This window comes from Scophthalmus maximus, chromosome 1, assembly GCF_022379125.1.
Source record: "Scophthalmus maximus strain ysfricsl-2021 chromosome 1, ASM2237912v1, whole genome shotgun sequence".
NCBI lineage: Eukaryota > Metazoa > Chordata > Actinopteri > Pleuronectiformes > Scophthalmidae > Scophthalmus > Scophthalmus maximus.
In genome coordinates, this window is record NC_061515.1 from 20552259 (window position 1) to 20696437 (window position 144179).

The 144179-nt window shown below is 42.7% G+C and overlaps 3 protein-coding genes and 1 long non-coding RNA gene across 9 annotated transcripts; 2 read left to right on the forward strand and 2 right to left on the reverse strand.

Annotated features, from left to right (window-relative positions):
• The first annotated feature begins 2319 nt into the window (after positions 1 to 2319).
• filip1l (filamin A interacting protein 1-like) lies at positions 2320 to 63291 on the forward strand. 2 transcript variants are annotated; one of them, XM_035625325.2, is made up of 6 exons: positions 2320 to 2712; positions 22264 to 22591; positions 22812 to 22985; positions 23092 to 23270; positions 54554 to 57389; positions 62419 to 63291. In XM_035625325.2, the coding sequence occupies exons 2-6, from the start codon at positions 22274 to 22276 to the stop codon at positions 62641 to 62643; spliced, it is 3732 nt and encodes a 1243-aa protein (XP_035481218.1). In that variant the 5' UTR covers positions 2320 to 2712; positions 22264 to 22273; the 3' UTR covers positions 62644 to 63291. The 2 variants fall into 2 exon arrangements, with proteins under 2 accessions (XP_035481218.1, XP_035481236.1); XM_035625343.2 differs by lacking the exons at positions 2320 to 2712; positions 22264 to 22591; positions 22812 to 22985; positions 23092 to 23270 and adding an exon at positions 49952 to 50197 and having other exon boundaries at positions 62419 to 63285.
• Positions 62951 to 75882, reverse strand: LOC118300701 (epithelial cell-transforming sequence 2 oncogene-like). Its single transcript, XM_035625353.2, is given in 21 exon segments — positions 62951 to 64293; positions 64388 to 64560; positions 64676 to 64764; positions 64901 to 64966; positions 65429 to 65585; positions 65684 to 65757; positions 65900 to 66047; positions 66145 to 66254; positions 66652 to 66738; positions 66821 to 66976; positions 67078 to 67181; positions 67274 to 67480; positions 72061 to 72153; positions 72242 to 72370; positions 72655 to 72820; positions 72984 to 73119; positions 73338 to 73554; positions 73689 to 73944; positions 74030 to 74192; positions 74286 to 74398; positions 75601 to 75882. Coding segments are annotated over 21 exon segments (2907 nt in total). The 5' UTR covers positions 75730 to 75882; the 3' UTR covers positions 62951 to 64159.
• A 780-nt stretch (positions 75883 to 76662) lies between these two features.
• On the reverse strand, positions 76663 to 79484 carry ccdc28a (coiled-coil domain containing 28A). 5 transcript variants are annotated; one of them, XM_035625397.2, is made up of 6 exons: positions 79324 to 79484; positions 78916 to 79112; positions 78627 to 78808; positions 78304 to 78458; positions 78099 to 78121; positions 76663 to 77920 (listed from the first exon to the last, which is right to left on the reverse strand). In XM_035625397.2, exons 2-6 carry the CDS (start codon positions 79077 to 79079, stop codon positions 77866 to 77868), a joined length of 579 nt encoding a protein of 192 aa, XP_035481290.1. In that variant the 5' UTR covers positions 79080 to 79112; positions 79324 to 79484; the 3' UTR covers positions 76663 to 77865. The 5 variants fall into 5 exon arrangements, with proteins under 5 accessions (XP_035481290.1, XP_035481316.1, XP_035481307.1 ...); XM_035625423.2 differs by having other exon boundaries at positions 78916 to 79115; positions 79324 to 79479; XM_035625414.2 differs by having other exon boundaries at positions 78916 to 79115; positions 79291 to 79468.
• Positions 79485 to 88747: 9263 nt separating this feature from the next.
• On the forward strand, positions 88748 to 94170 carry LOC118305043. Its single transcript, XR_004792268.2, has 3 exons — positions 88748 to 89920; positions 92210 to 92273; positions 92912 to 94170. It is a non-coding gene; the product is annotated as an uncharacterized LOC118305043 (long non-coding RNA).
• Positions 94171 to 144179: the final 50009 nt, after the last annotated feature.

Sequence of the window (144179 nt, forward strand, 5' to 3'; positions counted from 1 at the left end):
ACCACACTGTGCACGCAATTAAAAAAAAAAAACTGTAGTCAGAACAGCTGAGTCACTTCCCAAATTCCACTGGCTGAAAACTCAGTGATCTTTTTTCTTCAAACAAGTATCTGAAATCATTTTCTCCTCACCGAATCACCCCGCTCTCTCCTACCCGACTGAGAGCTCTGAGATGTTTCCCGTACCCACACACTGCTCTGCACCGAATGCACTTTTCATGTACAAGCCTTCAACGTAAAATGACGTAGACACAAAGGTTTACATGTTTGGTAATCTGGATTACCAACTGCAGACACCTGCAAGCATCAGTCATTCTATACCAATCTGTCTGACAATTTTTTTTTCTGACAGTAGACAAATTGGATTTAGGAAAATAATCTAGCAGATTAAGTAACAATAAACATTCAAATTCTAAATTTTGCATGATTGCATTCTGCAGACGATTTTATCTAAATACAGTGCAAGTCAAAAGTGATCTTATTGCCACACACACACACATACACACACACACACACCTGGGTAAATACAGGTGAAAGAAAGAACGGGGAGTTGGCAGTGTGTCAGGAAGAGGAACCATGGACAGCTGGGGTCTCGACGCAATTGGGGTCATGCACACACCCACCAACACACACACACATACAGGAAGACACATTCACGCATATCAACAGGTCAGCCTTTACTTGGCTACCTCGCTCTGATATTCTTCTCGCTCAGAAAGAAGCAGACTTTGAAAAATTTGTTTTAAAAGCAGTTTCACCTAGAGCCGAAAAATGCCCATAATCGTATCACCGCTGTGACGTCTGCTGAGGGAGTGCTGTGACTCAACCGTCTGTGACCCTCCTGCCTCAGACTGCATCAGCAAGTAGCCCAGTTTTTGACACCGACCGCAGCGTTGGCACCTACTGTAGAGTCAGGTACCTATTTTTGGAGTCACCTCATCCTGCTCCAAGGTGAAAAAGACCTGAGGGGGCTTTGTTAAAGAAGAACACCACTCATTTTAAAAAAAACAACATAATTGAGCGTTTAAAGGGGCCATATTATGCTCCAGGCACCTTTTCAGCCGCCTCCACGTATATTTGGTTATCTGGGGTGTCTGCCAGGCCACAGAGAATGAAAATAAAACAATGAGTCGTTGATTCGTGGTTTGAGTTGATCGTGCAGACGGTCTGTAAACGAGCCATTCACAGCCCGGGCGTCAAGTGACGAAAGTTGACTCCTGCTACTGGGGCGACCACGCCCCCAACCTGAGCAGCACCTCCCCCCTTGAAGTGCAGAAAAACAGATCGCGTCTACGGCATAATTTTCTCGCGGCTGCCGGCGGACCTCCCGTTTCGCGGCTGCCGGCGGACCTCGCGGCTGCTGGCTCCCGGCTGCCGGCTTGCGACTGCCGGCGGACCTCGCGTTTCGCGGCTAACGTTCTATCGCCCAGCCCCTTGTGCTCTGTGTGTAATTATGGAGAACGTGTTCGCTGAGCCTCCCGGGTCTCGACGTTGTGTATGTGCCTTGTTACGTGCGACTGTTGTGGCAGCGCAACGCCGTAGTTGCGCAGCAGACCCGGGGCGGAGCGAGGAGGAGCGAGGCGGAACACGAAGGGAGGGGGGCGAGGAGTGAGCAGGAAAGCGCTGGAATCGACCATAGTCTCACAGGGCTGTTTATACAGAAAGAGGAGGGTGCTGTGTGGCTTGATCCTTGAGGTGTTTTGACATGGAATGGCAAAGACATGTAGTGCACACACCTGAAAACCAATGTAACTTGTGTAAAAGGGGGCATAATATGGGCCCTTTAAAGGTCATGGGAAAGTAAAACTTCATAATCTGGGTTTGGGTAAAATCGGAGGATTCCACTTTCAATATCAAAACGACCAAGAACACGTTCTTGATGCATCACGCGAGCAAGCGCACGCATCAGGCAGTGTGTTGTGTGCATATTGGTCACAAATGCAAACAGTGCACTGCAGGGTAAACACAGTAGCATCGTTGTAATCTGTTCTTTATTTTTCCCACTAACTTTTTTTTTGTATTGAAAAATACCAAAATTCCTCTCTAAGTGTTTCTGCTGCCATCGCACACCCCCTATCTCTCCTCAGCGACAGTCACCGACTCTCCAGGTCTCAGTCTTCTGTCAAGAGCCATATGGTACCATCAGAGCTCTGTGTGTGTGTGTGTGTGTGTGTGTGTGTGTGTGTTGGAGAGGGAGGGCAGCCGTGGCTCAAGGTGTCAGGAGGGAGGGTGGAGTTAAAATTAACCGCAACAGGGCTGATATCTGCACGGCAGGTCCTGTCTCTCCCTCTCTGCTACCCCCCTTCTCTCTCTCTCTCACACACACACACACACACGCACACACTCACAAGACACACACACACACACACACACACACACAAACGGTCGGTCTTCATAGTCCCCAGCCACAGACATCATCATCATCATCACACACACACATGCACACACACACACACACACACAACAGCAGCAGCAGCAGCAGCTCCCTCAGTCTGTCAGGAGTCGCTCCTCTCAACCACTTGGATTGTACAAGGCCAGCTGAGGACGCGATAGGAGAGAGAAAAGGGACGCTCGCCATCGGGGAGGAGAGCAGAGCAAAATATTCACACTGAGGATAAAGCTTCATCTGAGGCGGCGGGCGGCAGGCTGACGGCACAGCCAGTGGCACTGCAGAGGCACAACAGCACAGTGGGCTTAAGCGTCGCTGCGAGGGGTAAGACTGGCTTGGCTTGGAGAGTGTGTGTGTGTGTGTGTGTGTGTGGGTCAGACCCTGACAGATCCAATGTTCCTCTCTTTCATTTGGAGGCAAATATGCAAATGTGAAAGGATCGGATGCATGTCAGTGTGACTGTGCGGGGGTCTCACCTTTCTGGTAAAATATTGAAATTCTCGGCGAATGCATAACAAAGAGGTAAAATCTATATATTCGGTGACATATTTTCCTTATCTAGCTTTCTGGATTCCACGTATATTCTATATCTTCAAAGATACTGCTAGATTGAATTATTGTGGATTAAAGCTTGAATCAGAGATGCACGGAAATGTTTAAGTAGAGTGAATTTGCAGAAACACTTAGAGAGTGGGACCTAATCTTCGCGATGGCAGCTTTTCAGCAAGATTATTGCTAATAAGACAGATAGAGAGATTAGAGACCAGAGGGGTGAGACAACCGGAGTGTGGGTCAGAGGGAATGTCTGCTGATCTCAATTTAATCTAATTGGATTGAAATTAATGGACAGGAGATAAAAAGATCTCCGTTTCATTTTGATTGCAATGAAACAAGCCTAATTGTTCTTAATTTGCCGAAAATTACCCAGGCTATCCAATTTAATTGGCCGATGAGGGCCAAAGAGAATATCGCCCTGGAGGTGGTCAATATGTCAGTTTTTCCAAGCACATCGAAGCTCCTGTGCAGTGACACTGTCCTGAGTGGACACCCGGAGTCACCCCCGGAGTCACCCCGTGGCTGCAGCCGGGGGAATTTTCAAAGGGCAGCGTGTCCATGAGAACCCGCAACAGTGTCATACAGAACCCAAGTGCAGGGAGGACGTGTAAGGAGGGGAGGGGAGGGGAGGGGGTCGAGTTACCAGGCCGGCACTCATGTCTCAGTTTGGAAACATACTGAGAGGAGTGGGAGAGAGAGAGACAACAGTCAAATGTCAGGCCTATAGCGTTTTCTATGAAACTCAGACGCAGATGTTAAATTAAAAAAAAAACATTAAAAGAACATGCTATCATCACGGGCTCAGAGAGGATGTCCTGCGCTGGCATCTGTAGTTTGATTATGTGCTGGTATGTGGTGGTCAGCACAGTAAAAGGGAGATGTTACCAAGACAAGGATTAAGCATGGCTCTCAAAGATCACAAGCATGAATTATTAGGCTATGAATAAAAATAAAACCTATAGCTGCATTAAATGCTGCATGAGCAACTGATGGCCCATTTGGCTTTGCTTTTAAATAGACTTCAATAAACGTTAAAAACAATCAACAGGTGTTGAAACCCTTTCAACTTCCACAAACCTCCGTACAGTGAGTAAATATGTGTGCTGACAGAAGGACGCCCCGGCACGCTCCAGATGCAGCTTTAAAAGGCTTGGGATTTGGCATGTGCCGGGAAGTGACAGGTTAATCTGTTTAAGCGCGTACAGCAGCGGGGCGGAGAGCCACGGCCTTCTGGCGCTTGTAATCTGCCACCAGACAACAAGGGCCAAAACAGATTGATCAGCAAGTTGAAGGTGAATGGCGTTCGTTTTGTGTGGGTCATTTGAGTCTAAGTGGAGCTTGACAGTTTCGTCGGCTGCATTGTCCGTGAAGGCATCTACTGTGATGTCGCAGCACTGGATGATGGGGATGCACGTACAAGATCCCCATATTTCTTATGTTTGTTCCGGATTCATCCAGTTCAATTGAAAAGCATCATGGGCCATTGCATACCCTGCACACAGGTTGTATATAGGCTACTTAATATACATTACATCTACAACAGTATATTTGTCCTTCCACAGTTTCATAATACAAACATTTCCAAACAACACAAAAGACATCTTTCTTTGCTTCATTGTAGAGCTGTGTGCGGCGCTCTTTTGCCCCGCTGTCACTCCTTCACTCGCTCTCTCACAAACACATCTGACCGTCTGTTCACAGTCGGACTGACCGACTGAAATCCTGCCTGTGTCGCTTTCCTGTTAAAATATCTATAACGTTTTTACCGTCCCCAGGAGGCAGAATTGATCTTCTCGCGTGAATGTGCACATTGTGTGTAACAGGCGTACAATTCCTGGAAGACCTTGTCCCTGCTCTGCACAAGCCACTGTACAAACAGAAGTAACAGCTGTTTACTGATTAACAGGTTAATATCTTTACGCCTCTCAAATGAAACGCGGTGATATCATTGTTTGGCCGAACTGGCAACAACTCATCGGCAAACAGTACGCAACCTCTGTCGTGGCATCAGCGTTGGACGCCGCCGCATTTTAGGAGTGCGTGTAGTTGAATCACTGCATCGACGTTGATGCACCTGAGCCTCAAACTCCTTCTCTTTCAGCGTGATTGACAGTTTGAGGGTAGTGGGGCAGAGATCATTAGACATCACACACACATTTAAGGCAAACCTCCTCGCACCTTGAGCTTCACCAGCTGGAGGTCGGATTAGACGGGCCCGGCCCGGAGGCTTTGACGAAGGCGCATGATTCATCATTAGTGGGGGAGCTTAGCGGTGCGTTCCACGCCAGGGTGAGAGTGTGTGAAAGAATCAAGGCAGGTCTCGCCTTGATCAGCCCTTGAAAGCAGATCAAGCATTGATTACACCTCAGCCACAGTTTATTGTTCTCATCTCCCTATCATGTCTTGACACATCGCCCTGTCACATAATATGAGGAGATGGACGGTGAGAAGTTCATGGGTCGTAACTGTCATTCCGTGTGGCTGACGTGTGGCTGACGTGTGGCTGACGTGTGGCGGCTCCTCATATCCACCATAGGCTCGCGGGTGTGTGATTCCCAATAGGAATCAATGAAGTAATGCAACCCGGCTCAAGGTAAATCAGAATTCCTGAGCCGTGTGGATGAGATCAGCTGTTTTGTTTCAAATGAAACTTAATAATTCAGATGCCACCAGCCAGAAGTTTTAAGAATTTTAGGAAAACTTTGTGGAGTTTAGTGTAGATTAGTGTGGCTGCAGCTTTCAAGCGATGAGTGGTGGAGGTGGGGTCGGCCAGTCCACGAAGAGTGCAGATTGAGGGACACATGCTGACTTGTTTCAATCGCTGGGGTCCAGTTTCTCACGCAGAATACCAAACACCCTGGGCTCTGGGAAAAGAGTACTATATATACTGAGCGAGAGAAACGCCCGGTGTTGTCCAACATTAGTCTCCGGCTATCTACTCGCTTGCCTGACCTGCAGCCCGCCGCTGCCAAGTGGAGTCAAAATAAGTCAGCTGAGATCAGTTTGTACGGCGGGGCGGGCACTGAGAGATCAGCTGGAGGCAGTTCCCATGTGAGCCAGTGAAGACACACAAACAGAAAAGGTCCAGGGATGGGCGGCTGTAAAAATGGGAAAGGAAGAAAGGCTGGTAGCACTTTGTTTTAAGGTGTAGAAAGGAATACAGCGTCCGAAAATATGTTTTCAGCTCAACCCGTTCGCTCAGGATGTCAATCTTTAATGTATCATTTTTATAAAACACATTGGAGAGAGAGTCGTTCGATTATCTTTATGTTGGATCTTATTGATGACCCCCAGGTGCATCTCAACAGAAACAGCTCGCCTCCAGGAGCCTAAATAATATAATCCACATCCGTACATTTAAGCCTGTGCTGGCCCGAGCCGTTACGGTGTGATGTGGTGCCACAGACACAGTCACTGCTCAACTCTGTGGTTGCTCACTTGATGGGATCAGTGCACCACCGAGCATTAGTGATGGATGGCTGCCGGCGCGGCATTAAAAGCCATCAGCAGGGGAATGATAGCTGGAGGCAGTGATCATGTGTGGAAATTTAACATGGTGAAATTGAAAAAGCTGCAAAAAGCACACAGATCAATGTTTGAAGTGGCTTAAAAAGTTGACTGTGATCTGTGTCAAATCTGATAACGCTTTGTAGATGTATGTTTGAAACAAGGCTCACATTATTTCTCAATTTGCCATTTTCCCAGGCCCACACGAGACATGACACGATGTGACGAGTCAAACGAAAAAAGGAAAAGAGTCAACTGTGAGAATATCAGAAGAAGGAGGAGATGGTAAAATGAGCAAACATTTCAGCCTTTTTTTCCAAAAAGAAAATGTGCTACAGGCATTTGCAGGCCGGCGTCGTTTCTGTGGCAAACATTGCTGTAATGGTAGGAGAGGTTGATGCCTTATAATTATGATCTGGATACTTTAAAATCTTGGTGTGAACAGTAAGACTTTTAAGACCAGACTAATTAAATGAAAATAAAAATTATGAAAATAAGAGCGGAAGTTTAATAAAGACGACCAACTCGACCACCGAGCAGAAAAATCCAACATGATCCATGTGAGCCAAAAATTTTAATTCATATTCGGAATACTGGACATATCTGGACTGCAAAAGAAAAAAAAAAGGGTGGTGGAATAACTCCCATGTGCTACGACATGAACAATCCATTAATAGATGGACAACATATATGTGCTTATCATACTGCATGTAACTGACAACTTGTTTCTTATGCCAACCCACTCGATAATAATTAGTAGCAAGTAGCAACTTGTTATCAGAAAATATTCATTAGCAGAAGACATTTTAAACCCTAGCTGTCTTTTTATTTCCTGGTGCTATTACGGTAAGACATGTACATTGCCTGGATTTGTCGCCACGTTTTTTTTTATTCAGTGTCAGTGTTAAATATACAGCGAGGGTCCACTGAAGTCGCATTCCGCCGCCGGGCTGTTTGACAGGACCGGTGCTTTCCATGATGCAGCAAAACGCCGTCACGGCCATGCGGACAATGATGTCCGAGGCGGCTCTTGGCAGCCATGCTAGAGTTCTTCTCTACATGCATTCTTTAAAAGAAAGATTTGGCATTTAAATATTATCAATTTATGGTAAAGTGACATTTATTCAGTTGTCCATGTCGCCTCTTTATTCTGTTGGCAAAACCTTGATGGGAAGTAAAATCATCTAACATAAGTATCAACAGCTAACATGTTGTTATTAAATGTGATTAAACAAAATCAAAATTGACAGGTTTGCTAAATTCTGCGAAAAAGCGGCTTGTTCTCCACAAGTACGGCTTAGCTTAGCTTGATTTGCTGCCACAAATTGTGTAAATCAAATCTCAACACAGTTCTGCGTCATGCAAAACCACGACGTGAGCCAGCTTTCACCTCGTTGCTATTCCTCCATTGTCTACCCACCAGTCGTGAAATTCCTGGCATATGCAACATGATTGGATAAGGCGACACAGGTGGCAGTCGGGTGCTAAATATGTGCCACGGGACAAAAAAAACAACAAAAAAACCCCACACAGAGGAGACCTGCAGCGAAGGCTCATCTTTGAGCCCGCGCCTCCATTGTTTCCCCCCTTCTGTTTGCCGTCGCTATAGAGACGGACTCAGCTGAGTTGGGATGGCTTAGCGTGGCTCTGTGACTTTGCGAGGCCTCTGCATCTCTAAACGACACGGCCAATTATCGGGGCTATTTTCTGACGACCCGCTAACATTTTCCCCCGTCCCTCTTACTTTGGAGAGACGAGGCAATGGTTGAGGGCAAAGAGGAGCAGAGGTGGGAAGGACAGGAGCGTTACAGCGGTGAGAAATGTCACTGTCGCCTCCTGTGACAGTTAAACAGATTTGTCTTGAGTGGGCGTTCAGTCGGGACGGCTGCAGTGTCAGAATGGGATGAGGCCCACAGCTCGACAGCACATAGAGTCTACACAGTGAATGTAATGTACATTACACCCATCTGTCAAGATGACTCATAAGCAGCGCAGGGGGCCAAAGCACCAATAAGATCAACTGCAGCTTTGGGCAGCTCATCTTTTCCTTTCAAAAACAACCTTGCGTCCTCTCTCTTCGCCCCTTTTCATCTTTCGACCTGAATCTTGGGTTTTGCGGCAAGGCCGAGATACAGAGACTCAGCTGTCAGCTCCAAAAAGCATTCATTCTGAAGGTGCTGCCCTGAAGGAGAACTTATTTCCCACCTGATGTTGACTCTGTTGCCATGACTCATGGTGTAACGTGGTACCACGCAATGCACCGATACTCAGTGTGTGTGTGTGTGTGTGTGTGTGTGTGTGTGTGTGTGTGTGTGTGTGTGTGTGTGTGTGTGAAAAAGAAAACATGACTCAGCTCACTGAGAAAAATGCTGGTCTGCTGTTTGGAAGTAGTACAGCAACTGAATATTAACAAAGCTAAAGAAAGAGCGAGAAAACTGCACATGAGGGTGGGCTTACCTTGGGATAAAATTCCATCTCTTGTGCTTTACAGTGATTCCCCAGGCAAATGCTTTGTTAACTGACATATCGTAGACGGTCCTGTTTGGGGTTTTGATTTGGTGCTTCTCTCTGATTAGGTCCATTTTGGTTGGATCATAGTTTATAGTCTTCCAAAACAGACACCCATGCATCTGTCCACAGGAAACATGAGCACGAATGAATGACGACGTCGCTCTATAGCTACTGGATGTGTAAATAACCAGCTGCTTTGCTACAGTAACACTTTATCCGTATCAGCTCAGAAGGCGATAATTGCAGCATTGTGTTTACAGATTGATTATGCTGCCCCCAAAATTTTTCTTTTCGGTTACTCTAACAGTAAAGGTGTTTTCAATATTTGAAGACGGGTGGAGGTAATGACAATAAAATTGATAATCAAATTGATAATCAAATTGAAAGTGAAAACACCCGGTAAATAAGACCCCACAAGGACTTAATATTATTAAGTTAGTCATAAAGTCACTTACATTTTATCACACATTACATCACACACCAGGCAGCTTCATGGGGAGACTTCTGGGGAACTGGGAAAGACTGAAGGAACCAAAACAAATTTGGTACATTTAGTTATCATTTATCGTTTGCTCATTTCTTAAGTTAAAAAAATGGAAGTTGTATGCACAAAGAGAGCCATTAAGGGATTTTTAACTATGTCCCAATCACATTTTGCGTGCTAATACCAAGTGGGATGTGAGTATGTAGTGTGTTCACCTCAGGATAGTGACAAAGTTATGCATCATAAAGCACAATGAGTATGAAAGACACTGCATACCTCTGCCAATAAAGTAATTGTATTCGTTGTGCATTGCTGCATTTACTTATTATTAATCATAAGTAAAGCTGTGTCGGTAATGTGGATTCAGCATCGAACAGGTTTATTGCAAAACGGATCAGAAGTCTTCTGTGTATTTAAGGACAAAAGTTCAAGGACAAAAATGTCATCCATGTATAGTTTCAAATGAGGGCACACACATGGAGTCGTGTCTACAGTAAATACAACATGTTTTGAACGATGCACACTGAACAAGCCGCACACAGCACCCTCTAAAGACTTTGTCATCCAGAAATCATATTTGAGTCTCTACTTCCTCAGACGGGTGTGTTCAAGCTGCAGGAGGTGATGGAGACTTGCTGACTCAGACCTCTTCTTAACACCATGCTCACATACCGCCGCAAAAAAGTGGCAGCTTTGAATTTCCCGGCGACGCTCATTTAAAACATTTTGTTAATTGAATATAGGACACATATGCGGCAACTCAATTAAAAGCCTGCGCTGCTTTGTGATTTAAGCCGAGAGGTGGAAAGTACCTAACACCTGATAAATTAAAACCTGGGCTGCTGGAGGATAAATGCAGCAGAGTACAGTGCACTTCCTCAGCAGGACGTGGTCCAGTCCAACACCAGTCGGCACTCCTTCCCTTCCCCTTGCCTCGACTGTGCAGGGGGTTGGATGACCTCTAACTTTAGCCCCGGGGGTTTGTCGCCTGCTGGTCAGTTTGGATTACAGGCGAGAGAAAGCGGGGGGCATTAACTGGGGAGATAATGGGCATTAGCAAAATATTTCTGCCCCATTTTATGACTTGATATTTTAGGGAGAGTTCTTTTCTCTCACGCCTCCGAGAGTCGGTGCAGTTCAGGATAAATTTAAAATAAAATAAAAAAGATTCAATGCAAAATGTAACTGTAATGTAAAATGGGTTTTATTTAATTGTTTCATTGATAAATTGATTTATATAAGGGACCGTGTATAAAATACAAACATCTTAAAAAAGATGCTTTGTGCCAGATTCAGCTCCCAGCTCATCTTTCATCTTCAGTCCCTGGGCAGGTGAACACAGACCAGGACCTAACATCATCACCACAGACAGACCAATATCATATTCATAACCAGGCAGACATAAACACACAATAACACAATTCATAAAAACAAGGATATAAAGGATATAAAACAGATCATCACAATGTGAAGATTGACGCTGACAAGACAGGTTACTGCAAATCCATTGTTCTTCTACACAAGGGAAAAATATCATAGTGTGCGTGCCAGACTGACACGGAGCTTTTTCCGTGCTTTAATAGTTTAGGGGGGGAAAAGGCGAATTGTGCAAAGACGAAGATACGTTTAGGAACGAATCCCTTAGAAGCAGACTTGGAAGCTCGGCTCATTTGATCAGAGCAGAGCTAAGCTCTCCAATGTCGGAGGAGTAGAATTGTGCATAATCACATGCACCAAAAGGGCATCTGAATACAAAAATTAAATTGTCAAAGCTCAACGTTTTACACCTTAATCAGTATATCACAACGGGGGTACTATCACACTGTCCTGGTTCCTGTTTTAAGGGCAGTGACAGTAGTCGGATATTATTCTTCAAATTCCCATTCAGAGAGTTTCACACACTTACAGTGACAACTTGACTGACACAGGAAATGCAACCTCTTGGAGCAGAGTTCATCTTCCAGTCAACAGCGTCATGCGTGCGCGCCCGGGGCAAAGGAACAGCATGCGGGACCAGCTGATGGATGCTCTGACCCTGTAATCCACCACAGTCAATCCTCCTCCTACTTTTACCTAACTTTTTTAGATAACAATGAAAGAGAATAGCTGCTCTTCTGCTGTATGTCACTGATAAACTCATTGCTTGTTTGAGTCACTTCACAGAGGGTAAAGCTGACCAGACACAGCGGATACTCAGACACAATCATTGTAACATTAGGTTTTGGATGAACTTCTTTGACCGTTCGGCCACAGACACAATTATTACCGACAAAGTGGCAGACTGCTGACCAGCCGATGAACGCTTTGACTTTTTAATCTGCTGTCGACGACTGATGCAAAAAAAAAGGATCTGGACCCCTTGTTACTTTAAAGCAGTGGGGTCTCCAGTTTGAAACAAACTAATTGGCATGTAGTTCGGTAATGTTCCTCCAACCTAGTCTTTATATTCCTCTATATGCATAGATTCTTTATATACCCTAACCCATTGCTTATGAAGGCTGAAGCATCATTCAGTGTCCAAAAGCTCCAAAAGGCCACTCCCAAAAATACAAAAGTGCTGCCCTCTGCTGGCTGAACACAGCAAAGGTTCCAGACGAAGACACCCTCAGAATAAGACTTAAAACTAAGACAAAAACACCGAGATGATGCACAGAATTGGCCCCAAATACCTTGAAATCCAGAAAGTTTCAACTTAAGAAGCTTGTAATTGATCCAAAAGAGACATTTATGACTCATAAATAGCCCGCGGTATGATTGGTAATTGTGTTTATGCGTGAATCAGTTCCCATAAGCTTGACTGAAGTGGCACAAAAAGTCCTTATTGGGGTGCTGTCACATGAGCCTGGGTTTTTGATGACACCATTAGTTAAAATAGAGAAATATTTTTATGATTCATATCATTGAACTTGCTGGTTTTGTCTGCGTGTGTTCGTCTGTGTGTGTTTGTCTGGGATCCTAACGGGGCAGGGGGATTGCAGTGCGAGGACGTTTGGGCTCGTGGGTGATTCGTCTTCTTCCCTGGTGGCCCTTGTGGTGAGACTCCATTTCAACTATTCACACCATCCTACCATCGGATCTGTCTGGAGCTGCTCTGTCATGTTGGGCACAAGGGGCCCTTTGGAGGGGGGTGATGGAGCGGGAGGGGGAACAGGGGATCAGGTTGTGGTTTTTAAGATGTTGCCTTACCAGGAAAAATTCCGCGAGATGACCGTGAACTTAGGCAGAAAGTTTGAATGTGAAAATGATCAAAACAAAAGGTAAACTTTTGCAGCTTTTGCACAGTACAATCACATTTCTGTTCTTATGTCCCATATCTGTGATGTAGTCTGATTATAGATACTTCTGAGAAAACATCCTGGTGGTGAAAGTAAAAGAAGAATCAGGTGTAATATTGATAGTAGAAGCTAGAAAATTGATTGTGCGCAGCAAGATCATTTTACGTGACTAGAATACGCCATGATTTCAAAGATAGAAACAAGATAGACAATCTACTGTTTCCAAATCCTAGATTTTAAACCTTGGCAAGCACAGGACAACTTGCGGTGTACACTGTTACACCTACACACGCACACAGTGAAATTAAAATGCAGCATTTGGAGCCAGCCATGAGATCACGAGGAAGACATTCTCATGGCAACACTGCCGCTAGAAAGCGAACAAACAACCAGACTGCATGTGTGTCTGTGTGTGTTAGTGTGTTTGATCGTGCATTTACACATTCAGTGCAGCGAGCAGGACCGAGTGCACGTACGTTTGGCCACAGTTCATAGTTTAACATTAGACTTGGCCCTTCTCCCAGACTGAAAAACTCCATCAGATGTAAACCTGGCAGGAGGAAGCGTGAGTCCCCATCCGTGCTCCGTGGGACACATTACCTCCATTGTCCTCAAAGTCAGCGACTTAATGTGGCGTTACCCGGAAATATGTTCAGAGATCGTAAAAAGGATTGATTGGTTTGCTTTGGCTCAGAACGTGTGGAGAGTTTCTTCTCTTCGTCCCCGAGGTTTCATATCTGGTCCTGAGGTTCATCTGAAATGACTTCTGTTTACACATGTCTGTAAAAAGGTTAATCTCTCTCAAGTCAAAGCAGTTTACTTTGCACAGCTCAAAATCATAACTGTGTCTCAGAGGGGATTTCTGAAGACATATGGGCACAGAGTGATGTTTGTTCTCACCTTCATGTGAAAACTTTCTCTGGGTGTTAAATATGAGTTTGAAAGCCAATCATGCTTCAGTATGAAATGAACAATGAAACAAGGACGTTTGAAACCATCCGTGCACCTGCATGGATCTTTTGGTGAAGAAGCGACATCTTGTTTCCAGTAGTTACACTTTTGAAAAGAAAAAAAATATTTGCATATCAATTAATTTGTAGATTTATTTGTGTGGGAAAATGAGCAGATTTAATTTGACCATTTTTTGTCCATGTGTCTTCAAATATCTATTTTGAAATATATATTATATTACATTACATTCATTTAGCAGACACTTTTGTCCAAAGCGACTTACAATAAGATATAAGAACATAATTAAGTAATTGGGTCAAAACTAAGCAGAAACTGTCTCAGGTTGTTTTTCTTTAACTGGTGCCACTTCACATGTACAGTAAGGGATTACTTTATTGAGATATATGCACACTGAAACTTTTAGTTTTTACATTTTAAATGCAACATGGCGCCCCCTGGTGAAAAAAAGGTGCTCTTCAACTGCTTATTGTGAAGCAATAAATAAGTCCTGCAAGAGCGGATGGTAAACTATTAATGAGAGGAGATATCTTCCCTGATATGCTCAGTGTAGGAAATTGCTCGCATGAATAGGTCAATTCAGTGTTTTTTTGCCCGCAGTCAATTTCCCTGCTCCACTTCCAGCTGGAAGACTGACCCTGCCAAAGTGATGAGCCTTTAACATATTATCAGATTCAGAAATGTGTAGCGAGTTGTAATCGACCGCGATCCCTGTCAGACACGTCGGGCAAATGTGCAAAGCTGGCGGTGTCAGGAGTTTCTGGCCAGTCTCAAAGATTTCCTGGGATTGCATCATCTGGCAGAGAGGAAACATTAATGCACAAAAGAACAGGAAAAAAAAGTGCATGCAATAATTTTTTGCTGCTGTAAGCTCTGCAGCAGCGAGTCACTGTGACATATATGCAACAGATTCAAATAACAGTACAGTGTGCGTGTACTGCATGTGAGCAGGAACATCTCTGTTGGTCTGCCCGGTCATCTCCAAGCATTCCGCCGTGGCCCATTTGCGGAAATTACAACCCGTGCCCTGAGCAGTGGACAACTTCAGCGCCGGGGAATTCCCAGACCACTTCTCTTGTTGCTCCGCAGTCCAGCAGCGCTAATGCTTGCAGGAAACATCTCCGACAGTTTTATGGCGCCTCATTTGACCTTGAGGCGGGATGATGCTACTAGGCTACCTGTTGCTGCAGCAACACCCGTGCTGTTTGTATACATTTCTCTGTTGTGGCCTGATGATGAAATCCCCTTGCAGCACCGCATGCTGCTCTCCAACGATCATTCTTTGGGCGCCGTTGGCTCGACTAATGCCTTCAACGCCATTTAATAACACTTCAAACACAAGTAAAAACACTAGGACTATATTATATTTACATCAGCAGGAGGAGACACACTTTAGTCCACTGTATTCTTCCAAAACAATCCCTGTGCTCTCTAGCGGTACATATTTATTGCCACTTAATGGTCTTACTGAAACCATTCAAACAGTATATCTGTCTGCATGTCATAAAGGCACGGTTACATGCACGGGTTCCGATGAGTATAGTGCACAGAGGTCACCGCCACCATGCAACCGAGATAGCTCAATGCAAAACAGCCGACTCCTGCACCATGAAAACGAGAAAATGTATCACACAAACTCTCTTTCAACATTCTTATCGAGCTGATTTCAAGATGTTTTCAATCTGCCCTGCCAAATAAATGTGAACCTCCCACCGAGCCCAAAGCAAAAAGTGTTGATTTTTGCATCGCGGAGCTGCCTGACCTCCTCTGGCTCTGCAAGTTTGTAGCTTAATCATCACGGACAGTGAATTTCTCCTGGTTTTATTTCTCTTTTCTTTTCTTTTTTTTCGTCGCTCAGTGCATGGCCTTGCAGCCATGCGTGCATATCATTATGGTGGTGAAAACTCTGCATGGATGACAATGAAGATGCCGCAACATTAATCAGAAGGAAAGTACTAAGAAAAATGGATGAATTACTGATTTCATGAATATGCAAGCATGTGAGGCACAGTCATTGCAAAGGACGATACAAAAAAAACAAAAAAACAGGCATCACACCGCCTGCAAAATTAACCTGAATCCAAAAGCCTTCCTGCCAGTAAAATGTCAGACACAAAGAGATGAATATCCTCCTCCTCTAAAAAACGGATATCAGATTATACGGCCATGTACACGGAGGCCACTTCACATTCATCACACCCGACCGGTAGCTTATTAACGGTGTGAGAGACGAATGACACCTGATCTGATTGTACACGGATCAGACTTCACATGCTGCCGTTCACCGCCGCCTCCAGTAATGATGCGGGACGACACGCTGACTGACCTGAGTCAATACATGCTGCGGTGAAAATGAGCATTATTAAATTTGATTTAGTCACACCTTCCCCTTTACGAAAACCAGCTTCCCCCTGTGCATTAACAATTGTTCATGGCCACGGCCCAAGGCCAGATTGTGTGGGTTATGGAGAGAGGAAGGCCGCTGCTGTATCTGTACAATTATTCACAGAATTTAAAAAGGCCGAAGAAGAAAAAATAATAATCTGATAACTCAGTTTAAAATATAATTTCCACCCCTTCACAGGTTTTGTCCTAATATGCTTTAAGGATATTTGCTCATAAGCTTTCTAGATGACAGCTAGAAGATCAAGATCTGAGTTTATAGTTTGAAGAATCTACTCATACCCATATGAAAGCTGTTTGCAAATCCATGCATGAAAGTTCATGCTTAAAGTTACAGCGAGTGAAGATTTCATGTGTCCACTAAGCTGCAGACGACCAGCAGATCCTCCAAGGGATATATGCTGCTGCTCCTACAGCTCCCCCTCTCCTCTCTTCCCTTACCCTACTTCCTTTTGATCTGCATTTCTCTTCCCCTCAATCATACTGACAGCAGCATGATGTCAGGCGGCAGGAATTTACTCCGTGATTTGTGTGTGCCTGCGCGGCAGCAGCGGTGGTGTACATGTATGCATGTGTTCTGTGCGTGTCTGTGGGTTACTGCCCGCATGCCAAACTGTCCACATGGGCTGTCGTTTGCCTGTGTGTGTGCGGACTGAAGAGATATAGTTTTTAGAAGCACACCTGTTTCCTCACCTTTCACCTTCTTGTTTTTAACGGCCCTCCCTCCGCTTTACCTCCAGCTCACATGAAAAGTGAAGTCATCACGAGAGGCCATCCTCTTTTCTTTCTTTTTTTTCAGCTTAAGTGTTCATTTTAAGAGATTCTGGTGTCCTGGGGAGTGTGTACTTTAGAGCATATTGACAAAATTTGGGAAACATGTGGCAAAGGATTTTTTTTTTTATGTGCATATGGGGCAAGGTTGTTGTTCCAGTTTCCAGAGTCCAAACAGTCACAGAAAAGGTTCACAATTGTAAAATCCCCAAATAATAAGCATAATGGCTTTTCCAAAGTGTTCAGATGTGTGATAAAATGACTTGATGGCCAGTATAGACAGACTTTATGGGGTTTCTGAGCTAGTGACTGGCTGGGTGGCTGGTTGGCTTAGTGAGTTCATTGCGTTAAAAAGCCTTTGAATGAATGAGCCTTTTGACCTGGTAGCTAGTTGGGAGAAACCTTGGTGGTCCCGGCTAGACTTGTCCAAACTGCCAACAGTTTCCAGTAACAGCTTTGCTCTTGGCCTCAGACGTTGTCCTCGCTGCCTAATGAGAGCACGAGGTAATGGAAGGGCCCCAGGAGAGGAGGAATAAAAAGAAAAAAAAGTTATGAATGAATAAGCAAGCTATGTTTTTTTTAAATTAATATCGCTAATTTTAAACCATGATAGCAATGTGATTATTGGATGCATTGCCATAACATATGTCCATGTCTGTATCATGGATGCATTAGGATGATAATGAAAACACTATCCCCCCATTTAGTTGACAAAATGAACATCGTGCTGTATTGCAGGAGATTTTACACAACCACTTGAGGCCATAAACTCCTCAGGAAAATGTTTACTGGCCTTAAAAATCAAGTGAGAAGTTTTCATAGACTTCTATAGAGACTGGCTTATTTTTGCAACCAATGGAGTCGCCCTCTGCTGGTCATTTGAGAGACTAAAGGCTTTGGGCACTTCCACATTGGCTTCACTTTTCTGGAAGCGGTGACTACGTCTATCCAACTCTCCTTACACATCCAAGCACCACGTGAACCTCAGGCGGTCTTAGACTTGAAGTGCTAAAAAGCAGACGTTGACGTACTAACCATCGATAGGTAATGTGGTAAAGATAGCGTACCTACTTCAGAACTCTCTTTAGCTTTTTCCTGCTTTCTACGACCCCAATCCTCTACAAAAGCTCCTGTGTGTGCACACACACGTTATACGCCCATATATATAAATGTATGCATACCTGACATGGGAAGTCATAGGCCTGTGCTTGACTGATTCTTTTCAGCGCGTTGCCTTTATTATCAAACCAAACAAGTCTGTTGCATAAGATCTGAGCACCTGCTAATGAAAGCTTCACCTCCTGGCACCGGTCCAGAGCAACAAAATGAGAAATGACCGGACTTTTATTCAATGCTGCTCCGACACTGTGCTGGATGGGATTAGTAAGAGGACAAAGCATGCGGTAAAGTCATCTCTGGGCAGTTTCTCAAATGTCCCCCAGACCTGTTCGTTCACGCTGTTATCGTCTATTAGTACATCTAATGATGGAAATCATGGTGCGCTATTATTGCGTTGGAAGCACAGGTACCAACACGACACTACGGGACGGCCGCTCAGTAATGCCGTGACCTCATTTGAGATATTGACGATTACATCAGTGTTCCAAGGAAAAGGATCTTTTTAATTAATTCAAATATCCATTCTGTCACCGGGACAGATTCATTCATGTCTGATTTCATCTGATAAAACCGGCTCTGGCGTCGTTACCTGACGTCTTGTGTTACAGAGGGAGGCTCATTAACTTGTAACTCTGTGTTTTGGCAGTCTTTTTTTCACACCTTCACCGAGCTGACGACACCGCCACAACACGGTCATGGAGAAAATATGAGCACACACAAGGGTACACAAGCATTTTCAGAGCCAGTGTTTTTTTTTTTTTTTTTGCCTCCTCTAGGATGGCTGAAAGGAATATTTCCAAACTTCCCCCTGTGCTTTCATTTGGCACCGCTGCCTTCCGGAGCCTATTTAGATTAGACTATTTAGACTGTATTTAGATTTGGACTGTGTTGGTGTAAAACCGATTGCAGCTGATGGGACTTAAAACTTGATAATGAAGAAAAATTGGATTGACTCAGGTTTTATCAAATCAACTGCAGGGGAATCAGTTTATCACGTTGACTTGATAAAAAGGAATGATTTGTCTTGTTTTTGTCACGTTTGGAAAAGTTTATTTTGGACCAATATCTGTGAGAGTTTTTAAAGCTCAATATGTTCTACTAATTATTCTGGGACACACAATTTTGGCATAGTTGGTGTGATTCAAATCTTCAAAGGTGTTTTGAGCAGTGTAGCTACAGTTATTTTCTTTTGGACAGCACTTTTGGAAATTTGCTCACCATTCCAGTGCTTTCAATTTGAAAAGTTTCCCGTAACCAATAACCCAGTTCAGGAAAATCAGCACCATCAATCACCACACAGTAGATACATATACACTCTTTGCGCAACCTATTATTCAACCATGAGAGCAAAAGACTGATTGGGAGATACGTCAAACCCAATGTGAAGCTCTTTTCCTGTCCCTTCGCTGAACCGTTTTAGGAACTATGTGATATATTTCTGATCCATTCTGGAGATTTTGCAGATACGTGTCACTTACACGTGTAGGAATCCCAGCGGGGCTGCGTTACACGTCTGGAACCCTTGGTTTTGTTGAACGATCTCAGCTCGAAATCTGTACTCTCAAGCTCGAACGCACGTGTTTGTCAGTGTGAGCGTCTGTGTGCGTTTGCTGAGCAGAGTTTGATCACGTTTGTTTGATTATCTGGTGATATTCCTCATATCCACGCATAGCCTAAATCTTTGCAAATGCACACACACACGCTCATGGGAGCGAGCGTGCGCACACACACCTTGAGCAGCTCCGTCTATCGCCTGTAGCCCAGCGCTCTGAGTAAGTCGATGTGGAGTCTGTGTTAGACAGCAGGGAATTACCTCAGCTCTGAATCATGTGGCGCCATGCCTGGAGTGTTCACAATGCAATCACCCGGCCATCTTTCTTACTCACAACTGTCAGAGGGCCTCACACACAGAGGCTGGACGCACACTGCAGGAGTCTGCAACACGCTGTTCCCAAGCTCCAACTGGACCGTCTCAGGCAAATGCAGTCGGAGTGCTGAGACGTGACTTTAATCTGTGTCTCAGCGGCAGCCTTGGAAAAACTATTATTTTTCTAATTTTTAACTTTGTTATCCTTTTTATTGGACGGTCAGTAAACGGGGGAAAAAAAAGTTGAAACAGCGTGCACACAGGTACAGGCAAGTGTAGGTGGCTGCCAATGCAGGATATATATCCCATTTAGCATTAGAGAACCTCGGACTGGCAGTGGCAGTAGTTATAAACTCAGACTAACAAGGTTTGCTCTACTTTTGAGCTGCTTTTTGAAGTAGTTACTGTGAAGTAAAAAAAAGAAGCAAAACCACAGTGTAAGAATACTCACAAATAAAAGGCCTGCATCCAAATATTAATGACATATACTGTATAGGCAACATAGAGCCAGAATTGACCAACACTGTTTTCTATGGGGAAGTTTAATCTACGCATTTGATTTGATTTTCCTATATCATTCATCACTGTCCAAAGTTTTGTCCACAACATATTTATCTGCTTAATAATTGTCTTTAAAATATAGTGAAAAGTACATTATTTACCTCTGATTTTTAGTGCAGTAAAACTATAATGTAGCATAAGTAAATAATAAGGTTTCAGTAGTCAAGAAGTTGAAATTAAAGGGAGTTGTTGGCACATTCTTTTAGTGTCACAAGACATTTTACAAATTCCAAAAGAAATAATACCTTTTTCTAAAATACTCAGCAGTTTCAATTATTATAAACTCATTTATAATTTTACAGATTTTTCAGTTGACTGTTGAACTATTAAAATAAAAAATACTTCTGTGGTCTGAACGAATGAACTACTTAAGCGTGGACAAAAGCTCATACTATCACCTACTTCTGAGCTAACAGGAAGCCGTTTATTGTCAGGAGTACATTATTATTAATAGTGACATCATTATTTTTGTGTTGCCAAGTAACGAATGACAAAATAAACCGGAGTACATTGTTGTGAAACACCGTCTTTAGCTGAAACTGCAACTCTTAAACTCAGTTTGTCGGAAACATTTTGAGCCGGATAGATGATGATGTAATACCTTTGGGCAGATTGTTCTCGCTTACATCAAACACTCAGAAATGAGTCCCAGCATGCTTTTGGTTCTGATTTACCTTTTTGGATATATTTATTTAGTCAAACCTATTGCTGAAAAAAGTAATAAATTACTTGGCAAAGGAGCTTACAGTGCTTTTGCGGCTTACAGCATTTATCTATTTATCATCGTTTGATTGAGAGTCAGTGAGTCACTCAATGGCCCATTCATAAACCAGATGCCACAAAGACACACTGTACACTCCAAACAGACCTTGGTCGCCACAATGCGTTTGATTCATAGCTCACTAAGTCCTATCCGCTGATGTTACCCCTTTTTCCGCTCGCTCTCCGGGCCCAAACATATCAGACCACCAATCAACATCTGTACAACGGACAAATTAGGTACACAAGACGATCACAGCGCTCCAGTGTCGTAATCCTCTGGCAGACTGATTTGGCTGGCTCTTTACATACAAAATAAAAAAAGGACTCAAATAAGCCACAGCACTGTCAAAGAGTTTGCGGCATAATCGTCCTTTTTTGGCCGGCGGTACGCCGTGGCGATGATGACTCTATTCCCCCGAGTGACTTATATTGGAGGCAATGACAACATGTTGCTGAGTAGTACAGATGACAAATGTGGAACTGGATGTATGATGCAGGTGTGGTTTACGTCTCGCTTACAGTATGATGACAGGCTGCATTTGCACAGTTTGTATTGCAGCAAACAGAATTCATGTTAACCTGCACTCCCTCCATTAGACTTTAATATTTCTGCTGCTATCGCTGACGAACCTTGCGTGTTTGTCCTCACTGTGTTGTTTGGTGCAGTGTTGTCTTATTGTCCGGCGTCTAGAGTTTGTTTAAGGGGAAGTCTGTGTAGGAGTTAAGCTGCCGAGGACGGTGGAGTGAAAATGGCATCCATGCCCACTAATGCACAAATTCTCTGGCCCAAAAAAGTAAATAAAGCATTTCACCAATCACAAAGTAACTCCTGGAATGCACTAAACGTCACAGATAGATTAAATACGACGGCGTAAAAGCATCTAGAGTATTTTGTTCTTTTTAGGTACTTCAAAGTCAAGGACGTGAATTCATATTTGGCACATTATGTATTCCATTGGCTTTTTTGTTTCTGATTTACCGCAAGGATAAATTATGAAAAAGACACGCAAAGATACACAAATTGTGTGTCTGCTTAACTGCAGGATACAAAAAAAACATTCTTATCTTTTCATATTGCATTAATTCAACAGGTAGAAGAGCATGCGATCCCGCAGCAACAGTCTGGAGGACATAACCAAGGCCAAGCTCGTGCAGCAGCAGCAGCAGGCGGACACACGCAAGCGATCCGCGGAGCGAGAGGATCCCTCGGGGAGGGCCGAGCGCCGCGGCCGCTATCGCGAACTGCCGGATGACACTGGCACTGTTCAGCGCAACTATAACATGGCAAAGAACAGCACATGTGCCGGTGGGACCGGCAGTGGCAGTGGTGCTACGAAAGGAGGTCGGAGGGAGAAGGGCAGGGACCTTTCCCGAGATGACCTCGTCTTTCTGCTGAGCCTGCTGGAGGGAGAGCTGCAGGTAATCCAAACTGTAGAGGTGACACAAAAGCGTGATCAAACATGGGTTTAACGGCAGCAGACAGGCCTGCACACATGGCACTGACCCCAGTGGGACATATAGTCAGACACAGTGGCTCAGTGGGCATGTAAAAAAAAAGAGTAGTTGATGGTTTCAAGCAAACAAAATTACAGTTCACGAAGTTGAATCTAACCAAATTCATAATCGTCCCCGACTGCAGGCCAGAGATGAGGTGATCACAGTTCTGAAGGCGGAGAAAATTGACCTGGACCTGCTGGAGGCCAAGTATGGCTTCGTCACACCCCAGAAGGTCCTACAGGCCCTGCAGAGAGACGCCATCCAGGAGAAATGTGACGGCTTCCAGGAGGACATTTATGAGAGGCCCATGTTAGAGGTAACATCAACTGTCAATTAGGTTAAAAAAAAGAATTTGTTGTCTAAAATACCCTTCAAACACAGCAGTCCAGATGTGACTGAGATTTTCTGCCCCCCCACCACAGCTGGACAAGTTAGTGGAGAAGCAGAAGGAGACCCATCGGCGGATGCTGGAGCAGCTGCTGATGGTGGAGCAGTCGCACAAACAGGCGCTGTACAAGCTGGAGGACGAGAAGAAGAACCACGGGGAGTTCATGAAGAAGAGCGACGAGTTCACCAACCTGCTGGAGCAGGAGCGCGAGAGGTCAGTGTGTGCGTTGAACGATGATCACAATCGTAAATGTATTTGCGTTGGTTTCCTCGGAGAGAGCACTGTGACGCGTGCTGCGTGTCCCATTGAGGTCCAACACGCTGAAGAGCAATACAAGGGAAGCGACATTGTCAAGTGACCACGCCGCCACACACTTTGGAGTCAACGCCTGAATTCAGCAGCTAAGTGCGGCATCAAACCGGCCGCAAGAATTACAGCGAGTGCCGCTTTCCTATTTTTCTTGCAATATCCATCATCTCCTCGCTGTCCCTGCAGTACGAGCGTCTTTACGAGTCCATGTCGGCATGTTTTCCAGAGTCAGAGGGCCACTTGAATAATTTTAATAATTTTGTCTTTTCCCATGACCTTGTGATGATGGAGTGGCCACTGAAAGAATGTTGAGACCAGAGTGACGTGCTCAAGAGCAGTTTTCTTCGGGACATGACGAGTAGAAGATCCTTTACTTTTATTGTCAACTTCTGTTGAACTACTCTGCACAAGATAAGATTTACATTATACCACTCGGCTTCATGGGTGCACTCTGGATATTTGTGAACCAGAGTGAAACCATAAGCTTGGAAAACTAATACACAGCCAGAGTGAATCTGCATTTCATTGCCTCAAAGGCAGCCGCTCATGATGAAGGACACTTAAAAAATTTCAGACTGTTTATGCAGTGGTTGCATAATGTGTTGTAATGTGGTAACTCCCTAAACTGTCCCGAGTTCGTAGGAATTAGAATTGCTTGAATTTGCAGTTTACCTCGCACTCAGATATTTACGCTGCACACAGTGAATACTGAGCTTGCCTACAACACACTCAGATAGACGCACGTCCATAAAAACACAGACACACACGCACCCTCAGCAATTAATTTCACAAAGGAAACACAGCTGGACATCGGCCCGTGACCTATTTGGGACAATCGCATCATTACACTTCAGCCGTGGCAGTGTGTTTGAGTTGGACCGGAGCGCCGTGGGACTGCGGCCCGCGCTTTGTCACTGAGCACGTCAGGAAGGGACAGGCGGCCATGAAAAATACGCCTATGTCCAGGGTCGGGCTAATTACCGCGTGAGAAAAGGTGAAAGATTTATTGAACTGAGAGTAAATTAAAAAATGAACAACCTAATGGCTCCGAGAAGCATCAATCACACTGCATGTTCAACAAGATGCCAGATTACCGTGAAAATAGTTGATGGGAGTGTATTTTTGCAGTTACAGACTTAGCGCACGTCCATTGATGCAAGTAGAAATGTGTGTGTGTGTGTGTGTGTGTGTGTGTGTGTGTGTGTGTGGGTTGGCGTTCAACATCTGCTGTTGTCATCTGTCTCTAGAGGTTGGACGCAGCCTTGTTTATGTAGCTGAGGACTCCGTTACAGTCGTGGACACGAGCCCGTGTGAAGTAATCAGGTAAATGCGCGTGTTCAGAAGGTGTCCTATTACCTCATTCCCCCTCGCCGAGTTGTTTGTCCAGACAATCCTCAAATGAGACGTTATGTTTTTCAGTGCCGCCATATGGATAATTATGAGTTAGGTATATGGCCTCGCTGTAAGTGTACATGAGAGGGCTCAGCTCCTTTTCCTTCATGGTTGAGGGGGCCGAGCAGCATTTGAACTGTTGCTGTTACCTAGGGTTGTAAAGGTCAGTTTTCACAGCACTGTCGGATGGATATTTATCATAATTTTTGTCTTTTGGAGTCGTGGTCATTAATTCTGATTAAACTTTAACCTCACGTATTTATCTCTGTATTGTTTTCCTGTGATATTTTGGATTCAGGCGTTTTGGGAATGCTCACTTTTTGGTACCCAAAAATAAAAACTGGCCTTCGACCCTTTTGATTACAGTCACGACCCTGGTCTACTTTGAAAAGTAACTCATTGAACTCTTTGGGGCAAAGTTACACAAACTTGGGGGGACTCTACGGAGCCACAGCCACAAATCTGTGAGTGATACGGCTCCTAAAATGTTTTTTCAGACAGAATTGAGAGATTGGTACAGACCAAAACACAACTAACAATACTGAAAAAAAACCCTGTTTTCCGGCAGTCAGTACAATTTAGGATGTACTATGCTATTGAAACATCAGGAGCGGATCACAAGCGAGTTTTAACAAGACGTAGAGAAGATGTATTTCTGTCATATAACAGTCCGTTGAGCCTGTAAAGATGTTGAGGTAGACATGTCATCGTGAGTGCCTCAGGCAGGAAGAAACAGAGGATCCCTGAGGAGCTTGAGTAAACGACGCTTTAGTCCATCGCCCGAGCACAAATCCCAGAGTTTGTTCAGCGGCTTCTGTTCTGCGCTGCGCTCTTTCCAAAACATTATTACAGAGTGCTAGAAAAAAACAAAACTGCAAACCCCCACAAGCGTTGACTTCTAAAAAGGGAAAAGGCACTTATCACTTGTTGGAGGAGAAGCTGAAACAGCACTCTGTGTGTTTTTTAGAGCAGCTGCCATGGCTCACCGTGCTGTACGAGAGGCACCGCAGTGCAACGGGCTTTTGTTTCACTCTCTCGTGTTAATCCAGAGTTGCGCGACGCATTTTAAATAAATGTAATCATTTCCGTTTTTTTCCGGGATTGCATCCTGCAGCATGGTTTGGAAATGGACAAACTCTTTTTCTCCCCCACTTACTTACTTTCTTTCGTTTTCTAAATGCACACACACACACACACACACACACACACACACACACACACACACACACACACACACACACACACAATTGTGCACACTTCACATTTGTCAACTCCTCATCTCCTGCTGCCTTCTTTTTTGAAACCTTATTTCTGACCGACCTCCTCCCTTGAAGCCCTAAAAAGCATGTAAAAATCCAGGAAGAGGTTTGGGGATGAACCTGGTTTCCCTCTGATTAATAGTCGATCAGGCCGCCTCACATGAGTGATGACCTCATCGCACGTCGGGTACTGCAGGAGCAGCAGGGGTGTGAGAGCGAGAGCGACATCCTAACCATCAACAGATGTTACTTTAAACATGACTTCAGCTCACAGATACACACACACACACACACACACAATGCACACAGCTACGCCACGACAGACCTTTTGCTCGCCTCTGTTCTAACTGACTAACACGGAACAAACTGACACGGAGCAAATTTTTTATGATCATATGTGTCCTTTGGTGTAATGCATAGTGTTAAAAAATGAACCAATATACCAACATACTGGTACAATACAATACATCATGTGATGTATGAAAACAGAAGCCAAGAATCAAACATCCAATCCATCCTTCCATCTTCAATATTAAAAGTTACCTCACGTGCTGACGTCTGCAGACAGCGGCTGGTATTAGGCACGACCTCTGAATCCCAGAGCTCTTGTGATGTAATCTCACGTTCACCGAGCCAACTGGTCTGGGATCATTTTATGCCAAAGGGAGAAGAGAGGCAATATGTCTACTGAGGCCAGGTTTTAGTTTCTTTTGAGGAGGACACACTCAGGTCCTCACCAGGACGATAGCCTGCTACAGCACAAGGGCTCACATGATGGGACATTTACAACACAACGAAACAAACTACAACTTAAATCAAATAATTTATATATTTCTCCAACTGTTACATACATATTTTGCCTTTATAACCCCATTCCCTATGTATGATATTGAATCGATATGAAACGGGGATATATATATTGCAAATATATGAGTACGAGTATGCATACTCGTACTCAATGCGTACGAGGATCATTGAAGTCAGATGTCTTTGGGTGTCGGATATCATTCTATTTCAGCAATTTCCCATGACTCACATTATTACATGTACTTTCCCAAGACAAATATTAGAATTGTAATTTTCTGTATCCTGTTAGTCACTGTTTTCTTGCACAATGCATCCAGGCCTCTTGTGAGGAAGTTCAACAGTTGTGATTTTGCTATGGAAACAAACGGTGTGTGACTGAGAAACAGCCCGCAGATTCGAAACTAAGTAAAAAGTGAGCGTGCTCTTGAAATTTAGTGGCACGGTAAGTGATAATCACTGTTACTGTGCTTTTTAATATAAAAAAAGCACGGTAGCTGCGAGCATGATACCACATGACCCCTGCTTCCTGCTCTTTAACGATTTGCAGGGCACGCGGTATATGTTCATGCCATCTGGTCGACTTAACTGCGGCGGTGGTGACATCACTCATGTGGATCTGATGGAGAACATTCCTCGGCGATGCCCTCATCATCGCTGAGATGCTTATTATCCAGACCTGCCCTGTTCTTTGAAACAACACAGCCATTTATATTTTTTTTCTTCTTTTTTTTTACAAACTGGGCTATCTGGTTTTTGATGATCACTCTTCTTGCCTCTGCAAGTTCACCTTAGACGCAGGCTGTGAAATTTGCAAAATAAAAAAATGACGTTTTGTAAACGACAGCTCGTTTTAGGACGTTTTTCAGCCACTCTTGCGCTGCATATAACCTACACATGTTCCACTGCATGCATGAGCAGGATCTGTCTTCACCTCGGCAGCGTTAAGATATCATCAGTGGTCCAACAAACTGTGTGTGAAGAGACACCTGTATTCATACCACAAAAATGTTTTCAGCCTCGTGCATATTCCACATTCCCCTTCAAAGCCGGCTGGAGCTTTTGATGTGATAAATGAGAGGATGAGATATGTACTGTATGTGATAGCAGGAATTGTCTGGTCAGTTTTAAACTATGAGATATTCTAAACTTTCATGCGATGGTACTGGAAAGTACACGTCTCCATCATGAGCTTTTTTTTTAGAAGGCGCTCGTGTCAAACATTTCCTTATATGGGAAGGAAAGCTATTCCTCAAGCTGCCGATTGAACAGTATGTGACGTTATTCAGATATTTGCAGTTGTACTCGGTGAGCCCCCATGTTGAGGTCGAAAATCACACAAATATGACACATTCAGCAACACCCTCAAAACTCACACACACACACAGGACATGGGGCCACCTCTTTACAGTCTTCCAAAAACACTCTGCCTTGTCTCCAAATACGTCACTACATCGTTGGGCTTCATTTGCTCCAAACAAAAAGAGTGAACGGGTTTGAAAATAATCATCACTTTTCTTAGTACAGCTTTATGGGAATGTCTTTGAGTTTAGCCGAGCATTGAACAAGTAAATAGTGGATTCATGGATGAACTACATCAAGACAGATGAGGCCAAATGAAGACAGAGACGACACTGCAGTACGATTAATGCCATGGTTAATGCTCAGTGGCTCGCTTGCCAAAAATGATGTAATGTGTTGGCCTTTATGAGTTCATAACGTTTCCAAGTTCCAAGAAGTTTGTACAGTTTTACTGTCCATGTAAAAAAAGGATATGGATCATTTCAATTTGTAGTCAGTGGTGGAAAGTAACTAATCGCATTTACTCCAATGTAAGTACAATTTGAGGACGTAATACTGTCTATTCAATTTATTTATCATCAAAAGAACAGACGTCATTTGAGAATTACTTTGCTGTTTAAGACTTTTTGTTTGAGCATACTGAATGTGTGACGTTGCCTCACATTTAAAAATAACAGATTATGTAAGAGCTGACCAATTTGAAATCACACTGCGTCCTCATAAATGAACAAAAAATACAAAAAACTAAACCAAAAAAGGTAAATATGGACGTGAAACTAAAAGAAGGGGTTAATCCCTACGTGGCTGCATTTGTTTTCCTGCCTCGGACAACAGCTTTGTTTGTGTATCTAGGAGCTCATCACCATCACTCCCACACCGTAGGAAAAACTGAGCGGCTACTGACCTAATTTGAGCCCCGTCAGCCGACACTCCCTTTTCTGCTTTGGCCAGATAGCGAACAGATTGCCCTGCGGCCTCCTCAGCATCAGGCCCATTTGTCTGAATCTACTGCAACGCAGACAAACTCACCCTCCTTTTCATTTAAGTAAACCTTTAAGGCTGTCGAGTTGCACAACTTCGTAAACTGAAGGGCGCCTTCTGCGGGGAGATTTATCTGGATAATAATGTTTTGCTTAGTCTAAGATCAATCTAAAGTGTGAAGAATGATATTCTGATCAAAAAACACTTTCTATTCAAGAGATGTGTTTTGGCCTGTAGGGCTTTCATGTTATACTTGAAGTAAAAAAGATGCAGGATTTTAAAACTGACGAGACGTTTGTGTCTTTTTCAACACTCCCCTGCATCGAATCACATTGAAATGTAAATACGATCAACGATGTTAATGCTGCTTCCATTTGGTCAGATCTTGAAAATAAATGAAGGCACCATTACCTCAACGTTTGCATTGCAGACCTGTGCAATGAACTCAGAACTAAGAAATGGCTTATTTTGTTCTAGTTTGGGTACTGGCGTGAGAACCAAGCAATTGCCGGCCATCTTACCTGGTTATCATTGTCTCCTTTTATCTTATCTACTTTCATTATGAGAGAAATCCTTGAAGGAGACAAGGCGCATCAACTCCTAACAGATGCCCGGTTTCCTCCGAGCGCTTTGAGCACCTCTGCGCTGCAGATGTGCAGGTGCCCGTCAAAACGTGTCAGGAGACAGAAGCCGCTAATGCAGAGCAGACACCGCTCAAATGAAGGCACCTTTTCTGCGTGTACACTCTTGGCTTTAATGTGCGACACCATCAAAACGTTGCTCCGCCACATCTGTGAACCGGGTGGTAATTAAGGGCCCAGAGAGTCGTCACTGCATGGCGTAATGTGATTACATGTCCCTGACAGAATGCGGCGATCAGACCTCACCGACCACAAGGACGCGAGACTCGCTGCTTGTCCTTTTTTCCAACCTTTTTTAGACTTGTTACAACAGGAGGAGAAATTAACCCCAAAATAGAAATTACATGCTGTGTGCCATTCCTGCAGTTCGAGTAGTGAACTCGATTGTGCAAGTTCCTCTAAAGCAGCTGACAAGAACATGAAATAAAAAAAAATTAAAATGGCCCTGTTTTGCATGTGATAAAGACATATCCATATTTTATTTTTCAGTCTTGCACAACGTCCTTTAAAAGCCTTGAAGTTTGACAGTGAATACCTAAGGGTTTATGTATGGGGTCGGACAAGGTTAACAGACTTAATGGTGTCCATGCACAGGTCGTATAGGGGCATAAACACTAAGGGCAGTGGGTGACGTAGTGCTTGGTGCTGGCAACATGGCACCTGGGAGTTCGCCTAACTATGAATTATGGAGTTTTCCAGTACATTTAACTGAACAGTTTTATTAGAGCAGTATGACAACTTATTTGTTACAGTCACCATGTGTCAGGGTCAAAAAAGAAAAAAAGAGAGCAGGAACAAACTGAATGGCCGACGGAGTAGAGCTTGACAAATGCCTATGGTGACTGGGAATCTGCAGGAGTGATGTATGAGCTAATGTACTATTTGTGAAAAGAAATATGTGCAGGGCCGGGGTCAAGCGGGAAAAAATGCGGCCAATGTAGAGTTAGTATGACATTTCTGCGCTTGCTGTGAACCGTGCGTGGCCTCTGCCAGAGCTGGAGACAGGGAGTGATGGCGAGACTCATATTGCATCGAGTGGCGGAGGAGGGCAGAAGAATGACACGCAAACTTGACATTGCAGAGGATAAGTTTACCCTGCCAGCGAGGGGCTGAGCTCTCTTATTTTCAGCGGACACCTTCTTGAGTTACATCCAGGCAAAACACGGCAGAGGGGAAGTCATTTTTTTCGCCCCTGTCCCGTCAGGCTGGAAGGAAGCAACAGCGAGAAAACTCGCACATTGGGTCCTCGGAGCTGGCAGCTGTGGCGTCTGAACAATGAGCCTGTGCTCGCAGCCAAGTCAGGGTTGAGATAGTGAGTGAAAATATGGAGGGAGGAAAAGCGCTTGCCCGGATCTGCCAAATCAAATGTCTCATTGTGGTGAATGGCCTATCAGGACGTGCCCCACAATGAACTGTGCAAACGGGGACAGTGAATCAAAGTTGCAACTTTTCTCCCCTTTCCTTTTTTTTAAACAGGATTACTGCTGCACAGTAGTAAGCCCTCAACAAGATGGAAAAGAAGAACATGCGTGTCTCTTTAACTCTCTCTTCCCAGGCAGTGTAACTGTTTTGTTTTTTTACAAACAATAGAATAAAGAATATAGATCAGAGTATACAGACATTTTTAAGTTTATTACGCAACATATCATCTCACCTGAAGCTCCCGTAAATGTTTCAAAAACAGTGAATGAATGATTGAATCCATAGCCTGTATAAAAGTTATTATCCTATCAGATGATACATATACACAAGTTGCAAATGCTTCAAACAAGGAGTTAAAGCTATTGAAAAATGCCCTTCTAAAACTTAGAATGTTCTCAGTGCTGCTTATGACAACATTATAGTGTTATGAACAATTTTAAATTGCTAATAATATGCTACTACAGGTCAGTATTTGTCTATGGTATGGGTAACATTGGAGGCAAAAATATGATTTTAGCCAGTGATTGGTCACTGATACGACATATATCTCACTACAGCAACCCTTCATTATGACTCTAATACTGTGGATAGGGTAAAGTAGATATATAATAGTATATATGTATGGAAAAGTTAAAAACTAAAGATAACAGATAAGTAATTCCCAAGACCATGGCAGATCAGTCTATTGAGGATCTTCCTGTCAAAACATGTCATGATCTGATTTCCTGTATCAGCCAGTCGGAGGAAAGGCCAGCTTATCCGGGGCCTTAGGCAACAACCAAGGGGCCAACTCTGAGGCTGAGAAATGAAGCCTATGCGGAAGTGCTATAAACTGCAGTTCACTAAATGCCCGCTTGAGGCTGGCTCCAAAAGCGAGTAAATCCTCTTAGAGCCCCATGTTAAAATGCCCAACTTTAGAGCAGAATTAAACATGTTTACAGCCTGGTTCAAAAAACGGTTTTGGTCCCAATGGCGGAACCCCCCCTTCTTGACAACTGGGGGGGGGGGGGGGGGGGGGGGGGGGTTATAACTCCACCATTTATATTATATTTGAAATTCTGCATAATTAGGGGCATGGAAACTTGATTGGCAGCTAGCCGCTCGCTGGCAGCTGAATTAATCCCAGGTCAGTGAACGGGACTTCTCGACCGCCATGTCGGTGGCTTGCGGAGAACATTTCAAGCTACTACCGGATGAATAATCCGCCTGCTCTGCTGTCAGTCGTCCCAACCGAGAAGTCCAGGAAGCTTGCGCTCCTGTTGCTTCGGTAAGTTAAATGATGGTGTTGTTCTGTGTTTGCAGTCATTAGCGGGTGTCGGTGTCTGCGCTCGGTAGCTGTTCGTTAGCTTAGCGCTAAAGCGCTTCTCAGCCAGCTAGCTGGGGTTAGCCTCGAGCGAGAATGGGCTCTATTGACGAGTCTAGTGGGACCAACACGACACCGACATAAGCCGGTTAACAGGCGTCTGCGTGTGGATGGTAAATATGGTCCACCACGTTAAATATGAGCAATGCAATGTTAACGTGACATTAATGCAACTGTCAAGGTACACTAAGGTGTTTGTAATGTAGTGTTCATGTCACATATCAGACTTGTTTCAGAAGATACCGTTAACATAGAGGAATGCAGAGTGTTGTTGGTTGTGATGGAGTTTTTTTATTGCGCCTGTACGGTAACTTAAAAATGAGAGAGAAGAACACAAGAAGTTTGATTCATATGTTTTACTAAAACCGACACGATACATAATTAGGATGCAGAAACAGACTTGTTGTGATCGCCTGTGATGAGGTTTGTTTGTGTAGTTTTCCTCCAGATGATCCAGACAGACTGGACCAGTGGAAGTTCAACATGAGGCAGAACTGAACTGGGCTCATCCTTAATTGATGACAATTAAATATTCTATACATACTGTACATTCACTGTGTTGGTAGAACTCTGTTAAATCTAAAACTACATTCAAATACAGTTGAATATCTACAGAACACAAGCACACAAACCTCTTTATTTACAAACGTGTCTTACTATTTTTTATTTGTGTCTTTGTTATTAGGTAAGGACCTCCCTGAAGGAGTCCACTGTGCTGACCATGTTTTGTCTCCAAGAGCAAAGAAGAAAAAATAATCACTCAGTTCTTATCATTACATGTACTGTTACACAGTTTTTAAAATATATTTAAATCACACAAACCTGTTATTGCTTAAGGTTTTATGTGTAGTATGAGTTATTTGTCGATTAATAGTCTGATTTGAATGTGAAATCTCACATATTCAGTCAGTATTAAAGACAAAAATAGTTATGATATAAACATAATTTATAAGCCAGCACCAGAAGTTATAGATTAACTCACAGATTTATTTTTTGTGAAGGTACAAAACACAAAAAGGTGGACAATATTGAAATTATAGAATACATTTAATATACAGACTGGCCCTGTGCAAAGAGTAACAGCTGTGCTCAGAATTAACCCCTGAGATGCAGAGTCCATGTGGTGGGAGGAGAAGGGGATACAGTGTGGGACTGTAGGGGAGCAGAGGTAATAAGTGTTGTAGCTATAGTTGGTATTTTTTATCAACATTGATGAACATAAAATAAACTCAACACTGTCCATGATAGTCAGGGATCTGTTTAGGCTTAACAAAGTGTGACCTGAAGGCCAAATTCAATAGCAGTGACACTGCCAACTGTAGCAGTAACAGGTCCCCTTCACAAGGTGCTGGAAGTGAGTCTGCTACAGGTCGTCTTCATGTTGAACAGCCTGATGCTACTGATCTCCCTCAGGTTGTCGCCACCACAGTGGATGATGAGGACGTCAGCTGCTGCTCTTCCTCACGGAGTGGAAACAGAGTGGAAGAAGACTTTTCCACCACAGTCCACCAGCCAAACACAGCACGCCAAGGTCTGCAGCTCTCTGGACACCTCGCCGGACAAACTCATCACCACGTCCACATTGTGACTGTAGGATGAAAATTAATAAATGAGTGATAAATGCTTCAGATAATGAAAAATGTGAAGTCCACTAAAGAGTGTAGCTCCCATTTTTATGTTGACAACACTGCTATGTCACATCTGTAGGATAAAATGGAACTAAAGAGCTACAGCTTAGAATATAGATGACAGTCTCTAATACTTTATTTTTAGAAAGACTATAAAACTGTAAAGTCAAGCAGCGACAGCTGGTACTGGTTTGTTTTGTGCAGCAAGTGGAAGCATCACAGGTGAACTGAACAACAACCAATGTGCTGGAAGTAATAAACATCTTGTAACAAATATAAAAGTGCCTTTCTTAGTCATATTCAAAGTGATAATCTGGTACAGTAATGTCTATAGCAGTACAGGTAAGGTAGACTACCACGGACTAATGTCTGTGTGAAAACCTAATCTTTGCACTGTTTACGACTGTGGTGTGGGGAATTATAGTTTTTCTGTGTTTGTCCCTTGAGGCCAAAATAAAGAAGTAAACAACAAGTAGATCCGATAAGAAAATATTTTTCTTTGGGGGGGTATGGACGGGACATGGAGGTATACCAGAGATTATCAGTGAACTGCGAACATGTGCGCGCGCCTGAAGGGAGCTTTGAATTCAATAAAAACATTCACTCTACAAGCGCGAGAGCATGGAAATATTAGCGCGAAGGGCCTCGCATCACCAGTTTTTTTCTCTGGGAAGGTAGGGGAATACTGCTGAGGCGAGGGGACTGACTGGAGGCTGAAGGTAAAGTTGGCGCAAGCTAACGACGTTAGCTTTTCGTGCTAGCTAGCTTTTCATGCTAGCTAGCTTTTCGAGACTGATTAGCTAGCTAGCTTTAACGTTGGCTCACATTTAACCTAGTTTATTAGCTTAGCTCCTTGGCCTCAGCTAACTGGGAAGCTTCGACATAGGTGATGACGTTTCAGCGACCGGTCTGCATTTGGCCCACCTCTATGTCCATATTTGAATTAGCCCCCGCCATTATACATTAAGCACATGTCTGGCTAAATGTCCCACATCTCATTCGTAGAACGTAACCTCTCAGCGCTTCTCACTGTGTAAACCAAGCAGCAAATAACAGCATCCTGTCAAAGTGGAACAGGGTTTTTTTGTTGAGATTTTTGGCACTGTTGTCGCTTTCACTTTCCTGTGTTGTTGCTTTGCCCCCTCATCTATAAACTCTCCTAAAGTTTTGTCATAGTAGTGCCTCAAACGTACAATAATATAAGCTATAATGTAACATTAATATTTCAACGTCATTATTGAGATTGTTGTTCTTGAGTCATTGTGTTTGCAGCCACTGTTGGGACTTTATAGGATTTGTGTAAAATTGAAAATAGCTCTAAGCGACTAATTCCGAGATGGTTACTGGTAATTAGAGATGTTTATAAGATACGGGGTTCAATTTAATTTTCCCTATCCGAAGTCTCTCTGACGGAGAAAGACAACACTGATGTTTTTAGGTTGCTTGTTATTCGTAATATAGCCTTATATTCGTGGCTGGGGGAGTTGGATTTTCTTGTATTCAGTGATCTTACAATCTCGAACGGTTATCATCTCAGAGGAATTTCAAGATGTCAGGTTTTCCCCAAATTGTAAACCCACGTATATGAAAGCAGGACGAGAGTCTGTGGTTTCTGCGGGAGAAAGAAAAATCTCAAGGCTGTACACTCGGTCTGGAGGAGGACCTGTCGAGACTGAGGTGGTCGGGCGTCAAGCAGCAATATTGAAACCAAAATGTAGAACTGTGGAGGTTGACTCTTTGGCGGGGAACAATGGAGAGCTGTCAGAGGGACCACCCTGTCCCAGTGCATCTTGGGACTTGACAAGACTCTCATTAAACCAACAAATAAGAGCCACGGCTGGGTTTTGAATTCCCTCCCTCCCAGATCCGACGCAAGGTGCTGATGATTGATGAGAATGTTTTTTTCTGCAAGGTTGGGAGACTGGTCCGTTTCAGGGTTGAGATACGATAGCAAACATTATGGTCGTAGACACACCTTTTCCCCAATAATAATTACTGTTTTCATTCATAGTTCAAGGGAATTAATGAAAACTTAACGATTGAGTAATGTGCACAGAAACATCGTTTTTATATAAGAATGTGGAAGCAATGTTTCATAGTTTTAATGTTTTACAAATCCCACTGAGCTTTTTGCAAAAACACTAAAGAAATTCAATCGAACCCTCAATATGATGCACGACTTAACACAAAACCAAAATACTGTCTTTTTATGGCAGGATGTCAATCCAGTGCCAAGTTAATTAATACTGGGGCACGGCGTCCCTGACGGCTCTGACAGTTATTAACTTTCATACATGGACCGCGAAATGTGCAGTTGAGCCGCAGCGTCATAACAGCAGAACAAACAACATCCACCTTCCTCCACCCAAAACTCTGAACCACACTCTTCCTAAAAGTCATTTCCAGAGTCAAGCTGTTCTTTTGACGCGAGCCCAGAACCTCAATTACACCGTATTTTTCCAAGATTAAATGATGCAGTCAATTTAGTTTCACTCAAAAGTCTCCTCTCCTGACGTTTTAGTTGACCTGGTGAGCCATAAATGGCTGGCACTCGGTTCGATACGCTTGTAACACTGAAGGATGAAGATGTCCGGGAGATAATATTTTGATGGGGGATGCGGTGGGATTTACGACAGCCTGTGCGCCATGCCATAAAAGATTAGAGCGATGAAATCAGACTTTTGTCAGAGCGGAGCAGCTGATATCTCGGGAAAAATGTTTTTTGGGGCTGGAAACTGAGCGAATCCCGCTGGCAGCGACAAAGGTGGGTAGTATGACGAGAGGGTGGAAAAACAGTTTTAGAGGGTCGATCCAGTTTCAGGAGGCTCCCATGGCTTAGTGAAGTGAAAGAAAGAGGAAGTATCCATGTCAGTGAGGAGACAAGGAAGGTCGGATACTAAAACCGCACAAGGCTCCCGCAAAGAGCCGAGTGTTTTATTTGTTCTGGTTTCTTTGGTGCAGGCCACGGGTTTCACCTGTAATCCGTTTTTTAAATCATCCAACAATTTAGGACGGGATCTCGTAAAGTTTAAGCTCAGCCCGAGGAGGAGGTATGGCATCTGTGGTTTGGACAAAGAGCAAACACCAGAGAAAATAAATGCTATGCCTGGATCTCTCTAATTTAATGTAAGTATAGCATGAGATCATTCCTCAGGAACACTCTGTTTTGTTTTTTTCAAACAAAGAAAATTATGAGCTCACATTTCGAGCCAGCCCTATATTACAGCCAGTTTTATGCTCAACCCCCCTTTCTGAAACTATTCTGTTTCAGGACTGCATCCTATCCAAATTTCAATATTACGTTTTTAAATGTTAGCCTCTCTCTTGCTGGGAGGGGTACAATTAAAGGATCCAACAAATTGTCCCACTTAAGCCCCAGTTACTCAAGTGGAGCTCCTAAGTGGCCATCGGTATGAAACTGCTGTTGCATTAGCAATCTCTCCCTGGTGAATGTGTACTGTACCCTACGTGCTGCAGAATGTTGCAGAAAATGTTTATTTTAAAGCAAAATACAATTATAGTCCTTACCTGAATGAACCAGTGGGCTATAAAGAAATGGAGGTTGTCATTAAATCCTGAAAATGCTCAATAACAAGACTCATTAGCATTTGCATCAAAAAAAAATCTAATTAAAAAAGATTAATTATGTATAAAGTGTTTGATACAGCGTTTTTTTTGTCATCTATTTAACGCTGTAATGGTGATATAAAAGCTGTTTGCATTCATGAAACAGTAAACACTGATGACAAAATGTGTTTTTAAAATGGTTAAACTAAAAAGATTCATGCAACTACACCAACAGATGTTTTTACCTTCTTCTTTTTGTAAAGATCTTGTAAAACCTCTCAACATGCAGGCACCCTGCCAGAGCTAATTGCGCTGAAAGAAAAGAAAAAAATGCCATCAATCCTCATCATTACTGGGAGTCAGTGGAACTGAGCTAAACCCTCACAACCCCTCAGTGCTAAAATGACTCTCTGGAACCCATCCAGATGTGAGACATCTGTTGTGTTCAGTCACCGAGGTGAGACTAGTCGTGTCTCCCCAGACGGTGACATCACCCGGAGTAGAGACGGGCTAAAATCCAATATTCAGTCCCTTCATTAATAACGCTGCTGATCCGATCCTCTCAGGCAGCCCCTTGACGTGCATTAAGACGTCCCGCCGGTGCACTTCATCAACATCATAAGTGTTTTCTGCCACGTGGGAGCCTCATGTAGCCCAGAGACCTGAAAACACCGCGGCTGCCCTGAACCACATTATCCCCTAACATGCTCTTGTTTTTTCCCCACTTCCCTGAGAGGTTTCAAACCTTAATGGACTGGCGTGGCACGAAGCCACGACGGCTACGAAAGTGCACAAATGTGACCTGTTTAAACCAGGCTGCAGGATAGGGGTAGAACAGCATTCAGAAAATGTCTGTTTACTGGCTTCCATACAAACATACTGACCTATGACCTACAACCTATGAGATTTTCATAAGATTTTACAGTTAATCCCTTAAGGCAGAGCATTGTCAAACTGACGTTAGATTTTTAAAAATTTCAATAGTGGATAAAATAGTTTTAAGACGTATTTGTCAAAACAATGCAGCTGAAGTTTCGAGCCCCTGGGTGAAATGTTCTTATTGCAACAGTTGACTTATGTCTGAAGGTTGGCGTTGCAAGGAGACGCACTGAGTGGACTTTCTGTACTTTTTGTCGGGAAGTCTGATATTGGTGCTTCAGAAAAAATTGGACGTTCCTAGTCATAATTACCAGGAAGATCTTGACTTGTAATTGGTATTTTATCACGCAGGAAAACTGAGAAACTGATAATTACAGTACTGACGATATGATGTGAACATAGCATGAGCTTCGACTCGCAAAGACCAAGTTTGCCAACGATATTATTGATAACCACCAGACCTGACTTTCATTTTATTCAATTCAGTTAGATTTCATTAACTGTAATTCTGGAATTTACAGTGCAAGATACATGGCATGGAAGTAACTTCCCACAATAAGGTGTGCACTATGTTGAAGCTCAAGAATCACTGAACAAGTGAATTTAATCAAATGTATCCTCCTCCCATGACAGTTATTTCTTGCATGGACTAAATAACACATAGGAGAACAACGGATGACACAAGGCCAGGAGAGACATGTTTTGAGCGGACAGAAATGTTGCAACAACAAATACAGATGTGGGGATGACATACAACAAATCCATGAGAAATTGAAGCAATGACGTGGTGTGAGTCTGCTTCTCCTCACTTTAAATTAGGGCCTGTGACAATTCGAGGCAAGTTGCCAAGTAATAGGGGTAATGAAAGCCCGGACAGGAAGTGAGCAGACAATAGAAAGAGTTTGTGTCAGGTAGGATCACAACGCGCCGCCCAGCTGGGGTCTCATCCCTCTCTGGGAGGGGAGTCGGACAGACTCACGCACACTCGCTTCATCACAGCTCTGTCTCGCTGATGTAATTTCAAGCGTCACACCCTACATCCCGAATCACTATCATTTGCATTCCTCCCGAAACAGAGAGAGGTGAGCGCCGGGTGGGAGGATCCGGGGCGAGGGAGCAGCGAACTGGCTGTAATGGAAAAAAGAAAAGAGGAGAAAGGGGGAGGGGAAGGAAGGGAAAAGCAAAGAAACAGTAACAGACAAAGGGAGGAGGAGAAAGGGAGGAACAACGCCTTTGATAAACTGTGCAAAGGAAGTAATTACAATAGGCAGAGCCATAATACGGGAAAGGTCATACTGTTATCAATCACACTGGACATTTATGTCGATTTTCTTTTCTATTGCAGAAGAGTTGTGCAGAAGGTTTTAGGTGTGAAGGACTTGCATTGAAGCTCACACTGCTCTTCATTTTGCTGTGCATGCAACCTAAATTAGGTTAATTGGCAGGTTACACCCATATAAAACATTTACTTAACAGCCATATGAGTTGCTTGTTAGGCACTGGGGGAAAAAAAGCAGCTTATTTTTTCATTTAGGCTCCACAATTTGCATGCATTGTCATACCTCATTCGCCCACAGTATGTCTGTATGTGTTGTAGTCTGATTCCATTTCCCCAAAAGAACATGTGACAGATCACCCATCATTTCCTCTTATCCCTCACATGTGAGCCATTACTTCTGAAAAACGATGTGTCATCGGAGGTCCTGCTCTGAGCGGAACGCAGCCAAAGTGTTATGAGAGGGTTTCGGATAAAATGACGAACGAGGATGTCCACTGACCTCTGTCAGGGGTGTGACAGACGGAAAGTGCAGACGGATAGTTGAAGGTAGATAGGAGGATCGAGACGAAAAAGTTATGACAGAGATAGTAAAATCTCTTCCTTAGGTCCTTCCTCATCCAAATTGTCGCTTCGCAGCTAAACTACAGTACACTCTGATCATGTATCACAGCCTTTGGACGTGTCCCCATAATCCGGCCAGTGCTGAAATAGCAACGTGGTGACACCACCGTCAGTGGATTTTCGCGAAGGCGAAACGGATGACCAGATTAGGAAACCCATATCCTGTGTTTAAAGATGCTGGACAGTGTTTGTAGATAAGTCAGAGGATGAGAACATGAGGCAGATATCTACGTGGGAGTTGGATACACACCGCTGATGAGAGACCGGCGAGTTTCCTCGGTTGCCGCGGGCCTAATATTCAACAGAAGTATGTTTGACCCATCTGTTCAGAAAATGTGCTGGGAAGCAGCGTAGGTGGTTATGGCGGACAACCATATTGGCTCAGAGAGATGAGCTGGCTTACTTGATGTGTAAGTTAAATGTAACAATTCTTTAAAGGGCCCATATTATGCCCCCTTTTACACAAGTTACATTGGTTTTCAGGTGTGTGCACTACATGTCTTTGCCATTCCATGTCCAAACACCTCAAGGATCAAGCCACACAGCACCCTCCTCTTTCTGTATAAACAGCCCTGTGAGACTATGGTCGATTCCAGCGCTTTCCTGCTCACTCCTCGCCCCCCTCCCTTCGTGTTCCGCCTCGCTCCGCCTCGCTCCTCCCCGGGTCTGCTGCGCAACTACGGCGTTGCGCTGCAATGACAACAGTCGCACGTAATAAGGCACATACACGACGTAGAGACCCGGGAGGCACAGCGAACACGTTCTCCATAATTACACACAGAGCACAAGGGGCTGGGCGATAGAACGCCGGCCGGCAGCCGCAAGCCGTGAGCTCTGCCGGCAGCCGCGAGGTCCGCTGGCAGCCGCAAGCCGGCAGCTCCACCGGCAGCTGCGAGAAAATTATGGCGTAGACGCGATCTGTTTTTCCGCACTTCAAGGGGGGAGGTGCTGCTCAGGTTGGGGGCGTGGTCGCCCCAGTAGCAGGAGTCAACTTACGTCAATTGACGCCCGGGCTGTGAATGGCTCGTTTACAGACCGTCTGCACGATCAACCCAAACCACGAATCAACGACTCATTGTTTTCTTTTCATTCTCCGTGGGCTGGCAGACACCCCAGATAACCAAATATACGTGGAGGCGGCTGAAAAGGTGCCTGGAGCATAATATGGCCCCTTTAAATGAGTTGCTATATGGCGAGCGGCCACACTCACATTTGCAGGCTGTATATATACTCCATTTTAAACCTTTTAGTCTCGGCACGGAAGCCTTTTGAAGTTCAGTTATCTCCAACTGCATGAATACAACCTTTGATTCGGCGCAGGCTGAGCCGCTGATTAGAACAGAGGTGAGGCTGGGATGTGGTTGTCGCCCCTGGGAAGGCAAACATTAAGAGATTAGCCAGGTAGAGGTTGTGTGGCGGCTTCGTCCTACATATTAATTAGGCCGAGGCTGGAATTCATAAGATACATGTGAATATGCAGCTTGTATAGGTCAAATAAACTGATTTTAAAAGTTTAAAGTTTAAAATTTTCTGGCTTTTTATTTTACTTCAGCTCGTTGGAATCTGATCAGAGCGCAGCTCTTGTGTTCCTCCACAGACGTGAGATCAATGCTAATCCATCAGGAAACCATCAAAGTGTCTCCGGGGGAAGATCCACCCTGCTCACCTGACAGCTGTACAAATTAGTGTGTGTATGCGTGTGTGTATGCTTCCATTCTTCCCTATGAATTTTGCTGTTACAAGTTACAAGATCCCTGTTCTATTGTGTAGCTGTTGTCATTCTTGGGAAGGGGTGTGAAGAATCGCCACCATGTGTTTGTGTGAGTTTAAAGAGTCTGTCTGTAAAGCTGAAGTTGCCTCAGTGCTGTAGGGCACTGATTCCCAGCCAGGGGGTAGTTGAACCCCCAGTGGGTACGTCTGCCGTGGGATGATGAGAACTCAGCTAATTAAAAATAAAAACAGAAGTAATGATTCGATAAAATAAAAATACATCCACATATTTGTGTCTGGGGGAAAAATGAACACAAATATCAGCCCTTTGGGAAGCAGATTAGCGAAGCTTATTTACTGCCTCGATAATTAGTAACTCTCCAGTTACGATTGTCCTACTGAACAGGACACAGAGTCAGAGTGACGTCCCAACACCGTGTGCTGCAAATGAGTCAAACTACTAGGGAAAAACACAACTGAACATAGAAAATTCCACATTACATATATATATATATATATATATTTCCCTCTTTCACAGCTGTCCTCCGATGTTCTCAGAAATCGATGCTTTTTGTTTCATGTCGCAACTGAAATTAGAAAAACACGACAGCAACCCCATGCATGAAATGAAATATCAGCAGCTGAGACTGACAGAGCGAGAAGAAGTGTCTGAAACACAATCATGTTACTGCTCTTTTTTTGCACGACGATGACAAAATTACATTCATGAAGCAATTATTTCTTTTTTTTGACAAACCTATGTGTTTAATGTTAGTAAAGATGGTTGATTTAGTGAAATGTCTCCAGGCACCGCAGATTTTTCTGTATTAAACCTGACCACGGTCTTTTCCAGACCTTAACCTCAATTATTACATATGAAAAGCGACATACAGTACCAGATACAAAAATCAACATGTCTTCATTATGTTGATAGAAAACGTAAACTGTTTTCTTCAAAAACAGTTTTGCGGTTGCAAACTAGATGGATAGGGTCACATTTTACAAAAAGGTTTGGATCTGCAACAGCCTTTTACCTCATGTGACATGCTCTGTGTTCGTAGACTGCCATACATTACGTAAAGCCAGTCGGTGCCGAGCTCTTGCCATACTGTACGTGTGGCGGCTGGCGGTTAATGTGTGTGGCCTTGGGCCTTTGAAATCGACCACATTTGGGCAAACAGTGATCGCAACATCCTCCTTAAGTGTTTGTGATTTACATCAAAGTCCGCAGTGCTGCAGGGGTAATGATTATCAGCTGTACCAATCGAGGGCAACTGGCACACGCCCGCTTTGTCGACTGCGCACACACACACACACACACACATTCATTTTGTGAGTGTGTTAATTACAGCCTGTCTGCCTGGTCCAGCCCTTCAATCTGAAGCTGCGTGAGTGATTCCTGCCCAGAATCTTACATCGCTCCGTGGCAGGGTGACGTGTTTCATTCGCTATGAGGTTGAGCGTCGGGAACTATTTGTTCCTGTCATGGGCTCTGGGAAATAACAACGAAAGATTACTCCTTCAAGAACCAAGAATAACGAGCATGTGCTGTACCTTTGCCACAACAGCATAGTTTGTCTCAACCCATGTGGACTGAAAATGTAACTGAGTAAGCTCGTACTCCCATTCGTTAGGGAGATGAGAAGAATTTTTTACCATCCTTTTGATATTAATACATGAGAAAACTTAAATTACTTGAGTTAAACTGAGCTGAACACGAATAAGAATCTCCAAAAAATATATGGAGACACAAGTGAAAAAGGTAAAAGTGCTCTTGAGGTTCCATGAGACTGTGAAATCCTAGTTATTTAACAGTAAAAGAGAGTTATGGAGACAGGTACAGACAGACCGCAAAGAACATGTTTGGGTTTACTGTCATTTTCACTTTTCGTGACAGAAGCTGACACAAATACATGCCTGTGCACACAACTTGTGCCAGGCACAGACACAGAGGTGCACTGACGCAAATAACTAGAGCTAGAATAAAGGAAAAGTTCCATAAAGCACTTGCGGAGATGAAACCATGACGAAATAGTACAAGGAAAACGATGAAATGCAAGTTAAAGAGGGGAAAACGCAACCACCAGTGAGTCACGTCCACCTTGAACAGGCAATTACCGCTATTCTGACTCTACAACATGCCATCACAACAACGAACAAGAGGCCTTCAGCCAGAGAATGGCCGTAAAACCTGATTTTTTGCCATAAAAGGCCGGCGAATGTCCACAAGAGGGTTTTCAGGCCTGGCAATCAAAATCACGTTCCATTTTAACAGCGGAGCCCATGCTGGGGCCCGGGCTGAGATCAGAAACGAGCGGCCGACAAACGACTGTGAAGGAGAGAGAGGGGGAGAGAGAGACAAGAAAATGGGGGCAAAAGGGCAAAGTAGAAAAACAAACAGAAAGAGGAATATGACGGCAAAGTCATGGGTGGATTTACAAAGAGATAGGATTCCAGCGAGAGACAGAGCGGACTCAGAGAGAGAGAGGAGAAAAGGAGACATATGGATTTGATTACAAGCCGATGATGTCATATATGTATGTCAGGTAATCAGCCCCCGGGCTGTACGTATCGCACAAGCATGTGCTTGTCAGAGTGTGTGGGGCAAGACCAGGCCTCGTCTGGGACGGCTGCAGAGGGGTGGTTTGTCTGATGTGCAACAGGAGTCGCACCAAAACACTCTTGCGCTCAGTGAGTGCGAGTCTCTGTCTCTCCGACTCTGTTTGGTTGTGCAGCCTGCAGACTGCTGTTCCAATTCTTAACTCACGCATATTGCTATAGGACAAATAAAAAAACAATCAAAGACAGACCTCCTGTAGTTATCACACAGGGTAGGAAAACATATTGCACTCCGCAATATCTCTCGTTTCCATCTGGTTTGGACATTAATGGTTTTACAGATTCACGCCGCAGATCAGGTACCGGCCAGTGCACATATACACTCAAACATGCAACTACAAACTCTAACGTGTCTTTGCCTGAACGTACTGGCAACTCTCCGATGTGCTCGTACGACAGCTGTATTTTTCTTCATGTGTAGTTGGAGACGTTGTGCAAGCAACAGAAATCAGGGATATCCAATATTACGTGTTCAACCACATAAAACAAAAAGACGATGAGCAACGAGATGATGTCACAACTAGTGAGCCAGACGAACATCACACAACAACAAAAATCTTCTCTGTGTGTGTGTGTGAAACCTGATGGAAATATTACATTTATGCTCATTTGATAAAATTTGAGAACCGTTACTGCTCATCTGCTCATCGCTCCACAGCTATCCAAAGCTTCTTGTGCATCATGATTCATTCACCAAGACTTTTCCCGTTGCACTTTGTCGACACACTGTTCCACCAGTGGAGCAAAAAGAATAAATCCTTCTTTTTTTTGCAATCTTGTGATATTTCTGGAACTTCCAGCATTTCGAGCAAGTTAAGTGAGTTTTGTTGTGGTAGAAGCTGATCTTGAACTTGTTTTTTGGACAACCCTGTATTTTATTTAACATTCCTTTTTGCACTTTTCCTTTAATGGACAGCAAAGGTGTAAACTGTAAACATGAGGAGGGAGAGATGGCTATGACGCGCAACACAGGTCCCCAGTCAGTATCAAAATGGAAAATTTGCAATTATAATGTTGCCATGTTAACCGCGAGGCCACAAAGATGATGCCTGAGGCCGCGTTTATTTTGACACAATAATCATGTTGGTCTGAACCACGCTTAGACTGCACTCACAATTGGACCGGGACTGTTTCTCCAAGTAAATTCCTCCTCGAAGTCATCTACGTCGCTCATGTTTTGTAATTTGTAAACTCTTGGAATTTCCAGCTCTGAAGAAATGCCGGAAGGCCGAGCCTCTGGATTTAACGACTCCCTTGCCAAACCGCACACGATGCTCGTCCAAACCAAATCCCAAACCTCCTCATTTTTCTGTTTATTGTCAGCTCAATAGTCATCCCATGGAGGTTACATAATACATCTCCATCTCCCAACTATTTGTCATTTGGCAGAGGCTTGTCACAGCAAACATGTTTGTGTGGCCTGCTCTCGTGTTTGATCCCTGACATCTGTTTCAAGTGTACAGTACTCAGGGACCCAAATATGTCCAGACCCAGAAATAGAATCTAATTTTGGATGACCAAATTGTTTGTTCCAAGAACAAACAGTTTGTTGTAGGGAAAAAAGGGAGAAAACACAAACTTAAAATACATCACAGTTTGGGGCTGAACGCTGCGACATGAAATCTGCAGACTGTTAAATACTGTGTTTTAAATTGCCCTGCAGTCAATCCTGCTTTACCCAAGTGTGCATTACGGTTCACCAGTGCCCCAGTGCTACTTGAAAGACTTTGGAATTTTTCAGGGAAAAGTTTCTCTCAGAAATTAAGTTTTCAAACTTTCAAGTGGATGCCAGACTTGGTTTTTTGAAAGACAGAATCGAGACTCGATCATCAGGAAGCTCAGCCATGAGACTCCTTCAGCCTCTGATCCTCTAGACCAGGGGTGTCAAACTCAGATACGCAGTGGGCCAAAATTAAAAACTGGGACAAAGTCGCGGGCCAGATTTCATATTAATTGAAAAAAAGCATGTTTTCCCTTCTTTCTAGATATAATAATGCACCTTTTCATATGGGAACAAACTTAAGTTTTACTTAAACACTGAATCTGGAACAAGCAAAGCTTAATACTATAAACACCTGAGAAATCAATTTCAAATAAAGGACACATCATTGGCATTCATTTCTTAAATAAATAATAATAATTTTTTTAATAATAAAAATAATATTATGCCTCTTTCTCCATCTGTAGCCTTTCGGTTAATTTTCAATGGAATCTTTTTTCAAAGGCCAACAACAACAAAATTAATAATAACAATGATGATAATTTCCTTCAATGAAAATCCAACCATTGAAGTCCATGCCCCGTAGTAGCAAAGTTGGTGCGCTTTCTACGTCAACTACAAACGGATTCTTGAGCAGTTCAAATCTACATTTCTGCGCTTCAAAGTCGGCAAATCGATGGGCAAACTCAGCTCTTAGTACGCTGAGTTTTTCAACAAACTGTAGACTTGAGAACACGGCGGTAGAAATCTGCAATTTTATGGTTTGGCAGCACGCAAAATGGCCCAGATTTCCTTGCAGGGTGTCTGACATCTGCCCGAGGTGACTGGTAGCATGAGGTTGTGAATGAATGAAAACAGAGGAGGGGATGCTTGCGGGTCTTGACGCGCCAAGGCGCTAGCAGAGCATTCTGGGATTTGTAGTATTAGCGGTGCATGTGTTACCAGCGGGCCAGCCCAAATAGAAATTTTATATTATCTCGCGGGCCAAATATAATTGCCCGCGGGCCAGAGTTTGATACCCCTGCTCTAGACTCTTACTGTCGACAACACGTGACACTCGCCATACGGAAAAGTCTACCCCATCACTCTGTTCATAACAGGTTTAAGTCTTACAGGTTTCTTCAAACAAAATCAAATCTGGTGTGTTTGCACAGGCAAAAACAAATGCTATCTTTGGCTTCTATCGTCGCTCTGAGCCCAGACTGACGATATCCAAACGTTCTCACACTGCCTTATTCATCATTCTCCAACACCCGTCTCCGCCAATTGGTCAAAAAATCTGTGATTAATTGTTATTATTATTATTCTTTTTTTATATACATAAGTCGTCAGAACACATGTTATTGGTTTACTTCTTTTGAGGAATTCGGGAGTTGTGACTTGCTCCGTCTGCAAGATTCAAAGTCACAGTGTGCACGCTGCCGTTTGTGGTATTTGTCAGCAGTCTCAGAAGACACCAAATTTAATTTTGCTTTGGAATACCAGTGTTGGTCAAATATGGGAGATTTCTGTTTTACATTCTCAGACTTAAAGAAGTTGGGGAATATGGTTTGCACAACGCTTGTTGACCCGATCTGAACGCACCAGCCTCATTTCCGATCATTATTTTAACTGTGTCGTGTAATTACGTCCTTTGAAGCCAGATATTAATGACAGCACAAAGGGGACGGCCGATGTTCAAATGAAAGGACAGGTCATACGGTCAGATTGGACGTTGTGCGTTGATTGGCCACTTAGTGTTTTTACTTTCACCTAAAAGTCCCTGCATGGTGAAGCTTTACATTAATGGAGCAAATCTTTCCCTCAGCTCGGCTGGCGGAGCTCGTAACGTTTAGTAACAGTGACCTCAGCCATTGTGAAGCCATGACATATTTTATTTAGTGGGCAGGAGGCAGGAAGAGTCTTGCTGTTGTTATTCCATTACACTGCTGGGATAATTTATAACTGCTATGTATGGCCCGAAGCAAATCATTACAGAATCCTTTTTTACAGGATGATATTTATATTTGACGTATTCACAGTTTAATTTGATGTCTTATTGTACGCTATGGATTGTCGCCATTATATGATAATCGGTGACCTAGTCACCAGCTATAGCCGGAGAAATTCACGGGTTAGGTAAGAGAAATCTGATAATGAAAGTAAAGACTGTGGCATTGTGTGAGCTGAACAATGTGCCACTGATAAAGATAAATCTGTGCCAGCTTAAACTGTGATTACACTCCTGCATGAAAATCCAATGTTTTGTTTGCCGAGCCATTAGCTGAAAGCCTTTTACACCCACAGGTACAGTAGGATGTTTAATCGCCCAACCCCTCGCCACAGATACTGCATTTACATAATGTCCATTGCAAGAAGTAATAGGTACTTTTACTGAAGAGCTTTGTGCAGTTTTGTGAAAAGTTTCGTAGGGAAATTGTTCTTTTTACACTCATGCAATTGTCACAAATTTGGTCGGCTTCCACATGTAAGGGCTGCTTATATGTTTATGTACTAGTTAGAGTATATTTCAAGTTAGCTTAGCATAAAGACATCAGGGAGAAAGAGCTGGCTATGTACAAAGGTTAAAATAACAACAAAACCCGTACATCTGTTTTTATTATTCCTCTGATAAACATAAGAATATTAAGATTATTAAACATCCAATTCTACATGATGAGTACTCACTTTTACATAATTTATATACTTGAATAATGTAATTTTGTATTTTTAACTGAATTGGACATTTTAATTAACAAGGATGGCGATACCTCGTCTATCACTGTATTCTGACATTATGTTAATCTCACTGTGAAGAATTAATGATAGAAATAGTTCAAGGACACATGTTGTCTTTTCATTACTCAAATATATCCAAGACTAAATCTTTCTTTACCTTGAGTTTCCCTGAAACAGGTGCTGTCATCCCTCTATGACACTACATTGGCATGACAGCAAGTACCCATTGTCACTCAGTGACTGTATTGCAAACAAACCCATTTTGTCAAACTTTAAATGTCAGGGGATCTCGTGGTGTTGGCTGTGAATATATATTTCACATGTCAAAGATATATGTCCCATGTCTTTTCTTGTTCTTCGGCATTGGTCTCAATTACAAAATCCTCATCCAAGAATTCCTTATTAACTTTGTGAGCCGATTCTTTTTTGTCTTCCCTCCCTCCCTCCCTCCTTGGCTGAATAAGTGACTTAAGTTGACAAGAGCCAGAAGGAAATACTGTAACTCGAACTCCTCGTCTCTCTTCACCTACTTCCCTGCCTCCGGAGCAGTGACAGGCCGGGCAGATATTTCACACATTACACGCGTCAACAAAAAAACCTTTCCCTCATCTCTGCCACATCCTTCGGTTCAACAGTTACTTCGGCGGACTCGCTCAAACACTCACACGAGCACAGCTTACACATACGAGCAAGCACACCCCCTTCTTGTGAGCCTCCGCAATGCAAAACTCCATATAAGGACATGTCGATGATGTAATGGTCCATAGGCAGGGAGCACATCCCTTATTGTTTGGTCTGACTGTAGGAATGCCCACATTACTGCTGCTAAGAGAGTGAGACACACGCAGAGGAAGAGTTGAGGGTCGGGTGTTGTACAGCGAGATAAGGAGCTTATGGCAGTGAAGCCGGGAAAGCCTTTGGCACAGGTAGGCACACACAAACATCTGCATTTGGGAGAACCTTTTACAACTTTTAAAAGTCTTGTCAATCTCTTGAAAACATACAGATGCTCAGCGTGGCATCATTCATGCTGGTGTTCTTGTGTACTTTTTAATTCTAAGTCACTATAAGTGTGTTAAATGTAAATTACAGAAGGGTGTAAAACAACTCACAAGTAAATCAGTAGAATAATTTTTTTTTAAGTCAACATTATCAAATGTTAAACGAGTTACATTTTAGCAATATTTAAGGGAACTTCAAGTTCAAGTTTTAGTCTTTAAAATGCATTAAATTTCATTTCAATTGCAGCAGGAACTTCATTGATGTGTTACAGCAAGTAACTGTGACACACTTGTTTAATATTGATTTGCTTTTATTTCCTTTTTTAAAATTTTAAACACACTGTCATTCACTATTCAGAAACGGAGAAAGTAGCCATTCTTACATGCTTGCCGAGAAGTCAGACGTTGCAAACTTGACTGAAGGAAGTTACTATTTTAAAACAGTGATGAGGCTTGAATCTGAATCTCAGAGGAAAGCTGTGTTTAGCGTGTCCCACTATGGACAATGTAGTATCATTGTTTGATAATTTGTCAGGATGACAAAATACATGAATAGAGATGAATAACGTAGGCAGGATTAATTGTATCCCATGCATTCAGAGGTGCAAAATATATGTGTTAAATGTGTAGTTATTTACATCCCATTAGTTTTTAGCGTAAAGGGTATTTGGCCTTTTTATCTATGAAGAACATTTGAAAGCTTATTATAGTTCAATGAATCTATATCTTTTCTCTCCTTTACATGCAGAAATCCCCGTTTTAATATCAGAAAATAGAAATACTGACGTTCGCTCTTGTATAATTGTTACTGCTTACATGGTGGCTGATTACATTTACTGCAGTAATAAAATTGGAAAAAAAAAGTCATCACATGAACTTCACGTAACTGATCATAAAACAGCGCTGGTGTTTTAATAACACAAATGTATCTGCGGGTTTTAAAAATCCTCTTTTCATTTATTCACACACAAAAAACACAAACTATTATTTTAGGACAGTTTATTCTAGACCTCCTGGTAACACACTACTCCATTAACATTATTGCCACCAGCAGGAAGTTAATAAATATCAATGCTACATATTTCACACATGCAGACTGCACTCTGGGGGCATATCACTTAGCGTGTGGACTTTAAATACAGTCCATGCGCTGCATTAATCAGCATCCTCCCTTCAAACAGGAGGACATTCAGCCCACCATCTACAGGTCTCTTGTTAAAGCGGAGGTGGTCGTGTGTGTACGCACAGGATACATCGGTTTCTACATATATAACCTAATCACTCGTGGTTAGGGAATGGCACAGCAGCCCTGACATACGGAACATGTAACACGGCTTTAAGCAGCGGGTGAGCCATAGTTTCCAGCTTCAGCAGCCACGTGAAGAGAGGGAGATGTCCTCTGTAAAGCTGTAACGTGTGCCTGTGTGGCCGGCCCTAACTCCCTTGAAGGTTTCGTGTTCGGTTTTTTAACGGCACTTATGTTGCCTTGCGTTTGGGGGAATATGTTTGCAACAAAGCCAGAAAAAACGCTGCAGAGTTAATGCCGTCCACTCTTGCACCCTAATCCACCAAATCACTCTGCGCGACCCATTTTTTCCATGAAACTTTAACGACTCACAGCGGTGGCCGCGCATCCGCTTTCAGGGGAAACCGGTGTGAAAGTGCTGCCTGTTGCAAAGGTTCGACAGGCTGCAGAATGTCACCAACTCTATGTGCACTTCACAATGCCTTTCTCAAAAATGATGTTCTTTCAAGCTGCTCGGACACTGTGGACACAAAAGGGTTTCTTTCAAACGACGCTGAGATAAAACTTGATGGGGATGGAAATTTGGACAAATGCTCGATAGATTAGCTGTATTATTTATGTGTTCCCTGAATGCATATGGCAGCTGCTTCCACTGACGTATTAGATTGCAAAAGCTGGTCAGTTGAGCTAATACTACTCATTAAGTTTTTTCACCAAAGGTCGCTCCGTCTATTATCCCCTCATCTATATAAAACATGAACAAAAGAATATGGACCAACATTTCCAGTCCTGTAAACGGGCTACAAGTGATTTCACTGGTGTGAGCACTGCCTTTTGGGCATTCCAAGCAGTTTCCTCTCAAAGGACTTGCCTTCATCAATGTAAAGTGGCCTTGCATACAGTGTCCAGCTGAGAGAGAGAGAGAGAGAGAGAGAGAGAGAGAGAGACGAGTGACAGGCAAAGTTTCCAGTCCTACGAGGGAACAAAGTACATTTCTTTTTTCTATTTTGGCTGATGACACCACTAGAAAAACAGTGGGGTCTGAGATAAGACATTGAATAAACAGTGATTACAGGCGACAGGCTGGTTTGCAAGAGAGATGCCTGCTTGTTATGTAACAGTTTCACTTTCGGTTTCTAAAATATCCATCCACAGTGTAAATGTAATTTTTCAACACATGTATGTTTCTAGATTAGGCAGACATATTTCCTTGAATAGAAGACTTAAATAAATGTACTGTTTGACTTTTTCACCTGATGCTGTGCTCACTGTCATTTTGGCCCAAACTTATCTGAATATACTCTGGCTGAATGGCACAACCTTGTGAGAAATCAATTATCCATTTCAGTAGGAATAAGTTCCCTTTAAAAAACAAAACTTTGAGCAACATTTTCAGCAAAATTCAAGATGAATAATTACAGTTTATTTGCTTCTGGAAATATGGCCAAAAAAAAGAAAGAAAAAAAACTTGTCCTAATCCACCCAAACCACACTAATGATGAACGTAATTACCATGCACATCCTTGTAATATTTTATTGAGTGTTGTATGGTCTAGATTCGTGTACAGCACATGGATCCAGTCGAACGAGTCCCCCTGCGCACTCCCACCCTTCACCAGCTACTGAAGAGAGAAAGGACATACACTCTGCTGCTAAGAAGTGACCCACCCTACCACAACTTACATCATGGCCCACAACCCCAGAGTACATGTGGAGTTAGTGATCCTTGAGAGTGTGCGTGTGTGTGTGTTTGGATTTCGGTATAAACTCTGTGGGACTGTAATTGCCCTTGGAAGCAGGGGGAATTCCTGAAAATGTATAAGAAAAAACTAAAAAAAAAAACGGGGAGGCTAGGTGCTGGTGGTTTTGGTAAGGGGGAGGCTGGCTGGTAGTAGAGGAACCCCTTAATTAAAGGATTGTTCCATGCCAGTGGGCCATCTGCGTGGAAATGCCTGGCAGCTGCACACACAGCAGTCATAACATCCCATCCCCTGGGGCTGCAGACACTTCGTGCTGGCAACATATGCATACGCCAGACGCACTGACCCTGGTTACACACTGTACTTAAAGCACTGTAACTGCATTTAATGACACATGCTTAATGACACATGTGTAATGTACCATACACATTTGAGTATGCTTACCCCATGTGGGTTTTGTATATAGATACAATTGTGGAAATCTAAATTACACATGCTGTACTGTCAAATAGATTTATATTTATTTTTATTTATATGATCAAGTATTTATTTAGTTTGTACGAGCATACTAAATTCTTGAATACATAGGTAATGATGATTAAATGTTTAATGTAAGAATGCTGCAGACAATCATTTTATCAAAATGAAACCTGGTCAGAGACATCCTTGTATTTTGCTAACAGTCATGTAACGCCTTGTCTGCAGAGATGATAATTCTCAGGTAAACGTCATGATTAGGCTCAGTGTCACTCTTTTCTCCTAATTTCCCAGAGAACATTACAGGTCTTACTGTACACCACTGAACACTATGGAAACTTTTAGAAATTCACTGATTGTTAACCTCAAGGGCGAATATTTACAGCAGTAACTCAGGTTTCCAAACCATATGAGAATTAGTTGGCAACAAGGCAACAAAAAAATGAACCCCGGGTATTTTAGACTAAAAACCTCAGAGAGTTAAAGTAATGGTATTTTATGATGTGTTAAATTTTCCATGACAGAAAACCGTTAGTTCTCCTCAGAAATAACAGTGTTTATGATGTGGCCATTGCTTGGAGATGACCCAATGGGATTGACTGTCGGGTGTAGATTTTCCCAGGCACCTTTCGTTTAAGCCCAAAAAAAAAAAAAAATAACGGACAAAAATGCAATGATTTGATTTACTTGACAGTAACTCAAAAGGTTAATAAAAACCCCTGAAAGTGCGACTACATTGGGAAATATTATGTCACCACTGAAAATCTTGCCAATCTTTTTCAAAATGCATTTTAATAAGTCATTCGTCATCAGGTTGCCTGAAGATCATGTTTTTCCTTGTTTTCATTTTTTCTACAGGTTGAAGCTGTTAATTGACCAGGAAAAGGCCTACCAGGAACGAAAGGACGAAGACAACAGTAAAAAGGTCACAAGTCTGAAGGAGGAGCTGACAAAACTCAAGTCATTTGCGTTGATGGTTGTGGATGAACAGCAGCGTGTCACTGAGCAGCTGAAACAACAAACAGTCAAGGTCCAAGAACTGAGTGCCAGTGCTTCACAAGCCCAGGAGGAGCTGAGCTCAGCTAATGCCCGTCTGCAGGAAGAGGAGCAAAAGGTCTTTCGCTTGGAGTCTGAGCTGCGTGACCAGGCTTGTCGATACCATCTGGAACAAGAGACCATGACTGCCAAATTGACCAGCGAGGATGCCCAAAGCAGGCAGCTGCGCCAGAAACTGTCAACTCTCAGCAGGCAGCTTGATGAGCTGGAGGAGACCAACAAGACCCTGCGCAGAGCCGAGGAAGAGCTGCTGGAGCTCAGGGACAAAATTAGCCGTGGTGAGTGTGGAAACTCCAGCCTCATGTCTGAGCTTGAAGAGTTACGTAAAAGAGTACTTGAAATGGAGGGAAAGGACGAAGAGTTGATCAGAATGGAGGACCACTGCAGGGACCTCAACAAGAAACTGGAGAAAGAGGCCAATCAAAGCCGAAGTCTGAAGGCTGAAGTCGATAAGCTGAACCACAGAATTATGGACTTGGAAAAATTAGAGGATGCATTCAGCAGGAGCAAACAAGAATGCAGCTCACTCAAAAGTAACCTGGAGAAGGAGAGGACAATGTCAAAGGTTCTGACCAGTGAGCTGGAAGTTTTGAAAGTCAGGGTCAAAGAACTGGAGGCAGCAGAAACCCAACTTGGAAAGGCAGAGCTGACACTGAAGGAAGATCTAACCAAGTTAAAGACTCTGACAGTCATGCTGGTGGATGACAGGAAGGCAATGGCAGAGAAGCTAAAGCAAATGGAGAACAAGGTCCAGAACAGCACCGGCAAACTTCAGGCTGAGCAGGACAAAGTTACATCCGTAACAGAGAAGCTAATTGAGGAGAGTAAGAAAGCACTAAGGTCAAAGGCTGAGCTGGAGGAGAAAATGTGCAGCGCGACAAAGGAAAGGGATGACTTGAAGGCCAAGTTGAGGGGTGAAGAGGAAAAGAGCAAGGATTTGGAGTCAAAGATCAATATGATGAAGAAAAGGCTGCAAGCCCTAGAGAACGTAGAAAGGGAACACCTGAGGAACAAAGCTAAAGAGGAGCACATTAAAACACCTATTGCTTACCGCTTCCAACAGGAGGACAACAAAGTGAAGGATTTGACACAGGAGGTTGAACGCCTCCGACGCAAATTAAAGGACATGAAGGTGGTAGAAGGTGATTTATTAAAAACAGAAGAGTTCGAATCACTGGAGAAAAGATTCGCCAATGAACAAGAGAAAGCTAAAGTCTTGATGGAAGAGCTGGACATATCCAGAAAAGAACTTTCAAAGTATCAGCTGGCTGAAAAGAAAGAGTGCAACCAAGAGCATGTTCTTTATAAACGCTTGAAGGAGGAGGAGGCAAAGTCAAGTCACTTGACCCGAGAGGTAGCAGCCCTGAAAGAGAAAATTCATGAATACATGGGAACAGAGGACTCCATTTGCCGCATGAAAACTGATCACTCTACTCTGCAAAGAAAACTAACCCAGCAGGAGGTCAGAAACAAAGAACTGGGCCGAGAAATGGAGACACTCACCCGAGAGCTTGAAAGATACAGACGATTTAGCAAAAGTCTTCGCCCCGGCATGAATGGAAGACGCTTTTCAGACCTTCATGTTTCCACCAAGGAAGTTCAGACGGAGCCACTTGACCTCATGTCTCCCAACTGCAAGACGGTGGCGCCACTGGAACGCGCTGTGGTGAACGGCAAGCTGTATGACGAGAGTGAACCTGAAGACAATGCCTATTACAGTAACGAACTTCAGCTCTCCAAGTGCAGCCCCTCACTTATGAATAATGTCAATAACCTCAACAACAACATGAGAAGAGCACGAGTCCCGTTCCTCAAAAACAAAGACACCCCCCATGCAGTGAACGGCAAAATGCAACCGCGGCAGAATGGCAATCATGTCCAGCCCGGTGATGTGGTGTTGACCCACAGTCCGGGGCAGCCCCTGCACATTAAAGTGACTCCTGACCACGGACACAACACAGCAATGCTAGAGATCACCAGCCCAACTACAGAAAACGCCCAGTCATTCACCAGCACTGCCGTCATACCCACAAGTGGAGGTCCACCCAAACAGAGAATTACAATTATCCAGAATGCCTCCATATCCCCCACTGCAAAATCAATTTCCCCAACAACAAAATCTAAGGGTTCCCCTTTGTCCGATGAGCTGTGTTCACCAGATCGGGCCCTTTCCCCTTTCACTATGGCCACATACTCCAGAGCAATGACCCCAGACTCTTGTGGCTCTGTAACACCAGACAGACCCATGTCACCCATACAAATTGTGTCGGTCACAACCGGCACACCGGACCGCTCTCTCTCCACGGAGCCAGTGGAAGTTGTTGGAGGGCACGCCGTCTTCCGCGTGACCCCGGAAAGGCAGAGCAGCTGGCAGGTGCAGAGGTCCAACAGCTCGGGACCAAACGTCATCACCACAGAAGACAACAAAATCCACATTCACTTAGGCGGCCCCTTCATTCAGAGCATCAGCACCCCGCCACAAACGCCGAGTCCCTGCCACACGCCTGGACTTCAAGAGCAACGGACTCAGGTGCTTGCAAATTGCAGCACTTCCACTGCCAAAGGCAACAGCAAAATCACAAGTAGCATCATGATTAAGCCCACCTCCACCCCAATCCAAAGGCCATCACAAATTACAGTAAGTAATGTCTATGACTGACCCCCAAACTCTCCATCCCATCCTTTGTTTGAACTCGCCCATGAGATCCAACTCAAGTTTAGACCCTGAAACCCCGACTCTATACCCTGATATATTCACATGTCTCTTTTACTTGATTTATGAGCTTTGAGGTTTGAATGTTTTCATTTGTATTGTGGTTTGCTTGGTTCTGTGTGATTACGTTTTAAACAATTGTTTGCCTGCATGAGAAAACAATACCATTTGAACACACTTTATTTGACACACCAGGTTTTAACTTATGTGCACTTACTGTATTGTAGTCACTGGCAAACTTGCCATTTAGTCAGATTATTCACACTGATGTATCGTACCAGTTTTTATACTTCACATTACACATAGTGCATTATGATTAATTTGTTTGACTTTCTGAGCATTAATGTCTGGAAACAGTGTTCTGTTTTAGTTTGTCATCCATGTTTGCCATTTTCATTTATTCATTAAATCCAGCATGTTTTGATTTTGTAAAATCAAAAGAAAAATGATCTGAGGAAAATGCAATTGGATTGAAATCAGTTGTTTGACTTGATTTTTGGTGCGTGCACAGTAACTTTTTAACACTTGGGATTTAAATCCAGTGTATTTATGTTGCAGAGTGTGTAATTAAAAGATTAACTTTCTCCGATTTTAACATGAAAACTGTCAACACTTTGTTAGACCTAATTAAATGATACCAAAGTGTAAGAGTTGTCTGAAAAAACTTTGTGCTCCTACTTTGCCAGATTACAAGACACAAATCCCGCTGGGATTCTCACAGGTGTTTGCTTGCTTGAGTTACAATCATAGATTGATGTCATAGTTTCTTCCTGCACTGAAATCCAGTGACCGGGTATGAAAACCAGCGTGATGTGAACTTAAAGTTCTCTTTAATGATACAGTGGAAACTCTGCTTAAAACTTTTAAACCTCAGAGCGGTGCTTTGTATTTAAAGAGATACAAGACTCTGTAGAATTACAGTTGCTCTTCTCTATTGAACTTTCATATATTACATATATTATATTCTTGAATGCACCAGAGTGTTAAAGGTTTTCATTACTATTAGATCACAAGATATGAAAACAATTTTAAACAATGGATCCCTCCTGTCCTCAGTGACAGAGGTTATCAATACTCTTGACCTTGCTGATACATCTGGGATACACAAAGCGTTCTGAAAATGAAATCATTTTGCACTGGAGATCAAGAGAAAAAAATTCCCTTTATTGCACAATGCTACGAGCAGAGGCACTGAACACTGCGGCCCAATGTATGTATTTGTTGATAACTTAATTTCAGTGGTCTTTCAGCACTAAGTCGAACTTTGCTTGCGATTCATCGCGTCGTAACCCAAAACGTCTCTTTTGTTTTTCTTTCTCCCATGAATCATGTCCTCAGAAATCAATCACCCCGTCAGACTCATGAATGTGTGGTTTTGTGCGAGCACAGTGGAAATATTACCCATATGTACTTGAGGTCTGAACACGATGATGAGTGGGTGGAAGGAAGAGAGTGGTCAGTGGAGAGGTGGGATGACTTTATCTGTTGTGGTACACTCATTAATAATTGTCTCAATAAAAAACCAATGTACAAGAAAAACTGACAGAGAGAATAATTACAAATCAAAGAGTTTTTCTTGCAGTGTTTTCATACTGAATATGTGAATAAATGGTAAGAATATAAGTATTAATAAGAGTAAAGATTATAAATAAGTATATGAATATCATATGTGCATATCTGATGTGCACGTTAGCGATTCATTATTTTATTTTTCAACAAGGACACGACGCACTGAAAGGGTGAAACAGGAGTTCATCATGATTTATCTCAGCAGGATGACCTGCTTTTCAAAGAATAAACAGAATGCATTTGCAGGCACAGGCAGCAGACCAAACTATTCCTGGTACGTTATATCATGAAGAACTGCTTTTTTTTTTGCTTCATGGTCAACCAGAAAAGTCTATTTAGCTCAGAATCTGGCAAATATAGTGAAGATGAAAGTTCAGATCACCATGTTCAAAAGGCAGCAGCCACACTTGAATAAATAAATGTCAATGTTTTGATACGTTGCAAAAAAAATATCTAACTTGCGCTCCAGGGTTTAAAGACAGATTTGAGATCCACTCCTCCTCTTACCAACCAGGTCCATCATTAACCTCCCTCCTTTCCTAAATCCTTAAATTTTCTGAAAAAGAAATCATAGAAAATAAGGTGAGCTTGAATTAGATGTAACACTACCTGCTTTAATAGACGACACAGTCAAAGGTAAGTTTGAGATTGGACAGAGCTTAGAGCTGATGTAAAACAGTGCTGCATCCTCTTTGTCATTCAGCTGGAGCAAGACAACTGTTGCAGCAAAGTGCCAAACCCAACCCAAACATACACACACACACACACACACACACACACACACACACACACACACACAACCCAGTGTGACAACAAGGAGATGATTAAATCAAGCATTAAATTGAATGAGTGGAAAGGAGCACAGCTGGAGGAAACGGATCCAAACCAGTCTGGGTGCGATGAAATGATGCAGGGCCCAAACAAAATGCTATTCGTTAAATCACGACTCGAGAAAGCGTCCAGCAGCTGGATTTGCTGCCTGCGACCTCAATTGCCCCCTCACTCACTTTGGACTCAGTCGATTCACGATGTGCTCATCGGGTTTCGGTCCGTGGAAGACGGATCTGCGCACGGTGTCCTCGCCAGACTGATAAGATGAGTTTCAAGTGACACGCTGGAAGCCAAAATGCCTTTTTAATTGAAAAAAACTACAGGGATTCTAGCTGTAAAAAATGAGTCTGTAAATCCCACTGCGCACAAACACACAGTGCACTGCTGATTAGCAGCAGCAGCAGCATTATTCGGGCGAAAACTAAATATCACAAACAGCAACCGCGCTGAAGTCATTTTAAACAACCGGCTACTGATCTGAATCAAGCGCAGCCGAGAAAAAAGGCCTAATTATCACGCTGCACGCCAGAAAGGCAAGGTGTGCGTTGCACTGCAGGCGAGGGCGGATTTCCTCATTTTGGGCCAACAATGATGATAATCGCAGAGGAATTCGCTCACCTTGACCGACAGGCACAATAAAACCCGGGGGAAGGAGTATAAACAGTGGCATGGGGGCATTCTCTAAACAAAAGGCTCTGTGCTGCGTGTGAGAGTGCAGACACTGTGAGTGCCGCCTCTCTCCCACTGTGGCATGAGCTCCAAAACAAACCTCGTGTTTGGTTGCCACGGTGACAGCCGCGCCGGGATTACAGAGCGCTGGGCAGAGGAAGCACTTAGTTGAACTCCCGCTGCACCGCTGATATATGAGAGAACAAAGCCGCACATTAAGGGCTTCTTTTTTTCTTTCCTTTTTTCCATGTAAAATCAACAACACTCCCATGACGTGGAGTCCGTATTTTCTGGACCATTAGTTCTGTCGAGGCATAGGCCCCTACTTATTCTGAAATTTATACCCTGCATGGGTATTTAAGGATATAGTGCACTGCGTATTTCTGTTAATTCTCAAAACCTCAAGATCCACATGAACTTTTCTCAAGTTAGAGTGAGCGGTTGGTCCATGGGAATGAAGTCAGTGGTGTGATGAAACTACTGAAAACTTGGTTTTACATCCGAAGCAGATCAAGATCATTTTCAAACAGGGATGAGGCAAACAGATACTGTATCTACTGTATGCAATTTAGACATCTACTGTGTTTCAAAGGCTGCAGTCATTTTTTATTTTCCGAATGTGGTGTATAGAAGAGCATCATGTCAGCCAATCTTTTTTAAATGCAATTACCTTTACCAAAACGTAGGTGCTGGGAAAAGCAACGACTCCAGCTGTGATGATGTGATTGAAAATGAATTTAAGTGCCAGTGGCAACTTTGAAGAAAATAATTGCCTGCTGACTATTGTCGGAGTAATTGACTGTCTGTTGCAGACCCAGACATATGACTGTTCATTTGTCTGGATGCTCAGAAATGTTAAATATTCTTAAAACCTTAAAATATTTATAGAGCTGATATAGACATATACAAACAACAACATAAAAGCTAAGTTTGAAGGAAGAAACAAGAGGATTTTTTCTGAAAGGGCAACAATCCACGAAACACGAAGAAGACAGCTTGTGTGGTTACACGCACAAAGTACTTTGGATAATTGCTCGTTTAGGCCGTTTATATGAATCACTGTATCTCGATCATGAATTTGCAAGAAGAAAACTAAATGTTGCTTAAACGCACGGAGAGCGTACGTGGCTCAGTGCCCAAGCTGTTGCCGAGGTTTCTCATAGCTGTGGAAACATCTTATCAGAGTTACTGTAAACAGGATATGGCTTCTATTGTACACGCAGCAATCGAAACGTGATGTACCTCAGTGTCCTGGCATGCCGCTGTGCAAGTAAACTCGCTGATTAAAACCTGATTGCACAGTAAGCGGAGCAGCGAGTTGTTTAAGGTTCTGAGAAGTGTGGGGTCTCCCGTCATATTTCCCTTCTCTCCTTGTGCTGCGAAAACAGTCCAACACTGGTTCCCTCAGAAACATTAACTTATACTAAATGCAACGATTTTTCGAATGGATGTTATGTATTTTCACAGCCACCTTCTCACCGGGGACATTAGTTGAATTTCATATTTCATACAATGCAATTACAGAACCGCAAGACAAATATATAAATAATCATACTTTAACACACTGTCTTGTTACTATGAGATTGTTCTTCATCATAAAAAAAGCTTATTTTAGCCAAAGTGCAGAAAAACTTTGTCCATAAATTGCAATTTTACGCTATCTAGTGGTTGTAATCTGTATTGCGTCAGATCTTTACTGAGCTACTAGAAACAATTCACCGTGTTGAGCAAGTTAAAATCATTATCTGTTAAAAAATTTCAATCTTACTTGTGTGCATATAATCCTCTCCTGTACGTCCCATTTTTCCCAACTTTAAAACTACAGTACTTCCACTCTTTTTCAGACTGTACTTTACTGTTTGTCTTCATTTATTCCCCCCCACAGATACCTGCAGACGCATTACGACGCCCAGGACCTACACGAATCCCCAAACCGAAGAGCTTCAGCTCCCAGAAAGGGACAAACAGCCCTGCACTGCAGAACAAGAGTCAGCTGCCACACGCTCATATGACCGCTGGGAAAGAGCAGCACACACACGTGGCTGCCGCACACAACAACAACAACAACAACAACAACCCCAATCTGAACCGCAGACTGTCACATCAGTGATACTTGTTGGGTTTTTTCTTTTGGTCACAAGATTTAATGTTGATCTTTTGAGGTAGAAGGTCAACTTACAGTATATTTCACTTACACTAAAAACAATGTCATGGTTACTTCAAATCTCAAATGAGTGATTCTGCATGAAGACAATCTGCAAAAGAAAAAATAACTGTCTTCAAGTACTGCTCTACTATTACATAATCTTCATCTGTGGTGCTCTGACGTGCAAAATGCAGCTGTTCACTATGTCGATGTCATGTTCAATGTGTAGACACTCTGATAGAACAAACATAAAAAAACATTTACACAGTAGTTCCAATGTAGATTCATTTAATAAATGAGTAAACTATTCACAGTAACAGCTTTGTGTGAGGATGTCACTGTGATCAAAGTTAATAAAACTGAATATTAGAACACCGAGTGTATTATATTGTCATTGTTCTTGTTGAAAACGAACGTTCACATGTATTGTGTGTTTGTGTTAATCTTTGATGACGTTATCTGTTGTGAAATACGGACAATAAAACAGCATTTGTCCATTTCTAGATATGGAGCATATGTTTGAAAAAACAAAGTGGCAATAATGTACATACGTGTATAACTGATGTGTTGTAACGTAGCTCCTTGCTAGTGATAATTTCCCAAATGTGACATTTGTGTTAATGTTGGTTATCAATAAAGACTTTTTATACCTTGAACAAGAGAAATGACTCTGACCTGAATATATATAAATAAACATAAAACAAAAGAGCAACAGGGAAAGAATGAATCAGAGATACTACAGTATGAAGCTGCATAAAATAAACTGCCCAACCTTTAGCATGGGTCAGCTCCAACGTCAGGTTTTCAGAGGGGCTGACAACCATACAAGTAAAATCAACAATACTATATTTACAGCAGGAGTGTTTTCATGCAAAGGACAAGACAGGACAAAAAAATAAACACCGGCCAACATAATCCACATTCCAGTATCCACTGCGATTGATATGGCAACAAACTGCATATACAACAACTCACAAAACAACTGCAGCAGTTTTATCTCAAGCCAAAACAGGTTTACAGTGCAAGAGTATAGAAATGATCACTTTAAACATTCATGCCACACCGTCCGAGTGTTGACATCACTGCAAAAAATTATTCATGGAGGGGGCTGTCTGGCTGGTGCTGAGTCAACACTGTTCGACACATTTCGGTATCAGGAAACTGCACACAATGCACAATATTGTAGCAAGTCATTGACCAGGATACTGGTTGGAAATGTACTGTAATACTGAGCAAAACTGCAGGACTGTGTAGTGACAAAATACTAATTTCCCCAAATACTACCATATTTTCCTTATGTTAAATATTCTGAGTGAGACATCCAGAATCTGATTTTGCTCCGTCTTTTTTCATATCACCGAGATTAAATGTCGCCTTTTAAGGGTTTCCATGTTCTTTGTAATCTTTAAAAAAATAAAGCGTAGTGGTGGTGTGGTGTCCAAACCTCCTTATGTCTTGCTGGTGTATCGTCACCGTGCTGTCACTGATGTGGTGTCAGAGCAGAGTGGATGGCTGAATGCAGCGCAGACAGGAAGTGACTCCTCTCCTCACCTCTGTCTGTGGCACAGACCCAGGAACGACAAGGCCCCTCCAGGACAAAGGCGTGGCACACATCTACAGAGACAGACATTCGTGTCACTGTAAATTTCAAAGATTGCCCCAAAATACCAAAATTGTAGCAACATTCTGTATATGGGACAAGACGTACAGCGCGTGTGTGTGATCTCTCAGACAGCCAGGCTGGTGAGGGCCACAGAGGCCAGGAAAGTGTGTGTGCACCGGTGAGCCAAAGTGAAAGGTGTGTGGTGAATATTTCGCAGAGTCAGCACAAGAGCATCGTTGAACAGGAAGAGGCCCACGTCAGACACCTGCTCAAAGGTCCTGCTCATACATGGAGACACAAATGCAGAGGATGAATATAGAAATGAATGTTGCAATTTTAACACATTGCAACACATTGAACCAACAGGAACATAAAAATCATTTGGGTCGTTACCTGAGACAGTCTGGAATCTGTTCATCAGGACTCCTGAGCAAAGCAGCATCCTGGGTTATGATCAGCTGCCTGTTTCCTTCACTGAGGTTCTACACACACACACACACACACACACACACACACACACATGCAACACACAACAAAGCTGTGTCAAATTACTGTAAGTTTAGTTTCATAGTGTGTGGAAGAAATTAAAATAAAGAGACAGGGAGCTGCATTTTTCACCGGACAGCCTCGGATCATCTGCTGTGTCTCCTCCAACAGTCTGTCTCTGTCTGAGTTACGCTTCAACTGAAACAAAAAGAAACACAAAACATTGTGTAACTATTGCACTGAGCACAGTTTTGTGCATTTAATACAAACTGCATTATATATATATATGTGTATATATATATGTGTATATATATATATATATATATATATATATAAAGACTAAAGTAGAAGCATATGAAACTGAGCTATAACACATACAGTTTATGTTACAGCTGTAGCTTAAAACAAATACAAGTGGATCTCGTGTTTTCTACAGTGCATTAACACAACACAACCTTTTGGCTCTGTTTAGTAGAATTTGAGGTTTCATTTCCACACATTTTAAAATGTCGTTCTGATTTGTAGTTTATAGTAGAAGAGCTGAAAGAATGATACTCCGATGAAATTTTTTTTTAAAGCTGACACGGATGGGTTTTTTAACTCGCTGTTCCAGAAGCATGTAGAGTAGAGCATCTGTATCACATTGTGTATGTGTAATACCTTTTGTATGAATTCTCTGTAGCGCAGCAGTGTGTTGAGGGCAGAGGAGAGGTGTGTGTGGTCAGGGTGGACGGGGTGTGTGTGTAAAGACAGGGCTTGGAGCAGAGTCACATACTCCTGTATTCTCCACACTGGACACAGCAGCAGCTCCTGCAGGCTTCACAAACACACATAAACAGGTGCACATGGTGTTTTTGGTCCAGCATGGAGAATGGCTGTGAAAGTATATATATATGTGTGTGTGTGTGTTGTTACCTCAGCATATGTGTTGCAAGAGTTCTGTCTGCTCTCTTCAGGAAAGCCCGAAATGCAGGTTTTGTCTCCCTGCACTGACACAGACAGACAGACAGACAGACAGACAGACAGACAGACAGACAAAGACTGAATTTCAAAATAAAAGCAGTGCAGATGTCAGATGGGGCAAGAGGTGACTGACGAATGGATGGCATAAAGCACATGATTTGACTTTACCTTGTCAATGGTGCAGAGGGCAGTGGTGTAGTTGTTGAGATAGTTGGTGTAGACTCTGAGACTTGAGCATAGTTTCACAAACACATCTCCGATACACTGATCCGCATCCCACTGCTGCAACCGTGCCTGAATGTCTACCAGAAACACTCTGGAACAAACACACACGCACACCCCGATCCCACACATGAGCACAAACGAGACCGTACACCACAGAAATATTTGTGTGTATGTGTGTGTGTGCGTACCTGTTGAGCTCCAGTATTTGTGTGACGGGGCTGAGGATAATCTGGATGTCGGCATAGCCGAGGATGGCTCTGTTCGAGTTCAGTGCTGCTGTAAGAGGCTCCTGGTACAGCTTCAGCACCGAGCAGGGACATGTATCAGGTAAATATATTTGTTTTCCAATACTGTCAAACACAACACTTTCTGGGTGGGTGAGTTCGGATTGTTATTGAAAAAAAAAGAGGGTCAAAAGATAGACCGTGCAGATGCAGAATTGTGATTAATTCATTTTCTTCATTATCTAAAACACCTGGTTTAAAAGGGAATTAAATACGGTCCCCATAGTTTGCTGAAAGGATGAGTTCATATCATTTATTAGCATCTGTTTCTAAGTCTGACTTAACTTCTTGTCAAGTGGGACTGCGCCTGCCGCTCAGTAACTAAAATGAGATATTATCAAAAAAATCCCCAGAATCATTTTATTGTAATGTTATAGTCATAAAATGATTGGGTTCAAATGAAAGCTATACCTTCAGCACAGAACCCAGTCTCCCGAGATAAAGACACTCGCTGTGGTGAAGCTCTCTGGCGACTGCACCTCTCCAATCCAACACCATCTAAAGACAAAGACAACAAGGTGCAAAGATGATGTGTGCTACTCTAACCTTCTCTGGATGGACAAATTTAAAGTCCACACACTTGCGGCAGCTCAGGGAGTAATCTCTGCGAGTCACTTGGTGCCAATGATAAATCATTTGCTCCTCCGGTTCGCCACTTGTCCTCTGGACTCTCTTCGCTCTCCTTCTCCTCACTCCACCTTGAGAGAAAAACTGAAAGAAACTCCAGAGGTATGGTCTCAAGAAGAAAAAGCGGAAATCTGAAATTAGAGACTGATAGGCTACTATGATTATTGCTTTTTTTTGCCATGGTCTTCTTGTATTCCCAGTCATCCCCACCTCTTCCTGTCTGGTGAGAGCAGCGAGTCCCTCAATCAGAGCCTCACTGAGATCTTTGGACACAGAAAGCTCCTCGAGGCCAATTTTCTCCCACAGAAAATGACCTGGAAATTAATAAAAGATTCTTCAGAAAGTTTACAGCACACACATGCATTTAAACTTGCCCTTGGTGCAGCTGTTTGTTCATGAGACCCACCCAGAGCTCGGCCCCTGGCCTGGAGGCTGACCCGCTGTAGCTGTGGCCCCAGGCAGACCCTCAGTTCCCCCAGGGCCTCGTCCATCCACTTGGCCTGTCTGCACCAGCCCTGCAGTACATCCTCACACACATATCGGAGTGCAGGGGCTGCTGGTTGCTGGTCCGACAGCCCAACGCGCACACTGCTGTCTGACCACTCACTCAGAACTGGGAGAGGGTGGGAGGTGGTGTTGGAAACAACAAGAGAACACAACAAAAACATGTTTCATGATGCAGTCTTGGTTGATTTGGTCACACTAATGGTCACCGTAGTAACAGCAATGGTGGTTCAACACTACAGCTGACAGGGGTGGCACAGCTGGCCCACAAGTCCAAAGCATGTGGGTCAGATCTGCTGGTCCTAGGTGACATGTATCGCAATTTGGATCGATGTCAGGGAAGATGCGAGCCAGTTTACTTTTGGACCAGTGGACTCTGTAAACTATTTTACATTGCATGACTCCATGGCGGGCACAAATAGACGATTTGTGGACACGTTTCAAAACTGATTGCCAAATCTCAGTCTCTATCACTATGTTGAGATCCCCTTCCCAAGTAGTGCGGAGATTGTCAGAGGCCAGGGTTTGGCATGCGAAAAAAGCGGCATATAGTTTTGAAATGGTACCTTTAAGGTGAGGGTTAATACTGAAAATGGTGTCAACCCAAGTAGAAGGCGGGATCGCCCGGAAACCAGGAAATCGATTCCGAATGAAGTCTCTGACATGCAAGTACCTGAAAAGTGTGTGTTTGGCAGCTTATAAACAAGAGTAAGCTGATTAAAGGCCGCAAAAATTCCATTAATGTAAAGATTATTCACAGAAACAATGCCATGAGCCGCCCAGATTGTAAAAGTGCTATCAATAATAGAGGGGGGGAATAAAGGATTGGAATTTATGGGGCTTAAAAGGGGTATTGTCTAGAATCCAAAGTGACGTTTTAGTTGGGCAAAAATCTTCAGACAGTTTTTGACCACAATATTATTGGAATAAAGTGATGAACGTAACGTCAAGGGGAGGCACAAAAGAGACACTAAAGAGGAGGAGCCACATAAGACCTCTTCTATCTGCAACCACTGTGGGGTTTGGTTGCCAATATGGTACCAGTGTAACATGGTTCGGACATTTGCAGCCCAATAATAAATAAGAAGTTTGGCAATGCTAACCCACCCATTTCTTTGTTTTTTTGTAAGATGCTTTTCCTGATCCTAGGTGTCTTTTTGTTCCAAATAAACTGGGATCATGGACCTATCAAGTGAGCTGAAAAAGTGTTTCGGAATTAAAACTGGTATACATTGAAAGAGATATAGAAACTTGTTGTTCATTTTTATACAGTTTATCCTGCTAGCGAGGGATAGGGGCAATAGAGACCAATGTTGGAGATTTTCAGTCAGCTTTACCAGCAAAGGAGAAAAGTTACATTTAAATAAATCTGAATATTTCTTAGTCACACAGACACCCAAATATTTAAGCTTTCTGGAGATATCTTAAATGGCAAGTTTGACAAAGGATAGGCTGAGGCAGCAGCAATAATGGGCAACAGTTCGCTCTTATCTAAGTTTAATTTGTAACCTGAAATCTGCCCAAATTCTTTGAGCAAAGTTAGCACAGCAGGAATAGATCTGTCTGGGTGGGAGATGAACAATAACAGGTCATCAGCATAAAGGGCCAGTTTGTGCTCAACACCTCCTCTTGAGATGCCCACAGCCCGACTTGACCTGAGAGCCACTGCCAGAGGCTCGATAGCAATGGCAAACAACAGAGGGGACAATGGACAGCCCTGTCTGGTGCCACGTCGGAGGGAGAAGTAGTCCAAAAAGTCATTATTTGTCCAAACACAAGCTAGAGGGGTTGTATATAGAAGCCTAATCCACAAAATAAATGTATTGCCAAATCCAATTTTTTTTAATGCAAATAACAAATAAGTCCATTCCACGCAGTAGTGTTAAGCTGAGAAATATGTTGTGGTGAGACAGATAGTAGTATTTGGTGAGCAAGTATATTCATAATACTTTTGGCGCGTTGTTAACAGTGATTGGGCTGCTTCATTAGATCCAGGGCGTCAAATTCAGCCTTTTTCATAAGCAGCTCTTTGAAAAGTCTGCGTCGGTTCATTCCGCACATTTTGACTGCATATCTCTCTGGAAAGATGAATGCGTTTTTCAGTACTAATTTTTTTCTGGGAGGCAGAATACGATATTATTTCACCTCGCAAGATAGGCCTTGCATGCTTTCCAAACTGTTGAAGCAGAGACTCCAGAGCTCATATTAGTGGAGATGAAAAGGTCAATACGACTACTGATGGTGTTAATAAAATCAGGGTCAGTGAGCAGAAAAGAATTGAAGTGCCATGGGGATCGTGTTACGGACCTACCAGGAAGTGAAATGTCCATTATGACGCTTGCATGGTCAGATATAACAATAGGGCTGTAAGAGCACGAGGTCAGTAGTCTGTTGTCAGTAAGAAAGAAATCAATTCCGGTGAAAGAATTGTGAATAGGGGGAAAAAAAGAGAATTGCTTAGCACTTGGGTTGAAAAAACGCCAGACATCAGATATTGCAAATTGTTCCATAAACATTTGGATGATTTTAGATGATTTAGACAAAGTACTGGGTCTATTTGAAGAACGGTCAAGTGAAGGATCCAGACAGCAGTTAAAATCTCCCCCAAGAATGAGCTGGCGAGAATTTAAATCGGGAAGAGAGAAAAAGAAATGTTTGAAAAACTCCTCATTGTCCCAATTCGGACCATATACATTTGCCAATGCAAGATTATTGCCGCAAATTCTACCTGTAATAATAATGAAACGTCCATTAAGGTCTGATATGACAGTGGACACGGAGAATGGGAAAGATTTATGAATAAGAATTGCAACACCTCGGGCCTTGCTTGAGAATGACAAGAGTGATAGAGCTGTCCCACCCAACCTCTGCGAAGTTTAAGGTGGTCCGCTGGCTTGAGGTGAGTTTCCTGCAGGAAAGCAATTTAAGTGTTTCAAAATTTCAAGTGATTTATGACTTTGTTGCGTTTTGCAGGTGAATTCAGGCCTCTGACAGTCCAGCTAGTGAATCTTAAAGCACCACTAGGTGCTGCAGGATTAACAGTGTTTAACATTTAATGATAACTTTGATTTGGACAGGTGGTGCTTCTACTTCACCCCCACGGGCGGTGGCCCCCGTCTGCCGTCCAGTAGCACAAAGTGAAAGCGCATGGTTTGTGATGACAATAAGTATGCTTAGTCTAAAAGTAGCATTAAAAGGAAAAAAAAGGCAAAGAAAAACATGAAAACAAAACACCAAAGGAAAACATAAACAGAAAACAAAAGACATGCAGACATCACCCCACCCAATCCCTCCCCTTAACCCAAACCCAGTTGCTATACAATCCGTCAGCAACAAACACATTTCTTGTTACTTCCTTACTCCTATCACCTTACTCCCACAATAAAGTATGAATATGCTTTAAGAACAAATTGAAAGTTTTAAGCTTTTCTTAAACACCTCAAGTGAACATTACAAACTGTATGTCTAGCATACACAGGGTTCATTTGGAGAACATAAAAGCTTAACCATTGAAGCCAGTAACCTGCTACAAATATATCGAGAAAGAAGTCAAGTCAACTACAGAAGAGGGCAATTGCAGACATGCATTTGGTCGTTTCCCTCCTTACTTACACATCTAGGCAGTTGAGCAATCAGAGCTAATAATATAAAGAAAACTGAACATAGTGAAGACCATTATAAACCTAATGCTCAGATATAAGAGGGCATCAATCTAACGAATGTAGCACCGATTGTACGTCAAAAGAAACAGTGCATAGATGCATTTAAAGACAATTGTGTGTGACTTGTTAAGGGAGAGAGAGAAAAAAAAAAGGAAAAGAAAAAGAGACTGGGACAATAGAAAGGTAGCCTACTACTATATCAATTAAGGGAAGGTCTGTCATTGAACACACGGAACTGCGTTCAAGTTCTGGATGAACTTGTCCTCCTCTGGAGCGGACTGAAGCCAGGACCGGTCTCCGTTAGGCAGCGTGATGCGCAGCTCGGCTGGGTAGAGAAGGGCTGGCTTGTAAAGCTCGGAAAATGGAGCTCCTGTACTCGGCGCGCTGCTTTAATACGTCGGGGCTGTAATCTTCATAGAAGACAAATCTTGTGGCCAGCGCTAGCCGTTGGCGGAGACTCCCTTTCTTTTTCTTGCCATACATTTGATTTTGACATCGTGAGGTAATAGGCTACAATTAGCACCTTAGAAAACGATTGAAGACAATTTCTTAAAGAAAATAGCGAGGTTAAAGGAGTAAATAAAAGTTTGAAAGTGGGAGCAGTCTATCATATATGTTTTATTTATTTATCGATCACAACCTACATGCCCTTGTTTTGTTTTATGATGAATGTTGGAAAGATGACAGAATGTGGTTGACTGTATGTCTGTGTTCTTATGTTATATATGAATGTGTGCAATAATGTAAAGGGCATTCGCCATTTTGTTGTATTGACTGTGATAAAATGACAATAAAGGCTTCTTACTCACTAACCTGCGAGTAACCTTTATTTCAATTGTTGGGCGGAACTCACCTCGACCTAAGCTTGGCATCATCTCACAGTACAACCAAACCGATTTGTAGAAAAATACGCCAGCTATGAATTATATTGGCTTAGATATTTTTGAAGGTGTTTGTGTAATCACAGAGCACATTGCTAAGCTTGCGGCTCTTGACAAACAATTGGTCTTGTGCAAGAGAAACTCACTGTTCTGGAAACTTCCGGTAACGAGACCCATCGGAGCCAGAACTTCCAGACCAGTGAGAGCAGAGAGAGCCTGGATGAGAGCCACTCCTGGTGCTGAGGGAGAGAGAACTTGGTGATACAAGAAGAAGAAGAGATACAGAAATATACATCAGAGTATGTGTCCTAACAAACAACTTCATACCAGATGCAGCCAGAGGGGAGAAGATGTCTATTCCTCCCCCGTCTGCAGTTGGTGCCACCAAGCCACAGAGTTTTTTCCAGAATTCTCTAAGGTCGGGGGCGAGCAAAGTCCTCTCTGACAGGGTACGGCCTGGAGGGTCAAACGTAAAACGACAAGGATCAGTGAACTGCATCAGAAAATGAAAAATGAATGCAGTTTCTGGCCAGCTCTCAACCAGCCGAGGATCGCCATGGACCTAGAAAAAAAAAAACGTGCTCTCATAATAGAAATAAAGTAAGCCATGAAATGGTTTTAGCAGATGTGTTCACAGTATCCTGAGAGATAACCCTCCAGCGGTGAAGGCCAGAGTTGGACTGGAGCTAACCCAGATAGTGTTTCCACACATTAAGATACACAGGATTATTAATTCTCACTTTGAAGCAGATCGATTTCCTCTGTTCCACCAGGGGCAAGCAGGCCCAGCCTCTGAACTGTCTGCCCAGATACAACCCTCTCTGCCTGGGTGAACAGGGCTGAGAGAGCCCCTCTGTGCTCATACACGACCACAATCACTCCGGCCTTCGCGCCACTCAGCACCATCTGAGTTGAGCATGGGGGAGAAAGAGAAGGAGGAGACGGGGAGAGTTATTCAATCTTCCAAAAGCAAGTTTTATTCTTTCTTCCTCTCTATTCTATTCTAGCACCTACAGACACCAGAGGTTTGGGCTGACAGACTGATGGGACTTCTGCATTTTCCACTTACCTCATAAGCAGGAACTCTGTTGGAGAGCAGCAATAAGAGAGCAGTTGCGTGGTGATGAATAGGTGAGACCGCGCGTCGTTGCGCAGGCCTGTAGGTGAAGGAGGACAGCGCTCCGCAGGCCTTGTTTGCTCGTTCACTAAAATGAGGATATATGGCTCGATGTCAACAATGAATCATGCTTTTAATACGTTAGATAAGTCTTGTGAGGTTCGTCATTTTACATTTGATGTTAGCTATGGAAGTGAAAAGTTCGGAATTATTTTGCCTTCCACTGATTTACAGTATCGTGGAGGTTTGACAACGACCTGTTATCAATAGAAGGCTATATCACTAAAACAGATGTATGACGATCACCTGAATGAACCGGCGGCCTGGACTCTCTCCACGCTCTGAGCTGGCCTCATGGACTGTCCCCCGTCCCGGCTGAGACAGAGGCTGGAAGACTCAACACTCTTTGGAGGCCAGGCAAGGGAAGGCCAAGAACTGGATGTCATCCTAGAGTTTGGTCCACATCTGACTCCTTCTTGCTTTGTGTAGCTGCCCCATGGTCTCCTGGTTCTCAGAGATAGTCCTGCAAATATCACACATGTAAGAGCAGGAAACACAAGGCATGATGTGAGTGTTTTATGTGTTAAATTAATAATAAAAATAAAAATTAATTTCAAGAGCTTGTTGTTTCTTTTGATTTCTGTCTCCCGCACTTACTCTTCTCCTCCTGGAGTTTCTCTCTGATCATCTGCCTGATCCTCCTCTCCTTCCTCCTCTCGTCCTCCTCCTCCGTCATCCCCGTGCTCGGCCGGTTGAGGGTCCCGTACTGCTCGGCCGCCTCCCGGGGAGTGAGCCAGTCCAGTGTGGAGACACAAGAGACGTAGTGGTTCTTCCACGCTCCAAACTCTTTTTCTGCAGGAGTGTAGGGAAGGAACCAGCCTCTTCTGACGCAGCGGCCTGCCCAGATACAGTCCTGGGGAGAGGGAGGGGAAGAGGGCTTTAGTAATTTGAAGAAGACCTGCTCAGTGTCCCACAACTCTTTTGGGGGGGCTTCTCACCTGTTCAGCTAGGACCCTCCAGTGCCAGCTGACTTGGGCGACGGAGCAGAGATCACGTGGGGACAGGAACGACAACACGTACAGGGACAGAAACCGAGGCAGCACTGCTGCGAAGTCCACTTGAGTCACAGGGAGCGTCTCCGTCAGCAAATCCCCACAGTACCTGCCCAAATAGTTAGAGGATTTTAATTTTAAGCCACTTTAATCATAACAATGTTATGAACACATAGAGGAGAGTGGGTGGGAATGACCTTACGTGAGCTGTGACTTAGTGCAGCGTGTGAGCAGAGAATGCAGCAGGTGTTTCCTCTGTTTGTCCGTCCACAGGTCGAACCAGTGCAAGACAAGGTTCGCCCTCTCCTCAAATAACTGGAAAGTAATGGAGACATGACACCAACAGCCTTCAGACAATCAGTGGAACAACGCATGGAAGCTGCACCTGGTCCAGTGGAGTTGAGTCTGTCTGCTTTGCCAAAAGCTACAGACTGGCTTCCAAAAAGCACCGATGGAGACCATGGGAATGGCAAAACTCCCAATACTTATTAAAAACAAAACAAAAGAGTAAGATTGGTGTGATAACGGCTGAAAAATGTCAGGCTGATTGGGCCATTAATCAAAGTATCAAGTGGAGTTGGGTCAAGTCTGGCTTCATTTAAAAAAAAATACAGGAGGCTTTACAGGTTGCATGCAGGGAAATACGTGTTCAGAAAGAAAAACAACTTGTCTCTCAACAAGCAGAATTAATTCATTTCAGCACCTAAAAAAAGATATTTGTGTAATAACCATAAATACGTGTTTAACTAATGGTAAACCATTAACCGTATCATCAATTTTCATTCACATTCATTTCTGACAGACTGAGGTAAATACCAGGTCTCACCTCTGGCAGCTTTCCTCACTTTATAGGGGAATGTAAATGAACATTTTATGCAGTAAGTCTCTCCACCCATGTGTGCATTCATTTAACATTTTCTTTTACTAAAACTCAAATCATGTTAATGTACATCAGGGACAGTTTTGAGAAATTGCTTGTGGGGTTTACTGTTCAATGGGGAATAAACACGTAACTCCTGCCTGTTTCACCATTCATTAACAGAAAATAAATGGCACAGCGGCTACAACAATTGGCATAATTATTCATTGCAAATAAAACCCAAGTCACGTGAATACATATTCGAAGAAAGAAAATGAGTTATAATGTGGTTTGAATAATAACAGAGTTAATTTATCTCACCATTTATCCCTCAGGTCGACTGGAGGCACAGAACTTAATTAGCCAATTAACCCAACCTTTCGTGTTTTTAGTGATAGACACATTAATAACGGCGGAAAAACACGGTTACATGGTTTACATGCATCTTCAACTGCATCCCCATAATACGGCCTTTTAAAAAGAAGGACCAAAGGCTTTTTTAGTTATTAAATGACCCCGTTCCCGACTCAAGCAGTGTCCCAAATGACGCACAGGGGCTATTTGTGCCACCTAGTGGCTGCTATTAAAAAATGCATCCAATTTGACTTGAAAGTTTCAGACAGAGCATGTTCTGCAGCCGGTGTCGGTTCCCTCTGACCTGCAGGTTGCTCTGCCTGTTGTTCAGGGGAGTCCAGGTGCTGAGGCGCGTCCCGGACCGCGGAGCCTCGGTCCCGCTGAGCTGCCAGCGCTTCACCGCCTGCGGAGTGGCCTTCACGTCCGTCTCCATGTCTTCGCATGGGCTGAAAACCTCACTGTGAGAAAAAAAACAAAAACGCTCAAATCAGTTTTAAAAATCACTGAACTCCCCAAGTTCACTGTCTGTCTTGGCTCTCCCGCTCCACCCTCTGAAGAAGTCAGCCACCGACGTTGTGCTGCTCTGCTCCCCTGTAACCTTAGCAACGCATCAACAGGAGGATGCGCACATTCCTTCACACAGCGAGTCCCCTCCCTCCCTCCTGCCCACGAACAAACCATAACAAAACAAATTCAGTCATATTTTCAAAATTACGTTGAAATTTTTTATTTTATTTAAGTCAGTACACTTCATTATTAATATGGATTAATTTGAAATATGTGATGGATAATACGACTGCACATAAGCATCACCATAATGGACACCTGAGCATCCAAATGTCAATAAACTGCCAATAATGATTGAAAACAATTAATAACTGTATCATAGTGTGTGTATGTGTGTGTGTGTGTGTGTATATATATATAGTAGGTATAAAGCACAGAATGCACAAAATATACACATTTATATTGCATGTTTCTATTTATTAGAATTTCAGGTCTGTACATATTTCTATTCTTGGTTGGAGCAACTGTATCACAATCAACGTTCCCCCATGGATCAATAAAGTATTATTGATTCTGATGCATCCTATTTAATAAGTGATCAATACTAATCAGGCTGTGCCACAGGAAATTGAGAAAACCACTAAAAATACAGTGAATGACCCTAAATTATGCTCATGATTTTAAGAGAGGACTTGTGATACATGAAAAAAATTGTAGCCATGTAGGGCAGGATAAGTGAATTTATTTTGGCTTACACTTTTCTATTTTCCCATTTAACTCTTACACATTCTGCCACTAACATCAACATTCAGACAGAATTCTAACTACCTTTAAAGTTTACAAGACTGTAGCCAATGGAGTCAGACAACACGTTTATTAATAGGTCAGTAAAAATAAATTTTGCAAACAGTTAAAACAGTAATACACTTCAAACTAATCCCCCAGACACCCCCAACAACACTGGTTAAAATATGAAGTGACCAAATACAGTTGGATTTACAATCAGGGCGGCATCAAAACACAGAATCCGAAACCTAAAATCAACGTGCTGATGAAAGTCTTAGGTTAGAAATATAATCAAGGCAAAAATTATTAAATCCCCAAAAAAGTAAGGCATCAACATTTGGATTGTTCAGTCTTTTCCAGTGTCAAACCAACACACCACCGATCATGAGTGCATTGTGCATGATGTTGCGTGGATATGTGCAAATATATTCATTGCTGAGCAGCGGAGGTGGAGGTGAAATCAGGCCACATACACGTAGCAAGAAATCATATGCAAAATCACAGAGTGGAGTTGTTGTTTTTTTTTAAACCATAACATTCAGCACAGTTACTTAGTCAGATTCTACTGTGTTTAAATTTTATTTTTTGGCTGATTTAATGATTTTGACTCTTATTTTATTAAATCAGGAAATATTTAAAGTTTTTAACAAAGTTCTATGTCGAGATACGGTTATAATCATTCTTCGTATCTATACTTTTTAAAAAGTTTAGCTCTGGGTCTTTAGCTTTTGATGTTAAAGACACTGACCTGTGACGACAGATACGACAAAGTGCAACAAAGTGAGTCCATATTACTCTGCAATTGACCACGAGATGTTTGCAGTCAGTTCAAATATAACAAAGCCGATAAATAATCACTGAAGCTGTTTTTTGCAGGACCCTAATGGATTAATCATATGTCTGTCAAAAGAAGGTGGCTTCTATATGTCAGTTTAGAAGGTTTGGAAATGAGTGAACTGACCACAACTTGACTTTAAACAAGCCACCATGTAAAATATACTGAAGTTCAGAAAGGAGATTACGATTCCATAGATCTTAAACCTCTCTCTAACTCTAATACTAGCCACTGTAGCATTCGACATTGGTAGTGAGCGGTGAAATATAAATCTGTTGGTGTTCGTTATGATGACATCTTACAATACATCCATCCCCCTGTGCAGAGAGGGAACGCTGACAGACATACAGCCGACAAGTTACAACTCCACCTCATCTGTTGCTGCCTCTCGACGTGGCATAAAAGAAACAGGTCAGAAGAGGCTGGGGAGTTAAGAGCACATCACATGCTGGCAGTCCTCGGGATCTCTTGTGTATCGGCTAGATTCAGTTTCTGACTGGAAAAGCGGCGTCAAGGAAGAACACAGGCAATATGTATTTTAGTTTATCTAGATCAGACAGGAGAGGAAACGTGACAGGAAAGAAGTTTCACTTTCATGTTCAAATACTATTAAAAGCAACAGAGCGCTTGCGGGACGCCCAATGACTGGTTCATGTTAAATATCAAAAGGATACATTGAAGTACTCAGCTCCTCAAGCTGGGAAGGAAAATAATATTTTGATCTTGTTATACAGTGACATTTTGTGTGGAAATATTAATTCACATTCTTAGACTTTAATACTTAAAAAGCTACAGCATTTTGGTAACTTAAAAAGATAGCTATAAGTAAAAAAACAACAACACAAGTCTGAGCATTTAAAAATCCTACTGCCGTCTTACATTGAGAAGTAACTTGTCCATGTTGGTGTCACAGGCCGTTTTCCTCTGGTCCTCGGGCATTTCGTCCACTTCGCCGTACAGGTCAAACTGTAACCGGGCCAGCTTCTCCTGCATCTCTCTCACCTGCTCCATCTGGTCGATGGAGCACTCATTGCCTGAGAAAAAACAAAACTTGTCGAGATGGCTTCATCTTATGTGTGTTTATTATCTTGTATGAAACATGACTTTCCCCTACAACCCCTCTATCTAACTTTATTTAATCTTCACACTCAACCAGGGGCGATAAATCCACTTGTTTTTGTAGAGAAATGTTCACAAGTTACCAAACGCTTGCAGTTTCCCTGAATGGAAGTCGTTGAGCAGACTGAGCAGGCCCTTCTCCATCTCCTGGACGTCCGACACGTCGGTCAAAAATGAGTGCTGGATGGTGGGCGCTGCCTGGCCCTGGCTCGGATTGGTTTTACCCCCCAACCCCGCCTGACACCTGGGTTTATCCCTGACTCCCCTGGAAAACAGAACAAAACAGGAGTGATTGTATTCCTGCAAATCAGATATGATTTGACATATAAATCCTTTATTTAAAAATAATACATAAATATCATTAATAAGTACCTCCTGCTCTTGCTTTTTTGGTTGGCGTTGGTCTTCATGTAGTTGCTGGAGCCGGCGTGTCGTCCCCCGCCGGAAGCGCTGTTCTTCCGGCCAGAGCCTCCGGTCGGAGCCGCCGTGTTGGTGGAAGTCCTGGGACTCTTTCTCTTTAGCTTCCGCTCCTCCATGGCATCATGTCACGGCGCAGCCCAGTGAGCTACCTGCTGGGTGAAACACACGATGCTGACACCAGACGCACTGTGACTGCAACCGATATTGTTAGAAGCAATATCCTGACAGGAAATAGCTAAAGTGCTTCCTGAACAAGCTAACTTTACCCCACCGGCTAGCTAGTCGGCTAATCCTCGGACCTCAGAGGTGTCCGTATAAATTACATACCACGCACACACGTCGGTGAATATATTTACTCACAGTTGCAGTTGAATAATTCCTGTGTTGCCGGCGACAATGACTGGTGGTACACAATTAAAACATCTCTTAAAAGCCCACAGCCACTTCCCTGTTTAGCTCGCAGGCTAGTTAACTAGTCTGAAATGTGAAAACTTCCTGTTTTGGTGCGACGCAACTCAGCGGAGCCAATCAAAGCTCGATTCGAATTCTCGACGGGTTAATTACTAAACGTACTGAAAAAACAGTATTTTAATATTACTTAACGCGATTATTAGTTTAAAAAATAAATAGTGCAGGGAACTCATTTAAAAAAAATTGATGAGAAGTTCTCTCCTGCTTACACAGTAGTGTCCACCTGAGGTCGCAGGAGAGTAAAATGGAACTGGACATAAGGTCTGGTCCTCTGGTCGCGTTTTTTAATCTTTTTAAAGTTTTATTCTTTCTTCCTCTCAATTTTATTCTAGCACATACAGACACCAGAGGTTTGGGCTGACAGACAGATGGGACTCCTGCATTTTCCACTTACCTCATAAGCAGGAACTCTGTTGGAGATCAGCAATAAGAGAGCAGTTGTGTTGCAAATCTCCTTTACTTTTAGAGAACGTTCTTAAAACGATCGCTGAACGTTCCGTAAAGGTTCTCTTTATGGTTCCACAAAACTTTTACAGCAGAAAAGGTTCCTATATTAATACAGAAGAAATTTACTCCCTGGGGGTAAAGGGGAAAAAACATCTGATGACATTTATTTATTGTATACAAACGTTTAATCACTTCTTAAAATGGTACATTGGTTCTGTCTGAAACTGAAAGGCTGACAGAATGGACTTTTATAGGGATAGTTCTGTGATTTTGAAGTGGGGTTGTATTAGCTCTACTGTTGAATATATATATATATATATATATATATATATATATATATATATATATATATATATATATATATATATGTATATATATATATATATATATATTTTTTTTAGATAAGAATTTAAAAATATGGCGAAAAATAATTTTTTCGGAGGTCCCCTCTGCAACAGTAGAGCTCCGACTTTCGCTTCTTCCACTTCTCCTCCAAACTCCATTAAATGACATCGCTGATCTCTATCTCCATAAGGTGACATATTAACAATGCATAAGTAACTCATACAACCCCACTTCAAAATCACTGAACTATCCCTTTAAGTCAAATAGGATGCATTTTTAAGAACTGCCACTAGATGGTGCAAACGGACAGAATGTAGCCCTGTGCGTCACTTGGAACACTGCTTGATTCGGGAAAACGGTAATTAATAACTAAGCCTTTTGGTACTTCTTTTTTAAAAGGCCGTATTGCTGCGATGCAGTTGAAGATGCATGTAAAAAAAAAAAGTAACTGAAAAACAACACGAATACGTAGTGCACCGTGTTTTTCTCTGGTTAGTCATGTTTGTGTCACTAAAAGGTTGGGTTAACTGGCTAATTAGGAACAGGTGCGCAGATTGATGAAGTTCTCTGGCTCCAGTCGACCTGAGAGAAAAATGGTGAGATGAATTAACCGTGTTATTATTCAAACCACGTTATAACTCATTTGCTTTCTTCGAATATGTATACACGTGACTTGCGGTTCATTTGTAATGAATAGTTATGCCAATTGTTGTAGCCACCGTGTAATTTTTGTTGTTGTTGTTAATGAATGGTGAAACAGGCAGGAGTTACGTGTTTATTCCCCATTGGACAGTAAATCCCACAAACAATTTCTCAAGACTGTCCCCGATGTACATTAACACGATTTGAGTTTTAGTAAAGGAAAATGTTAAATGAACGCACACATGGTTGGAGAGACTAATTGCATAAAATATGAATTAACATTCCCCTATAAAGTGAGGAAAGCTGCCAGAGGGGAGACCCGGTGTTTACCTCAGTCTGTCAGAAGTGAATGTGAATGAAAACTGATGATACGGTTAATGGTTTGCCATTAGCTAAACACGTATTTATGGTTATTACACTAATAACTATTGTCAGGTGCAGACATGAATTAATTCTGCTTGCTGAAAGACATGTCATCATTTCTGAACACGTATTTCCCTGCATGCAACCTGTAACGCCTCATGTGTATTTTTGTAAGTGAATGCTTTTGGAAGATTGTTAAACTCTCTTACTGGTCTGGAAGTTCTGGCTCCGATGGGTCTTGTTACCGGAAGTTTTCAGAACAGTGAGTTTCTCATGCACAAGACTTTAACTCACCTGACAAATGTTTTGTCATTACCCGCAAGCTTCGGAATGTGCACTTTGTGATGACAAAACTACCACTAACACCTTCAAAAATATCTAAGGCAATTTAATTCATGGTTGGCGTACATTCTACAAATCGGTTCAATGTACTGTTAAATGATGCCTGACTTAGGTCAACGTGAGTTCAGCCCAACTATTGAAATAAAGAGAGCATCAGTCAAGTTTCAAAGATAAAAAAAGAATTTAAAAAAAAAACCTTGCGGGCAGTCGGATAGGGGGCATAATAACCGAAATTCTTCCCAGTCTTCCCAGTAGAAGATAGGTAACAATAAGTAATGATAAGATATGATAATGCATAAATAAAAAGTCAAGTAATTGTGAGAAATAGTAAAACCTTCTCAGAATGTTACCTAGAGGAGAGAGCATTTTAGCAAAGCTTTTTGTGGAAACTTCAGAGAACCTTAAAGGGCCCATATTATGCCCCCTTTTACACAAGTTACATTGGTTTTCAGGTGTGTGAATGTCTTTGCCATTCCATGTCAAAACACCTCAAGGATCAAGCCACACAGCACCCTCCTCTTTCTGTATAAACAGCCCTGTGAGACTATGGTCGATTCCAGCGCTTTCCTGCTCACTCCTCGCCCCCCTCCCTTCGTGTTCCGCAAAGCTCCGCAAAGCTCCTCCCCGCGTCTGCTGTGCAACTACGACGTTGCGCTGCCAACAGTCGTACGTAACAAGGCACATACACGACGTAGAGACCCGGGAGGCACAGCGAACACGTTCTCCATAATTACACACAGAGCACAAGGGGCTGGGGCGATAGAACGTTAACGACATCCCAGCCAGCGGAGCTCGCGGCCGGCCGCAAGTCTAGCTACGCCGGCAGCCGCAAGCTCCGCCGCAAGCCGGCAGCCGCGACCGCATTCCACTAGGTTCTCTTATGCTCACATCATTTGTGACATTAAAGTGAAGCAGTCGCTGGGATTATAGTGGCACACATGAATTAATGGCTAGAATATTTCTAACAATTTGTTACTTGAAGTGCCCACCCTGTATTTGTTAAAAGCAAAAAGTAGTAGACATTTATCCTGTTTGTATGGAAAAGCATGTGAAATGTGCCTGAGGTGTAATCGCACAAAATAAGCACAAGAGGGAGGTAAGTGAACATCTAATAAGTAAGTAAATAAGTAAGTAATCTTTCTTTATGTAGCACCTTTCAGACACCAGTCACAAAGTGTTCCACAAGGATAAAACATTCAATTCAATACAGTTCAATATTATAGCACCAAATCATCACATATGTTAACTCAAGGCACTTTACCTATTGAGGACGCAACCTCACAATATTATAGAAACCCAATAATAATGAACACGTCCCTCCTAATTTTAAATAATAGAACATAAATAGCTGTTAAACATGCTCATAAGAGGCATGCTTTAATTAGCTGTGTATGTCTTTTTTTAAATAACTTTATAGAATCATACAATTCCAATTAATTAAATTCCAGAACACCATTACAACACATAAAGCTTAATATTTTTCACTGAATGAGGATTGCAATCTGTACAGTAGGTGAGGCTCTTTCAGTCATGGTGATGAATAGCTTCACAAAAAACTTGTTTAATTCAGTTTTACTGACACTAAAGGGAAAATGTCCATTCCTGTCTTTTTCAGTGTTTGCAATTTCATCGCTGCCCCTTGTTGGTATTTACAGGATGGCCTTTATGAAACACTACGGAGGGAAAAAGGCATTAGAAAGCATGAGATAAATTCTAATCAGAAAAGTGATTTTTCAGTTTGCAGTTTAAAACCTTGACCCCCTGTTTAGGGGTCGAGAGCAACATGTTTCATAACTGCGATCTCTAAATATCAGACTTTTATATAGACTTAAGGCATGTTGCTCGTGTGCAGTCCCCGACACTGGCATCAGATATCAGTGTTCATGTCTTACCACATCTACTTCAACTAGACCCTTGGATTCAAAGCTCAGGAAATAATGTTTGGTTTCAAATGAGCCGACATCTCACAGCATTTTAAATACATTGGGGGAAGCACCTCAAGTGAACTGGTAAGTTCCTTACATCCACCCACATACTACTTTTCATGATTGAATATTTGACCTTTGGTATTTGATATTGTAGAGAAATATGAGAGACAAAGACTTGCAACCAAATTTTCAGTAACTATTGAAGTTCCTTGAGCAAACCTCCAAAACCAGGAAGATGAGTTAAACTAAGGGGACATTTTAAAAATAATACTGTGACCAATGAATAATCACACAGATGGAAAAAAAATCCCTGAATCCTTAAATATTTCCATAGTTTTTGGGAAAACTACCTGCTTTGGTAAAATGGACCCATGCTGGCAGATAATTTTGTCTCTCTCTCTGTTTCTCTGTCTCTCTCTCTCACTTACTTCTCTCTTTGTTGTGTTGTCTTTTTCACGTGTGTGTGTGTGTGTGTGTGTGTGTGTGTGTGTGTGAGTGAGTGAGTGAGTGAGTGAGTGAGTGAGTGAGTGAGTGTCTATTTGCTGCGTGTCAGTGGCTGAGTGAGGTGAACCAAGATAAAATGTTGCAAATGAACACGTTTAAACTGTCGCATCCACTGTGGATGTACTCACACACACACACACACACACACACACACACCTATCTCTCATCTGTAATTGCAGTGTCGCTGCTGTTTGGAGCGATAGCTACTCGTCAAAGCCAGTGCATTCTCTTCTAATGTGCATGGCTGCCTGCATTGTACACTGGAGTGTAAGCGAACGACAACTTGTTTAATTACACACTCCGTCTCACTGCTAATTCTCAGTTACCTGCCTTTTTCAAATGATGCATTATTCCAGCATCGTAACAGACACATTTTAGCTGTGGAAGACACTGCAATCTGGGACGAAGAGTGATTGAAATTGTTTTGACCCTGAGTCATAATTTGAATTTGAGTGTGTTCTTCTTTTGGTTGCCTGAGGGTGGTGGTGTTCACCCTGTCCTGTACTACTACTTCTTCTGGCATATTGAGTTATAGGCGGCGCCTGCTGATTGGACCAGGGCTGATGGCGCCTATTCTAAAAAGATACCTGCGGATGCCGGCTTCACTCTCCCAACCATACTGTGCCGTGCTGTGATATCGTGTTCTGCCAGGTAAGATCTCTGTATTATATTTAATAATTCCTCTGTGATTCAGGTAAGTCAGTAAACTCTGATTTAGTTGGTTTAGTTTGTTGTTTGGACCATGCTCACCTTGACGCCTATTCTACGCTGATTGAGAAATGAATCGATTAAGTTTGGACTGCTGGGACACTGGTTGTACTCGGGAGTGGAGACATCCTCTGACGTGTCAACAAAAATTAAACAAAAACATGAAAACATCCACATGATTAGCCTGCAGGTGAATTTACAATTTAATCTAGATATATAAAAGCTTCTGCTTTTTTCTTGTTGTATTATTATTTCACTCTGAAATTAAATCTGTTTGTCATGGTTAAGTCTTTCTCTCGGTCTCTGTGGACTTGACCCACAATCAGTGCAGAGATGTTCAGGCTGTATCAATCAGGGATAAAAGTATGAAGGCTGCTCTATTGTTTCTTTTCATGTGCATGTTCCATGAACATCCCGGTTCGATACTGTATGTCCCCCCAGTGTGTCAGGACACTCAGGGGACATGAGGTGTGTGTGTGTGCACGCGCGTGTGTGCGTACAGGTCTACTGGGAATTAGGGTTAAGCAGAAGGTTACAAGTGTGAGTGTGTGCGTGTGTTTTTTTTATCTCAGCAGCTGTGACCCAGAATAAGACATGTTTTTATCCCTTCATATTCCTTCACATACCTCCTGCAAACAAACAAACGCACACACACACAAACACAAGCACACACACTTGAACCAAGTGTTTCCTATTAAAAAGAAAGAGATTTAAATCTTTCTCAGCAGTCTGCTGTATGAATAAATGTTCTATTTGTCTTGGCCTTGTCTTCCATTTGTCCTCCGTGCAAGGACAAGAAGCAAGGGACACACATATTCACGTATACAGTATAAACTACACTAATAAACACAGATGATGAATAGGAGAGGTGGACAGGAGAAAAAAAATTAAACCCAAAAAACTAATATGAGACATTTATAACAATTTGACAGGGCTTCTTTTGGTTTTGTATGGCTGACTGATTTCCACATGCAAGGGAATTTACCGTGTGTAATGTTACACTGCATCTCACATTTAATTCCCTTACACACCACACACAGTAGAACAAATGAGGATAACCATCCTCTTACATTTAGAGCTACTGCAAAACAATCAGTGCCGACATGTGCAATGGTGCTGAACGTCTTATTTCAATTATTATGTATTCGAATTTTCAATATTGTATCATCAAAAAAAACTACATGTAGTAGGCTACATACAGTAAAAAACATGGAAAGTATACTATAGTTGAACATTGCCCAAAGTAAATTTTTAGATTGACGTCCCTAACTGTCAGGCTACCAGTGGTTGACATTCATTAAGAATTTTGTCGGTATCAATTTGCAGGTATTTTAAACTTGCTTGATGCAGGCGATCAAACACATTCCGTCACCTTTACATGTCTATGTTGTCGTGAGCAGTAAACGTTTCAAAAAAATCACGTTGGTACAGAATGTGCATGGAAACGCTGATGTCTGAGGACAGATGATTAATTAATACAAGCAATGAATGAAAAATAATATTAATTTTGTGCCTTCATAATGTCTGGGAGCCAATTATCACACCTGCGTAGAAGTCAACGCTTCTTTGAGCACGGCAGTAAAAAATAGGCAGCTCCTTCTTGCAGATGTAATTATGCAATAGTAGCATTGATTTGGCGAAATTAGAAGAGCTACAAGCGGCAACGATTAATTTCTAGCCACAGCAGCTTGGGTGGTATTGTATTCAATACTCGCGCGTGTGTGTGTGTGTGTGGTGAAAGCCTGTCTTAAGCAGATCTACCTACTGTAGAGCGCTCAGCATCTTCACACTGTATTTAACTGTAGCAGTCTGCCAAACCTGCTGGTTGCCTGTGGGAGGGGGAGAAATCAATTTAAGAACTATGGAAACTGATCAGCGGCGACAGAAAATATTTCAATTTGTAGTTAGGGGTCTTAACGTGCAGCAAAATGACCGTCGATATGATTCTTGAAGCAGTCTACAACCGCTTTGATCCTTCTCTATTGGGGATAAAAGTATCATGGCTAAATATACTGATCCGACAAGAAGGTCTGGGGAAGTTTCAAGAGTTGGGGCTGAATGAAAATGCTAAAATAGATCTGAGCCAAAAGGCCAAGTATTCACAGTCGGTATCATTTGTTCGGGTTGCATTGTGCTATAGGACTGTGAAAACTAGCTATGTGATTCAGTATCTCGCGCCGTCCGTCCACCTGTCGTCTCAAACTCTTCCTATCCTTGTATCTCCTCTTTAACTTGTTCCTCCCACTCATTCACTTCTCCTTCTCCCTCGCCTCCCTCCTCCTCCCCCACCCCCCTCTCCCAATTCGCCCCTTCCTGTCCTCCTCTCACCACTCTGTAGAGAGTCCAAGTGACATTTGGCTGTCCCCTGCCTCAAGGGGGTCCAGGAGATGCAGACGTTTTTGGCAGGCGGGCACAGGGACGCCTAGGGGTCCTGACGGGGACTCCTGGATTGGGAAGAGAAAAAAAAAAAGTACACATCATAAATTGCACCCGTAGTCACAAAGCACACACATACGCTCTTGGGGAGCAACACGCACAGGCAAACAATCACACAAACAGAGAAGAGCTAACACAGACACACACTGACACATGTAAATGTGCGCGCGCACAAACACTTGTGCACCGGCCAATCAAAAACACGTAACAGAGACACGGCGGATGGTAAATGCGGGACGGTGAGGGAAGCCTTCCCCCCATGGAAAAGTTTGGAAAACAGCAGATAAACAGGGATTTGAATCTGAATTGCTAAACTATTGAGCTTCAAAATGTCCAGCTGGCTCCACTCCCTGTCCTCTTTACTATCAAAACTTTATTTACTATTTATTTACTACAGCTTTTTATGCTGATAGTGATCAGATATGGGAATGATTCGAGAATAAATTTGGAAAATAGAACGAGAGAGACATTTGCGTCTGATTCATAAAAAGTAAACAAAGTCAGTTTTATTCCAAAGTCCCAATCGTAACTTTCATCTGCCACAAAAGTGCAGGTATCTTCAATAAAGATGGATATAAGTGTGAACATCTTTAACTTTCCTTTCAGATGAGACGAAGTTGTATAAAATTCATAGAGGACCAACTGTACAAACATAAAAGTAAAACAAAGTGGGAGGACCTTTGACTTATTCTTGAAAAGAGGATTCCAGCCAGGTATTAGGCAGGTTTTTATCCAAATGTAAGATATGTTTAATATTAATGTCGAGAAAATTTGCAAAAGAAAATGAGAATGAATGCACATTATGCACCTACATTACCCACAATGCATATCAACTGCCGACAGTTTGGTATGAGATCTGGTAAGAGCCTCACTGGACATTGGAGAGTCTGGGCGATTTCATGTGTCAAAGTTAAATCAGACTGAACTTTGCACAAATCACACAAATGATTGCTATACCATAGCTGTTGCCACAAAAAAATTAAAGCATCACTTCCTGTGCACCAGAGGTTTTTCGGGTGTTTAGCGATTGATCTGTGAACCCAGTGCAGCTTGAAGAGTTGTAAAAATAAGATGAATCAGAATTCCCTCATCACCCACCACTCAGGTCCCTCTGCGACCACTCATCTCTCTGTGTTCCCTCCCCACACTCCTCTGTCTCCCAGCTCTCTGCACAGGGATAATATGCCGGTCATCTGAGTAGCGACGGAGCGAGGGGGAGATGGAGATGCAGGGCTAATTGCGGGGTGCCAGAGCTCATCGGTGCGGCACTGCCCCGCTGTTTTTGGCGCTGCCATAATTACCTGGTCGCTGCAGATGTTGTACATCCAGAGAGAGAGAGAGGCGAGGGGATGGAAAGATGGATGGAGAGGTGAGGAGATATAAAGAGGGAGAGACAGAGGCGGGTCCTCTCAGCCAGGTGCAAACTTGTACAAACAAGTAAAGAAAACGGTAACCACATTCTTTCGCTCTCCATCCATCCGTCTTTCTTTTATTCATCTATCTCTGTCCATTATCAAACCACCCCTTTTATATATGCACCTTGCGTGTTGATGGGTTATATTAATTATTTGTGTGTGTTTGAATGCGTGTGTTTGCCTGTGCGCAGCCTTCCCACTGAGGCAGAACAAAGTAGCATAATAACTTAGACACTGAGCTGACCCTCTCTGCCGCTCTCAAGTACACTTAATGGAGGTGTGTGTGTGTGTGTGTAGCTGATCCACTCCAGGGGTGAATTGTTATGGATGCAGTTCTGTTGAAATTACTGTTATTTGTTTCCTTTAAAACAAGCTAATTGCAGCATAGAGGATTGCTGTGTGTACATGTGCGTGTGTGTTCATGTACACGTCAATTGGTTTGCTTCCTTGTTTACTGTTTGTTTGTTTGTGCTCGCTTTGCAGACCCCTCCAATTTTTTTAGCATGGACACATTTTCACACTGAAGTCAAAATTCATTCAGCTGCAGCTGGTGGGCAGCAATTTGATTTTTTAGGCATTTTTTTCCACCCGAGATAAACTCCACTGCTCAACCAAAAGAGGAAAATTATCTACGCAAAAAACCTCAACAGCAAGTCACTCATTGTCAACAACACACACCAGTTCCTTTGCCCGTAAAAGGGATAATACAACTTTACTCCAAAGAAAAGACTGTAGATGCATTGAACCATGTAAAGACCCACAGCACTGAAACTTTTAGGTCACATTCTCTAAGCTTCATTGTCTTCAGACCATGAATGTCTGTAAAAATGTTAAGAAATAGTTTTATAATAATAGTAATAATTATAATAATGGTTGTTTTTTCTTTTTAGATATTTCAGGTTAGCAGGCCAACTACGTCCATACAGTCATACAGCTGCTACCAGCACAAAGAACCTAATATATATATATTTAAATTCTGCTTATGTTGTTTCATGATTTGGGTGAGCTGACCCTTTAAGTAAATCTAAAGGAATTTGAGACCGCCCTCCAGACTGTCAGTTATAATCCCTCAATGCATAGGAAAACTTAACAGTAGGTCAAGACAAGTATGATAAGTCAGCCTTGGCCTAAAGTTACATTTATCTTTGAATCAAAAGCATATTGAAATATCAAATATATACACAAGCACAACAATGTCAAGCAGAGGCAGTGTGTATATGAATGTGTGAGTGTGTGAGGAAGAGCGAGAATGGATGAAGAAAGTGAGCCCCATGCAGGTGTGGAGCGGGTTAAGTGCGCGAGTCAGTGTTAAGTGGGACATCTCAGACAGACAGGCCATCCATGTCTGCCAGGAAGGTGAGCCAGCGTCTCTTTATCTGCCTCTCTCTCTCTCTCATACACACACACACACACACACCTCTGCCAGCTCCTTCACGTCCCCCCATGCCAGGTATGTCTACGTCCCCTTCTTTGTGTGCGAATGAAAGCGTGGCAGATCTGACGAGGAAGAAAATACACACACACACACACACAAACGTGAGCGCGCGCTGCATTCTCACGGGGGGAAGAGGAGGGACAAGAGGAGGAGAGGGAGAAGAAGAGGTGGCCTCGCCTTCCCTCTCATCCCTCAATCCAACACTTCTCCTCCTTTTGTTTGGTTCCATTCGTTTGTCAGTTCTTTCCGTTTTGTTCCGTTCCATGTGCGGCTATCTCTGTCGGTCTCTGCCGCCGCTCTTCTCTCGTCCTCCCTTTCTTTGCGCTCCATCCTTTTTCTCCCCCATCGCATCGCTCCCTTTCTTTCCCGTCCATCCTCTCTTCCTCCTGCCCCGTTCCAGATTCCAAGTGCTTGGATGGGGGGCTTACTGCTCCGGTCATTGCTCAGGGAGTATGGTGAGCTAAAGTAAGCTCAGTGTAGAAGAACATCTCACACACACACACACACACACACACACACACACACACACACACACACACACACACACACACACACACACACACACACACACACACACACACACACACACACACACCCTTTCTCTTGCTCCAATTTCAATTGTGTCTTGTTTGCTACCTGCATATGTCTCTACCTCCTCCAGATCCCAAAGCTTATCTGTACACGCAGCCTAGAAAGCATTATGAGAACTGGTCTGACATCATACGTATCCCAACACCAAGCGTTCAGAGATAAGCCTCCCTGCTCCTATCTCAATCAGTTTCTCAGCACTCCGGGCCAAACAAAGTTCAGCACAACCAAACTGCACTGACGTTCAAACCAACAGAAGAGAAAACACCCTATTATTCTCCCATCTGCAAATTAAAAAAAATAAGTTATTTTCGGCCTTGAGGAAAACAGAATTAAGTTTGGCCTGAAGCACACCATTCAAAAAGAAAGCGAGTGATGGAGCTGTTGATAAACGTGACCCTGACCACACACAATAAGTTTTGGGCACAAACAAAAACATGTGTAACTAGAAGAATAAAATCTTCTCATAATGAATTATCCTCATAACTGATAATATAGCAGATTTAAAAAACAGTCATTCTCAAGTATGTTCCCGGTAGTTTCGACAGTTAAATAGTTTATGCTACATAAACAAACCCCTGTGGACTCAACCTTTCTTAGTACATTCCAAGTCCCCGCCCCCTTCTCCCCTCCATAAATTCAATTGGAATCCCCTGTTCCAGTTTGCCAGTCGTCTCTTCCACATGGTGAATGGCTCAAGGAGCCACAAGGAGCCGGCACACAGGAAACAAACATTTGGTGATTACATCTAAAAATTATCAACGCATATATTAGACTGTCTGTGTATTTAATCTGTCGGTGATGCATTTTCACTGTTCACATGTGTTGAAAGGGGAAAACCTGATAATTTTGCTTGGTGATTTGTGTTTCCCATAGAATTTTAAGAGACTATGGGGGGTGGACCTGGGAGCCTCAAGGGGTTTCCGGGGACTTGCTCCTCCCGGAAGAAAACTTTGTACATTTTAAAGTTAAATCCATCAATCTGGTGAACTTTGATAGCAATTTATGAGGCTAAATCTATTAAGAACTGTGTGCTGTAGCTTTACAACCTACATATGTGTTGTATGGACACTAACCCTGTCCACATACAACTACAATAAGGGGGAAAAGTAGCTTCTTTTGTAAAATACCATTTTTTGCATAAGAATAATAACAGCGCAGAACAATTAACTAAAATGAACAATTAATTAAAATGAACAGAAATATTGAACTTCATACCTATAGGAATTTTGTGAATTTGTATTTGTATAAAATTATGAACAGATTATATCCTGAGGATATATTGCATTATCCTCAGGATAAAATTAATGTTATGTTTAGGGTTCCAGTGGGGTTCGATAGTGACAGACGTTATGTGAAATGCAGCAAAAATGCCTTGTAAGCATTGTCATTGTGAGCATTCTGACATAAGTACAGCCTCACACAACTGCTGACGTGGCTGCAAAGAAAAAGTAAATCAGGAAACGTTTAAATTGATGAAATTATGAATTCGTTTGGTACATCACATATTTCCCTTCATAAGACCAAATCTTAACTGTGTTACCTTACATGTGTTATTTAATTAATGGAACCTGTGTATCACTCCTCCACTGTGACCCTCTCTCCTCCGTCTTGTCTTGCAGTGCACATGATCTACGGAACCCTGGACCCCATCAACCCTCAACCGCAGTTCATCCATCTTTACCAGTGAGTCCCCTCCATCCCTCCACCTCTGATTTTTAAATTCTCCTGTTCAGATGATCCGTTATACACTTCTCCTGCTTTTCATTTTCCTTTTTCATATCTTACCATAATTTTAGCGAAATGAAACTAAACCTAAAATGCCTGAACCTTACTTAGATCTTTGTAAAAAAAAGTGTACATGACAAAGTAAAGGCTTGTAATATTACATATATATATATATATATGTAGTTGTATTTTTCTTTTTTTGTCAGGTCATCTGGTAAATGGCAGTCTTTAACCTATAATATTATATGCAGCCTGGTGGCACAGGGGCAAAGGCAGGGGTTAGCAAGTCAAAGGTTGACAGGTCCAAAATATATATTTTTTTTGTTCACAAGACGTCTCTACGCAAAGGAAAGGAAAGTAATGATATAGTAGTTTCTAAAAAATTGTGTTGTCTGCTTTGTAACTTTTTTGTCTGCTTCATTTCAGATCTTTGTACATAAATTGTACAAAGCAACAGTTCAGGATATGATGTGACTCGTCACGTCCTATCCTTAACTGTTGCTTTAAACTATGCAGAGGGGGACTGTAGTTCAATTTTAGCGTTGTTGTTTAAGGATAAAAGTTTAGTATAACCCCCTACTTATCTTTGTCCGGAGGGCTGACGTATCCCAGGCACCATCGCTCGTCATCCGCAACCTCTAGGGGACGCCACCAACTCCATCTGCCGCCAATATCACCTTCATCATCCTGTTAATACACACATCATGTTAATATACTCCATCACGTTAATATACTCACTTTCAGCAATCTTTCTGGGGTCCCTCCCGACCCTCATCTCCATCTGCAGCTCCCTCTCTTCACCAAGCGGGATTCGATACCACTTTGAATAGGAAACGACCTGAGGCCGTGAACGAACCCACTACGCCACCCGACGTGCTGCATTTCAGGGAACATTTGGTGTACGTCAACCCGCACTTTGAATGTTTTTAAATTTGACTGCACATTTAGCCATCTAGATAGAGAAGTATAGTGTTCTCTCAGATGCTTACTCTGTTTGCATTAGATATGCGACATGTGCAAGAATCAAACTCACGTGCCCTGTTTTTCATGCAGCCGTTTAACCAGGTGCGCTACTCTGCCCGATTGTGTGAATTGCCCACCCACTCTATGAGTGTGTGCATTGATCTTGGGACTTGAAGTTTCTCTGACAGATGCAAGATTTAAACCCACATGCTCAGATCTTCAGTCCACCGCTTTACCAACTCAGCTACTCTCCCTGAAGTTTCAGTTTAAACAATTCCTGTATATCTGTGCCCAACCCCACCTGCTTCTCATCCAACGTCAGCAACAGGATCCTATGAAGCAGATTAAGAGGAGAAAAGAGTGAGGAAGAAGGGAGGATAACAGGTTACAGAGTTAATCAATGCAACATCACTAGCAGGGTGCTCTGGACAACGCATCCGCCACGACATTGTCCTTCCCTCTAATGTGACGTATGTCCAGAGTATATGACTGCAAGAACAAGGACCAACAAACTCGCCTTGGATTAGGACACTTGAAGGAGTTAAGGAAGGTCAGTGGGTTATGGTCTGTATAGACTATCACAGCAGCAAGACCAGAAACAAAATAGACATCGAAATGATGTGAAGCCCAGACCAAAGCAAGGGCCTCCTTTTCAATGACTAAATATTTCAATTGTTGTGAATTAACCTTTTTTGAAAGGAAGCTAATAGGTTGATCAATGTTGAGTTCAGTGAGCGTCTGTCTTTCTTCCCCTTGTCCATGTTAGTATTATTTAAGATAGAACTAGATATTAGATAGAAAGAAAAACAGATGGATTGCAGTTCATTCCATTTGTTCACAAATAAAAGTTTAATATTTTGAGCATGTGTTTTGTCTCATTTCTTTTCTTTGAAATCGCCAATGTAATGTTCATGATGTTGCAGTGAAGTATTCAGGCTCCTCCCGAGATTTTGTTATATATATTGATCTTATATACAATTGTTTTAAAGGCACCTATTAAAAACTTTGAAATATTTTGGGACAGTGATTAATTCTCTATTTGTATTATTGATTAGTTGGGTATTTTCTCAAATCATTAGCCTTCACAATATCTCAAAGTCCAAAGTGGAAACCATTTTAAATGTCTAACCCCCAACAAACTTTCACTAATTGGTTCATTCTTTACATTTGTTTTCCTTATATTTGTATAATTTTGTGTTTCTTATGTTTTCTCCTGTGTATGGTGTTTGACTGTTAACAAGTCTCCGTAATCACATTTAATTGTCACTTAGCTCCCCCTAGTGGTCAATAGGACTTACAGCTGGCTTTGAAATGTGTAACGGAAAAAACTTTGCAAATTTGATAATATAGCATAATAAAAGTATGTTAGGGTTGTTTGGACAGTTAAATGTTACAGAAACAAACTTCACCCTGTGGACTCATCCTTGGTACATTGGTACTTGGTACAAGTCACCCCGCCCCCTTTTCCCCCCTATACCTTCCATTGGTATCCTCCACTTCCTGTTTGCCAATTGTCACTTCCACATGGAGCCGGCGAACAAGGAACAAACATCTGGTGAGTACATCTTCAACTTTTAACCTGTTGGTGCTGCTCTTTCACTGTTTGCATGTGTTTAAAGGGTAAAACCTGGTCGATGTGTTTGCTACTTGTGCTTCAGCTTGACTAGCATCAGGAGATAAACACACATGGTGTTTGTTCTTCAGTGAGGATAGTGGTAGAGGAAATACATACAAACAGACTAAAGTTTACTGAAATAAAATAACCACTTACACACAAAGTCATTATTTGCTTTTAAATATACTTTAGGTATTAAAAGTAACACGAGGCTAGCAGCAACACTGAGACAGTTATGAGTGAATGTGTTACTGTCTGCTGTCATTGGATCAGTGGACTAACCAAGCTGTCCTTTGAGTGATTTTGGCAAAATTATGTAGAAAAATAAACATGTAATGCAATGAATGATAAAAATGTAGTAGAGTAGAAACATCTCCTTAAGTAAAATACAGATACATGAAACTGTACAGTAACACAGTAAATGTACTGACTAATGGCTACACTTCTGTCTGGTGCAGTAAGAAGTCGGATCACAAAGTGTTTTACTTGACACGATGAGTCGAAACAAGTGAACTTTAGATTTTCACATCTGTCATCTACAGCACGTCCAGTTGCCCTTGACTTGATACTTTTTGATATGTTAGCAGTTTAGTCCTGCTCCTTCTACGTGTACTTGTCTGACATGCTGGTTTTGTTCTACTCAAATTCTACTCTTAATATTTTGTCTTTTCTCATGTTATGGCTGAACCTGTCAGATCAAAATGTGAGATTTGCGTGAAGGTAAATATGTTGCAAAATGCAGGCGCTTGTAGACCTGATGTATGAACTCACTCTCTAAACTTACACTCAGAGAAAACAGCTTATTTTAATTGATCTTTTTAATTTGTAATTCTTTTGTTTTTATTCATTAATTTGTATCATTTTATTTTTTTAACCCGTTATGTCACAGTGCACTGTCACTCTCACCATGCTAACTAATGTAGCCAACGTTTCTCTGAGTCTTGTAGGGAAACTCACAAGTGAATTACTCTTCACATTGACCGCAGACATTATTTTCTCCTGCTTTCCTCTATCCATTGACGGGAATGCTGTACTCTTGAGGAAATTCCAGGTTCGTGTTTCAATTACGTGATCTCGTTCGTTCATGTTTGAATCTGCTCTCAGTCTTGAACCCTGGGTCTCTCACACCAGAGCCTCGCGTCTTACCACTCGACCGCCATCTTTCACACTGATGTTGGGTCCAGTTTGTTCTCATGAACATCAGACATTCAAGAGGAAAAATTGTAAAATTGTTAAAGGTGGGAAATTGAACCATGGACCGTCATATGTCCATACCTGTATCATTGCCACTACGCCACGGAATCAATACATTTGTTTCATTTTTTTCTTATAAATGAAGCAGAAGCAGACTTTCAAGAGGACAAATTGGGAATTGAACCATGAACCTTAATATGTCCATATCTGTATCATTGCCACTACGCCACAGAGTGAATACATTGGTTCTTGTTTGTTCTCATAAAAGCAGCAGGAGCAGACATATTAAAGGACAAATTGCAAAATTGTTAAAGGGTGATTGTTTGTTTTATAGGATTTATGTAAATGAAAACACTGCTACGAAGGTCATGTTCAACATCTTCACTCAGAAATAAGTTTAAATGTAAGTTTCGTTTGAATGAAATCACAAAATTTAGGCAGGATTTGCACAAGAGTCTAAAATCTTGCCACTGCACCACTGTCATCCTCAACAAACACAAGCCCAGTTTCTTCACATTTAACTTTCTGTCGGCTTTCGAGAGGAAGACATGCTAAAGTTTTAAGTCAACCTGTTTGTGTTTTGTAGGATTTTATGTAAATGAAAACACTGCTCCAAAGTTCATGTTCCGTAACTCCACTGAGGAATAAGTTTAAATGTATGTTTCGTTTGAATCACAAAAATGAGGTGGAACTTGATCTCACAACCTTTCACACAAGAGTCTACGATCTTTCCACTGCACCACCGTCCTACTGAAGAAACACAGGCCCAGTTTTCTTCACATGTAACTTGGTGTCGGCTTTCGAGAGGACGAAATGCTAAAGTTTTCAGTCAACCTGTTTGTGTTTTGTAGGATTTATGTAAATGGAAACACCTCATGTTCAACATCCTCACTCAGATATAAGTTTAAATGGCAGTGCTTGCATTAAATATAATGCAAAGACATTTTTTAAAGGATGTCTTGAACATTTTTGCAGAAAGATGGATAAGTAGAGGACTTAAACCAGGTACCCTAAGGTTTAACGTCATGGCCATAAAACACTAGGCTATCCACATTTAAAAGTCATTACTCCTATTTGTCACTTTCCTGAACTGATTGGTCAGTCAAATACCTGAAGTAAACAGTCAAAATTGAACCCAGACTTCAAAGTTTCAGTACCAACACTTAACAGTCTGAGCTAACTGATCAGAGGTCCACCTTCCATTTCCTCCAGGGATTGAGTGTTTACTTTGGGTCATTGACTTCAAAAATCTAAAAAAACCAGTATCAATATTGGAAGGAAATAGAAGCTGGGGATTGAACCAACAATTTCAAATCTTCAAATCTGATATCCCCCCATGATCTACTCAGCCAGACAGTTGAATAAATCTTTGAAACTTCTACTTCTACTTCTTAGATAAAAAAGTAGAAAATGGAGAAGAAAAATTAGAAGCAGAAGTTCCGAAAGCCCAGGCCAAAGCAAGGATCTCCTTTTCATTGACTGAATAATTGATGTTAATTAAACTTTTTTTTGTTGAGTTCAGTGAGCCTCCTTCTTTCTTCACCGCAGTGTCGTTGGCCTTTTTGTTGTCGTTTTCTTCCCCTTGTCCATGTTAGTATTCTTTAAGATAGAAGGCAGATGGATTGCAGCTCATTCCATTAGTTCACAAATAAAAGTTTAAAATTTTGAGCATGTGTTTTGACTAATTTCTTTTCTTTGAAATCACCTATGTAATGCACATGATGTTGCTGTGAAGTATTCAGGCTCCTCCTGAGATTTTGTTATATATATTGATCTTATATAAAATTGTTTTTAAGGCTCCTATTTAAAACTTAAACATATCTTGGCACAGTGAATCATTCTCTATTTTTGTTATTGATTAGTTGGGTATTTCCTCAAATCCTTTGGTCTATAAATGGTCAGGTGAAAATTAGCCATCACAATATCTCAAAGTCCAAGGTGGAAACTGTTTTAAATGTCTAACCCACCACATACTTTCACTAATAGGTGCATTCTTTACATTTGTATTCCTTATATTTGTATAGTTTTGCCATTCTTATGTTTTCCACTGTGTGTATGGTGTGTGACTGTTAACTAGTCACCGTAATCACATTTAATCGTCATTAAGCTCCGACTAGTGGACAATGGGATTTACAGCTAAGGTTTGCAATGTGTAACTGATCAGAATAAGTCACATTGAGGACGAGTCAAGAGATTTCTGATTCAAACTTTTTCAAACTGGCTCAACACTCCGTCAAATTATGAAACTGTTAATTAATGAACAGATGATAGATTAATAAATGCTCATGTGATGTGTCTTGTCTTGGAACACAAACAGAAAACTAGCACCGGAAGAATTATCAAATTTGATAATATAGCAGAATAAACAGTCATTCTCAAGGATGTTTCAGGTTGTTCGGACAGTTAAATAGTTAATCTTACATAAACAAACGCCACCACTCTCAACATTCAAAGTCATTCGCCCCCTTTTTCCCTATACCTTCCATTGGAATCCTCCACTTCCTGTTTACCAGTCATCACTTCTGCATGGAGCCGGCGAATGTGGAACAAATATTTGGTGAGTACTTCCAATCTGTCGGTGCTGCTTTTTCACTGATAACGTGTTTTAAGGGGAAAGCCTGGTTATAATTATCATCTAAATTGTGTTGTCATTATTTGTTTTCATCATCTTCACCATCCTCATCGTCGCCTTCATCATTGCACATTGATTTTTGGCGTATAGCTCTCCAGGCGCGTGCTGACCTTTCGTGTGAGGTGCTCGTTCTTCAAGACTTCAAGAGGTGAGAATAATTGATGTCTAATCTTTGATATCCTCTGAAGATGTGTGTGTGCGTGTTTGTATGTGAGCGTGTGGGTCGCTTGTTTAGGACCTCCTATAGTTAAGGAACCAAAGGTCCTCAGGGTATTAGAGCAGGAGATCAGGGAGTCGGCTCTCTCTCTCTCACACACACACACTCACACACACACACACACACACACACACACACACAGACAGACACAAAGACACGCGCTTGAACACACATTTTGGTGTCTCAGCGACCTCTTGGTGAGTTCAGTGGCGAGGCGTGGTGGGAGTGGTCGTTTGAACCTGCGGATCTTAAAGATCACACATGCACGCGCACACACACACACACACAGCATGCAGCTACGTTCATTGAAAATAGCAGCAGACGAAACAGCTTAGAAGAGATCCACACATCTGTTCAAGTTATACATCGATTTAGACAAATAATGATCAAGTCCATATATTTCTTCGGATCAAAATGACAAATGTCAGGTTATTCGCGAGATAATATATACAGTTACTCAAAATCGTGGGGAGTTTGGAACGGCAACTTAATCTGCAGATGAGGACAATGTGACATGGTCAATAAACTCTTTCCCTTGTCAAGAAATGAATTGACAAGCTCAAAACAAGTATGTTTATAGGTGTGGCTCCTTTGCCCACTAAGTTACACCTGCGGTAACTTATTTTACAGTTTGATACTATCATATATTTAATCAAATAAATATTGTATTGAATACTTTTACTATTATAAAGCAATACTACTTATACTCGAGAAGAGGTTGTCAGTATTAAAACAATTATCATGAGAATATTACGCTATTTGTAAACTTTGACCATTCGATAAGGAGGAGTGACATTGGTTGACACTGCGTGAGGCGGAGAAGCAAGGGATGGGGAAAAATAAAAAGGAGCAGGAGAGGAAGAATCACTCTTATGTAAAGGAAGTGAAGAAAACGTAAAGGGGAGGAGGGGGAGGAAGAGAGGAGAAGAGAGATGAAGGAGAAGAGAGGAGTCTTTAATGTGCACGGGTCTTGTAAGGTCAGACAGGGGCTGGGGAGGGGGGGAAAGGTTGCAGGAAAGGTTACCATGATTTATTTAATCACTGATCCGTCAGATGCACGCACGCACGCACACACACACACACACACGCTTAACAGCTTAATCTTCTGTCAGATTAGAAAACACAAAACAGAAGATGAAGGAGACAGAAAGGTGAAAGTGTGCAGGTGAACATGATGATCTTAGCATTTAGCTCAAAGGACTGTTATGACCATCATGCATTTGCATCAGAGTTACTCTCACAGACTCTCTACAGCACAGTCAGCTATTCAGGAATCTCTTGGCATTTGATGACATATTTCTAAATTTAGATTTGTGTTTAGTGCTTGTGAAAATGCTTCTATATTATTATAGTTAACATCCACAGCGTCTGCATACTATAACTCCCAATTGAGAAGAAATGCCCGAGTGTGAAGTAAAGCAGGCTTTTAAACAGTTTATCAGCATGACCGTGGTGTCGTGATTATGAGAATTGCCATTACATTTGAATTTTGTCTTTAATGAGGAAATTGTTTTTGTTTGCTTATCAGCCAACAGTTTGCCTGAGCTGCCTTTGTTGTCTACAAACTGACATATTGAGGACATTTGGGAAATTTGCACAAATGTTGTTTCTACGACGTTCATCCAAAGATACGTTTTTCCTAACAATATTGTTACCAATGCTGGGTTTTTTTTTTGCACCGTAATTGCTCTTAAAATGTTTTATTTGTTCTTCTAGCCTTCTACTAAACTAGACTGTGCTGAAATTGAATGGGACAACTGCAGTAACAACTACCCCTGCTACGGCAATGCATTTTGTGAACTTTCCAATGTTTTTGGCCCAACTCCCTGTTGGCTTTCCAACCTAACCTGACACTGACATGAGCGCCAGGTTTCCTGGAACGTGTAAAGAGGCACAGGAAGACTAAAGAGAATAGGAGAGTGGGCCATTGCCTGCACATGCAAAAGAACACTCATGAAATATGGAAGACTGTGGAATAGTAAATGTAATTAATGTAAGTGTTGAAACAAAAAAAATGTCCACCGCCGCTGTCATATCACTTACGCACATACACACACACACACACATCTTATCAGTGAGACAGAGGGTCGGGTAGATGGATGGAAAGGATGATGGGAGGATGAGAGTGCCACACTTGTATTTCCTCCCCCCCCTGCCTTTTGTGGCAGAGAATGCCCTGAGGCAAGGTTTAACAAAGGAAAGAGATAGAGGGATAGAGAGAGAGAGAGGAAGTGAAGGATAAAAAATGGAAGCAACAAAAAAAAAGGTGTCTCAGTGACGATGCCAACTCCACCATCATCACCTTTCCCTCTGTCATTCCCTCCACGTCCCCCTCTCTTTGCCCTGTTCTCCACTGCCTCGCTCGAGGGCTCTGTAGCCCCTTCGCGGGGCGCAACCTTGAGGTGACGGGGCTGGTGTGAACATGCAAGAAAACGAGTCATACGGTGCGAGACAGAGCGAGAAATAGATGTGAAAATTCAAGAAGAGAGCAATCGAATCCTTGATTTGAATTCCCCACCCCCTCGCTCACGCCGTCTGGGCTACATATGTGCTCCTTCGCCCCTGTCTTTTTGGCCGGGGCTGGGGCCAGTGCCCCGGCCACCTTACCCAGGGCAAGGGCTGCATATGTTGGGAAGGTGGGTACTACAGTGGGGGGAGATGGGCTGGGTGGGCAGCAGATGGCTGAGCCCTAAGGCCTCCGCTGGTGTGGCCGGTGGTGAGTGTGTACGCATGTGATGGGGGATGGGAGGCAAGTGTGTGTGTAGGTGTGTGTGTGTGCAGGTTTTCTGCTTGCAAGGTTGGATGGAGGGGCACCAGTGCAGAAGAACTTCTTCTGGTCACGGTGAGAGATAAGGGGAAGAGAAAAAAAGAGAGAAGGAAAAGAGGGATGGAGACAGCCAGTCTTTACCTGGGTGTGTTTTTTTTAATTCTTTCTGATTATTGACATAGATTATCACATTATCACCAGAACAATTTAGTAGTTGTGTTTATGTATGTTGGCAATCTTTTTTTAAACAGAGCAACATTAGCATTCATTGAGAGGAATGTGTTGTCCACCTGGGAGTTTAGCTGCTAAAAGCTCCACTGTGTTCACCAGTTAGTGTATCACTGCGTCTGTCATCTAGTTAGTATACAGTTTACTCTCTACAGTCATCGACTGGTGTTGTGTTTTTCCTGTCTTATTAGCTACGGGATCATTGAGAGTGTATCAGGATGCTGTGGGTGATGATGTCCTTGACATATGGATTAATTCATGCAAACATATCTGTATGCGGCCATGCGTGTATAGTGCATGTGCGGGTCTGTGCTGAATATAAGTATATGGCCTCTGGCACTGTGTCTCCTCTCTGTCCTCCAAGGAGGCGAGAGAAAACATCCATGTGGCCCTGCTTGCATGGGGGAGGAGACGAGAAGGAGACGGAAGATGTCAGTTTTGTCCTTCATCTCTCCCGCAATCTCCCTCTCCTGCTCCGTTACAGGGGAGGGGAGCGCCCCGAAGACGCTCGCAGGTATGACACAGCTGCCACGCTCTGAATCACACACACACACACACACACACACACACACACACCTTGCAGGTGTGGGCCAGTTGCCATGCTCTAGATAATGGGCTGTTGAGGGTTCAGCTTGTTAGCCAGCCGCAGCTGACAAGACCTGCATGCACACACACACACAAAGACACACACACACACACACACTGATCAGAGAAAACCCAAAGATGCAGTGTTCCTTGAACTCTCTTTATTTCTTTCTTCCTTCTTTTCTGATATTTCATCCCTCTTTCTGAATCTTCTCCCCCTCCACCTTTTTACATTTTTTTTTTACACTTTTCGCCATCTCCATCCCTTCTATGTCTCTCTCAGACAGATGGGTCGGCCTGCTGCTCCTGATGTTTCTATTAAAATGACATTACCGGCCGTAAAAACTTTGTCGGATCGACCAGCAGCCCATTCATAACCATTTAGCCCACACCTGTTTGGTAGAGCGGTGTGTGTGTGTGTGTGTGTGTGTGTGCATCATTTGTGCGTGACTGAGATGTGTCATAGAGAACCCACTGCACTGAACTCAAAACTTCACCACCCCTCTTGTCCACACGCACACGCACACAAACACACACACACACACACACACACACAAACACACACACACACACACACACACACACACACCCCACAGACTCCCAGAAGGTCATCCCCTCTGGGAATGTCTGTTTGAAGTAAGGACCTCTGTTGCAAGCTGCTGGAAACTTGATTCACTGTCAGGTGTGTTCATCCGTATGATGATTTTTTTTTACATACCTATGTACACACGCATGTTTTTCCACATGTACTGTGTGAAATTTTTAGTGGTTAATCTTCTGCATTTCATTTATTTAGCCAGATCTGCAAATATAGACACACGCATTAAATGTAGACATAGCTTTTTAAAGCCTACACGTCTAATTGTTTCGGTACAGTGACTGGACTTCACACCTTTTGTGTTTGTGTGTTAGTGTGTGTGTGTGTGTGTGTGTGTGTGTGTGTGTGTGTGTGTGGAAGCCAGGCACTGCAGGCTGTGGTGTTTCTATGCCTCCTGGTAATGGATACTAATGGCCATGGGCAGGCCTCCATGGAGAAGGGGGGTAGATTTGTCGGTTTGACCCCATCCTGCTGCCCTCACCCTAGGAGGGCAGGACCAGAGGGGTGGGAGGCCCTGTGGGTGTCTGGGTCACCATCAGCATGCATAACACTCAACATAAACACACACTGTTCGCTGTGTAAGTGACAGCGAAGGCACACAGGCCGACATCACACACCCTGCAAGGTTGCGATAGCTTCAAAGATGATTAGGGAGGAATAGTATTGTGATTATGACTTATTTTTCAAGCTGCTCTTTACAAAATATCATACATTGTTTTTCATGCACTCGAATGAACCTTTGCATATCTGCGGCGTATTCAAAGGAAAAAGGATAAAACACTTTCCCCGTCTAAAAAGCACTTCTGAGAAAAGAAGCTTGTTGGACCTTTTTTAAAGTGTCATTCCGTGGTTGAAACGGTGACAAACACAGGTGTGAATGCATTATCACACACACACACACACACACACGCGCGACATTCTAGTAGGCTCTTGTTCGTGGCTGGATCCTTTTCAAAGTGGCCACTTGTTTTTTCCCACTGCATGCCTCTTAAAACCGCGGAGCCCTTTGGATGTGAACAGAGCAAAAGGGCTTTCAAAGAGCTGAAACGAACGCGTCACGTGTAAACTGTCTCGTGAAAAACGTAATTCCTTATGCGTAAATGAAGCATCAATTGGCGGGCAATGAACGCATTTGAAGGACTAGTCTCCCCCAAAGCTATAAATCTTGTTGTTTTCTTTGTGTTTTATGTTTTCTAAATGAAATGGCTTTCGGCTTTTGTGCACGATTTTATGAGAAGAAAGAGAGTAGTAGACACTGTGAAAAGGGTTTTTTAAGATCCACTCTTCAATTGTCATGTGCTGCAGATTAAGGCTCTCTGCAGGAATCAAGGCATTTTGTTTTTCTGTGCCTGTACCTGCGAGCCAAGGATTACCTAAATGTGGCCTTCCTTCCTCTCCTTCCATCTCCAAGTAGGAGAATGTCAAAAAGAGGGGAGAGGTTCAGGTAAACAGGGCTCTCAGGGGAAAGGTGACCTTTGGGTTCGCAGTCAGGGGGACAACAAAAAAACAAAAAAGAAAAGGAGGAGGGAGAGGGAAGGAGCAGGGGGAGGCCGGGCTGAGGGAAGCAAGGTTGAGTGCAGAGAGAGGAGTGGGAGTAAAAAAAATAAACAAGAGGATGAGAGTGGAAGAGGCATGGGAAGAGGAGATAAGAGACAACGATGGAGGAGATGGAGGGAGAAGGAAGCTTACTAATGCAATAAAGTCCTCTAAGAGCCTTTAAAATAATTATTGGGTCACATGATGATGCAGCGACATGCATCTTTGGGTTTTTTAAAGACGTAGCACTCAAAATACTTGAACACAGATTTCCCTTTTATCATCTTGATGGCTTAAACGTCAGCACTGTCGTATTAAATGAAGATCGACGAAACAGATCCACATATGTCAAGTTAACATTCATAACTCGGGCTATTTTTTTTGGGCTCCGATTTCTCCGTCAGATTCTTCAAGATGAGTGGAAAACAAAAAGTTCAATGCATCACCGGTGGCGTCTGCCCACAGCAGGGAGGGGCACGTGTCCTAACTAATCAGTGAGTCCACGTTCAGATCGACGTCTCCTCCCTGCATGTTACTGCCACTACTCATAAGGTACATTTTCCCTCGGCTTACTGGAGGCTCAGAGGAGGACAGAAGTGAGACTCCCTCTTTCATCCCTCTATCCTTCTATTTTCCTGTACAGTTATGTCTCACTTCTGAAATGCTTCCTTTTCCCACTTTTCCGCTGTGCTCCTCTCTTTTCGCTTCCTGCTCCCGTCCTTGGTGTGTTGTTTTGTAGATTTTTGATACCTTGATTGCGCAGCACCTTTGTCACCTAGTTCTCTTTTTCTTTTTTTTAAACGCGCTTTATAAATAAATTGGACATGACTTGACTTTCTCTGACTCCACTTCTCCCGCTCTTCCTCTCGAGCCCTCTGTCTCCCACCGTGGCGGGCAGATCAGTAGCCCTAGGGAAGTGCTTCGCTGTGGGAAGGAGCCTTGGCTTTAAGTGGCTCTAAGTGGCTCTCGCTGTTTGTCTCTTTAGTTGTTTATTTTCTCCTTCACTCGCCTCGGGCAGGGAGGAGAAAAGGACACTCAGCGTCGGGGAAACCACAGCGTGGCCAGGCAGGGAGGTTTAATGCCGCTTAGTAGCCTGCAGAGTTTGCAAGTGAGGGAGGCACAGAGAGACAATGTGCAAGTGTGTGTAAGTTTGATATTGCGGCCACAGTGTGTTGGCCTGTGTGATTTCATCATTAGAAATGTCGCCCATCAGATGACTTGTGCACAGTTAACTATGCTGTTGTAACTACAGTGTGTGACGGTGTGTTTGTATTGACAAAGCCAAAAGGTCCAAGCGTGACCTTCTAAGATGACATTATTTGCCATTGATCTGCCTCTGTTTCATACTTTTTTTTTCTCACTGGGACTACTGTAGCAACAATAAGCCTCCATTGTTGCGTCTTTAAAGACAAACAACGGCACTGTGTTGCCTCATTGAAAAAGACAAAAAACAATTCAGTCGTCGGTCAATGCCTCAAATGAGGCCTGGCCAAGTGTCAAACTCAAACCAAAATTAGAAACTAGCAGGACCCCAAAACTTTGATAATCTATGGCCAGCGATCAATCATCAATGACATTAAGATGATATATTTCTTAAGGTGATAAAAATGTAATGTCGGTGCCATGTGGTATAGGGAAACATAATTATTATACCTTTGATGATTACACAGGAAGTTGTGTCACCGATTGAAAAAAACAGCTTTGTATGGCAAATGAATGAAGCCAATAAATGTTAAATTGGCATTTAAATGACTTGAACGACAGACTTAGGCTGATTCAAAAACATTCTTGTTTGCATTTGCAGGGACTTAAGTTTTTACATACAGGTATATATCAAACTTAAAAAAGGATGAAGCATGTTTTGAGACAGGACTAAAACAGTTGTGTTTCTGGTCTCAAGAAAACAACAAAACAACGAGCTGAAAAACGTTAAATTGCTTCACTGTGGCTCTTAATGCATTCATTATTTGTTCAATTGTTAATATAAGATATTAATTAGTTCAGCTCTCAATAAGTTGTCACCGTGAGACTAGTATGGATCTGTCCATGGTGCTGAATTTCCCTTCACACAGTGAGAGCTGCCTACGATTTGACATTTGACCTGATTCACACTGGAGACTCATTTCACAGCGTTAGAACTAACGGAACTTGAATTTGCATCGTTGGTAGAAGAATTGACTTTCTCCATGAAGGTAAATAAGAATTGATATGAGGATGAAAAATATGATTTTTTGTTATCTTCTTGTCTGATGCAGCTTCCAGGCCACAATCAATGGAAAGAAAGGCAAATGCATCCACTAACTGGCTTCACATACCGGCCTCTAAATTACTTTTAGAGATTTGTGATTGTTGGCATGAGTTTGTGTTGTTCAAAGATTCAGGCAACAAAAAAAAAAGGGGGGGGGGGGTATTTCTCTAAGTGGTGTGCAAGCATGAGCTGTGAATTCATGCAAAATGCCAGTGAGCATGTGTTTGTAAATGTGTGTGTTTCCAAGAACCCAAGCGAGTGCATCTTAGTGTGTAATGCGCGCAAGGACGGGCAGATTTACGGAGAGAAATTAGCGCTCTTTTAAATACTCAACTCACCTCACACATACCAACACACACACACACACACACACACACACACACACACACACGCACAGCTCGCAAATGAACACTTGCACATCATAATGAGGATTACCTGCATGGCCTCACATTGCGCTTCTCACCCCCTTGCAAACACACAGACACACACACACACACACACTAACATACACACTTGTGCAGTTGCTCATTTGTCCGTGTTCCATCCTCCCCTATCACTTTTTCCTTGTTCTCATCCTTGTTTTCTCTCTCTGCTACACTCACATACGCACGCACGCACAGACACACACACACACACACACACGCCCCTCCAGTGTCCTGGCTGCCTCAACTTGAGCAGCAAATGAACACAATTAGCCACGGCTCCACAAACACACACTGGGGTATTGTTCTGCTCACACACACTCAAACCTTAATCTGGTGCTCCTGAGGGATCTGTGTGTGTGTGTGTGTGTGTGTGTGTGTGAGAGAGCGAAGGCAGTCGAGGGGAAGCGTCGCGGAGCCCAGCTGACAGAAGGGGCTTCCAGGCCTTTTTCCCCTCAGAGGTTTCCACGACGATGATCAACTCCTCGCGCCTTAGTCCTTGCTGTGCTCGCCTCAGTAACCCCCTCACCCTCACCCCCCACCCCGCACCCCCCACCCCCTCTCCAACACAGGCACAAACACACTCTTTGAGCAGTGGCCCATTCAGCTTGAATGCATTTTAAACACGGCCACAGCCTTCGGTCACAGCCAGATGTTACAGGGTGAACAAAGGCATCGAGTCACAAGTTACTGTTCTCAACAGCAGGTTGAGCCTCAGGTCATTATTAGCACACACGCACACACTGAGCAGTGGCCCTCCTCACTACATTGCACATCCACCGACGGTGCTTGTTGTTTCTTCCCCTTGAGCAAGTGTGTGCGCTGCCTGCCTAATTGGACAGCAGGTATCTGCCTGACAAGATTTCTTGCAAGAACACCTACACAAGTGGCTGCCTAATGACTGCACTTTAAGATGCCTCCCAGGCCTTTTCCCCGCAGAGACGCGGGGGAGAGGCCTTTTCGCAGCCAAGCGCTGCACTCAGTGGCTCGAGGCAAGTCGCCTCGGTCGCACCGGCAGCCCGCGGCGTGTTTGGCATCAGCGCTAAAGGACATAAGCCCAGTTTAAGACGCGCAGCTTTTTGTGACGCCGCATCATTTAAAGCATTCGTCCAACTCGGTTTGCCTAATGAGTGTCCACTCAAACTCACCGGTCAGATCGAACAAATGTCGGTTCGGTATCTGCAACATGGAGAAATATGTTGGGATAATTTGATATTGTGATGAAGTTCCATAGATCGACATTGACTGAATCGACCTTGGAAACCACATCTTTCAACATTTAGTGGGTGGATGTGCTCACGGTTTACTTTGTCGCACGTGACCTAAGGATGGAATTGCCGGCACTCACTCGATCTTGCTTCAGAAACGCCAAGTTTCTTTGTCTCTGTCAAAACGTTGCACAGAAATGTGTCGCTCATATTAGAAATTCAGAGGAAGGCGTAACAAAATCTTACTCAAGCTGCTTGAGTATATCACATCTTGACTGATCGGATCTCCTTGACTTGGGAAGACTGCCTTCCATTACTTTTTAATTTAATTATATGTCATATAGAAAAACTTATACATGATACACTGAGCTTTTCTTTTATATTTGATTATGTTATATGTTATATTTTTATACATTTGTAATATTGTGGTATATAGCTGATGGCATCCTTATCCTTACCATATCAACTATGTTATGAAACCTTAGTCTGATTCGGGTGGGTAAAAGAGTAAATTGCATGGAAAGCAGTGGGCAGATGGCAACAAAAATAATAATAGAGAGAGACCAAGATAATAAAAAACGGGAAGAATCAATGAGAACAACATAAGGGCTGACTTTTGTTTACTTTTTGAAATGTCCATTTTGGCTCTGTGATGGAAGAGTATTTAAAGCGACGGATAAGCCTGAACCTGCTGGGTCAGGAGTGTGGGCCAACTTTGAAACCTTTAAAAACAATAAATTACCTGAGAAGAAGTTTATTACACCATTTAGCACCATCACCTATTTGGGCTTCATTTTTCTCTCTCTCCTCTATTCAACCAGTCTGTGAAGTTCCCGGCTGGCGGAGACCTCTTTGTCTCACAACCATGAGAGAGAGCGCCATCGAGAGAGAGCCGCGGCACGTCTGCCAATTTGACTCTGCTGTGTTTACAATGACCTTCCCTTCGGTGTGAGGTGCTGTTCGATTGCCTCTGTCACCATGACAACTGGACATTTTTTTAGTGGCCACTCAAGTGTCTTTCTGCATATCATTAGCGTCTGTCAGATGTTAAGGCTGCCGCCGCTGCGCAGGCAACACTCTGAAGCAAAGTGGCGATTTTTTGCAGTTGTTTTGATTGCGTCTAGTGACATATTTTCCCCGTTGCCTCTTTTGCTTCCGACCACATGCCAGCGTCTTCATCGCCACAAACGGCTGCACAAGTTCTGCTGCTGTACTTGCATGCAAAGGTTTACTTTGTGGGCTTATCATTTGAAGATTCCGTCCGCCAAATTCCCTGCGGCAACCTGCACGCGGAAATTGTTCAGATTTCCGGCACTTGAAGACATTTTCAAATGTATTTTTCTTCTCCATCTTTCACCCTGAACAGGATGAAGACTTTAGAAAATGGGTAGCTCCTCCGTAAAGTGTAGTACGAACTATTTCTTCACTGAAGTGTTACTTTGAAATTAATTTGCCTCTCCCTCCACAGACGTCTGTCTACCTGTATAAATGATCATGCAACTTACTGACTCTCTGAGTGTCAGCTTGGTGCTTGTAAATAACAAGTAAAGACAGGTTTTTAATGTAGGAGAAATGGAAGTTTTCCTCAACTTGTACCTGCAGCCAGCATAACTACTCATACATGTAAAAAATGTCATAAAAATAAAGATAACTTGTTACTGTTGAATCCTACACAAGTTGAAAATTTGGAAACTAAATCTACAAAATGTTAAAAAAAAAAATGAAAAAGAACATTTATTCATCAAGCGCTTCTTTTTGCTTGATCTGCCAGTAAAAAATGAGAATGACACTTTTTCTAATTTTTATTTAAAATTTCAACCATTGCCATCTAGATGAAAAGCCTTTTTTTTAATCGTGATCTCTTTTTTGTGTTCTCCTGTGAGCAACAATGAGAGCAGCCGAACCCTGTGAAGCACCACAGTGGCATTTGGAGTGGACACACGCCCCCGTACAATAACACACACACACACACACACACACACACACACACACACACACACACACACTGTCATTACCATCGCTGCATTGAGCCAGAACTCATTCTCAAAGTGCACCAGATGTGCTCGCTTCTGCAATTATTCCAGCAAAGACATTGGCTCAGATGTATTTATATTTGTTGTGTGTGTGTGTGTGTGTGTACGTGTGTACGTGTACATACGGTCTTGTTGGAGCTCTAAATGTCTTCCATTTGAGCTGCTGGCTGACCTTCTGGCTCTCGGTTTTTCATTTTTAGCCTTTTCGAATGTTCTCACCTTTCCTGCCAAGTCAACTGTAGTCTCTCCATCTCTCTTTCAGCCTAATTTTCTTTCTTTTTTATGGATTCTCTCCTTCTCATCTCAATCACTTTGTCACTTTTTTCTAACTGTGCTGCCCAGACTCTCTGCTATTTGTTAATTTATTAATTTCCCTGCCATTATTTGTCAGGGGTATATTAGAAAACAAAAAGAAATGGAATAGGAGCAAACAGGACAAGGGAATGGAGACGGATAAAGTGGAAGAGACGATATATATATATATATATATATATATATATATATATATATATATATATATATATATATATATATATATATTCCTTGGTATCTGTTTCAGTCCATCTCCATGAGTTCAGGTGCGCGCACACACACACAGACACACACACACACACACACACACACACACACACACACACACACACACACACACACTGAACCTTTGGCTAGCACGCCCGTCTGCCGTGTCATCGGCCCCGTCCCCTTCCCTTCACGTGACAGTAGTGCCAGCTTTGTTTGGGTAAATTGCTGCAGAGACATTTGCATATGTCTGTTCTGTGCTTACAACTTCACATTGTTTTTATCTGAAAAATATGCAAATGCTTTTGTGTAAGGGGGAACATGTGTGTGTGTGTGTGTGTGTGTGTGTAATTGTGCCTTCCTCCAGTGCGCACGTGGGTGTGTGTGTATGTGTGTTTGTGTGTGTGTGTGTGTGTGTGTGTGTGTGTGGCCTTGTAATAATAGCAGAGGGTAAGGGGGACAGAGGTGAGGGCATGTGTCGCATTAATACTCGCTGCAACTATTAAGTTCATTTGCATTAGTCCATATGCTGCTGCAGAGTTGAAGTGCTGCGTAACATCAGATTATTCCTTTGCATTATCCCAGTAATGCATATTAAGGACTAGTTGTTTGTGGCGGATGCAGAAGAGAGAGCACTGTAAAACATTAAAAAAAAAAAATTGACCTGCCGATGTTGTGATTTAGTGCGACGGGGAAGGGAGGGAGGAGTTGACCCTGCATGAGTGCCAAATGTTACCCGGAGGTGTATTAGTCAGGGTGAACAACGATATTCATGCAGAGTTTAGGCACCGTTACGAACTGTTTTACAAAGATACCAACTGCGCATAGGAATCTTTACATTGCACATCGCAAGGCGAGACCTTTACAGACATTTCTCGATACCTTTCAGCCATTTCTTGCTCTGCTGCAAAAGTGCCACCTCACACCTAAAGTTTTGTCTCATTGCATGCCCCCCCCATCTTCTATTCTTATCTCTCTCCTCTCCATGCGATCCTTGAATTTCTCCCTCTCTCATCCTCCTGTCTGTCTGTCTCTCTAAAGTGTCTCCTGGTTTCTCTTCTGTGCTCGTGCCTCCGATTAAATGCGTAGGTATTTCAGCCTATGATTAGTATCTTGGTTTTTTCGGTGGGCAGGCTCATTGTTTATGCGCCCGGTTGGTAAAAGCCTTAACGGCGCCTAACGAGACGTCTAATCAGACTAGCATTAGCCACAAAGGGCTAATTGCAGCTGTTGCCTCTGTCCTCCGTCAATCGCAGAGGGAGGCAATGAGGAAAACTGTTTGGAAATACAAATGCACACACTTTTATCGGTTGTGCGTGTGCGTTTCACAGAGGGGGGGCTGCAGGTTTGACATGACTGGACGATGGAAAAGCCCGAGAGAGCCTCAGGTAGCGACACACACGCGAGGGCTTTGCAAATAAAAATCTATCTGGGCAACAGCACAAGAAAGTGCGGTGTGTGTGTGTGTGTGTGTGTGTGTGTGTGTGTTTGTGTGTGTGTGTGTGTGTGTGCATATGTGCATATGTGTGGTGCGTGCATGTGTTCAGGTCTCTTTGTTGATGTTTTCTCTGATTATGTGCCAGCATCACATCCATCTGTCTCTGTGACACAGACACACACACACACAAACAGGTAGCACACAAATGAGTATTCTGATGCTGTCTGAAGTTTTTGCCATCTAAATAAATGCATGGTTAAACAATAAAGAGAGTTGACTTAAATTAACTTTAACAGTTTCATTAAAGTTATGGTGACCACACAATAGAAATTGACTGAACTGAAGACACACTTCTAACTTTGAAGTCTCTGATTCAAATGACAACAGTATTAAAAACTAAAACCTTCCCTAAATTATAACACAAATGGGATTTAAGTTGAAACTATAAGTAGTAAAATTGGCAATGACAATCACTGTTCCTTTTAATGAAAACATGATTAAGAAAATTGCCTGCATTCAAATCAGGATCTGAATGCACTTCTCTGCAAAATACTTTTTTCACAGAGCTATATTCCTTAATACAAGATACCCACCTTGAAATGTATTTCGTACTTCAGTTTCGGAATTCTATATTTTTACTGTTCATAGTCGCAAATTAATGACAATGAATAATTACGTGAATAATTGCAATTATATTTTATTGTTCTTTTACTTCCTTGCTATTAAAGAAGGTGTCATTATGATACGAGTTTGGGTATTTCTTAAAGGCTGTGTTGTGAATTCAATACAGTTTATAAATATTAGTGATTCGGATTAAAAGTTTGAATCACCTACAGTATATATAATCTTACATTATTTATGTTTACACAGATGACCAATTGTTTGTCATGCTCTGGCTGTCGCAACTACTCTTTGTCATTTGCCACCGTCATCTAAATCTACTGTTGCCCCTCTTCCTCGTGTCAGATAATTGTTCTCGGTGCTTTGCGACATTTGACCAGCAGGTGGGGACATGTTCAGTCAGTCATCCATCAGATGCTCCTCATGCACAGTCCAGCATTTCTCCACTAAGAAATATAGGGTTCCTGTAAAAATATATAGTTTGAGTGAATGTATTAAGTATTAACAGGATACATCCTGTGTTCAGAGGATCCAATGGACAGAAAAGTTTGCTGGACATAATTTCAGAATAAAATAATTTGAAGAAATTTTTTTTAAATATTCAGATGTTTTCGTGAATAAAAAGATAGACATTTGTTACTCCTCTCACCTCTCAGGTTGCGTATTTTATCTGTCCTGCCTTAGAGCGCTTATAACATGGCATCTCTTTCAGTGTGTGTGTGTGTGTGTGTGTGTGTGTGTGTGTGTGTGTGTGTGTGTGTGTGTGCGTGCGTAGAGTTTAGTGGGTCCTCTTTTGTTCAGTTCACTAAGTATGTCTGTGTGTGTGTTGACCTGATAATCTGTGTGCTTTATAGAGTGCTGTTCACACATTGGTCTCCCCTCTGATCCCAAACCCAAACACAGCTTCCCCCCCTCCTTTATCAATACACGCACACACGCACACACACAATCACTCTTCTTTCTACTCCACCCTACTTTTTTTTTTTTTTGGGGGGGGGGGGGGTGATACAGTGCTTGAACGGTGCTTGAACAATTGGAATAAAACTCAAAAACCTGATTCAATTCGGTGCTAAAAAGAAGTTTGGTGAATTGCCAACTGTTTGAGAGACAAAGAAATGTATTTATGATGGTGCATTATCCAAAATATATGCTGGTCTTCTCATTTGGTCCACCACAGTCTTTTTGCTTCAGCTTGACCTGCCTATTTCTCTCTCTCTCTCTTTCTCTCTCTGGCCCCCCCCCCCCAGAGACCAGAGACTGATCACACACTGAATCCTACACAGATCCCAAACTCAAACACAGATTTTTTTATCAGAGAACACAGTCCCACATAATCCCTGGATAACTACACCTGTGACTGTGTGTGTGCGAGCGAGCGTGTGTACATGTGTGTATCCCCTGGCCTGCATTCACGATCTCATTATCAAACTGTGCTCTTTTGTAGTAGAAAGAATAATCTGTAGAAAAAGCTGTCGCTTTTGTGATCCGGTGGTTTACTTGATTTTTAATTCCTATTCAACATCATACATGTGATTATATGTATATTCATGCAAACGGGCAGACGGGATGTGGATTCATCCCCCTGCACCAGTGGTGAAACGCAGCATTAATGTAGTGTTGTGTAGTACCATCTCAAATCACAATGTTATTATCCGTGTAATTACCAGTTACGGTTTTCCAAAGAAGTTCTGCTGCACGTTATGACGCCCAACACAGACTTCTTCTGATGATCTGCAATAACAATGTTTTTTGACTAAGCCATTAGTTTAAACAAAAACATGAGTCGACTGCGACTTTATTTTCACGGCTTTCTGAATCAAGAGTTCCATTACCAGCTCTAACCGGGGGGGGGTTTCATGCCGTGTTAATGAGGTAGAGAATGAAATAAACGTCAAATGATTAAATAGGGTGCACCGAGCTTTCCTTGTTGATGTCAATTACATCTTTAATTAGTCCATGTGTAATGTAAATACAGTTTGTTTTGATTGCTCCTGTGCCTCCTGTCCCACAGTAAAACAGATTTTCTCCCTCATTAGGCAATCACTCCTTCAAGTGCCTCCGTCCCCCAGGAACTGCCCCGGACGAGCCTGTTTGTGCGTGTGAGTGCGTGTGCGTGTGCGTGTGTGTGTGCGTGTGTGTGTGTGTGTGTGTGATGATAAAAACGGAGGGACCATATGGATGCTTAAGGAAAAGCGCTGTTAATAAATTTAGAAAATAATAAAAAATGACCGCAAACTGTACGGACATCACGCAAAGTGATCGACAACAACAACTTTGGTTCTGTTCTTATGGCAGCGTCTTTCGTCCACGTCAAAACACAGGTAATCATCGACCTTCCTTAAAGCATTCCCAGTCCACCAACCTATTCCCTTCCTCAGGCAAACTCTGATTGCTCCTTTGGATTTTATTGTTGAAGATGCCATTATTTATGTCTCACCATTATTCCCGGGGTCTTATGTGAATGCTAAGCCACATAAAAGGGAAGAAGACATTTAGAAAAAAAGCAAGGTTAAAATAATCCCTCAAACAGTGTAAAAAGACGATTACCTTTTCCAAGAATTGCCGCCTTTTATGTGAACATGCACGGACCGCGTGGCCGACTGTGTTGCCTTCGCAGGACATAGACGTTTGGTTTGCGTGTGTGTGAGCTTGCCCCCGATGCATGCTCGCAACATGGTGAGCTGTAAAGAGTCGATCAAAGAGAGAGTTCTGGAAAACAAATAGCAGGATGCAGAAGATGACGGGGAAAAAAAGGCACAAAGAGAAGTGACAGGAAAAAGTGCTCAGAGTTTCAAGATGGGTAAAATGACGCGACGAGAGAAAGTGAGGGAGAAGCGAGGTGAGGCAGTGAGAAAACAAGGGAAGCCATGTGTTGCACACCTGAGTCCTGAGAAAGTGAGGGCTGGGGGGGAAGGATGAGGAGGAGGAGGAGGAGGAGGAAAGAGGGGGGACGATGGGGGAGAATCAGTTCCACTACATGCTCATTACCACCTATTCATCTGGAAGACATCTCTGTACAGATACACTGCTGGCTAACTCAGCCGCGCTGGCTTCGCAAAGTCCCAGCGTGTTTGTCTTTGTGGGCCCGCATCTGCGCGATTGCATGTTAAGTGCACGTGTATGTGTACATTTGGGTCGGCCTTTGTGTCTTCCCTGCCCATTTCTAATATGAAAAATTTCCCCACAATGACCCATATCTACATTCAACATCCCTGCTCTTTTCAAGTCCTTTCTATTATTCATTCACGTTTTCCTTCTGCATGCCCCTCTCTTACCTTGAAGACTGCAACAGAAATTAGAACCCTTTAACTTGAAAAAAACAAAACAAGTGCGTACGTCTTTTTAGGATAATTGAAGTCGACGTATGCTTGTTGAACTACAAGGTCTCTCATTGGGGCAATTAGGCCTTTTTATATTGAATGCAGAATTGAATATGCTTCTTAAGAACAATAAAAAGCCACTCATCTGGACCAACATTCAAGGACAACTTGAGGGGGGGCGGGGTCTTTAAAGTCTAGAGTGGGAGAAACACAGAGTAATATAATAATTATAATAATAATATAAAATAAGAAGAATGTGGACAGTGCTACTCTTGAAAATAGAAATATAACTACTGAAGAAAAAAAGTAGCAAAAATGCTTCCAATGGACACGCAAAATTTGATGGAGGCAAATTCATGTTTAACAGTTCACCAACGAGGACCTGAACCCCAAGGGTCGGAGTTCCACAACAACGCTCATTGCTGCAGCTTTTCACTTCCGTACAGACGCAGGACTCTTTCATTATGACCAGAAACATGAAGATGGCTAACAAAAAAACTCTTGCCAGCTCACAAAATCACGGGCCCAAGGCAAACATCTACAACATTTCAAAATGTTGCAAAACTTCCCAGAGAATCAAACCTCTGCCACATCGGTGAAACTGTCTCCGTGCACTTGCCTGCCTGGTTATGTGTTGACATTTTTTGTGTGTGTGCATCCCCGCCCATATGCACGTGCACATTTGTGTGTGTGTCGTACAGCTGGCAGCCTTGCAGACAGGTGGGCTGGCAGCACTTCCCTTCCAAAGAGTCGTAGCCTCACAAATGTTCCCTCCTCCCCCATCTTTCCCTCTCGCTCCTCCCCCGTGTTGCCTTCCTCCTCGTCTCGTTAGCCGCTGTTTTTTAATGCGCGGTCCCAATCTGGAGGGACATATGTAGCCGCGCACACCCCCTCCACACCCCCCCTCCCGGCTCATTTAGTCTCCTAAGAAATTGTCCCACATAAATATTGCAAATTAGTGAGACCAAATGGCCTTTTATGAATTCTTCTGTCACCAAAACGATTTCAAATGGCTACTTTTATTCTCTGTCTGATGTACATCTGCTAAAGGAAATAAACAAGGAAACAACAACAGATTTCCACACGCAGGCACATGCCGGCGAACGCAAGCGGCGAGAACAACATGTCCATGTGTGTTGATGGACTTCCGAACTTCGACCACTTAATTCTGAGAAAAAAAAGATGGCTTGTTTTTCTTGCAAAAAGATCCTGGATATCTACTTGAACACATAGTGACATTCCCAGACCGGGATGTTCCTGTCTGGATTTCCTTCCCAAATAGAGCTATTGTGTTGGAGCGAAAAGGCCGGCCCGGCCGAGGCACGCACAATGTCACCCCACCAGCTTGAGCGTTTGTCCGAATGTGTGTGTGCGTGTGTGTGTGTGTGTGTGTGTGTGTGTGTGTGTGTGTGTGTGTGTGTGGTGCAGACTATACCGTGCCAGAGCCCTCTGCCCCGCTCTCCATCTGCTGAAGCCCCCCAGGCTGGACCAAGGTCACTTCTCTCCTCTCCTTTAGCATCGATGTGGAGCTGTGTACACACATTAGAGAGTGTATTTGTGAGTGTCCACATATGGAACGGAAATAGGAAAAGAAATATGTAGGAATCAGAAAGGGAAGACATATGCACAGGTAAAGAAATATGTTTATAATCTCATGACAGGTGACAGTGAAGTTCTCCTTATTTGTTGGTAACATTGGCTGACCAGTTTGAGTGGTGTATCTGAGGACGTGTGTGTCTGTTTTTGACCAGAACGGGTGTACATATGTGTTTCAAATGCTTCTCAAAGCTTTAGATTTACACACCCTGATGTGCCTGTTGGGTGGAGGCTCCCTTTTTATTCACATGACAGCAGTTTAACAAGTTAAGGAGGATATATTCTAGCGCAGATCTGACAAATTCCATTTTTTTATCGCTCCTGAGGGGATGAAACATGATTAGGACCCACCCCCGTAAGTATTCAGCAATTTTTTCCTCATTGTGCATGTTATTACATGCAATAAAGGATAATTACGCGCTGTCCTGTCCTTGAAAAATAAGATATTAATGAACCTTTCTCGTGACATTTAAAACATAATAATCTGGTACACAGACAACGAAAATCTGTCATTTTCGAACCTCTCTTGATGACACACTCACACACACTCGCACACAGCGACAGAAACCAAACATTGACAGAGCGCTGCTCCTTCTCTCGGATCTTAAGACGCGCTTAGTCCCTCCGGAGGGAGCGGACCGGGCACGCTGCCAGACACTGTTGGCCACTTAGCAGCTAATGGCTCACATAATCACCACACACACACACACACACACACACACACACACACACACACACACACACACTGGGAAACACACCAACCCACACACACACGCAAAGAAACCATGACTTTTGCTGTGTATGTACACACAGAGACACTGTGATTACTATACAAAATAAAAAAACAAAATACGGTAAATGCAGGGTAGAAGATGAGTTTTAGCAGCCATTAAGGGCAATTTGTCTGCGAATGAGAAATATAAAGGAAGCAAGCTTTGGCTACTATATGTGCCGTACACTATTGATACTATATGTTCGGACCAGTTTCATGAAGATATGGTTTGCGTCAACACATTGATGCTTGCACAATTAAATTGTGTCACACTGTCATAAACCCTGGCGGTTGGCTGTCTGGGTTTCTTTTTTTCATTTGCTTTGTCTCAGCACCAGCAACATTTGTAACTTGTGGTACACTGAAGTGTTTTCAGATTCCAACCGGTAGCAGCACTCCTACGAATAGGCAAAGTCAACCTGTTCTTCTTTCATCGCCGACGAGGAACTGGAGAGGACCCAGAGGCTGAACTCTCTTTGTGTTTTTCTAATTAATCTATTCTGCTCAACCGGCCACAAAATAACAGCCTTTTTGTCTTTTGAAGTTATAAAAAAAGAAGGAAGAGAAAAGCTTGTAAAAGCCTCAGGTCAAAGAGGAATGCGGCGGTGTGTGTGTGTATGTGCGTTGAATAAACAAGGTGAAACTCTCTCCTCCCTTATCTGTTGTGTCTTCAAGGTGTACTGTTGATTGGTCGATACGGGCACGCAACTGCACTCACAACACACACACGCGCAGGCGCAGAGACACATAGCACTTTTCACTAACTACATCATTATTTGAAATCCCCTGAGCTAAAATATCAAACACCACACACGTCCCCTTACCTAAACAACGCTTACAACCTGTGACACAACTTTCTGTTCTTGCATTCCGGCAAGACGGGTAGGCTGGTCAGGAGGATATCTAGCATCTCAGTCATCAACAATATAACCGGAGCTGTGTACATTGATGGAGGCAGACCATGTGTACAGATCAACTCAAATAACACTGAACCTCCAGTTCAGACGGTCAGACAAAAATCAAAAAACTTGGTGGCAAACCGAGGCTCGGACACACTCACACACACACACACACACACACACACACACACTGCTCTGCATACAGAGAAATGTCACCTTACTCTTGCAAGCTGTTAGCCAAGAACTTCCATGCCAAGCCACCCTGCCCCACTGGAACTTGGAGCGAGGAAGTGTGTGTGTGTGTGTGTGTGCGTGTGTGTGTGTGTCTGTGTGTGTGCATGTGTATATCCGTTGAACAGCTCTTTAAAGTAGAGAGTTGCCCGAGGCAGACTAGGTTGAGCGGATGAAGACAGGCAGATAATGGAGGGGCATCTGTGTGCCAAGGACTGCACCTCAAAGTCACACACGCGCGCACACACACGCGCACACGCAGGCACGCACGCACGCGTGCACATATACATACCACCCGAAACACACACGCTGTCCCTGCCCACATTCACTCTCTGTTCTTGTGTGGTTCTTTTTTTCTTCTTTTTAATCATTTCTACATTTATCTGAAAGCTTTTCCAAGATCGGCCCGTTTCCTTTCCTGTCAATGTCCGTGACTGACTGAGTGAGCGTGTGACAGGCTTCGGCTCATGGTGAAGTTACACCATCAGGTTGGCCGGCCATCCGACCTTTGGCCGCTTCCCCTTCTATTACCGTAAGTCAACAGGGGGCCTTTACAGGCAGAATTGCCATGTTTGTCGTTACATTTGCCGTCTTTTCAGATCCATTCAGTGCCTCATGTGTGAAAGCAGCTTGAGAGACAAAATATGAATTACATAACGCAACTATGACACAATTACATCATGAACAGTGCATTGCGGTTTTCAACTACATCCTCAATTCTGCACATTGGCCTTAAATGGTTCGGCCATATACAAGGTTTTAGCTCAGTCTTGTTTCATCTCTCTCTATCTGTCCTTTCTTTCCTCTTTCTCCTTGTGTTTTACCCTTTGCTCTCTCCCGCTCCCTCTCTCCACTCATGTCATATCTCCCTTCAATTTCACATATCTTGAATTAGCTGCAGATAGCCTTAAGTACCCCGCAGTCCACTCCAGATAGGCCCTTATTCACAGATGGACAGATATACAGTGTGTGTGTGTGTGTGTGTGTGTGTGTGTGTGTGTGTGATTTGGAGGGCACGCACACTAACGGGGCTTAATGTGGAGTTGGACATGTAGAAGGGGCAACTGATGGTCACTGCAGCCTTGGGATATCTTTTCATGCAGGTTATAACTCCGGGGTTCAGTCGTTCAAGCTTTAATGCGTAGGACAGAATCAGGTTTATTCTGTTTGGGGTTTTTTTCAAGTCCAGAGCCCAAATTAGAAACTAGTAGGACCCCCCCCCCCAAAAAAAGGATGGACAAATCTACTGTGCAAACAGACATAGACTGAGCAGTTGGTGAACACAGCGGAGCATTTAGCAACTTACGTTTCAGATATTTTGCCGAGGAGTTGCCGGAGACAAAAACAACTAATATTCTCGGGCTGTTGAAGCTTATAATTGATTTAAATGAGCTTATGAAAAAATATGTTGTATTTTGATGGGTTTGATGGGTTTTATATACATCATATTTGACTGTTTTTCTTATATTTTTGTAACACAGATTAACTAAATTCATAAAACAGTGGAAAAATACAGTGAGTGCTCATTTTTTTCAGTTTGATCATGAGACTCGTGTGCAATCTGTTAGTAGAACATCTTCCACAAGTTTTATCTTAATAGCAACCACAAAGCTGTGGAGTTTTTCTTCTGATATAATTATTATAATATAATTGCCCATCTGTTTAACGGACTCTCATTTCGATTCGGGGAAATATAACTTCTCCTGTGCGCATCTCACTAAAATGATGCGTGTTTATGTGTTGCCAAAGCAAAGCGCCTGCACTGTATGGTAGTAGATTTCTTTATAGAATAATAATATTATTATCTCATTAGTGTCAGAGGATTTTTCTACACATTGAAGAAGACAGTTCGAGAAAACAACTCTTTTTTCATCTGAATGTGGTTTTTATTTTATTTCTAAAACTCATTTAGTCTAGCTCTGCTGCCAGCTACTGTATGGCACTTTCACAACATAACTTCTTTTGATTTACACTCTGAATGTATGTGCATGTGTGTGAGTGTGTGTGTGTGTGTGTGTGTGTGTGTGTGTGTGTGTGTGCGTGTGTGTGTGTGTGTGTGTGTGTGTGTGGGATGGGCTCACTAAGGCTGCAATCTTTACTTTGCCAGTTGGACTGTCTCCAGTATGGCACTGGACAGCAAACACCTCGTCTCACACACAACCACACACACACACACACACACACACACACACACACACTCACACACACACACTCACACGCAACCACACATACTTACGCACAGTCTCACTGTCACACACAGTTCTTACTCCCCAGGTGTAGCCTCTAGGTTTGGAAGAGAGCCTTTGCGAGGGAACTGTGGGTCTCCTGGAGAGACACGTGGTGCTCATAATGAAAATGTAACAAGCACACAGACAACATTTAGTGTTATCAGTCATTCTCTAGTGAGCTCTCGGTCTCTGTGTCGCTTCATCAGTCCACTTCTTAAGTTCTGTCTTTGCAACAAGAGCTTTTCAAGGTCCATGCGATGCTGTTCTGTAGACACTAAATGGACTTTTGATATTGTCAATTGGTGTTTTCAAGGTCAACAACAACCACAACAACACATTTGCCGGTTTCCCACCTGGGAATCTAATTGGTCGCAAATTAATCAACAAGCTATAGGGAGGAAGAACACTCCCCCCCCCCCCCCCCCCCCCCCCCCCTCCTGCTCCGCCATTGTTCATTTTCTTCCTGCCTAAATCCGAATCTCAACTTTCTTCTAGTCCCTCTCCTCTACTCTATCTTGTCCAGCTGCACCATTTCGCATTCCTCACCTTCCTCACACCTTTTCATGCACATTTGGCCTCACACACTTTCCCCCCCTTCTACCTCGCGTCTGTCCGGCGCCGGCTGACGCACCGACAACAACAGATCATTAGATTCCGTGTGCGCATATGCAAATTTTTCACTGAGAGATTTCTGCTCCCTGTTTTATTCACAATCCCTCGCAACATTCCCGAGGAGGAACGGGAGGGGGGTACAACAAACTGTTGCTCTCCTGCAGGTCGCCGGTCACTGTTCCCCGCATGCATCATTTAGTAGACTGCTGCCATCAGTGTGCAGTGACAGGTGACCGCCTCAAGACACATTAAAGAGTAACAATAACGGTAACACGCTCGGCGGCTTCCGAGAGAAGCAGGGAGTACAGCGGAACGGTGCCTCAAAATGTGGAACTGCAATCAACTGGTTCAGGGTCATGTAGAGACGTGAATATTTCAATATCCTTACTGTCCATCATAAAAGTCCTGGATAAGATCAGAAACCAAATGAGTTGTTGTTTGCAAGTTCATGTTACTCACTACAAAAACATAATGGAAACACATGGAATGAAAAGGAACGGTGAACAACTTCAGTTGCTTGTGAAATGTGTTTTGGTTTTAAGATTGTAACCATCATAATTAAAAAAAAAAATCTCTACGTGTTTACATGGGATTATCTGTGCCTTCCGTGTCATACACGCATTCACAAAAACGAGGTTCTATAGGTTTGCGCGTGAAGCGATTGTGTGTGTATGTCTCACAGATTAATTTCAGATGCTGTCCTATAATTTACAATCTTTTCAATCCTTGCTATTATCCCTTTGTGGCTGATGAAAAAAGATACCGCGGTCACCTCTGGCCTCGGTGTGTGTCCGTCTGTCAGCCTGCGTCTTTGGCAGTAAGAGTTGCACCGCGAACGTGTGTATGTTTGTGTGTGTGTGTGTGTCTTTGTCTCCTCCAGAGGAGAATGGGATGCGCACATTAATGACTGTTTTATGTTTCTTGCTATCCGAGTCTCTTTTATTCGCGTTGGCCGTGACGGCCTAATATCTGCCTGTCAAACAATTTCTATTCACTCTGCTAACAGACTGGAGACTGATACTTAAGACACACACACACACGCACACCCTCCTCAGTAGATTAGTGGGTGGTGAAGGAGCCACACTGGGCATTATGTGCTATTCGTGCTCCAATCAATTACTATTCATTTATTCCAAAAGGAGTGACCGTGTCCTGGTCTGAAGAGATATTATAACTAGTGTGTGTGCCTTGCAGTTTATTCAAATCTTTTTCACAAAACTTTGTCGCTGTTTTATTCCCCACCTACCTCTGTAACCTTCTCGGCTGTGTGGTCACTTATTTCTTTTGTCTGTTCCCATTTCTCCTCCTCCTCCCCTTCCCTTTCTTTTGTCGGCATCTTCCAGTCTTTCTCCGGCTCTTTGATTACTTCCCTCCCCTGTCCTCCCCCCTCATCACTCTGTCCTTCCTACTTTTTTTTTCTCTCCACATCTTCCAAATCATCCCTACCTGATTCGTTCCCGCTATAAATCGCACTTCCTTGTCTGACTCTTTCCACTTACAGACATCTACAGTATTTACCACGGGGATCCATTATCTCAATCCAGATCAGTGTAAATATTCTAATTTCCAGCTGGTGAGAAACGAGACAATAACCTTGATTCTTGATTTAAAGGGTGCACATACTCTCCCACGTTCTTTTTCAAAAAATAAATGGAGCAGCATATTTAGGTTATGAAAGCTCGCAGTTGTCCACGCAGCCACCCACATTAATTTTGCCTAATAGAATAATCGTTATACAAGAGGACTTTTATTAGTAAAAAAGCTCAACGGCGTGTACAGTATGTAAAGTGACTCAAGCTGAAGTCCCCAGCAACTTTAAACTTTAAAATCCTTTTACTGGTTTGGTTGTTGGGGTCAAAAGGTGAACCGAATGGGTTGCAAAGTCTTCGAAAAGCTAAGGAGGACGTTGTATTCTGCTCCATATGATCATTATTATTGATGTTATTTCTTTTTTTTGTACCTTAAAGGTGAAATGGTCTGTGGATGTACAGTGGGGGGGGGGGGGGGGGGGGGGCTTGCATGTTAATTTTGCATTGTTTTAAAGGGTCTCGAGCCAAAAGGTTTGGGAGTTTGGATGAGAGGGCGCACAGATACATGAAAAAAGGTTTACGTTTACAATCTCATGGCAAGAATCAATCTGTCGATCAGGGCCACGTGGTATGATCAGAGACACACAAACATTCCCTCTGACTAAGGCTAAAATATGTTACTTTAACTGTGAATATTATATCACATATTTGGATTTATGGGTAATTGCAAATGGTAAAAAAATTTACATTTAAAGTTGATGACTTGAGAGTGTTCCTCGTGAAAGCCCTCTGGAAAAAAAATAAACTAAATACAAAATTCAAATCTTGTACACGTTCATGACCCAAGCTCCCTCTGACCCATCTTTCCACCCCATTGTGTCCATGTAAAGTATGTAGTAAAACCTTGTAGTCCTAATAATATCCAATTTGAAGCCCTCCACATCCATTACCAACAATACTATTCCCCCCCCAACCCTCTCTGTCCTCTCTCATGCACACACTCACACATACTGCATTAGCCTTGGGAGAGAACAATGTGTAGTGGTGACATTGGTCTAAATGGGCAGCTGTAAGATGTGTCTGTATGTTTGTATTGCGTACCTGTGTGTGAGAGAGTTCATTCAGTTAGTTAATTTTTTAAGAGACAATACGTTTAAACATTGAACAGGAACTCACTTTTCGAGATCTGATACTATCACGCTGCGCTCAGGTAGGTGTAAAGTTGTTGTTTTTTCTCTTTAGATGATGGGAAGTCCTCTGAAACACGTCATTAAGGGATTAAGAATAGGTCTGACTGAAAAATAAGAAAATTGCATTCGAATTTGCATAGAATAACTTATGAGACAGATTTATTTTCTTCAGAGAAAAATGTAATACTTAAAATTGAATTGAACGATTTGAATTTGAAGTTTGTTGAAGTTATTTAACGTTTTAATCATAAGGGATGTGCATCACGTTGAGCGGCGATGTAAATTTCATTTAGCAAAGTCCAAATTAAGACGTGTCACAGGAGGAACAAAACGCAATTAGCATAAATGATCAGAGAGCAGACGCCACGCTTTTAACAGCCCCCCTTAAAAAACACGCGAGTTGGGTAAAACTGATACTTCATGAAATGGATGAGTGGAATTATCAAATTAATTGCGATGCGGAGCCATTTGGTTCTGGGGTGCGGACGAGTATTCGTGTGAAAGCGGGCGCTTGAATTAAAATTACACATTCCAACTCCACAGATTCATTCATGGATTTTTTTAAGATAAGAGTGACGTTAGATATATATGGGATGTGGAGCTTTGAATGTGGCATAAAAAAAATACATAGGGGGCTACAAATAAAACCATTTTTTTAATAGTATAACATAGTTAAGTTTAGTGTAGTGTAGTCACTAAAGTTAATGGACTCCGTGTTCCTTTAAGTAGACACACCAAATTGCAATCTTTATATATTAAGATCTTTTTAATCACAGCTCTTGTTTTGCTTAACTGTCCATCCTGCCTCCATCTCTCCCCTGTCTCCGTCGACATTACCCCCTCCATTTCTTCAAAGCAACATCGTACCCCCCCCCCCCAACCCCGCTCCCTCAACCCCTCCCCCTCTCTCATTGTAAGAACCAACAGGTCTGCCAGACAGAAGGAGGTCAGACTTCTTATCTGAGCTTCATAATGGTTTCTGAAGAGCAGAGCACTGTGCCCCGCAATAATTAGCAAAACCATTGGACAATGGCCGCTGCATAATCAGAATGAAAATGCACGCCGCCTGCCTGTCTGTCGCTGCCTTTCCCAAACAAACTAAACACTCATCGCACTCCTGCCTCCTTGGAGCATGTATTCATTTGTAAAGCTTTTAAAATTTTCTTCCTATCTTATGTTAGAATTTATTTTTGTCGTCGTGCCCCCCCACCCCCCTCCTCTTTATTTGGCTCCTCTGCTCTCTCTTTTTCCACACAACTTCACTGTTTTTCCCGTGTGTCTTCAGACCTCCCCCGTATCTCCTTTCTGTTACTCTCCAAGTTGCTGAGGTGATTTAGGGAAGCTGTCCGACTGGCCGACGGAAACACCAACTGACTTCAATCTACATCAGGGTCAAGAGTTATGTCTATTGGCGTGTGTGTGTGTGTGTGTGTGTGTGTGTGTGTGTGTGGTGGAATATGTACTAAATGTCTGCAGGGTCAAGAGTTTGTGTAAGTGATTTTGTGACTGTGTGTGTGTTTAAGTGTGTGTGCACAAGGTTTGTGTGTGTGTATGTGTGATGCGGTGCAGGGTCGAGAGCAGTAAGTGTCAACCTACTGACCCTGAAACTTTATGCCCCCCGCTTACATTTTTCCTTCAAAGTTCATTGATCACACTTTCATTAAGTAAATAATTCAAAACCAGAAATCCAAGTCTCATTTATATACAACATTTCTGCCAAATGATTAATGTTCATTGGCCGGGTATAAATAATAAAAGAAAAAAAAAACTGGTGGCATTGAGGTCTAGGTACCCTCGACACTGACATCTTTATCATGTGATTTATACGTTTTTATTGAACCATGGCCAACAGTTTTTTTTAAACTTGGCATTCGCAATGGCTTGGGCTGCAAAACTTTGACCATAATAATGTACATGAATGTCTTGAATATATAAAAACATCACAGTTCTATTGGATACACTGAGCGAAGAATATAAAGCAGCATAAAAACGCTTTTCTCCCTTTTTATTATAACTTTGATTTCAATTTTTGTCGTTCAGTTTTTTTCAATATACATCATAGTTAATTATGTTCACTTGAGCTCCCTTCATTATTCCGGTAATACTGTTCTCTTAAAGTGAATTGCTGAATTGGAACACATATACGTACACTCATAAGTTTACTCTACTTTATATTTCATAGAACTTTTTTCTTTTGTATCTGCCTGAACTCCAGAGGTCTTGTCATGCTCCGGATACATTGTCAAGTTATCTTAGTTAGAAGTGACATGTTGGGCCACATTCACGATGCTTAAAATGCAGAATGCTGAACTTTCCTCTCTTTTGAGCCACAGGACACAGATTTTAGTTCAACACCATAATCAACCCTCCAGATAAAAAATGACAAACCGCGTCTGCTCCAATATGCTGCAAAGCAAAATCCTCAAATTCCCCTGCACTGAAAGCTGAGAGCAGACCAAATTAACTGACCAACTGACACTGCAATGACCGAAGGATATGATGTCAAATGGCAATGCTATGTGGAAACGTGTTGATTTACATATGAATGCAGAAAGGCAGCAATTTACTATATGTGCATATGGTCCGGTTATGGGTTATCGGAACATACAGTGACATATGGCTATGGTTATGGTGCGTGCGTCTGACGTCCATTTTTTAGGCGTTTTTTCAAGTTGACTTTTTATTGTTTCGTTGGATCAAAATTCGAATGATATTTTTGTCTCCTCCTCTCCCCAGGTGCTACCGCGGCTCATTTTTACACTTCTTTTTCCAATTCTTTTTCTCATTCTATGACAGCTAGCTGCCTCAAAGTCCAAGACATCAAAAACAGTTTTTCTCTGGAAGCTGAGGACCCGAGCCATGGTTCAGTTTGATCCGTACCGAGAGCAATTCTTTTGGTCGGAACATATTTTAGTCGAAGCGCCTTTCACACCTGCAATTTTGGTTTCGGATCAAACGCGGTCGGTTTGAAAGCGCCCTCAGTCTTTTCAATCACTTTGATGCCAAAAGCCATTGAGACAGTAAACCAGCTGGGGTTCAGATATTTCCAGCCGTTACTTATTCCCATCTGGTTTGCATGAGAATGTTGCGCTACTTGTATTTTTAAAATATGAGGGCGAGTTTTTGCCTTCAGATGGAGGGGAAGACACAAAACTAAGAAGCAAAACAAACGTGAATAAATACAAGAAAATTATTAAATGAGGTTGTTTTCTTTGATTCTCTGACGTACTCTCTCTCTCTCTCTTTTCTTTCAGGCAATACACACACAAGAGACATATTTTTCTTCTCTTGTGTCATCAGAGAACGGTTCAATAAAATATGACCTCCGTCCAAACACAGGTTTCTTTCAAAGTGATCAAAGAGCAATTAAGGAATTTGTAAAGACACCATAATTTTTTTTTAAATGACTGAGATTCAACTATTTAAAGTTGGAAATCTTATCTTCCTTTAATTGAATGAACATTGGGGATAAAAACAGTTGATTAGGTTTTTTTTTTCTCCTGCTATTGGTGACTTTTTATTAGACTGCAACATTTGCATAAAGGCGCAGCTATGTCTGTTTAGGACTAAACCAAGGTCAGCACCTTTCCATTTATTCACCACGGCAAAACATTTTTGAAGGAATATTCACTCCTCGCTATTGTGAAATTTGAAATGAACTTGAAGTTTCCTTGAAAACTGTCATTGGTGCAAGCAGAGTGTATTGACGGTACATTTATGGACAGCGGGGAGGGAAAATGAAGATGTTGTCACACTCCTGAGGACACACACACACACACAGCTCTGATTACATGCTATCCCACATGCTCACATACTGCCCATGATGATCTTCTCTCTTTTTAAATTTGCATATGCGGTTGTTAATTTTCTCAAAGCCGCAGACTTAATGAGTGGATGGCTGAGAAGCCGAACGGGATGCAAATAATAACATTTGATAATGCGGAGCCACAAAAGAGGGGTAGAGGCCTCCCATTCACCGAGATGGGACTCGAGGTAAATATGCACAGTAATTATATATCAGTGCACTTTAATTATGAGGCTACGCGGGGAGCGAGGAAGAGGAAGAGGAGGAAAGATGGACAGAGACACACTAAATTGGACGCAACGGCATATAAATGAAACATCTGAAATAAAGACACAATGAGGGAGAAGAAGACTGAGAGTGGGCTAAGAGAGGAATCGGTGGGGCGAAAAAAAACGAGGAGGACGACAATGATGGACACACACACACACATACACACACACACACACACACACACACACAAACAATACTTGCTAACAAACACACGGTCGCACATGCACACACAGCTTCATTTCATGAGCAAGTGTTTGTGTGTGGGTTTCTGCAGACAACAATTGGTAAAAAGTAATCCATTCATTAAATGGCACTTATTATAGATGGGAATCGTGAGTAAACGAAAATCAATAATCTCAAGGAAGAAGCTTGCCTGTGTGCGTGTGTGTGTATGTGTGTGTGTGTGTATGCGTGTGTGTGTGTGCGTTTGTAAGAGAGAGAGAGAGGGAGAATTTTTGGACACAGCTAAGTTTGGCACACTGGTATTGATTTCTTTCGTGTGTATCGTAGTTTTACTTGGCATCCGCTACCTCCGCAAAGGCACTTAAACACGCAATGTACTGACATGTTTTCTTACAAAAGGATTAAGGCAACAAAACGTTCAATGTGAGGGATCATCTGTTTTGTGCAGGTTTCAAGAGTCTGCTCATTGATTTTCATGCCGTACTGTACCCGCTGGTGATGAGACCAGGGAAGGCAGGTGAATTAGGAAAAGCCTCCGTCTGAATAGCTGGGATTCTCTATAAAGAAATCTGTCTGTAGACCACTGAAAGACACGCAAACTTTAGACATCATCGAGACATCTAGTCTCTTTGACTTGCAAAATCGCGCAGCTCAATAAATATATTACATATTGACAGTGGAAGCAAGAGAAAACAGTGCCATCACATCCACGGACGTGCCAGTCAAGTGGGTCAGTTACAAGCTGTAAATGTGATCCACATTGAATGCAGCCGGATTATTATTTTTGTCATGGTCATAAAATTCGAGGTTTCCGCCAAGTTAACTTTTTTAAGTCTGGTTTTTAAAACTGTTCTCTGAATGGATCAAATATTGGATATGGATTTTTTGGCTTGGTGCATTTTGAAATAAAATGAGTCACAGATTCAGTTTGGACAATCAAATTCCAGACGTCCCATGACGAATATCTATACAGTACACCCACTGAGGCAAATACACTGGAACTTGTAACTTGAAACTAAATCACACTTATGTTCAGTTACAGTAAAGAATAACACACACACACGCACACAGTAGCACATTTGACTCATGTCCATAACGAATAAAGTAAGTGTTTGACAGCCAGTTATCAGTAATAACCGTCCATCAAACAGAGAGGAGTGTTGAGGTGTATAATGTGATAAGAACAAGAAAAAAGCAAGAGAAAGAGAGAGGAAATACAAGAGAAGTCCAAGTGTTACATGCTGTTTAAATTATCAAGACACAGATCAAATTACTGAAGAAAAGTTTGTATGGGTGGATGGGTGGATGGATGGAGAGATAACGAGAGAGCAAGCTCTTCAGAATGGCAATGAGGAAGATGAGGAGAGGGTATGGAGTGGACAGATGTGCTCTAATGTGTTTTGGCCCAATCTCTGCAAGGACGAAAAAAACCACATACACACACACACACACACACACGCACACATACATACATACACACACAAGTCAGCATGCCAATATATCTATTATCTACTCTTTTATGATCCATTGTGGTGGAGCAAAGAAATCAGTCCTTTCCGAATTTTTTTTGCTTTCTTTTGCTCCACGTTTCTTTTTTTTTCCCCTCACTCTTGACATTGTCACATTTCATCACACATGATCACATTAAACACACACACACACACGCACACACGCACACACACATACACACACACACATACACACACACACACACACACACACACAAACATTTGCACACACTGATATGCGTATTCCCTGTTTACATGGAAGGAAACCTAATGTGTAATCCAACCGTCCGGCGCATCCATCGCTGCTGATTTCAGCCAATCACACAATTAGAGAGCTGATGACCCATCTGTCCACATTATTGGCTGATGGATGTGCCCAAGCGCGCGTGTGTGTGCATTGGAGTGCACGTCTCAGCGTGAAAGGGTCTGATGAGCCCCCGAAAAGATCCAGCCACTGACAATTTTCTTTTGTTGCCCGCAACCAGCAACATTTTCAGAGAGAGCTAATGCGAGCCCATGAACAACTTAATAGCACTTGAACCAGTTTGCCAACTTGGAGGAAATGATTTCATTCAATTAGATAATTCTCCCCCTCTCCCTCTCGTGCACATTCTCTTGTTCTTTGGAATGAGTCATTTGTGATATAACAGCCACATAATGGCTTGAAAGCTGGTTGGGCAGGAAAAAGACAGATGTAGGGTGAGTAAATAAGTGAGGAGGCTCGAGAGTCGCCGCGGACGCGCCGTACGCGCCTGCAAAACATGACGGGAAACAGTTATATACATCTATATAGAAAACACGCACACACACACACACACACAAAGTTCTCCATTTGCTGTCCATTAACAGTGTGTGGTGCTGTGTGATAGGAAAAGCGATAGCATCTTCTCCGATGGTATCTTTTATCGAAGTACACGCGTCCTTCAGGCGTCCATCGCGCTATCGCTCCTCTCATCTCTCCTCTATCTCTCTTGCCATCCTCTTCCTCCTCGCCTCCCTCTCTCCTCACCTTGCCTCTCCTGTGCTCCTCGGTCCTTGCTTATCATCCATTTTGTATTTCCATCATCTTCCCCCCCCCATGTTCTTCATCATTTTTGGAGAACAGGATTAATTTTTTTCTTAACTGTCCTCTACCTACCAATTATTGCTTTTATACGTGTCTTTACTTTTATTGCTATTAATTGAACCAGCTCGGTTTGGGTCGCTTGTGGGATGCAGGATGTCACGAGTAGACCAGTGGTGCGAAGGCCCATGGATCATTTTCAAATGACTGCTGCTGACAAACATGGGTATAAAACACAAAAACAAAAATTATTATTTATTGTATTAAAGTACTGCGCATTTTAAAAATACGTCTATCTTTGTTTTTCATCAACTTATCGACTTACCAACAGTTTGTGGTCATGTGAGAAATGTGAGGGCGTGCATTCAAACATCATATTCCAGTTTGAGGAACCTTAAAGCCCTTTCTCATGCGCAAATAATACAAAAAATACATATGATGAGTGAGATTCACTCTTGACCTTGAGAACATTGAGAATAAATTGTGGTAAACCTCAATATTAGACACAAGGTTCTCAACCTTATAAATTGCTACCCTGCACAGTTCATGATGCTGGGTGGACGTCAGCTTAAGAAGGGTTCTTTGATTTACCTGCTGCTTCACGCAGACGTTACACTGAAGCAAAAGAATGAAAATTAAGCTGCAGCTCTCTTGAGTTTGCACTTTATCTATCATGAGTGTCATTCTGTCACCAGACACCAGTTGTCTGCAATCCGGGTCCCGGAACTACACAACTTCTAACATACTGAGCTGAAAAAATATATAGTTTTGGGTTCCTCCTGAAGGTTCTGGATCTTTTTGAGATGCCCTAAGCCTCGAGTCCGACATGAAGCACTTCTAAACACCTCTGCATGGCCGTAAAATGTATTTTATAATCATCTTAGCCATGTTTTTGGGAAAGGAGGCCCTGGTGTGTGCGGGTGATGAAGTAAGCTGGGTTAGAATTCCTTGAGCTCTTATTTACTCTTCACATTTAACTTGCCAGTGCAAACCAGTGCAACACCTTGAATGTATTTTGAAGAGAGACTGAATCTGTGACTTTAACCAACACTATCTCTCACAAACACACACACACACACACACACACAGATACACACACAGACGCTCTGAAATTTAATTTCTAATCAATTTCTGCATTTTTCTTCAAGTGGTCACTTGAGGAAACAGGCTGAATTGGCTGATCACTTCTATCAAGGATTTCTGCTAAGTACTGTACTCTGCCGAGAGGAGGAGGAGGAGGGGAGGGGGTGGTGGAAGAAAGCCTCTGTCTCTCTCCACTGTACCTCTTGTCTCTCCCTGTCTTTCTCCCTTTTCTTCATCACCTTTGCCCACACGCCCACACACAAATACCACACACACACGTACGGCTCCTCCAGGAGGCAATCAAGCTCTCGTGGAGAGGTTGGAGTAGTTCGTATGGATGTCGCGCCCGAGTGGTTACTTGAGTCAGGAGGTCATGTCTTAGCCGCCACCCCCTCTTGCCCATAATCATCCTCCATTACCGAATTTGTCTGTGTGTGTGTGTGTGTACGTTTGTGTGTGTGTGACAGCATTTTAACTTCCATGTGTGTTTGTGTGTTGTCTTGCAAAGATAATCTGTACATTTTTGTTTGCACTTGTCTCCATGTATGCATGCATATCCCTGTGAATAATGTGTGTTTGCATATGAATACCGCAGGTGCGAGTGTGTGTGTGTGTGCGTGAGCTGCTCTGTCACAGAGGTGACAGAGGAAACGATGGGAGAGAGAAGGGGAGAGATAAGGGAGGTGACGCGTGAGATGGTTGATGGGAGGGAAGGAACGGGGCGAGGGCAAGAGGAGACCAGCGGGTGAGGAAGGGGCGTGAAGGAGGAACGGAGAGAGTGGGGAAGAGAGGGCTCTTGAGGGGGAAGAGGGTGATAATTATTATTAGTGTTCCTTCTCCCTCTGCCTCTTTTGCACTTTGAATGAGTTCTGTGGGATTGAAATGTGTCACAATTCACTGGTGAAAGAGGAAAAATCATTCTTTGAAGGAAGTACTGTTTGGCACTTTAATAAATCAGTACATCAACATTTCTGTCATTATCAAATGTACAATTAATTAGGTTGTGCAGAAATACTAAAAAGCAGCCATGTAGACCCCAACTCGATTTCTGCTTAAAAAAGACGTAAAAGCATCTAAGATACAACCGTAGAATAAACGTTCCTCCCCCAAAGCTATCACCTGATCAGCAGGTGGTTTGTGGAAATGGCCACAACAGGGTCTTTTATCGTTGCAGCATAACTCCTTGAGTTATTGATCTACTCCCAATTTTTTGCCAGTTACGGGACAGCTTCCGTGAAAAAGGAAATTGTATTCATTTGCACCTGGATCTGCACAAAACGGTACAAACTCATGGATCGCGATGCCATTAAGATGTCTGATTCTTTTTTGAAAACATGACCTCCCAAGATAATAATTACTAATATGAATGATAATCAACGCCGCACTCTGCAGCAATTACGTGTCCACCAGACTCACGACAGAAAAATCTGATCACACAGCCATTCAAGACTGCGGCCGACAGTAATGATGTATAGGCTAAACTGTAGCCATGCCCTTGTCAAAACATTGTACCCACTGATGGATGGATGGATGGATGGATGGATGGAGGGATGGACAGAAGGATGGAGACAAAATAAAGGAAGAGGAGGTGGAGAAAGGAGAAAAACAATGATGAATGGATGCAGAGTTGAAAGCCTCAAATGATGTGATTGATGGAAAGGGAGAGAGATCGGTGCGGGACAGCGGGTGACGAGGCGAAGACAATGCCGGTGGTGTGTGTGTGTGTGTGTGTTTGATACAGTACGTGGTTTTCTCTGAAGGGACAGGTGGACTTGTTCCAGACAGCACAACCTGTATTTGTGTTTTTTGTGTGTTTAAGGGTCAGGAAGGTGCTTAGTTTTTTCTGATGATAAATCACTCGAATCACAGCAGGAGAACTAAAACCGCCTCTCATCCGTCTTCCCCCCCTCTACCTCTCCATACTCCTCTTTCTCCTTTACACCACAGGACTCTGTTCTTTGACAAAGGGCTAAAAAATGGAGTCAAAAGGTGGCGTAGCCTCCGACTGGACGAGCATCTTGCACTAAGGCAGGGGAGTCCCACAAGTCAGGCTGTCTCATGCAGTTCTCTTCCGCCAGCATTCATGCACAAGCCCCGAGAATAAAAATGTGTTGGAGAAAAACTTAACATAGACGATCGCTTCAGAGAGTTTTCAGCTGTGTGAAGAATTTCCGAGGTTTGGTGTTTGTGCATCTCTGTACATCATGCTTCATTCTGCACTCATAATACATGACACAATCTAGTTTCCTTTTTTAAATGCACAATACACTGATATTTAGCGGATATAATCTTTACATACGTTGCCGTAGTAGTTTACCATGCCGACATCAACTATTTAGCACTAGACGCGGAATACAGCAGAGGCCAATGTGACTAGTTTTGTAGATATTTGGCGATAAACCAAAGTGCTGGATGAACTGACTTGTTTCAACCTCAGTCTTTCACAAGAGGAAAAGTCAGCGGAATCAGCAAAGTCATTAGGGCAACAGAATTGAGTGCAGATTCACCCGGCAGATTTTTTTTTTTGTGGGGGCCAAATCTATGGACCAAAATGAACAACCCTAAATGCCATAGAGCCAAAGGTGATGCCTTCCAATTGCTCATTCTGTCCGACCAATTGTCCACAACTCCACAATTCAAGATATTGAATTTACAGGGACCAAAAAAAACATTTATTTTTCATATTTGACGGTGTGTTTAGCTTGATGAATGATATACGACTGCTTGATGACCAAAAACTGTTAATGATAATTTTTCTGTCGACTGATTAATCAGTTATCAAACTAACGGTTTCAGCACTTGAGTCAATTGGTTGGTTTATGTTCCCTGCACAGCTCGTTTAGTGATTCAAGCTGGCGGGCGTGCTTATCGTCACTTCATTTCTCTTCCATTGGTCCTTTATGGCATCTCCCCGGTGACCATCTCCAAACAATCATCCAGTCTGAGCATCTCCAAGACACACACTACATCCTGAGAGCTCTTTCTATCGTCTCCCCCTCTCTCCTAGCTTCCCACTCTTTCCTCATCTCTCCTTCTTCCTGTTTCTGTTTCCTCCCTCAGGTTTTATTATCTTCGTTAACTCTATTGTGTGTCCGTCTCCCGCTCATTGTCACATCCTCAGCAGCCTCCCCGAGAGTATTGGATTTCAGCATGTGTGCTCGTGTTTGCTCTGCGGGGACGTTCTTGTGCGGCGTCACCTTTTATTTAAGAAGAACGGCAATCCAATGTGTCTCTCTACTTCTGCGCTCATCCCTCTCTTTTCTCTTCTTTCCAGAGGATTAACCCATTTATTTGTTCTTCCCGTCCTCTGGGATGTGTGCTTGTTCCCCTCATCATTTATCCTCCGTTTCATGTCCTTCCATTCCGCCGTCTTAGCCGCTGTTGGGTGTCACTTTGCCAAACCGCTGTTTGCGTCACAAACTTATCAATTCTTTTCACAGCGCTTGAAGGATTTTTGAAAGGAGGCATGTTTAACATGACACGCGTGACACCGAAGCGTCAGGACCATGGCAGAAAGAAAAGCATTTTTCATTTTCACTATACAAATGTGTAAGAAAGAATATAATGCACATGGCCAAAGTGAGACATATTATATATATATATATTTATATGAGAAACAAGTTTTTGTACTGTGTGTGTGTTTTTAACCCTAATCCTTTTGTATAATGCATCTTAAAGTGATATATTTGTGAAGCCTGTGAAACATGTATAGGCTATGATGTACAATACATCATTAATAATTATCATTATTAATATTGTGAATTGAGAACTACAAAAAGCAATAGGAATGGGGGGCCTTTCTATGAAGTAGCGAGAAAATGCACAGGATCTTTACTTCCCTCTGGATCGCCATTTCCAGGAATTTCCATCCAATCGCCCCATCAAACAATAAGAAAGGAAACTCTCCTCCTTTTTCTGTTGGACTTTCCAAATGACTTGGAAGGTATTATTCCCCCGATCTCCCATTCCCGCCGAGAATCACATTGTTCCAGCAAGTACAAATAGAAATCACGTCAAAGTAAGCTGGAGACACAAACTTTTTTTAAATTTTTCATTCTCCCCCTTTAAAGCGAATCCACTTTTTAGAAAACCATCTTCGTCCGTGGAGTCCAAAACGGTAAGCCGGGGAATAAACTTCCACTAATGCTCGTCCATGTTTCCCTTCAAACGGGCCTTCAGTCGCAGTAAAAAGGACTGCTGTCTTGGCTGCCATTATGCCATATAGACAGACAGTATGGCACTAGAAAGAGACGTGTCAGAAACCATATGCTCGCTTGAACACAATGGCTGTCGCGTAGCTGTGTCTATCCTCAAGACGGCACGGGCGGACACACACACAAACACGCGCGCTCAGGTGAAGGCGGGGACACGTTTTCATCACACATATTGTGTTTTTAGTTTTATATATATATATATATATATATATATATATATATATATAAAACTAAAAACACATCACTCTCTATTCGAAGGTAGAGGTGTCCTCCTTCATTCTTGTGTCTTTATGTCAGCTCTTACTTTTGTTTTTGTCTTCTTCTGTGACATGTTCTGGCTCACCCTCCCCCATCCTCCCTTCTCTCCTCTGTTTCTGTGCCATGCAGTGAAAACAGGACGCATGTGACAGACCAGGAGGCTCCTCGCTGTCCCTGGGCACCGCAAGTGTGTGTGTGTGTGTGTGTGTGTGTGTGTGTGTTTCTCTTCAATTCAGACATGTGTTTGTGTGTAGGCAAGATAGTTAGACACAGCTGTCAGATTAACACTTCCTGTAGTCCCTCCGCTGACCTCGCTTTAACCTGGAAATATTTCTCAACACCATGGCTGGAGTCTTTCTGTTTGAAGACGCTCCAGGTCTAAATAGCTCCCCTGTCACACACATACACACACACACACACAAACACACACACACGCACGTACACATACACACAAGAAAATTCAAGGATGTTTGTCTACAGGCCCCTCAAAGGGACGGGAAAAGGAAAACATGTCAGACAGTATCAGATACATATGTGCACTTTTCCGAAGATCACAAGACACGGCCCAATCTCATCCCTCGCCTGACCTTGCTTTGACCCTGGAAACCTGACGTGCTCCTTAGTTTTAATCTCCATAACCCCGTGAGAACAGCAAGAAGATAAAATCCATGAAAAGCTTCTTTTCAGCTTTAGTGACAGTCTTTCCACGTCTTCAGCATCGCCACACAAATTCCCTCTGCTCTCCCGTGAGCGAATGAATAAAAGAGTGTCCTGAATAAAAAACGAAAGGTGACATGACCAACATGAATGGTCCTTTTGAAATATGTGTGCAGCTTGCGTATGTGAATGGGATTTCAAAAGCCTCGGTGCCAATGCGTATGTGGGTGTTTGTGTGCGTGTGTCCAGGGAGAAAGGCGGAGGGCAAAGCTCCACTCGAGAGGCCTTGTCGGGCGTCGAGGCCCGCGGCTCGCCTGAAGGCACAGCCGGTCTGGAGGAGCCCTTTGCCGGGGAGCAGCTGAATAAAAGATTGGAAGGGAAGTGTCAGTCTGGAAGGCCAGGAGCACTGGGAGGCCCGACGCCTCGGTGCGGAAGACAAACAGATGCTAGCTGGGGCAGAAGAAGAAAGCAAAGAGAGCAAGAAGAGACAGGGGCGAAAGGAAAGCAAACAAAAGCAAAAAGGATTTATTTTCTTTGTCATCTGACTGTGCTTCAAAATTGGCCTGTGGATTTCACTGAAAGATCAGGATCACACTGCAAAACTGCACGCTCTTTCTAAAAGCCATGCTCATTTTGAATCAATATTCAACAAGACTCAACCTTACTAATTCACAGTAGGAGTAGGTCCTGTATATATAAAAAAGCAGCCATACGCCATAGTATGTGTAAAATTCTTTAAATCCTCATTATTGGATTGTGAGTACTGATGCACTAACCAGCCTCATGCTGTACTTTAAATATATTTAATCTTTTTGTTAACCTCTCAACATGTATATGATGTTTACCTATAAAATCTTAAAATTGAAACCAAATAGCAAATACATTTGTCAAACAATGGACTAAAGTAGTACAATATTCCTGAACTGTTAATGAGTCGAAAGCAGAGACAGGAATAGTCCAGTGGAGTACAAGAACTTCAAAACTCTACTTAAATGAACGTGTTGTTTCAAATGCTATTAATGACAGAAGTGGATTTTATGAAGCTTGTTGATTCAGCATTAAAAATTCAGCAGCCATTCCGTCATAGATCTCTGTCTTTTTTATTGTTCCCTCTGTACTACTCACGGGAATGCCATCACATTAGGAATCCATCTGGCCTAAATAAACTCAACGCCAAACTTTTTTTTTCTTCTTAAACGAAAGGTACATTTCCCGTTTAAATACTACCTGTCAAGAAATGTAATAAGTGAGCCAACGGGAATTTAAGGGATTTAGGGGCATTGCAAACTAAACAACAAAATCATTACAGTATTGTATCCATTTTGAAATTTCAAAATTCTCTCTACAGTATGAACCCCCCCCCCCCCCCCTCTCTCTCTCAGGCATACGAGTCATAAGTGCGGGCTAATGAGTTGAGCAGTGTGTGGGCAGGGATGAGTGCGTGTGTGTGTGTGTGTGTTTGCAGATGTGTGTGTGTGTGTGTGTGTGTGTGTGTGTGCAGGTGCTTTGCATTTGAATGGAACCTGAAGAGGCCCCAATGTGTTTCACTAGCACTCTGCACAAACACAGCTAGTGTTTCATAAACACCTTTCACACCTTCTCAAGTGTGCGTTCGCATGCGCAGCCTTGGAGGATTTGTTACACTGCAGAAGAAGTCTCGCTTAAAGGTTATGGTTATACAGATATAGAAATAGAAATAGATATAGCTGGACCGAACAAGATCCTTGATTGGCAACAGCTTGGGCCTTTTCAGTGAGCGGCAGGGACTTGACCGACATGAACGCGTGGCCGGACCAGCTCCCGAAACAAAGAACAGAAAAGCTCAAATGACACCACACACAGCGGGTGGGGGCGTTGAATTAAACTATATCCAGCTTTGAAATATAACACACATGCCAGTGTTGTCTCTTTTAATTTCTGTGGTGAAAGATGTGAAGGATGTCGGTTGTGAAAAATGGATGACTAACAAAAAAACAAACATTTGTAGCTCTGATGCCTTTTGGCATTAATATCATGAAGATAATTAGATGGCACTCGAATACATTTTTTTAGTCACTTGACCAAAGATGTGATTTGGTAATCAGTTTCATTGTTTTCAATGACAGTACGAGTGCTTTTTTCCAAGTGGACCGGGATATTCAGCTTTCCTCTGAGCTAACTGACTTGAGAAAGGGTTTAAGAAAAAATTAAGTGTTTGGGCAAGAGACCAGAGTCGAAGAAAAACCCCTTGATATGAGAAAAAAGGAAACAAAAAATAAACATGGATAGGGAAAAATACAACGATGAGTGGAAAGAGAGGCAAACGACAGGAGACGGAGAGCGATTTGAGATGGATGGTGGAGGGAGGGTCACGTCCCGTGTTAGTTATCTCGGCCACTCAGTGTTAGCTGGTAGAATTGAAGTGTTTAGCATATATGGTAATCGTTCACACAGGCGCCGGATTATCACCGCACTCTGCCAAGAGTCCTCTCCCTCCGCCCGATCCCTCCATCCACTCCTCGCATCCACTCCTCTGGCAATACCTTGCTCTTTACCTTTCCATTCATCACCCGGAAATCCCTCGGTTTATCGGAGATTTCTTTTTGTCCTTCATCTCATTTATCCATCCTCCTTTGTCTCCCTTTTCTCCTTCCCCTCACTCCTGTCCTGTATTTCCCAACCTCTTCTTGCCTTCTTTCTACCTCTGTCCCCCCCCCCTCCTTTGTCTTATCGAAGTCCAAGTCGAAAGAGACAGCAAGAGGTTTCCATCTGACGGACGCTCACAAACAGCAGTCGCCTCGGCGCCGGCTAATAATACATGATTGGTCATCGTGGGTGGTGAGATGGGAATAGCGCACTCCAGGATTCTATGAGAATGAACACATCAAAGAGGTAACAGAATGAGAAAAAGAGAGAGTCGAGCCATTTTTTTTCGGCGAGGAAGGGATCGAGTTCAAGCTTCGACGTTATCTTGCTCATCCACGGTGGCCGCTGTGCAAATATTTTACTAAAGATTTTATGGCAACACACACATACACAGACACACAGACCAAACTCGTGCTCAAGCTTTTTTTTCTTTCTGTGGCCCTGACACTCTACCAGTAACACACACACACACACACACATGCCACATCAAGTCCAAAGTCCTTTAGAAGCCACAGGAAATGTCATGCCATGTATCTGTCGACCCAGTTGATGTCAGGGGTTCCATTTGTGGATGTGGTTTCAGGTCCTCGGCCAGATCAGTGACCCAGGGGTCGGGCAGGAGGTGGGTGGGTGTGGTTACATGGACTGTTGTTAAAGGTTTTGACTGATTATTTTTGTGTCAGAGCTGTTCTCAGGGACCCCAATACTTCCACATGGGTCCCCTGCTGTAACTGCAGGAGGTGTGTCATCCTTATGTGTTTCGTTATCACAAAATGCGATCAAGAGAAGCTGGAGTTTCATTTCTGGTTAAGTAACAGATACCGTGTGTTAAAGGTCTTTTTCTACTTTTTAGCCTTTATTTCTGTCTGAAATAGACTGCAGCAAATACACTACTCCTGTCAAAGTAATGATTGCTAAAACCTTACAAAAATGTTTATAATAAGGGTGGCCTATTGATTCATTTCCTGTAAGAGGACACGCACTATGTTTCCCTTTCCCACGGCCTTCATGTAGGCAGTGACGGTGAAAACTGTCAGCCAATGTGAACACGCCACAGCCAGACAGCGACGGTTCCCTCAGCCACAACACATGCAACATGGAGTAATGGTACGGATACACACACACACACATGTGGACATATATAGAGTGTTTATAAATAAGTGGATGACAAAAATGCCTTTTGATTGCAGGGGAATGATCCGGCATGGCGAAGCAGACACACACACACACACACACACGACACACACAAAATTTTTGCTTATTATTCCTCTTTCCGCCGGCCTCGGGCGATCTGTGTCTTCTGCGGGACAGCGTTTCCTTAGACGTCAGCTATAATGGCTTTGAATGATGTTTGCACGCGCTTGAAACACAAAAACAACAAACCTTGACCCATTAGTGTCCGTCTGGATTAAACACATCTGTCTCCTGATCTGTGATATATATATATATTTTTTTTTTCTTATTTTTTTTGCTTCTCTCAAGGCTCAACCTCCGCACGCCAACTCTTTGTAGACAGGCGTGGGCTGATGGACTCTCTGCACATGAGTACGGACAGCGGAGGCGTATTCAGACACTAACACACACACACACACACACACACACACACACACACAGTATAACACAATAACCATATGGCAGATAAAATCACAACCTATGAAAGGAATGGATTAGGTGAACATGAACTTATTGGATTCTTAATTTACAAAATATCAAATAAAAATGTTGGCCCATTCTCTGGGGAATGCTTGAGGTGCAGATCAGCACCATGGACAGTGCCAGGGGCCGCTTTCCATCTAATATCCATTGTTTTGGACATTATTTAGATCGGTTATGGATCTGCGTTTAGACTGGCTGACTCTATGTCAAAGATGAAGGAGTTTTTCCGTCTTTGATTTTTGGATATCAACATCTTCTCTCCCTCTTGCATTCATGTTTGATTTAATTCCCAAAGATTTCAGCGCCTGACTTGTTAAAATCAACAGGAGTTATGGCCGAGACAACAAAAGTAAGACCCAGGTTGGATGGAACCCCTTCATATCAAAAGGGCCACACGTACTTTAACGACTCTCTAAACACCAGCCAGCGAGTGTTTTGTCAATAGAAATACAAACTCGACGGGAGATCTTCTGGTTCTTCTGTCCCCTTGGTGAACACAAGCAAAGTGGAGCATCCTCAAGGACGTCTTGCGCAGCTCTGAGTCGAACACGAATGTACCAGCATATGTCACAGTATTCCTTCTGCTGCCGCCACCCTCTGTCTTGGCATCCCCTGCTCCCTCCCTCCCGATTCCATCACCAAGTTTTATTTCTCTCTCTCTCCTTTTCTTTATCGGCTGACTATGTTTCTCACCCTCCTTGCAGATAGTGGCAGACTACAGCAGGCCACTGGTGTGAGGTCACAGGCAGCCTCCTTGTGGCATATGGACGCGTTACCGTCCAAGAAAACCCCAGCCAGATGAAACCACACATACACACACACACACACACACACACACAGAAGCAAAGACACACACAGTACACCACTAGAAATACAAACGTTCCCATACTGGCAGTGTGAGATTAAAGAAAAACCAGAAGCTATCTGATCTCACTTCTCATCCTCTCTGTGACCGAGGGGCTCAATCTACTTGACTTTTGAGTAATCTTGGTGTTAAGACACACACACACACACACACACACACTCACACACACACTGCACTCAATATGCCAGTAATCCACCCAAGACTAGCTGAAGAAGTGTGAGCGCACACACAGAAGCACACATTCACACACTTAATCATGAACACAAGCGAACGTATAAAGGTCTAATCATCTGGCCCACTCTGAACTCGCTGATTTCTTAAAGCACCCCTAAGGATCACAACACACACACACACACACACACACAAACATGAGCCTTGTAATCTTAAATAAGTTTCTAAAACACACAGAGAAGTTAGATAGTATCGAATCATCTTTAGCAGGCGTCAGCGTGAGCTCTTGGACAAACAGACAAACA

Bases quoted from the DNA above. Each gene is read 5' to 3' on its own strand.
- filip1l (XM_035625325.2), top strand. From the start codon at position 22,274: ATGCGATCCCGCAGCAACAGTCTGGAGGACATAACCAAGGCCAAGCTC. The intron at 22,592-22,811 runs GTAATCCAAACT...CCCCGACTGCAG, and splicing joins TGCTGGAGGGAGAGCTGCAG to GCCAGAGATGAGGTGATCAC. The intron at 23,271-54,553 runs GTCAGTGTGTGC...TTTTTTCTACAG, and splicing joins CTGGAGCAGGAGCGCGAGAG to GTTGAAGCTGTTAATTGACC.
- ccdc28a (XM_035625397.2), bottom strand. From the start codon at position 79,079: ATGGAGGAGCGGAAGCTAAAGAGAAAGAGTCCCAGGACTTCCACCAAC. The intron at 78,459-78,626 runs GTAACTTGTGAA...GTTTTTTCTCAG, and splicing joins AGGGAAACTGCAAGCGTTTG to GCAATGAGTGCTCCATCGAC. The intron at 78,122-78,303 runs GTAAGACGGCAG...TTTCCTTCCCAG, and splicing joins TGGACAAGTTACTTCTCAAT to CTTGAGGAGCTGAGTACTTC.